The sequence below is a fragment of the Copadichromis virginalis genome, linkage group LG7 (genome assembly GCF_057382275.1).
Source record: "Copadichromis virginalis isolate Kocher_CV1m ecotype Utaka linkage group LG7, C_Virginalis_male_GT1.1, whole genome shotgun sequence".
NCBI classification, from domain to species: domain Eukaryota; kingdom Metazoa; phylum Chordata; class Actinopteri; order Cichliformes; family Cichlidae; genus Copadichromis; species Copadichromis virginalis.
The window spans coordinates 68,447,538-68,582,537 of record NC_140624.1 but is presented as its reverse complement, the minus strand read 5'-3'; the positions used below and the strand labels follow the sequence as shown (position 1 = coordinate 68,582,537).

Sequence of the window (135,000 nt, the reverse complement as noted above, 5' to 3'; positions counted from 1 at the left end):
GGCCTAAACATTCACATTCTTTCTCTCACACGGCGCCCAAGTTATTGTTTTTCCTGCTCCCAACAAGGTGGTGGGGTGAACCTCCTGTGGAATGTGCTCTGTCTCCTCTGCTATCAGAACAGCAAGGCCCTGACTCTCTGCACACAATATTCTCTTCTTAACTCAGCAGTATAGTGCATCATAAAACAATATCATCCATTCACAATAAATCAGCAGTCTAATGTTCTAATATATGGTATACATATACATATGTGTATGTATGTGTATATATATGTATGTTTGTCATTGTTAACGTCACACCTAAAAACATAGCTTTTACTTTACGGTACAACAGGTATCATTTACCGTAATACCTGTTATATGCACGCGTGATACACAATAATAACACATAATAACCAATCAGACAGATTCATCAGGTAACATGAGAACATTCACTGCCTGGAACAGCGTATGGATGCTAGGGCTCCGGTGCACCGTCAGCCTCAGAATCTCCAGCTACTGGCTACTGTGCTGCTGTAGATGGAGGGCAACCAGCTATGTGATGGTGATTAACTTATTCACCACAAGGTGTCACTGCTGTGCTTCCCAACAACACTCACGCTACAAGATAAGAGTCCCCTTTGTTGTGTCAGTTAGTGATGGAGACATATACAGGTATTTGCAGCAAACTATAATTGATTGTTCTTCTCTCCTAACTTCAGTGCAGCTTGTAGAATAAAAATATAAATGAAACTGTTAACATTAAAGCTAACAGCTGGCTGCTTTCACCTTTACTTTGTGCTACATTCCTGTTCATCAAAACATCATTGCAGACAAATAAGGTCTCCATGTACCTGACCTGAGTGCATCTCTTAGAAACAAAATATCACCTCTCATTCTATTGGCTGTACCTTCCAGTGTTGGGTAAGTTACTTTAAATTAGTAACTTAGTTACATTACTAGTTACTTCTATCAAAAGTAACTCAGTTACTTCAAGTTACTCGTTACTTTCAGAGTAACTAGTTACTAGGGAAAGTAACTTTGGTTTTACTCAGAATTCTCTTGTTAATGTGTTGCTTCCGTAACTGGATACCCAGCCAGACTGTCAGTCTTCTAGCTTGCTTACTTGCCACAGTGCACTGTGCCACCTACCAATAGAAAGGAAAAAAATAATGTGCACATTTCCACGAGAGAAATCCCACGCCTGATTCTATCCTATCCTGCTTTTTACATCCAACACAAAAACTGCAGTCGTGGTGCTTTCGATTGTACTCAGAACTCGGAAATTCTGCCTTCTGAATAGGAAGATGTAGGTAACACCAGACTGCAGATGAGCTGCTTACAGGGCTGGACTGGGACAAAAAATCGGCCCGGGGAATTTGACTAGAGACCGGCCCACCATTATAGGAAAAATCATAAAGCCTTTGAATGAAAATAAACCCTGTTGTGACAGTGATGTACACTGTTCTGATGGTATATATGCATCAATCTATCAATCGTTTGTTGTAAGATTCAGATAATTATTTTTTTAAAAGTGAGACATTTTAAATGATAATAAGAAAGAAAAGTATTTCTTTGTGCCCCCCTCTCCCTGTTAATGCCCTACATGGCCCCCTGGCAACACTTTGCTAGACCCGCCCCTGCACAGTTACCAGCTGTCAGCTACTTAGAAAAGGATCCTGGTGTTATTTGTCTCTCAGAAACAGTTCATAACTTCAACTCATTCATGTCACCTAAAAGGTAAACCTGTTTCTCCATCACCTGTTCAGCTCTGATGGTTCAGTAAGGACATCTCCTGGTTTCATCTTCATGTTTCCCTCTCACCACATATCCAAACCCACATCATGACCAGCAGCTTTACAGCTGTGGCTCCAGCAAACATCAGCTGATACTAGAAAGTAATATTAAATAAATTCTAACAACAGCTGATCAAGCTTGAACGTGCTGCTGTTGTTTATCCGCTGGTTTCCTCTTTCTGGCACAAAGTGGGCGATAAACAAACAACAGAGAAAAGCCGATCAGCTGATCATTGATCAGTTTCATGATTGAAGTAGAAACAGGAGAGGGAGGGGGGAGAATGAAAGAAGAAGAGGCAGCTGTGCAGCAAAGACACAGAATAACTGCAGCTTTGTCTTTTTCATTGTAGCTGAATTACGGGACAAACTGTTCCTTTTCACCTCAATAAGAAACGCGTAATATTTTCTCTGAATACCAGACGATTCTGTTTTTTACGGGACGGTTCAACATCAGTAACATAGCACCACCCAGCTGTATAGAAACTCCGTCATGCTAGCTAGCACGCAGTACGAAAAAGTCAGCACAGCTAAAATAAACTCCACCTAAACTTGGTTCATATCTGACCCAGATGGACTGCAGGTCATAACTTCTTACCTGAAGTTCAGTTCACACTCGGACCGGCGGCCGCCTCGGGTCTCTCCTCCTGTCTCCCCTTTCCCTCCTCCACCTGCTGCCTCCACCACTTGCTAATGTTATTGAATCTGTGGAAGCTCCGCGATGCCTCCACACGAAGTAACGAATAACCAGCATATTTAAATCCCAGTAACGAGTAACGCGTTCCTGGTTTTGGCATAATAACTAGTTACCGTGCTACTTACCACAATAATAACGTAGTTACTGTAACGCGTTACTTAATAACGCCTTAGTCCCAACACTGGTACCTTCATGATGTAAACAATGACGTGCATGCAGCGCAGGTATCGCCTCCAACTGTGCAGCCTTACTGGGTTTGCTGTGAAATATTTAAAGAGATCAAATATTTGCCGCTCACATCAAACTGGACTCTATGAACTAGAATTAGTTCAAAAACAATTGGTTAACATTTCTGTTTTTACATTTACGATTACCAACACACACCACAGAAACGTCTTTTCACAGAGGGCCACTTCCTGTGTGGATGAAGCAAACCGACAGCAGGCAGTTGTGATTCGCTGGCTGTGACTCACCTGAAGCGTTACAGGCCTCTCTGCTTGGACTGTTGGGCTGAGGCTCACCTGGGTCAGGATTGGACCGTCTGTGCTCAGAACATCGGCTCACTCTGATTCAATTCATGTCAGAACAAAACCAAGAACAGCTGGGTGGTAACTAAGTACAAAATACTTAAGCATTCCAGGTATCCGTGCTTTACTTTGAAGTATTCTGCTGATAATAAACGGGGCTAACGCAGATCGTTGTGTCTGTTGCTGTACGTCAGCACAGAGATGTTTCAGATAAATCACCTAAAAAACTCACAAGAATGAAATTGACATTCATTTTCCTCAACACCTGAGCAGCAACACTTGTGACCTCCACTGACTGGTAAATACCCAAACTCTTTACTCCTCTGCTCCTGTACGATGGGAGATTTTACCCTGGAGTCATCTTTGTTAAAACCAGCAGCAGTTTAATATTTTTAACTATGCTTTGAAAGTGTTTTCTTCAAATGGGAATTTAGAGTTGAAACGTGTTGTATTCAGCAGCCAGAGGCTAAATCCTGCCCTTCACTAACTTTAATACATTTTGACCTGCCAGGTTGTAGCTGTGGTCCGGTGCACAGAAGAGTGCACCTCTGCTGCATTTGCAATAAAAAGCTGACCAACGCAGAATGAAACTTAAAGGGAAGTTGGTGCCGGAGACAAAGAGAAACCTGTGCATGGATCTTCTCTCTTGATTTGTTGCAGGGAGGCTGCAGGGAGTCACTGAGCTCAAAGGAGTGTGTAGCTACGGCACAACAAGCAGTTTCTTTGAGCCGAATATAAAAGTGACGGAGCTTTATGTGCAGGTAAGTTGTAAGACTACGCCCGTTGTCCAGCGTGCTGTTGCCTAAATAACAAAGAAAACAATGACCCTGTCATGTCTGCGTCAGTCTTGAAAGGACAAACAGCATAATTATGCAGTTGCCACTTTAAAATAATCCTTCTTGTCAGTGGAAATTCTTTGTCATTTCCCAACGCGGACACTTGCAGCATGCTCTCATTTATGAGAAACTGGTGGAGTTTCTACACCCAAAGATAACGATCTTTCCTCAAATGCATTCTTTTGTAAAAACAAACTCACAGTGAAGAATGTGAAGGTGGACACGTATCAGTGCCACTCTGTTAACCTGCTTAACCTGCAGTAACCGAACATTCAAGAGATTCCCCACCCCACCCCCGAATGCACAGACCGAGTGGATAGCTCACAAAATGTGTCTTTTTTCACAACAAATTCTCTCTTAATGTCCATGAAAGAACTAGAAAAGCTGATCGCGTCCTTGATTGTTAACGTGAGCTTGTCCATTGCTCAAATGAGCTGAGCTTTAAATCAGCAGAAATAAAAAGCTAAGTGTTTCTTTAATACAGCAGTTAAATGTGGAATCAGCTGCTGCCACTGGGTCCAGTTTTACACGTTTGTATGAAAGTATATTTAAAGCTCCAGAAAAGTTTCATTTACCCCTAAAGATGCAAAATGCTCTTCATGCTTCGTTAGAAACTGCATTACTTATAAATGTGGAAATTATATATTTATTATTATTTATTTTTAAAAAAGGAGAACACTGAGGTCGATTAGCTCAGAACTTTGTTTTATATCTTCTCTTTGAACAAGATAGAAATTTAGGGGTAACATGGCCTTACAAACCTATTACACACAGCCTATTCAGTTCATAGGCTGTGTCTATGAACTAAAATTAGTTAAACAATTGGTTAACATTTCTGTTTTTACGTTTGACTACGCACGTTTAGCTTCATTTCTGCAGTTCCACAATAGTATGTGTGTTTTATCCCTGGTATGAAAAATGTTCAGCTGCTGACGGGACAGAGTTCTTTGGAGTCGTGATGCAAAAACAACCTTTATCTTCACGGCGATGTCACACAGACACACTGAACACTGATTCTGAGGAATGCTTGACTTAACAAACACTGGTTGTTGCACAATCACAAAGCAGAACATGAACATATTTCAGTCTTCTTCTTCCTCCTGCTCCCTTCAGGGGGCGCCACAGCAGATCATCAGCCGCCATCTCCTCCTATCCCAGCATCCTCCTCTGTCACACCAACCCTCTGCATGTCCTCCGTCACTGCGTCCTTTGAGGTCTTCCTCTTTTCCTCCTGCCTGGCAGCTCCATCTTCATCACTCTGTCCAGTATATCCACTGTCCTTCATTCCCTGCTCGGTCATCTCTTTTCACTTCCTGTGTCATTGTCTTTTATTTTCTTATCTCTAGTCTATGTCAGAGCGCCTGTTTCCAGGCCCCGTCTGCGGTCTCCAGTTCCTTGTGCCTTTGGATTTTCTCCCTTTTGGACTTTTCACTTTTGCCCATTGGGACTTTGTTTTGTTTTCTCATTGTTTGTTAAATCTCACCTGTTTTCCATGTCTGCATTTTCACATCTCAAAGTGATATTTGAGTCAATTTCAGGGCCTGTAAAGAAGTTTAATCAGTAATTCAGCTTCTACCAGGTTCTGACTGTGAGCCTCAATTACACATACAGTCGGGGAAGATGGCCCCGCCCCTCCCTGAGCCTGGTTCTGCTGGAGGTTTCTTCCTGTTAAAAGGGAGTTTTTCCTTCCCACTGTCGCCAAAGTGCTGCTCATAGGGGGTCACATGATTGTTGGATTTTTCTCTGTATGTAGTATTGGATTGTCTACCTTAGAAGAGGAAAGCAGGTATTTGTTAGACCTTTCTCAACTTCAACACATTCTGTATACATGTTCTTCTACATGAGGTGTATATGTACAGTGGCAAGTGTTCATATTTTCTGCTTGTGAAGTTGTGTCTCATTGTTGTTTTTTAAATTCTTCAAATGCAGTCATCACTTCAAACTATTCACAGTAAATGATTTTTTGTTTCTATGGGCGGAGTCTCCAACTTTGTGATTGCAGCCTTTTCTTAGAACATAAATCTGTGTGTAATCCACCAGTTTAACGTATCCTTCCAGTTACTTTGGAAGCTCTCACACTCAGACCTCTGAGCCGAATCTGAAACTTCCTTTTTGAGAGATTTCAGGTTCAGCTCATCAGAGCTTCCAGATGAAGTTCATCCCAGTTTAATTCTGATACCACTTACAGGGACGCTTCCCCTGCTCTTTGTGATAAATCCTTAAAGTATTTTTCTGGAAAGATCTCAGCTTTAAGGGCTTCTCATCCATCTCATTCATCATCAGTTTTAGACCCAGTTCCAGCCTCTGAATGCTTGACTGTCTTCCAACAGTTTGAGCCAGTGTCTTATTCTGCTTTAAAAGATATAATTGATCATCTCAAAATCTCTGGTTCCCCGCATGATATTCTTCCTTCTCGTTTCTTTAAGGAAGCTTTACATGTTATTGGTCCTTGTATCTTATCTCTGCTGAATGCATCATTGTCATCAGGTTGTGTACCGTCTCTCTAAGCATGCTGTTGTGCAACCTATTATGAAAAAGAAAAATCTTGACCCTAATGCTCTCACTAACTACAGGCCGATCTCCAAACTCCCTTTTATTTCCAAAATATTGGAAAAGGTAGTTCTAAAACAACTTCAGGCCTTTTTAGATGCAAATGGTATTAATGACAAGTTTCAGTCTGGTTTGAAACCTCGCCCCAGCACAGAGACAGCCTTACTTAGAGTTTTTAATGATCTTCTTTTAACTGCTGACTCTGGATATTCTGTGGTTTTAGTTTTACTTGACTTGACTGCTGCTTTGGTTAACCACAACATTCTTCTATCAAGAGTGGAACATGTTGTTGGTCTCAAAGGTTTTATCTTGGTTTAAATCCTACCTCTCAGAGAGGTCGTTCTCTGTTGCTATGGGGCAACACTCCTCGGCTTCTGCCCCTATTTACTGTGGTGTGCCTCAAGGGTCCGTGCTCGGTCCTGCTCTCTTCTCTTTGTACATGTTGCCCTTGGGATTAATTTTTAGTAAATACAACATCTCCTTTCACTGTTATGCTGATGATATCCAGATTTATTCACCTTTGAAATCCGATGTGACTGCTTCTTTGCAACCTCTGTTCAACTGCTTGCATGAAGTTAAAATTTGGTTATCACATAATTTTCTTACATTGAACGAGACCGAAATCATAGTCTTTGGTAGTCACACTCCGCTAAACCAGTTAGCTGATGCCCTAGGCCCTCTCGCTAGCCATCTCTCGCCCACTGTAAGAAACCTGTGAGTGTTCCTGGAGGGCTCTTTTAAACTCGAGAAACAGGTCTCCACTGTGGTAAAAAACAGCTTTTACCAGTTGCGTCAGATATCCAAAGCAAAGCCGTTCCTTCCTTTAAAAGACCTTGAAAAGCTTATCCACGCATTTATTACATCCAGATCGGACTACTGTAACTCCCTCTACTCGGGCCTCCAACACTCCTCTCTTTGCCGGCTCCAGTTAATTCAAAATGCAGCTGCGCGTCTTTTAACAGGTACAAGAATTCATGAACACATAACTCCAATGTTAGCCAAATTACATTGGCTCCCTGTTAAATATCGCAAAGATTTTAAAATTCTTTTGTTCACTTTTAATATTCTGAATAATTTAGCGCCCAGCTATCTGAACTACTCCATTCATACAATCCCAACAGAGCAGATCGTCCAATCACAGGCTCCTAGCACAACCTAGGTCTCGAATGAAGTCGAGAGGTGACCGGGCCTTTGCATCCGTGGCACCCAGACTCTGGAATAACCTCCCTGTTCATGTTCGTACTGCCGAGTCGATCCAGTCTTTTAAATCACGTCTTAAAACTTATCTTTTTACTTTGGCTTTTGATTCTAACTAGTTGGTCTAGCTTGTTGTGTTGTTACCTATTGTTTGTTGTCCTGTTTTATTGTTTGTTTTAATTGTCTCATGCTTATACTGACTGTGAAGCACTATGGTCAACACTGTTGTTTTAATATGTGCTATATAAATAAATTTCGATTTGATTTTGATTTGAATTCAGTCTAGTTAAGTTTACTTCTCCATGGCACCGTTACAGTTCTGTTACCTTTCTTTCCTTACAGTTCACCATGGATAAGCTGGTCTCCGAACTTTTCGGCCTCTGCCCAACCATCATCGAGATGTATGACAATATGAAGGACAATGACGAACGCTGCAGGCGGATTGCTGACAGGGTCAGAGCTTTGGAGGGACTGGTTTTAACCGTCAAAGAAAGGGGATCAGGCAGAAACTCTGGCGCTGTGGAGAAAGCGCTGAAGGAACTCCACACCATCTTGAAACATGCTGAGAAACTGGTGTCAAAATTCTCAAAAAATAATCGGCTTAAGCAGTTCATGATGTCAGGCAGCATTGGAGCAAAGTTCAGCGAGGTGAACCAAAGACTCACTGAGAACTTCCAGATGCTTTCTGGAGCTCTGCAGGTTGAGCAGAGCGACATACTGCACAAGGTGTATGAAACTGTTTTAGGGCGCCCCTACACACCGCTGCCTAACCCCCCATGTCCTACGTTTTCCCCAGCAGCACCGCCTATCCCCTCTCCTCCCGTGCCTGCCGCCTACATCATGGCACCCATGCGGGCTTCGACGCCTGTTCTGGCCCAGCCTTTCTGCAAAACTACAACAGTTCGCGTTCTTGTCTCCAATAACATGCCCCCGATGCCCGTCATTAGGACCATCAGCCCTGTTTCTGTCGTCAGAACTGTTTCACCGATGGGTTTTCGGCTCTACTAGTTTGGCCAGTCGCTTTGCATGATTTGTGATCAATAATAATCCCTATTTAATCCTCATGGGCCTTCATTCCTCCTGGAAGGTCTTCTTGACTGGGAAGCTGTGATGGTAACTTTCATTCTCGAGAAATTCTTTTGTAAAAGAAATACTACTTTTTTTCACGATTAAATAGATTTGAGAGGGATTCAAAAACAAACAATTTTAATAAAGTTTTGTGAAACAATGAAATTATTCCTTGCTGAAATGAGTGCACACATATTTATTCTCTTTCACATTGTTATGTAATTTGTGTCCTCTTGTCCTAGTGCTAAATGAATCTCTAATAAATCAAGGAGCCTATGTGTGTCTGTGTGGTTTTCATCTAATTTAACAATCGTTCATCTGATCTGCTTCAAACTGTGCAGTCTGAGGATGCAGCGTGGTGATCAACAGTCATGTCATGGTCCTGCGGCCATGACTCAGTGACTTTGTGTTTATGTTCTTTATTGTTATTATTCTCTTTATTATTCTTGGGCTGTTTTGGGATGGTTTGTGTTTTGGGATTTTAGATACTGGGTTTTGGGTTTGTGCTCCCTCTGTTGGTCCCTGGTGTTAGTGTTCCCCTGTCTCCTCAGGTTAATCAGGTCCAGCTGTTTCCCCCACCTGTGTGTGATTTCCCAGTGTCTCTTTGTGTACTTATAGTGTGTGTTTTCCTCTGCTCCTCGTCGCGTCGTCTGTGTTCATACCCTGTGAAATCCCCTGCGTGCTCTCCCTGCTGTTCTCCCTTCATGTTCAGGTTTGCCACTCCTTTGTGTAGTTTCACCCAGTTTAGTTCATCCTTAGTTCTGTTTTGCCATCTCCACTTTATGTTTGATATTGTCAATAAATCGCCTTCACATCTGAGTAAGTGCTGAATTTGAGTCCTCCTTTCCACTCTTCACACGGCCGCTGCCCCGGACCGTGACAAGTCATTGGCTAATAACGTAGCACTACACCCTCTCGTCCAATCGCATAAGCCCATGAAATGTCCCCTGGCTTCACGGACAGGGTTTACGTTGGAATAAGTTGGACAAATCTTTTAAAAGTTGCCAAGAAATATCTCCCACTAATGTTTCTGTCGCATCGGTGAGCTGAAACGCCAAACTAGTCGGATCGAGTGTTCAGCTGTTGCAGAGAAACACTGAGCCGGATGAAAAACCTTTCCTGCGTTTCTGTTTTCTTCTTCTTTTCTGGAATTAAAATTCACAGTGAAAACACCACAAAGATCAAGAATAATACATTCGTAGGACTTTTATACTTTTACACATCACATATAAATCAAGTTGAAGAATGAAGCACATCATGAGCTAGTTAATTATAATAATCTCAAATATTTTAAACTTTGTGATTTCAGAGGTTTAACAAAGTTTCCTATAATGTGTGGTCTGATCTTCATTGCAGGACACAGTAGAACGTGTTATTTTCTTGGGCTGAATTTGATGCCACTCCTTTCTGTGTCTCCTCCAGTGTCTCCTCCTGCTCTGCTAATTTTGCCTCCAGCTTGGACATTTTTTTCTCGTTTATCCAGCTTCATCTCCCGATCGATGTGTAGAGCCCCAGACAGCGATATGTAGTCATCAGTGAGGCTCTTGTTCAGATTTTCAAACTCTTCCACATCTGATTCATCTTGTGAGCCTCTGTGAATTTGATGTTCAGTAGTTCAGCTTTCTGCAAAGTCTCTAGGAAATTCTCCAGAGCTTTTTTCACATCAGACAGCTGAACTTCCTTCCTCTGGTCGAGGAAAAACACCAGTTTCCACAGAGCTTCAAGTCTTTTCACGACGAGGGGAGCCTGGATCTCCAACTTCCTAACTGGCAGACCACAGGCAGTAAGGATGGGCGGACATGTCTCAGCCTCCACCACTCTCAGCACTGGAGCCCCCCAGGGGTGTGTTCTGAGCCCCCTGCTGTACTCTTTGTACACATATGACTGTGTGGCCACTACCAGCTCCACCACCATCATCAAGTTTGCTGACGACACCGTCGTGGTGGGCCTGATCTCTGATAACAACGAGACGGCCTACCTGAAGGAGATTAGGAATCTGGAGAACTGGTGCCAGAGGAACAACCTCCTTCTAAACGTCAGTAAGACAAAAGGAGCTGATAGTGGACTTCAGCACTAAGCAGGAGAGGAACTACCAGACCCCCGTCATCAACGAGTGCCCAGTGGAGAGAGTGGACAGCTTCAAATACCTCGGAGTTCACATCACGCAGGACCTGTCATGGTCCTGTCACATCAACACCGTGGTGAAAAAGGCCCGACAGCATCTCTACCACCTCAGACGCTTGAGAGACTTCCAACTGCCCTCCAAGGTGCTCAGGAACTTTTACTCCTGCACCATAGAGAGCATCCTGGCGGGAAACATCTTAACCTGGTTCGGGAACAGCACCATGCAGGACAGACGAGCTCTACAGAGGGTTGTGCGGTCAGCTGAGCGCACCATCCGCTCCGAGCTCCCTGACCTGCACTCAATCTACAGCAGGCGGTGCTGGACCAAGGCCAGGAAGATGGTGAAGGACCTCAGCCATCCCAACAACAGACTGTTCTCTCTGCTGAGGTCAGGAAAGCGATTCCGCTCCCTGAAGACCAACACAGAGAGACTGAGGAGGAGCTTCTTCCCGCAGGCGATACGGTCTCTCAATCACACCACCACACAGTACTGACCCACACATACAGTTCTTACACACACACTGGACTTTCTGGACTTTGGTTTCACTTCATTACTTAAATCACGCTGCTGTTATTGTGTATATGCTGCTGTTATTGTGCATATATTTATTTATATTTCTTCATACATTCTTATATAGTTCTATATTGTGTATTTTGTTGTACAGTTATTTCATTTTTAACCTTAATTTATATTTCATTCCTTCCTAGTTAAATTTACCATTTTTAATTTTTCATATTTATTTCCTATCTTATTCATAGCCTTTTCCTTTTTTGTTTTCTTTAGGTCACGAGCAGTTGTCCAAGCATTTCACTACATATCGTACTGTGTATGACTGTGTACGTGACAAATAAAATTTGAATTTGAATTTGCTGGACATTATCCTTCATCTTCTCAATCGTTCTGTGAACATCCTTGAATGTCGTCATTATTTCCTTGTTCAGCTGAAGAGACATGTGCCAGGGAACAAAATGTTTTTATTCAGCCCTCAATGAGTCACATTCAAATTATAATGACTAGGATTGCTGAATCTCTGAACCTCACGTTGAGCGCACATGGACTCCTCAGCGACCACTTTCACAAAGAAAACAGTTTCCTGCTCTGCTTTTGAACGTCTGGTGTCCTGGTGCAGCCACAACAACCTGGTGCTGAATGCCCAGAAGACAGTGGAGATTATTGTGGACTTCAGGAAGCACACAGCCCCACTCCCCCCCATCATCCTGACTGACACCCCCATCACCTCTGTGGACTCATTCCGCTTCCTGGGTACCACCATCACTCAGGACCTGAAGTGGGAGCCCACCATCACCTCCGTCATCAAGAAAGCCCAGCAGAGGATGTACTTCCTGAGGCAGCTGAAGAAATTCAACCTGCCAACACGGACGATGATGCAGTTCTACACTGCAGTCATCGAGTCCATCCTCACCTCCTCCATCACCGTGTGGTACGCTGGAGCCACTATCAGGGACAAACAGAGACTGCAGCGTGTTGTGCGCTCTGCTGAGAAGGTGATTGGCTGTCACTCTAAAAAGTAATTAATGGGATCTTTAGTCATTACTTACATATATATGTTGTTGTGAAATGAAAAATCAAGTTCATAAATACTGTTAGACTTCCTAATTAAAATTTTTATTTTATTGAGTTCGGGTGACACATAAATTATGCCTCTTTACTCAATATATAATCGTGATTTGTCTGAATTTAAAATCTTCTTTTAATCAAAAAACAATATAATTTTAAGTTCTGTCGATGTAAAATACAACTTGATGACGTGTAAACAGCTCACAGTTCCCTTCTTCTACACAAGCGGACATATTCAACAGCACGTGTTCAAGGTTTATCAAGAGCTGTGTTCATCGCGAACGGTGAGTAATTTTATGCGAAATTACACATATCTGCAGTCGCTCTGGATTTTGTTAGTTTACTTTAAAACAACGACGTAACATACATAACATACATCTTAGCTTGCCCCCGCGTTTGTGTGTTTTAATATACACACAGCAGCTAATTCCGCGATAGCATAAATTGTTGGGCTCTTTTTGGAAAATTTAACACTGACGTTACTCTAATGCAGACCACTGTAATTGTCTTATAATTTTTAAAAGATAGCGGACGTTGTTCGCCCCGGCGCAAACTACTATGCTAACGTAGCTAGCCAAGCTAAGTTGTGTTCACTGTGATTTTATTTTTGAAATGTGAAATTTATTTTTTGAAGGGAAGCATTTTATGTTAGTAATTGTTAAGAAACGCTTCTAAATTTTCGTAACGTTATGGGGTGAAGTTCAACCCCATTGGCTTCTGCGCAGGAAGTGCGGTCGCCATTAGTCCGGTGTGTCTGTTGACTGCTAAGAGCGGTTCTTCACCGGCTGCTCGGCCTATTTTCACAGGTAAAAGACCAGACTTAAGTGCACTGTGCCGCATATGGTAGGCTAGTTAGCTGTCCCTAATTTTTGGGTACTTTCCGTGTTTTGTAGAGACGTAGAGGCGACGTGCATTGGCACTGGCTGTAACATTGATATGCCTCAATAAAGGTTGAAAGTAAGAAAAAAATCAATAGCGGGCCGCCATCTTGGTTGGGTCCCCATACTGTATGAAATAAAAAATACACAATGTTGACCGCATGTGATGGAGGAGTCGTTCTGCTGAATATAAAATAGTGGAACAGTTTAGAAAAAACACCTTTATTGCTGGTGGAAAACTGTCTAGCGAGTTTCCAAAACTATCAAAAAAATAACCGCGTCTGTCTCTCAAAATAAACAGCCAGCCAGTGTTCCCCGGGCACTGTAGAAGGGTGAGTGTTTACAATAGCCATAGCTGGGAGTCTTTGAAGCTGCGCATTGGGTACCTGATCGCAGGCTAACACGCCAAGAAAATGTGTTTTTATTGATAATCATGCCCATCACAGATGTTGGTTCTATAGTGTTCATGACCGTCTTTGTCGTCTCAATAGTAATCCAAGAGCACCTGTCTCATGTTAGATATTTCAATGACTGAATCAAACACAGAATAACACAACACAAGCTCTTGGCCAACGCCCTCAGCGACTTTAACTGCCGTTTTGATGAGCCATCAAGAAGCCTTCACACAATAGAGACACTTTGGACACTCACCCCCCCAGAGCCATCACCTTCACCCTGCACCCCCCTTCTTCACCCTAGACCACCTTCTCCCACTACAACCCTTCATATTCATGAAGCAGATGTGAGGAAGCAGTGTAGCAACTCTTTACCCTATTCAGGATACATCTCACTGTCAATCTGATGTCGGGGATTGTGACGACAGACAAAAGTACATGCTTGTGGAAGAGCGCGTGTCATAGATGCCTAAAAGGAGCAGATAGAAATTTGTCAGGTGAGATGCCAAAACCTTTTTAAAAATCTACAGCAGCATAACAAAGATGTGAAACTTAAAGGTTTGTTATGCATCAGTTTGCTTATATGCAACTTCATTTGTTCAAGATTTGTAAATTCCAGAGGATACATTTCAGGCCAGTCTTAACCTTGTAACAAATCAAAGCCAACCAACCACACGGATTTAATATTTACGTTGTTGCACCTCCTGAGTTGGTACTGATCAGCCTGGCCATGCCCACACTGTAAACTATTCCCCTGCTAAGATAATTTTTCAAACCAGACTGGCTGCATAGATTTCCTTGTTGTTCTTGCAGGTTTCAAAACTACATTCTCTGGGCTGCCAGCCTATTCTCTTTCTTGGCCAGAATAACCATAAGGGTCATATTGTATGAGACCTGATCACCCACATCGAGCCAGTGGAAGATGCTGCGCATGAGATCCTCATGAAGATGAGGAAACTTTATGAACACCTGCTGAGGAGATGTCCTCTGTCCATCATTTCCTTATCAGGTAGCCTATCCTAGCGGACTCAGGGTACACCCTAGATAAGTTGGCAGTTCATCATGGGTTACCAACCACCATTTTCAACACTGCAGTGACTGCTCACACCCTCACCAGAGTCCTGACACCCCTCCCCACCCATCACTTTCACTCAAGACCAGGTACAGTTGCAGATTAGGAGACTCCAATCAGGCGAGTCTGCTGGATCAGACGAGTGGGTCCCTGTGTCCTCAAGTCCTGTGCCCCCAGCTTTTTTTGAGTCTTCCATAAACTGTTCATGCCGAGTCTGCAGAGGGTCCCAGTGCTGTGGAAGACATCACATCCCAGTGGCCCCCAGGATTACAGGCCTGTGGCACTGACCTCCCACATCATGAAGACCCTGGAGAGACTCATCCTGGACCAGCTCCGACTCATAGTCAGACCACATCAGGATCCCCTTCAATTTGCTTACCAGCCATGTCTTGGAGCTGAGGACGCCATCATCCATCTGCTCAATCATGACTACGCCCATCTGGACCAACCGGCGAGCACTGTGAGGGTCATGCTCTTTGACTTTTCCAGTGCTTTCAACAACATCAGGCCGACTCTCCTGGGTGATAAGCTAACAGCGATGCAGGTGGATGCTTCTTTAGTGTCCTGGATTATTGATTACCTGACAGGAAGACCACAATGTACGTCTTCACCTTGTCAGACAATGTTGATCAGCAACACAGGAGCACCACAGGGGACTGTCCCCTCGCCCCCCTACACCAGACTTCAGCCACTGAACAGAGACCTCCATCTGCAGAAGTTTTCTGATGACTCTGCGGTGGTTGGATGCATCAGCAGGGGCGATGAGTCGACTCCTTTGCCACGTTGAGTTGCAAAGGAGACTTGACCCCTGTTTCAATCCACGGGGTCAACGTGGACCTTTGAGTACACAGACAAACTGGACTGGGTTAAAAAAACACCACTGCACTTTACAGGAAGGGCCAGAGTCGTCCCTGAGGTCCTTCAACATCTGTCAGACAATCTCAAAGTGAGACAGGTATGTGCCAACTCCACGTGAGCTGATTGTTCAGAGTGAGTATCACAATAGTCTTTGAGCAAAATGACAAAAAAAAAAAGTTTAAAAATCGAGGTAGCGCTACTCTTTACTGGACAAAAAGTGTCCTCAATGGTAGAGGCAAGAGCACAAATAATGAAATAGCTGACTTTAGATACATTTTTAAGTCTGTGTATATAGTCCTTCCCCGGCCTTGTTAGCCTTTGTCAGTTATGCAGATGGTAGTTTTTAAAACAGTTAATGAACAAGAACTGCTTTAGACAAGTTCCTTTGATCCTTTACCCCGAGTCCTAAAGTGTACATTTATTTTCTTACTCATTTTATATTTATTGTTTGTTTACTTGCACTGCTGTAGCTGGAGCCTCGTCGTCTCGTCTCTATATGCTGGACTGTCTGTAGCGGAGATGACAATAAAGTTTACTTTGACTTCAGCAGCGAGCACGCGCACCGAGGGCTCTCGCTCACTTTTCGTGTACAGAATTTCAAAAAAAACATCGATGCAAATGATAAGTCTGTATCATGATGTCTGGTGTTTTCGTGTTTGTTTTTATTTTGTTTTATTTTGCGAGTTGGTTATTAGATGCTGCTCCAGCCACCAGAGAATCCCCCGCCGCCCCGCCCTCTCCTCCCTGCCGCAAGCAGCAGGCGCAGGGCGCCCTTACTCCCAGCAAATGGGCGATAGAAAACCGATCGGTGCCTGTGACATTCCCACTATGCGCTGGCATGACGTCGGGGCAGCATGAGTAGGAGGATTTTTTTTTTGCAGATGCCCATGATGCCGCCCCGGGCAACTGCCCGTATGAAAATCCGCTACTGCATGTCGCACATGGGGCGATTAGGAACCAGTGACACCAACGAGATGAGGCCTTCTGGCACGCCTTAGATTTGCCACCTCAACATGCAGTTAAGGTCTAGAGTCTGGCTTATGAGCTACTAAAGTTTAAATTCAGGTGTGTTGCAGCAGGGACACGTAAGGGTTTCAGGAAACTGGCCCTCGAAGTAGAGGGAAGGGTCTACCATTGCACTGGCTTTGAAATGCTTGTATTTGAGGGGAAAGCACCAGAGTTTGTGGCCCTGCATGGAGCGCAGACGCAAAGTTAACAATGTTTGATGGGAAGATCTGGAGTAGATGCTATCAGCTTTAAATTTTATCAAAAATGGGAGTCCCTAATAAAACATGCAACTTGTTTTAATGTTGTGAAGTGGCTGAGTTAGTGTTGGATTATTTTTATCTTTACGGCTAATATCTCAGCACCTCACATTTGTGTTTTGTCTTTTACTGCATGGTGTATTGTAAAACAGTCTTGATTCACTCTGATGCTGGAAGACAAACTTTAGGACGCAGTATGAGTCTTTATGTCCCTGCTAATGATGGACGGGCAGATTTATTTTGTTTGGGAGAAACACAGCTGTCAGCTTGCAGATGGGCCGTGAGTAAGCCTTTAGAAATTAAAACCTCTATATAAACACTGCAGAACACAAACTTATATACTGCCTAAAAGGCCCAAAGCAACAGCAAGACCCAACAGACACAACAACCTGCTGAAGACTGACAGAGAGAGAAGCCACACTAAATACACCGGCTCCAGGAGGCGGGATAACAACGCGCAGGTGAACCCAACCAAGACAATAACGAGGGTCTTCCTGCAAAAGAGGGAAGGAAAAATCACAGAAAGCCACACGAGAAACTCACTTTGGAAAAAAACCAACAAAACTAAACAGAAAGGAAATCTGAAAGAAACGAACAAAGAAGAGGAAGCTGCTGCGAGGGGAAACACTGGTTACCTGGTGTAGATACATCACAGCAAGTTACAACACAGATGCAAAAACATCCACAAGTCTTTATCCTTGCTATCATAAGCTTATGTTTTTGACTCACACTGAGGATAACAAGGCTCAGGTGCTCCGACGAGACAGTAACGAGGAGGGAAAAGGAACAAAGGAGGGAAAGTCCAAAAAGCCACTTCAGGATAAAAAAAGAGGGAAAACATGCAAGGTTCAGAATCAATTCATAAAAATGTATTAATAAATGATTTCTGCTGCTTTTTCATTGTGTGTACATGAAAACTGGGTGTTGGAGTTTGTTTGTCTTCACATCTTTTTTTAGTGGGTTCAAATCTGAGAGCCTGAAGTGATCGGTGGGCAGATTTTCAGGGAGCTTCAATACTTTAGTTTCTGTTGAATATTCTTAATGCTCTGCTGGACAATAAAATGTCCTTTTAATATTTATGTATTTATTAATTTTTCCTTTTGTTTCTACTTATTTTTTTCTATTGTGGCTTTGTTTACATTTTCACATGGTCTTACTGAGGTGATGCAAAGTGAAACATGCTTTCTGTTTGCTTGTTTTTTCGGTCATGTACTCGAAAAGCTTGAACATGGACCTTGAAAGATCTTAAAAAGTGCTTGAATTGGAGCCAGATAAAGGAACCCTGTTTAAAGTTGATTGGGAGGTGATGGAGTCTGAAACCATGTGATCACTGTAAGCTCTGTGATTTATTACCCGATGGACCAGCAACGCCTTCACTGTGTTTGAGAATGAATCCAGCTTTACTTTAATATAGTCGGTACTGTGCAAAAGTCTTGAGCCCTCGTTTCACTCGTTTCTTTACATTTTGCAGGAGAATTGGAAACGGATGCAGCGATTCACTGAAATGTGCAAATATTCATTAAAAATACAGAATATGAGGCAAAAATCTAGTCTTTACAGTTCTAACGAGCTTGAACGTGAATGTTTGGTCTGGCCTTCATCCTTCAGCTCTCTCTGAACTCTCTGAGCAGCTCTCTGGCGTCTCTGTGAGGACCTGCAGGAACACTTCTCCAGACTTCTTGAAGGACATTCAAAGCTCTTCTGCCTTCTGTTGATGATGTTGATGACTCCACGCTGTTTATGTCCTGCTGAGCTTTGTGCTCTGGGACTGCCAGACCATGACTGATAGTGTTATTGTCTTATAGCTCACGTCACTGCTTATATCTGAAGTCCTGCTGGCAGAAATGCCCTTCAGTCAGAAAGGTTGATGGTCAGGATGAACCTGGACACTTCTTTGCACACATGTGTGTCGTATCTTTTGCATGATAAGTACTGATAGAGACAGACGTGAGTCTGTATTTATATTTCTTGCAGCCTGTTAGCACTGTACCTCCTGCCTTTCCAAACGGCTCTTCTGTGTTTCTGTCTCATCGTTCTGCTGATGAACATTTGTCGCCCACTGTGATCTCAGCACGTCGTCCTGGTTCTGGACAGCAGACGTGTGTTGATCTGAGTCCTGTGATTTCCAGTAGTGATTTATTCCCAAGACCAAATCAAACCGTCCTCTGCTGCCGTGTTGTTGCACAATAAAAATGATGCAGCTGTCAGAAACGGTCCGGCCCTGGTTATTGTCTCAGATATGACGCTCGTCTTATCCTGTCGGCTTCTGTCGCTTTCCTTCATTTACTTCTTGTTATTTTCCTGAAATGTGCTCCAGAGTGACAAAAATATGTGCTGGAGTTTATGCTGCACTAAAACCTCTGTGACATCGATGCACTCACTGCTAACAGGAAAGCCAGAGGAGCAGATGCATCCCAGCAAAACACTGATGCAGCTTTTTCACATTAAACTGAAGTGATATCAGATACAGTCCTGATTAAAGCTTTAAGACCACTTGAAAAATGGCAAAAATCATATTTTGCATGGTTGGATCTAAATAAATGTTGTTACTAAGAGAATGTTTTATTCACAAATGCAGACATTTCAAAGCTAAACGACATGATTTTGAAAATGAGAAGTGATATGAAGTGTATGTTAATCACAGAATCATAATTCATACATGATTTCATTGATAGTTAATTATGTTTAACTGCTCAGCACTGATCACTTCCTGCTGCAGAGGGTGGAACAACCAGTGATCAGGTTTAGGGGGCAGTTACTTTTGCACACAGGGCAGGTTTGGGGAGAGTTTTTCGCTTTATAAATGAAACCATCATTTAAACAATACTGTTTGTATTCTCTTTATGATCTTTGTCTAGAATGGAAACAAGTTTTATCATGTAAAACATCAAACAGACCATCTTCTCAGCACTACACCCACTCTCCTGTTGGCATATGTCTGCTGTTTCCTGTTCACCAGTGGATCAATGGATTCATGTAAATGTTGAAATGACGGCCATGAGAATAATCTAAATGTACATCCACCACATGGTCAAATATTACTGAACCGGTGGTCCAAACCTCCACAGGATGTCGGGATCTGTCTGTGGAAGTTTCAAGGTTCATTTGTTTGGATCACCTGGAGAGTTTCCCTCCTGCAGGGTTTTCCTCTCTATCAGCAGTGCTTCCATCTGTGCAGCCCGTCCAGTTTTCCCAGCAGAGGAGGAAACATTTCAGGGCTGGTTAATCATTTTTGATCTAACTGCAGCACAGACTCTACTCTCACCCTTCCATGTTTTAGACATGCTGTGCTGGATTCCCTGCTTCTTTCTGGGCTTTTTATTTTGGGGCTCAGCTCATGGGGTTCCCCAGACAAACGCCCGCCCCGACGTCACAGACCAGGAGCTGTTCTGGGGTTCTGACCAGTACGACTTTGCTATAGTGCTTCCTGCTGCTGGGTTGGAGTGTTTCTGGCACTTTGCTCACCGTGGAGAGAGATTTTACTTGAACTTCATGGTAAGAAGAAAACTCTGTGTCAAGCTAAGTGACGCCACCTGACATGTAGTCTGTTTTCCCACAAATGTCAGATTAGCATGGACACCAGCATCGGTACCATCTGTTGAAAAGAGCTCACAGTGGTAACATCAAACAGGATATTTTACACTGACAGAGCTGCTGCTGCTCGTTCCTGCAGTGTGTGGACGCTCTGTATGGTTTTTAACTCTGTATTGGTTTTGTAGGTCCAGTGGGTGATGGGAGTCGGCCATGACAGACACCTGTCTGTCACCGTCAACACTCCGAGTGATCTGTTGCTGTCTACTGTTGATGATGCGAAGGGCCAGATCAACTTTGAGGCTGCAGAATCAGGTATCTGTCTGTCTGATGGATAGCTCTTCCATGCTGTTATTTCACTTCAGCTGAATGCGATGAACAGATTGTAGGAAATTATGTCTAGATATTCACTTTAACATTAAATGTTGATACAACACAAACTCTCGTAGAGGATATAAAGTCAGAGAGATACATGTTTTAAAGGTGAGCAGCCAAATAATTATTAAAACACAAAAACACCTTGTTAGCGTTAGCTGGTAGATTAGCATTTGAGATTTCCATTGAGATTTCATCTTTTATTCTCATGATACAGGTCGTCCCACTGCATCTCACCCTGCAGGAGTTTTACAGAAATGTTCAATAAAATCTTCTAATTTTCATCATGTTTTTCTGTAATGGTGCCTGGGTGGTGCCAGTGTTTTAAGTTTGGACATTTTGTTAGTGTTTAGTTTTCCTGTGTCTGTTTCCTGTTTTATTATGATAGTCTTTTGTCCTGTGCTCGTTATGTGGAGTGTACTTCCTGTTTCTTTAGTTTCTTCCAGCCATGTTTTCACCTGTTTCTCATCCTGTCATTATTTATTTGTCACTGCTCATTGTCACGTCATCGTCAATGCCTCGTGCGTGCACCCTGTAGATCAGCGGTCCCCAACCTTTTTTGCGCCACGGACCGGTTTATGCCCGACAATATTTTCACGGACCGGCCTTTAAGGTGTCGCGGATAAATACAACAAAATAAAACTAGTACCGGTACCGAAAAAAAGAAAATTTATTCATAACACACGTGGAAAGACCCAGGAAAACCGAGTAAACGATAAAAACGATAACAAAATAACACTGAAAACCGATAAAAACCCTGAAAACCAGACATTTCACACCTGAGCCTCAACTCTCGCGGCCCGGTACCACACGACTCACGGACCGGTACCGGTCCGAGGCCCGGGGGTTGGGGACCGCTTCTGTAGATGTTATTAGTCTCATCATTGAGACTCAACTCTTCAGTCGGTTTCGGCACCGTTCTCTGAAGGTCCCACCACAGCTTCTCCGTCAGGCTGAGATCTGGACTGGCTGGAGCATTGCACCACTTTGATTCTTTTTCTTTTGGAGGTTTGGCACTCTTCTTGGTATCATCGTCCTGTGGCTGATGGCCTCACATCTGACTCTAGAATACATTTGTATACAGAGGAGTTCATGGTTTACTGAGTCACTGCACGGAGCCCAGATCATCATCCCTCCACCACAGTGCTGACAGCTGGTCTGACGTGTTTCGTTTTCTCCTTTATGGACAAACATGTCCACTTTGGTTTTGTCTGTCCAAAGGAACCTGAGCGTTGCTGCAATGTTCAGTTAAAGAGAAGAGGCTTCCTCCTGGTAACCCTTCCAAACAAGTCACACTTGTTCAGTCTGTTTCTATTTGTACTCTCATGAACTTTAACATTTAACATGAGGCCTGTAGAGTCTGAGAATGAGAATTCTTGGGGTTTTGCAGTTTTTCTGAGCGTTTGGATGGTCTTAGGTTGAATTTGCTGGAACATCCACTCCTGAGATGATTGTAGTATTGTGTTAACACACAACTGAATGCTGCAGACCAGCAAACTGCAAAAACGTCTGCATTTGCAAAGGTTCTCACATCTGCCGTTGGATACACCAATCAAATACAACTGATTTTAATTCCTATGGAAACATTAAGGATAAACTCAATTTTCACAGGATTCTGCGATACGTAATAGGTTTGCTTTAACTGGAAAACATTTTGTGTTTGCTGTGTTACTTTTAACTGTGCTATATGGAAAAAAAAAAGAAAAACATCTTGACTTGTGTCACGGCTCAACGGCACGAGGGAACAGGGATGGACACAGGCGCAGAAACCAACCCGGAAGCGAGGTGACAGAAAACAAATGATTTATTTCCGCCCACAGGAAAACAAAGGTGAAACACACAGCGACGCCACCACACTAGTGGCGCGTAGGATTAGTCTGTGAAAATGAGGGCGACCTAGACACCTCTAGGAGACGGCTGAACAGCGGGGACAGCGGGGAGGTAGAAACAGGACTAGGTAGGGGCCGGGGCACTGGAACAAGAGGAGATCACGATCAGAGGGATCCAGCAGACAACCAATAATCCTCCGCAGTTGAATTGAATTGCCTTACTTGGTTTCAGATGGAGGGGACAGGTGGAGCGGAAAACCCGGAAGCGGTCGAGGCGTGGGGAGGCAGGCAGGTGAGCAGTGGGTCGGCAGGCCACGTTGTGTGAGCAGCTGGCGGCCCAGGTCCAGGAGGACGGGAGCGAGGGGAACAAGATCTCCACTCCGGGTGCTATCGCTGAGGACAAGAAAAGACAGGTCAGTCATCACACGGCGTTAAGACAAGGTTTTAGGATGCTCCACTGAACTAACATGGGAATAGGAGATACTCAGGCGATGAGTGGTTGAGAGCGCAGGTCTGATATACCGCTGGCACGATTGCTCACAGGTGGTCAGCCAGGGAGGGGCAACCGGACTCCGCCTAAAGGAGGAGGAGCCGCTGTCTGAGACCTGCAGGTGCCCAACCAGACCATGACACCTTGTCTACTTCCAGGTTTCTATCAGATGTGCTTCAGCAACTTCCACAACCGTTTCGGCTCGATGCAGGTTTCCCTCAGCTTTGGTGTTTACTATGACACCTACCAAGATCCCTCAAAGAGCGAGGAGGAGGAGAAGAAGAAGGAGGAGATCAGCAAAGAGCTGAACAACACACTGAGCGTCATCGAGGTACACATAGCTACCTGCTGTTACAGTTGTTATAGTGTTGTGGTGTCTGTGGCAGTACTGACAGCAGTTGGTGAGCCAAAACAAGTCAAATGTATTTAAACTTCACACTTAAGTTCAAAGTGTTTCACAAAATGAATTAAAAACAGTAACTGGTAGCAGAGGCGGGATTGTTGGAGTTTGACACATCAAAAGTGAATAAACAGATTTTTATACCTGCGTCTGTTCTGCTGTGTCAGACTACGACCCACAAAGTGGAGACCTACGTCTTTCACATGTTCCGGCACTACGGCTTCAGTCGGATGAGAAAGAGCGTAGACTACTTCCTGCTGCAGTCCAACTCAAAGTACATCACCTGGTGGTCGATGGCCCTCAGCCTCCTCATCGTCACCTCTGGGTACCTGCAGCTACTCTTCCTCAAAAGCCTCTTTGTCAACAATACCGGCACAGAGGGCGAGAAGCCTCGATGCTGATAGACTAAAAATAAAAATGTCTGGATGTTTTGTGGAGGAAAGGCAGACACGAACAAATTGAAAAGCAGTGATGGTTCTTTCTCTTTGAATGAATAAATATTAGAAATAATCATGTTGAGACTTTGTGATGCTTTTCCAAACAGACTCGATCAGTTATCTTAACACGTTTTTTTTCACAATATACTGCATTGATACAGTTTGATAACAAATAAAAACAATAACATATATGTGATGGTGATTTTAAAAATATGTAAACATATTATACTGATAGCTACCAGTACTCTCCAGAAACCATTCATCAGCTGTTTGCAGAATCTACACGTTGGCATAGCAATGGGCGGTTGGCGAGGGGTTAAGGACCGGTCTCTAGGCCAGCATGACGGGGCAATAGCAGCTAATCACCAAGCACTTACAACGGGTTGGGAATGATTGGTGGTTCAATGGTTTCCTACAGGTCTCTGGGCCTTTGTGACACAATATGAGTAGACTGTGTTGCCAGTAGGTTATGGGGCTTCTGTGTTCACATCTGCTCTGTATGACATTAAACTCCAAGGACCAAATAAACTGCAAATTTGAGTGTTTCGAGTAGCCTGAGCTTTTAGCTTACATGCACTGGCATTATTATTAAAAATGTAAAATAAAAGATGTTAAACCATGTTTCACATGAACATCCACCACCAGAACACAAAATATATGATGGGAAAGACAGAGGAGCAGAACAAGTTCATCTAGAGGCAGATGTTGCTTAAGGAAGTAGACTAGAAGCCAAGTATAATAAAACTGACCGCATGTTTTAAAAATGCAGGGGTGGTTAGTCTTTAAATGTTAACAAAACAAAATTTCAAGGTTGAGGTTTGAAAAACTGTAAAGTCCAGAAATCAGTGGTTAATGTCACTTTGTTGATAAAGTGTGCTGGTAGAACCTGGAATTGTGGTTTCCTGTTAAAATGTTACCAGATCCAGCATTTATGTGTGACTTCAGACTTTATACATAATAATGACCCAGACTGAACACTGCAGTTATAATTGATCTGAATTTCAGGAGTGGGACCACACCTCCATACACGTCACTTCCTCTCCTATGTCTATATATGTCGCCTGCCCTATAACCTATAACAGGCACTATAACCTGTTCATTATTGTTTCCATGCCCCACCCATCTCGCCTTTTCAAGCCTTTCACTTCTCATTAGTATCTGCACAGCCTGGGACCTGCCTCCAGTCCCCTCTGAGGCCTTCCCCAAACCACAGCCTCAATTCAATCTCAAGCCATTATCTACTAGAAATGCTGTCAAACCTAAAATGAGGACGATAGTATTTTGCAGGCATCTGTATTCAATTCAATTTAATCTTATTTATATAGCACCAAATCACAACAACAGTCACCTCAAGGTGCTTTATATTGTAAATGGTAAATGGCCTGTATTTATATAGCACTTTACTAGTCCCTAAGGACCCCAAAGCACTTTACACATCCAGTCATCCACCCATTCACACACTGGTGATGGCAGCTACGTTGTAGCCTGGGGCGCACTGATAGAGGCGAGGCTGCCGAACACTGGCGCCAGCGGTAGGCAGAGGGCCCGGTGGGTGAAGTGTCCCAAGGACACAACGACCGAGACTGTCCGAGCCGGGGCTCAAACCGGTAACAAGGCGAATTCCCAACTCTTGAGCCACGATCGCCCCCAGGATATTGTAAGGTAAAATCATATGACCCTGTGAGCAAGCACTTTGGCGACAGTGGGAAGAAAAACTCCCTTTTAACAGGAAGAAACCTCCGGCAGAACCAGGCTCAGGGAGGGGCGGGGCCATCTGCTGCGACCTGTTGGGGTGAGAGAAGGAAGACAGGATAAAGACATGCTGTGGAAGAGAGACAGAGATTAATAACAAGTATGATTCCTACGGTGGCTGGGAAGTGCAAATCACATTTACAACATCAACAACAAAATAATATTTCCGAAAACACTTTTACATTAAAAAAAGGTTTTGACCTTGACTTCCAGGTGTTCTGAGTGTGGTGTTCAGAGCTGCCCACCAGCAGGTTGAGGATTGAAGCCAGAAACTTGGAGATGTTATAGGTGACTGAGTTGATCATGCAGACAATTGGTCTTAAAGGTGCACCCTGTTTATGTATTTTTGGTAAACCATAGTGGTTGGTGTAGATTCCCCTGGGTACAGCCTGTGGTATGAGGTCCAGTCAATAGCCTTGTCTTGTTCTAACTGCTTCAGACAGTCTATCACCCTCTTCCTGTAGCCACTAAAATTTATTTATACAGTAAAACTGTTAATTTTCATTTGTTGCCTCAAGACAACACTGTGCAGTTAGCCCAATTTTTTTCAGGCAATATACAGTAATGCATTTGCATTTGCGTGTAGAGATGTGTTTGTGTGCATTTATATGATCATAGTCAATGTTTATTACTTTACAATCTACTCATAATTACAGGACATGGATGTAAAAAACCTTTTATGGAGGGAAACCAAGGGAATGTGCACTTTCTGTCCTCAGAAAGTGAGGACAGTGAAGTAGAGGAGTGGATCCCTGAATCAGGTTTGAGGGACAATTAGGAGCTCAGGAGTAACTGTGTCTGTGTGTCAGATGAAGAAAATGGCGAGGGGGCCAATCTCGAATCTTTGCAAGAGGGCATTAAAAATATCAGCCAACAAATCTTTGACCTCCGGACGGAGATGAAAGCTGACTTCGACGCATTCAAAGAAGACCTCAGGCGTGAGTTGAAAGACGACCTAAAGAAATTCAAAGAAGACACAAACCAACAGCTATCGGCTAACAAGCTAGCGCTCCAAGAACACGGCGAGAAACTCGAGGAAGCCGAAACACGAGTGGCGGGGCTTGAAAGCTGGTCAGCGGTGGCCTATGACGCGCTGAGACAATTGCTAATGGAGCAAAGGAAACTAACCGAAAGGCTAGAAGACCTTCAGTCTAGATCGAGAAGGAGAAGGAGAAGAGGGCAGTTCGGTAATGAGCTTTGTTGAAAATGTGATCAGAAGAGAGAGACTAATACCTGATGGCACTGACCCACAAATACAACGGGCTCACCGATCCCTCGGTCCTAAGCCAGGTGCTGATGCCGCTCTCCGTTCCATTGTCGTCTGTTTTCTTCCGTTCAAAACAAAGGAAACCGTCCTCAGAAACGCATGGCAGAAGAAGATCCTCGTCAAAGACAAACCCATCGATTTTGACCATGATTATACTGCCACGGTAGTACAACAGCGCCGTGCACATAGAGAAGTGAAAAGCGCACTTAAACAAAAGGGCATACGATTCCAATTCTCTCCAGGGTTTAATTAGAGCCCCCGGGCTCGGTGTGAATAATGCAGCACCTGAACGCACCTGAGCGGCCTGCTCGAGCAGAACGAGGAGCCGCAGGGAGGCCGAGAGAGCACCACCTCCAGAGGGAGAGAGAGGGTGGTGAAAGGGTTTGAAAGAGTAACATCATAACATCTGAAGGTTTTCATGTCACTCTAATGATGTCCTGACAGAACCACGAGGGGCATCAGAAACATCTGTGTCACACCTGTCCATCACTACATCTGTGTTAGTGACACTGCTGGAAGAATCCAGATTGCTTTGATTATTGTTTCCTTCCATTTTGTTTGCACCAACACTGCAAGCATCAGACTAAATCATACTTATTATTTATGACCCCACAGCACCATATCACCCTATTAGAGCACTCCGCTCTCGCTCTGCAGGCCTACTTGTTGTTCCTAGAGTATTTAACAGTAGAATGGGAGGCAGAGCCTTCAGTTTTCAGGCCCCTCTTCTGTGGAACCAGCTTCCAGTTTGGATTCAGGAGACAGACACTATCTCTAATTTCAAGATTAGGCTTCAAACTTTCCTTTTTGCTAAAGCATATAGTTAGGGCTGGACTAGGTGACCCTGAATCCTCCCTTAGTTATGTTGCAATAGACGTAGGCTGCCGGGGATTCCCATGATGCTCTGGGTGTTTCTTCTTCACTCACCATGTGTTAACAGACCTCTATGCATTGAATCATATCTGTTATTAACCTCTGTCTCTCTTCCACAGCATGTCTTTATCCTGTCTTCCTTCTCTCACCCCAACCAATCACAGCAGATGGCCCCGCCCCTCCCTGAGCCTGGTTCTGCTGGAGGTTTCTTCCTGTTAAAAGGGAGTTTTTCCTTCCCACTGTCGCCAAAGTGCTGCTCACATGTCATTGTTGGAGTTTCTCTTTTGTCTCTTTATTATCATAAGGTTCTTACTCTACAATATAAAGTACCTGGAGGCAACTGTTGTTGTTTTTGCTGTATAAATAAAAGTGAACTGAGTTGAATGTAATTTGGTTGAACAGGAAATTCACATCATGGATCTGGAGCAGCTGTGTGATGATGTCATGTCAACATGGACCAAAACCTCTGAGGGATGTTTCCAGAAACTTTTTAAATTTGTGCCACAAATGACTAAAGCAGAAGAGAGCTCAGACTCAGCTTCACTGTCATTCAGCCATTTGACATGATATGAATGAAAAACAGATTCTCTGTCCAGGACCTGGGTCTGAGCGACCCAGGGTCCATGAGCATTTATGACTCTTGTTATATGATATGTGTTTGTTTCTGCATTGTGCTGCTGTTCCTGTGTCTATGATGTTGGAGACCTCACCTGCTCAACCGCCACCATCACTTTACCTACCTGTTGCTGCTGCATCACCGTCCAATCTACCCCCAGTGGCTGCTACACCACCATCATTTCCACTGCCTGCAGCTGCCACACCAGCACGGCCTGCGTGTCACAAACCACCTGCAGTGCTTCGCCATGGGCCATCGGAGCTCTTACGTGGCTGGACCTACTACAAGGCTGTCATCAGATCACTGGCCGGCCACCAGAACTGCTATGCCACAGCTGCCAGACCTGTGGCAGGCCGCTCGAGCTGTTTTCCTGCCGTCACCGTCCATCGGGCCAGCTGCCAAAACTGTGGCAGAACTGTGGTTGATTTTTTCAGTTTTTTGGGGACTGTTTTGACAGCGCTGCTGGACGTGCGGTCGGACTTTGAAACCGTTGGGATTAGGGGCTCTGTTTGCTAGAGGATTTTGTTTTTGCACGGAGAGTGCGGAGACTCGGGAGCAGAGTACAGACACTTGGGAGAAGGCGCGACACGGGAGTCGTGGGAGCGCACTGGAGATTTGTTGTGTGTTACATTTACTTCACTGTAAATCAACGCACTGTTTACTGCACAGAGTCCAGCATTTAGGTCCTTTCTCCCCCACAGTCTGCCACACAGACCGTGACATTCTCAGGTCTCAGTATTGCAGCATGCTACCAAACAACGAGTAAAACATTACAAATAACTACAATTAATAGAACAAGAAATTCTCAAAAATAAGTACTGAAATATGCAAAAACGTAAATAACAATCACAAATATATAATATTTATATTTGGTTCTTCTTTATTTTAATGACTATTTACAGATTTTCACTGGAGGCATCAAAACTATGGATGAACACATGGAATTAAACCCTCGGCCTTCTCTCAGCGAGCTTCATGCTGTAGTCACCTGACATGGTTTCACTTCACAGGTGTGTTAACTCCAAAGCTGGAATCCTGGAATTTCTTGCCTTCTGAATCTGGTTGGGACTAGAAGTCAGGTTGGCACGCAGTAGGGCTGCACGATATTAGGAAACCCTGCGATGTGCGATAACTGCGATCAATATTGCGATAACGATATGACTTGCGATAAAATAAATAGCAAAACAAACAAAAAACCCCGAATACATAATTTCCGTTTTACTGCAACAGTTTTATTTAAAGAAAGCTGCCGTATTAGCAGTGTAACAACAAAGTGCACTTTAACATTGAAACATTGCCCCCATAAAAATTTTTGGGTCTTCTTTAAGATCCCAGCTGGCCAGCACCTCACGTAATACACGGGCTATATTTTCACTAGTGTGAGAGTTTGGAAAACACACAGTCTCTAGACACCGTGTTTTCAGTTCAAAGTCTTCGGTGAGGAAGAGCACTGTGAAACTCATATATGGCTCCGTTGTACGACTTGATCATAGGTCTGTAGCGTAGTTTTCAGCTTGGCTCAGTTCAAATGTGACGGTCTTGTGTAGGGCTGGGTATCGTCCATGATTTCTAGAATCGATTCGAATCCGATTCACAAGGTCCTGAATCGATTCGATACACGATTCGATTCAATTTGATTCGATTCGATTTAAATCTGGGAAATTTTGCCTCAGTCAGATTATAATTCAGATCAGCACATTTACATATTTTTGTATCTATAAAAAGGAAGCTGACACACGCAAGACTTTATCACAGGTGTGAGCGTCACAGCAGAGGCCTTTGTGTCAAAGTAGCTGAAGATAAAACACAGAAACACATGAAGGTGGTTTTCCTGGCCTGGATTTTATAAAAATATTCTGCAGTACATCAAAAACGAAAGAAAACCATTAACCAGGTTATGAACATTGCCTCTGAAGTTACAGCGGTTTTATTAGAGACAGCGTTTTGCATCATTTTAAAAAGTTTACATTTGTTCAGAAGCCTATTGAACGGCAGAAATTAGGTTTTCTTTTTGGAAGTAAGTAAAAAAAAAACATCGGCCGACAGGCTGTAAACAACAGTAGACTTGTGCGTAACAACCAAGCAAATAATGCAGAAAACAGATTTCGGGGACAGACGGGAAACTGTTCTTGAAGTACAGAGAGAGAGAGAGAGCTGTGCATGAAGTGTGATTTTATCCTGGTGGAAGCAAAACAGCAACAGTCAGAGTGAATTCATGACGATGTTTATGTGAAGCGTTTGGATCTTCTTTTGCTGCTGGTTCGGTCAATATTGTTTGGAGAGAGATCAAACTAACAGCTTTAGAATCTGTGCAAAAACGGCGTGAACACAAAGCGCGGACCCGCCGAAACATCAGAATCAGCGAGCTGTCGGCTTTCAGCCCCGAGCGTGTCCGTGCCGTCGGGTGAGAAAGTCACATCTCACTGATCCTGATCCGTCGGCGCTTTGTGTTTACGTCTCTGTGCAGAATCTGTGTTCCTGCTCTCATTCACTGTTTTAAATGTTTGGTGGTTGTCAAAATTTTGTGAAGTTTCACCTGAGATTCTGGAATTTCGGGCAAAATACATTTATATTAAAAAAATCAATTCAGGATTTTAATGAATCGATATCACGTTATCCAAGCCAGAATCGATATTAATCGATGAATCGATTATTAAAACCCACCCTAGTCTTGCGGCATGTTTCGTACATTTGTGGAATGGCGACATGGGAAAAGTAGTTTCCTGAGGGGATGCGGTATCTCCGGTCCACTTTATGTATCAGACTGGTGAAGCCCTCCCTGCTAACTGTATTTATAGGCATCATGTCTTTGTCAAAAAATGTGTAATGGCCTCTGTTATTTCTTTGTAGCGCTTCCACGTTTTCTCATAAGGAGTTCCACTTTAAAAACTCGGATACAGAGACGGCCGTTGGACTGCGGGGCTCTTTGTCTTAACATTAGCAACATTAGCTAGCCCTGTCTTTCTGGAACTCTTCAAACAGTTCTCTGTGGTCGTGTTGAAGATGATGGTGGAGTCGTGTTTCCTCTGGTGGTTGCCACGAGTGTCCGGCAAGTTTTGCAGAGCACCTGTGTTTGGAGAACGTCGTCTTTACCAAATCCAAAGTACCTCCAAATAAGCGAGGTACTATTTTTTAGCCACGAGTTCATAGTCAGTAGCGTTCTCGTCATGCGTCTCGCTCTCAGCCATCACAACTCCGACTCGTCGCTGCAGCGTTGTTCGCTCCCCACCTACATAGGAGGTGGGCCTCTAATCCATTTGATTGGTTAATGCCGTGAAGGGCTCTGTTCGACTGGTCAAATGTGTAAAGGGGTTTCTTTGATTGGCAAATTCTTTAAAGCACGTGCGTAAACATTTTAAGGTACCCAATTATCGCGGTTTGCGCTGTCTTTTGCAATGGGCCCATCGCACAGGCTGATATTGCGATGACAATAAATTTTTTATTTATTGTGCAGGCCTAGTACACAGCTGACAGCTCTATTTGACAACTGTTAGAATTCATATTATGGCAAGAACCAATCAGCGAAGGAAACAACAGTCTGTCATTTCTTTAAGAACTGAAGGTCAGTCAATCCAGGAAATTGCAAAAACTTCACAAAAACCATAAAGCGCTACAAAGAAACTGGCTCACACGAGGACCGCCCCAGGAAAGCAAGAGCCAGAGTCCCCTCTGCTGCTGAGGATACATTCATCCACCAGCCTCAGAAATCACAAGTTAACAGCTACTCAGATCAGAGCGCAGATAAATGCCACATAGAGCTCCAGTAACAGACACACTCTACATCAGCTGTTCAGAGGAGACTGTGTGAATCAGGCCTTTATGGTCAAATAGCAAGCAGAGGAGATTAGTTTGGGCCAAGAAACACAGGGAATGGACATTAGACCATCTGTGCTTTGGTGTGATGAGTCCAAATTTGAGATCTTTGGTTCCACAAAGGTGAACGATGGTCTCTACATGCATGGTTCCCACCATGAAGCATGGAGAAGGAGTGTCTGGTAGTGTGTGCGCCAGTGAACATGAACTTTTAAAACTCAAAATATTTTTTTATATACTGGTTAAAAGTGTTTGTGAAATACTTTGTTCTTTATGCTGGACTAACAAACTGCAGTCACAAAGACTGACTGTGAGCACTTTTCGGTGATTACAGAGTCATAATAACGTGTCATATATGAGATTATCACCATGGCATGACATCACATCATGTATGTATTTGCAATATTTAAAAAAAACAGCTGACAGTGTGTTTTCATATTTTCATTCTGTGCTTAAAGGGAGAACGGTTTATTATTTCTGCAGTATTGCTGTCATTGCTTTTATCTATAGTTTTTTTTTGTTGTTGAGAATAACAGAGTGAGTCAGACTGCAGGATGAACACTGAGCTGTTTGTGCCCCCCAGTGGTCTTTGACCACAACGTGCTTCCAGTGAATTCCCGAATCCAAGCTGTGTGTCATCAGCAGCCACTCCACCTTAAAACTGACTTCACGTATAAAACTTGGGTCATTTATTTAAGAATTTGCACCATATCCAGCCTTCTTGTGCCCCCCTGTACAGAAACTCAAATGTTATTTTCAGACTTTTATTTTAGGGAGCCTTACACCTGTACACATGGTACACATTCACAAATAACGTTTCATTTAAAAATTTGTAATAGAGGGGAGGACACATATGCTAATGTAATGTTAATAAATGGGTATTTATGAACACTAAACTTTCATGTTCAGAGAACACGCTCAGGTATATCTTGAGGATCTGAGTGTTCATGTGATTTATATTCTTTGCTATATATATGCAACAACGTCCAACGTTACATGTTAGTCAACTTCATTCACATTAATTAACCTTCAGCTATCGAAACTTGAGTTTTTATATTTCCTTGAACCACTTGAATGCACCTTTTCTAATTCGTGTTTTACCGGGGGTCCGCGAAGGCGCTTCGTTGGCATTTTACGGCCTCCGATTGGTTCGATTTGTGTTATTTGCACCACGTGACACCAGACATGGCCGCCAGCGAGCCGAGTAAAGACGGTAAGTGTGACCTTTTAAACGTGTCCGCGGCTTTAATGCTGATATCTGGTGGTCTGCGTGCAAAGGTTTGGGTGTCGGTGACTCTCCGAGTCTGTGGGAATCCACAATCAGCAGAAAAAAGGCTAAAAAAAATCAGAAAAGCAGGCGGGAACCCGCCCGGCTAAGCTAGCAGGCTAGGAAATAGCTGGGCTGCTAACTGTGATTATACAGCAATCTCTATATTCAGTCAGTACTCAGTCTGACAGCTGTGAAGTTTATTCAGGATTTAACAGCGTGTAAAGTCTGAGTTCGATTAATGAGTTATTTAATTCATTAATTTATTTATTTTTTTACTTTTAGATCATAGTTTTGTCCCCACGGGTGATGAAAATAATTGTATACAGACAGATTTTTGTAGATCAGAGGGAAATGCTTCTTCATGCCAGGCTGTACATTCTCGCTTCCGCTTGGTTTTGACTCACCTGGTCTGGAGTAGAGTGTGTGTGGTATATAAGGTGTAGTCTCTCTTCTGCTTTCTCAGGTAAGGACAGCATTCTGGAGCAGGTGTGTTTCCCCGATCAGCCGGCTGACATCTCCAGCTCTCCCGGTGTTCAATGTCCCGGCTCCGAGCCGCTGGTCTGCCTGTTCTGCTCTGAGTCCGTCCGACCGCCGCGGAAAGACGTCCTCCTCAGACACCTGCTGATGGAGCACAAGCTTGTCATCGCCGACGTCAAACTCATCGCAGACGTCCCAAAGTACGAGCCACACATGCTCCGGCTCACTCGTTTAACTCTCGGGAACACGTTTGGATGTTTTTAGCATTTGGAACTCGATCATTTCACCAAAGACTTCCTGTAATTATTTGGGGTGATGGGGGGAAACCCTTACCTTACAAGTATAAATATATACAACAAGTCCAGCATGTCCACGCCTGTTAGTGTGCTGCTTTTATGAACCGTGACGAAGTGTTTCTGTGCGCCGGTAAACCTGGCTGTGAGTCGGTTTTTACTGACGAGTTTCCTCCATCAGGTACTTGCTGTACTGGAAGGGCAGATTCCTCGAGCAGCCGCTCACAGATTTCTGCAGCGTCATCAAAACCAACTCCACGGGCCCAGTCGGTGAGTTCACTCAAACCCACAGAGGACCTGACCTTTCAAAGTGAACCACGTACACTTCCTCCAGCTCTGATTAATGACTCATTAAAAACTCTTCTTCCTCGCTGACCTGACAGAGAAGCAGGAGGACTACTTCCTGCTGTGTGACGTCCTTCCAGAAGACAGAGTCCTCCGAGAGAAGCTGCAGCAGAAACGACTGGTGAGGAGACGTGACACTCGGAGCATCCTGAGTGAATCTTGTGCTGCTGGAAGTTTCGTTTCTTTTAAACTTTATTTTGAGGCAAAGTCTGAAAATCAGGAAAAATCAGAAAAATTGCAGATTTGAGTGATTTGACACGCTTTGTGTCGTTGTAACCTCTGCACTTTAAATATCTGAGCACTCTGAGGTAGTTTTCTGAAGAATTCCTCTGAGCTCTTCTTCTGTGCTCCCACAGGAGGAGGTCCTGGAGCAGCAGCAGAAGGAGCGAGACGACAGCAGCTTCCATCGTCTCTGCATGTTCTGCAGCGAAGAGTTCACGGGAAACAGGTAAAGCGCCGCGGGATTCCCATCAGTCCTGGAAACCTCACGTGTGTTAGATGAAAGCAGACAGAAGGTAGAGCTTCCTGAAATCATGTGACTAAAAGCTTCTTTGCTTCCTGTAGTCATCTCTTATGATCCAACCCCCAAAAAGCTGCTTTGATGCATAATTCCATAAACATCATTCAGTGACATGTCTGAGCCTGAACCAAGATACTGAACCTTGGATTGTCCGTCCTGATAATATTCTTATTTACTGTGTCAGCCTGGATGCAAAAGTTTCAATCAAGTCCACTTCCTAGTCCTCCTCTGATCCTGTGTAAATGTCTGCTCGTGTCATCTCTGTATCGTCCGCAGTGATTGGTCGGACTGGCAGGCTCATCCGGTCTCTGCAGTGTGTCTGTTCTGTGATCACCAATCGGAGACGTTGGAGCAGATCTACGCGCATATGAAGGTACGGGAACGTAGAAGTTTCAGAGAAGGAAAATATCGTTTTCTGCTTTTCATCCCTGAAACGATTCTGCAAAGGCTTCTGGGAGAACGGAGACAGTGCACACTAACAGGAAACGATCTGCTTCCTGAGGTCTCTGCAAACATATGAATCCATCGTTCGCACAAAACATGGATTTTACTCAGAAAGTGCCCTCACACACAGACGGACCGAAGCTGAAGAGCTTTTAAAATGAAGCGCCTTTTATTTTGAAAAGTTTCCAAATAAATACATGATTGTCAAAACTTTAACGAGCAAATAAAAATGTTTCCTCGTTGTTGGGTCTGTTTCCACAGGCCCCGCTAGTTTAGAGACTTATTCATCATGAAGGAAACAAGACATAACAGAACATCTTCAACCGGTTTTTCACTCGCTAACGAGGGAAGTCTTTGGTCAAGAACCAGCTCTTGGAGCCCACGCCCCTGTCCTGTCTCAGGCCCGAAGTCCTTCAAAGAGCAGCTTCCCCCGTAGCTATTTATTGACATGGCAGTTACAATACACAATACAACACAAGCACCTCCCACGTAAAACCCCCCAATGGTTCTAAGACAAGGGTGCGTGTGTGTGTGTGTGTGTGTGTGTGTGTGTGTGTGTGTGTGTGTGTGTGTGTGTGTGCGTGTGTGTGTGTGTGTGTGTGTGTGTGTGTGTGTGTGCGCGTGTGTGTGTGTGTGTGCGTGTGTGTGCGTGTGTGTGTGTGTGCGTGTGTGTGTGTATCATAAAAGCAGGAAGCTTACAACAGAAGAAACAGATCTGTCCGGATGCATCTGCAATAAAAGCTCCCCCAGCACAGAGTGGCTGGAGAGGTCAGAGACAAAGGAACGTCTTGATCCTATAGGTTGAACTCAGACCGTACAAATTTAAGAAACACGATGACAACATTCAACAATTAGACTTAACACTCGTGAACAATAAATAAATCTAGGATTGGACGTCGACTGCAGTCCGATTTTGTCGTTGATTAAACGTTCTGGTTTAAAGTCAGAACCAGTTTCCCAAACGTGACTCTAAGTTTGTGCTCACGAGTGACGAGTTTACCTGAGAGGCAGAAAAGTTTCTCTCTGCTTTCTGGTTTTGTTATTTATGAAGTCTGTAACGGGCGTCGCGTGCGTGACCCTGACATCTTTCTGTTTTGTGTTTGCAGGAGGCTCACGGCTTCGACCTCCACCTCCTTAAGACCGAGCTCAGTGGGTGAAATCGCCGTGGTAATTCGAGCGCAGTTTGCTTCTATTTCTTCCTTCTGAGTGTTTCTAATGTTCTGTCCTCCCTCAGACCTCAAGTTCTACCAGCAGGTCAAACTGGTGAACTTCATCCGGCGGCAGATCCATCAGAGCCGCTGCTACGGCTGCACGCGGATGTTCGACTGCCGGGCGGACGCCCTGCGTCACATCGCGGCTGAAGGTCACGTGATGAAGCTGCCAGAGATGTCCGCCTGGGACCAGCCGCAGTAGGTTTAACGAAGCGCCTGCAGAATTAACCAATGAGAGCGCGGGCTTTAAAGCTGGCGTACAGCTGCTGATGAACGTGGTCAACGCTACAGATGTTTACACTTCATTTGGAGTATTTTTATCAGCTGATGAAAATGGCGTCCTTTTTGGGACTAATTTGAGCCTGAGCACTAAACGTCGTCTCGCTCCGCAGGTATTACTTCCCCACGTACGAGAACGACGCTCTCCTGTGCACGCTCTCTGACAGCGAGGAAGGCGACGGTGACGAGGAGCATCGCGGCGAGGAGATCCCGGTCAGCGCGGAGGACATCTCTAACCTGAGAGCGCTGAAACAGTCCAGTGTCCTCAAGCAGCTGCTGAAGGAGCGAGGAGGCAGCAGCTAGGACCACAGACGGACACGTGTCATACGTTTGACTCAAAGGCGTCTCTGACGTCGGCTGAGCTCAGCTCATGGTGACCACATCCCACATGGCTGGAACGCAGCGGCACGGGTTTGAGTCCGGCCCTTTCCCTCTCAACTATTTCCTGTACGTCTCTACTTAGTAAAGATAAGAAAGGCAAAAGAAGAGTCCTCTCCACAGCTGGACACGCGGACGCCATGATGTCCGCTGAAACGTAATTGCTCTGCCTCGTGCAATGAAGCTGAAACATGCGTTTTCTTGAATATGAATTTTAGTACTCGAGTAAAAATGATTTTCTTTTGTAACTTGTAACTGAGCTGGATTCAGTGCTGTGGTGGACGAGCTCATCGTCAAGATGAGACGAGAGACTCTTTATTGTCATTGCACAGTCACACTTGGAACAACAGCACTACACAATTGCAAACTGTCCCGCGTCGGCACTACGCACAACACAAACAACACAACACAGGAACTTAATAAATGAAAAGAATGAGTGTATGTTTTACTGCACATTGTTATTATTATTGTTGTTGTTGTCCCCTCAGAAAGCCCAGGGACGTCTCGTGCCTGAAACATCTGTCCTATTTGGTGTTTCTGTTGTTTTTCTGCATCGCTTTGCTGAGCGACACCTGCCGTATGGTGGAGCCGAACTGCAGCGCTCAGAGTTTTCACCGCGTCCTTCGCGTCCAGGCTCACGTTCACGAACATGCAGCACTGAGGAGAGAAACGAGAGGTCGCTGCAGGAACTCACTGCTGTCAAACTTCCTGTTTTATCCTCATTTCGTACTCTGGCAGGCTGTAGGACATTTTGGACAATCTATAATCTTCTAACACAAAAACATACAAGTGTTCACTGAAGTAAACACACAGAGCAGTAGCAGATTTTTTTAAGTGTTTTATTTATTTTCATTTGCTGCTAACTGCCTTGTTTTCATTTGTAGTTTTTGTAGTAGGAAGAACTACAAAATCTACAAATAAACAAAGAGCAGTTAGCAAATGTAGTGCTCTCCACTATGTGAAGCCCTCACATGAATTTTTAGATTTTTCAGTTTAAGCCAATTAAATGAAATCCAAAAATTCAGCCCCAACAATCAAATGATCCCCTATGAGCAAGCACTCTGGCAACGGTGGAGAGGAAAAACTCCCTTTTAACAGGAAGAAACCTCTGGCAGAACCAGGCTCAGGGAGGGGCGGTCTTCTGCCATGACTGGTTGGGGGGTGAGGGGCAAAATTAAATCAAACATAAAGGAGAGCACAGCGTATTTATGACAGGTCGGTGGACTGTGGCTCGAGTTCAAAAGATGCTCGAATCCCGCCTGAGGTGGTATGGACACGTGATTCGAAGCAATGAGAACTCAGCAAAAACGACTATTAAGGATCGACCCAGACGGACGCCGGCCTCGAGGCAGACCCCACAGAGCGGGACATTCGCTTCAGCTGAAAATCTTAGAGGCGACCCAGAAAGCTGCAGGAAACGCAATGACACATCCGGCAACAGTTAAACCTACTTTAAGTAGGTTTACACCCCACGAACCAGGCGATTCTCTTTCTGTTGTCTCTTGTTCCCGTACCGCTGGGCGCTGAAGATTTTCCACAGTTTGTCTGAGTTCTGCCATCTCTTGCCTCTGTTGTGTGTATTCTTGACTGAGTTCTATGTAGTTTTGACTGAGTTGTGCGTTTTCTAGCTTGAGTTGTGCGTTTTCTTGACCGAGTTGTGTGACATCGTGACTGAATTCTGTGCACATTTCAGTCACTCGTGCGAGTTCTTCGGTGAGTCGTGTGTTTTGTTCAATGAGTCGTGCGTTTTGATGCCAGAGGTGCTCTCTCATACGCTCCAGTATGTTTGACCGATCTCCCTGTGACATTTTTGTAAAGGGTTAAAGCTCAAAAGTGTCCAAAAGTTAAATCTCTGAATGATTTAAATGCAAAGGGTAGCTGTGTCTCAAACAACTGTCTCTTTCTGCTGTAAACTGTTGAACGAGCTCCTATTTATAGACTCGGTGGGCGTGGCAGAGAATGTGACGTCGCTGTGACATAACAATGATCCTTTGATCTTCTCAAAGGATCATTGTGACGTCGCCGTGACGTCACGATGATCGTTCAAGAAGATCAAAGGAGCGCTGTGGGTCATTCTGCGCATGCTCAGATCAATGAACGGGAGAATTATTTGTAAATACTTTGCTAGCTAACAAAGGTGCTTTTAGCAACAGCTGGTGGTGGTTCGTCGCTATCAACCCTTAAACTCGTGAACTGGCTCTCTAGCTTTTCGATTGCTACTGTTGTCTATCACATATGTATTATTTGGAACCCAGCTTACCTGTAAAAACAGACACACAGCAGGTAACAGGAACTACTCGGTGCGCCAGCTCGGCACCACTAGGCTGTGTCCCAATTCAGGGTCTGCACGCTTGAAGTACGCGCACTACGCACGGTGCGTACTATAAGTATGAGAAGTGCGGAAGTGAGAGGCTTGTGAAATAGGACGGTCTTGCCTTCGTCGCGCTGCTCAGGTTGCCTAGCAACCATGATACTAACCGCGAGAAACGTGTCATACAGCTTTGTGTGACAGAAACGAAGGAGAACATGTTTTGTTCATTTGAGACCAAAGGACCGTAAAACATGATTGTTGGGCTTCATTCCTGTGCTGAACAGTCATTTAAGATTAGCTAGTAAATAACAATTAGCTGATGTTGGTCATGAGACTAAAGTCATCTCACTGTGGTAATGTAAATATAATATGGCCAATATTAAAGTTATAGTCAGATTATTATGATATATTACAGCAGTGAGCTTGAACAGTTGTTTATATGTCCTATCACCTTAAATCTTCACTCAAAGACGAGTATCTGTGACAGTGTGTATACAGATGTGTTATATATAAGAGACAAATATTGTTCGTTTAATACGTTGGCATTATTACATTTGGCTCAATGCTTACATACATGTGTATAAAGCAAATGTACGAGCTGTGATAACTGTGTCTGATAGAATGAAGAGTAGACTGATATATGAAATATTCCTTTATTGGGTGAGAAAATCAGACCATGTCATAACTGCTGTAAGTCACACAGAATAGACATCAGAGCCTTAAACAGGCTGACGTCTGCTAAATGGGTCAAACTGGGCAGAAAGTCTACAAACACATAACATCCTTATAGAATATGATGTAACACTATAGATCAAACGATTGCTGATGTTTTCAGGGCCAAGATGATGAAAAGCTGTGGGAATTCTCTGAGGAGGTAGTAGGGACACAGGGAAACAGCCCTCACGGTGATTGTAGGGCACCAGCTGCCGCCATGTTGCTTCCCAGTGCATTCACGGTCTCTGTCGATGAAGGCGTGGTGAAAAGTGTGTAGCGTGCTGTTGTCGTCGCTGTTGTTTAACCACGATTCCATAAAAGCCAGAAAGTTCTGTACTCACGGAAGTGGTTGATGCAGGCTTGCAGCTTGTCACATTAGCAAGAATAATGGACGGGAGCGCTCGTTGTTTGTGTGTCTCTCTCCCCTCCTGGTCAGGGCCATGCAGAGATGTTTAAAGGGGCGGGTGCTCAAGTTAAAAAGGGGCACATTGAACCAGGCTGAATAACAACAACACACATTCATCAAGTATCTAATATGGGATTGCATCATACTATATCACTGTTGTGAGGTGGCAATAAGGCAAAGCAAACATAGCCTATGTTTTACCTGATGGGGTAAAATGTTGCTGTTGAGGGGTTTCTGCTGCTCCCACTGCTGATAGTGCAGGAGGGCAGGGCTGCGTATCCACACTTAACAACTCTTGCACTTAATCTATAATAAAATGATGACAGAAAATATAATGAAATATATTTGAAATAAAAATTTAATACAATTGGTTTCTTAATGTATGTTCTTTAAAATACAGTGTGTGTTTATTAAATATCATAATTATAACTAGAAAAATTTGCATTTCCTGCAAAAATGCTGTGTGGATGCTTTAAAGCTGAAGCTGTCTGCTGAAAACAGCTGAAGAAGCTGAAGTCATTATTTGAAAAGTAGTTGAACTTTTAATAATTTTACAGAAGCATAACAACTTAGAAAAAAGGTAATAACTTAGCAGAAACTCTCTTCTCACTGCTGAGGTCTGGGAAGCGCTTCCGCTCCCTTAAGGCCAAAACAGAGAGAATGAGGAGGAGCTTCTTCCCCCAGGCTATTCGGACCCTGAACCAGGTGTAGGACCGGACTCTCCCACACATCACATCACCACATGCACCACCACACATTTCCTATAATTTATAATCCTTATAATCTCTTTCTGCTATTTGCACATTTTTTTACTGTAAATTTCTAAGTTAATTTGTAAATTTTGTAGTAACCTGTAAATTGTAAATACTGTAAAACGTTTTTGTGTTATTTAATGGTCGGGCATTGTACAGCTACAAGCATTTCACCCCCATGTCATACTGTGTTGTGTGTGTGTGTGACAAATAAAATTTGAATTTGAAACATAACAACATAGCAGAAGTATTGTAATTCAGCAGAAATGTTCATATTTAGCACAAACATGAAAACTTGGAAGAAATGGTGTAACAGTAGAACAGTAGTATAATTTAGAAATAAAAACTCTTAGTAGAACTTAGTAGAAATGTAATATAGTAGCAGAAATACTATGATTTAGCAGAAAAGTAATAACTTAAGCAGACATTTTAGAAAAGCAAAATGGCCAGCAGAAAAAAGTTTTCTCAAAACTACTAGTTTTTCAACTGTGAACAATTGGCAGAAACATTAGAAAAGCCAGAAGGAAAAGCCAGCAAATACACAAGGGTAAGGCAAAACTGACATGCCTAACAATGTTTACAAATATGGAAACACACTCAGTAACTCAGTGACACATAAGACATGTCCAGAAAACAACGTGTACAAACATGGATGCAAACAAACAATATAATAATAGCTTCATAATGATTACAGGACATCAGACTATTTGTTCTTATAGCTTAATGATGCAGAATTATCACATAGAAATAAAAAACCTGAAGTTGTGCACTATTTGAACACGTTGCCTGCAGCACTGAAGGACTCTGCGACAGACGTGTGTCTCACCCTGGCAGCACCTGTCCTCTCCTCCGCTTCAGTTCGCCTCAACATAAGCTCGTCATATTCTGTGATATGATTTACTCTGAGGTGTTTGACGAGGGTAGTGATGTTGCCACAGCACCTCACTGTCTTGCCACATGTAAACATGCAAATCGCGTCTTGGCTGTTTGTGGAGGTAAAATGCATCCTCACATGACTCCGTTTAGGCTCAGCCATCCCATATGGAAAAGATATTTATAAATCTTATAAAGTTTGTATCGGTCTACATACAAGAGTGAAAACAGATATAAGATCCCTTGAAAAATTATATAAATGAAACTTGTATGTTTTGGATACTTACTAAAACAATATATGAAAGTAATAAGAAAGTGGCCACTTTGATGAGTAAATCATATAAGTTTTTACTATTTCTTTTCCATATGGGATTGTTGTGAGCGCACACACCAGGGGCAGTGTTGCCTACTTATTTAGTGAGTTTTCAGAGCCCTTTAGTGACTTTTTTTCTAAAAAGCAACTAGCGACAAATCTGGTGACTTTTTCTGGTGTTATTGGAGACTTATTTATGACAACGTTTTGATGTGAAAGGGCGTATCGCTCTTCTCACCAAGCAGCAGTGCTGCCGTGGGCACCTCGCCCACACCAAAGCGCTCACTGCTATCAGGACAGGAAATGTTCCCACTAGTGATGTGTCGGTTGTGAACGAAATGGCTCTTGACGTGAACGACGCGAGCCGTGGGTTTTTTTTTTCTTTCTCTCACCCTCTCTCTCGCACTTTTTTTCCGCTTCACTCCGCACGCGAGTCTTGTGCTTAACAGTGTGTTCACACCGAACACGATGGACGCGAGCGTCAGGTTTACATGTAAAGTCAATGGAAAAGCGCGATGACACACGATTGCGGTCCCGCAAAAATTCGGAAGCAGAAGCGTCGCGAAAACGCCTGAAATGCGCGTCAGTGTAGCGCGTGTGGCGTGTTTGACTTGCGAAAAAAGCCAGGCGCGTGAGTTTTTGTGTTGCATTTTGTGCATATGCGCATTTCGTGTCTACCGCTCAGTTGAAAGAACTGAACTCCAGCGTCAAATCGCGCTGCGACAACCAATCAGGAGCCTGGTGACGTGACTCTGACCTTGGTCAAAGGGGCAGATCCAGCCAAAGCCCTCCATTCTTCATTCAGTATGGAGGAAAAGCTAATCAGTGCTGTGGCTAATCACCCCGAGCTGTATGATGCTAGCTGCTACTGCTACCGAGACAGGAATAAAAAGGACCTAGCTTGGAGACACATAAGTGAGGAGATCGGACAACCTGGTAAGTTCATAAATTCTTCTTTTTAATTTTCAGACTGACCCGATGAAGCCGCGCAAAAGCTAGCAAGCCCACCTACTGTCCCGCTATTTTCCCACTGATGTACAAATACCTTTCCGCTAACAAGATAATGCGTTTATTCAGAGGACATCTGCAGGAGAAAGTGGAAGAGCCTCAGGGACACCTATAATAAGGAGAAGAGGACAGAGAAGGAGAAGAGGAGTGGGTCTGCAGCAGGATCGGAGAGGAGATGGAAGTTCTTCGCGGTCATGGGGTTTCTGGACTCCTTCCTCACCCCGCGGGAGACTAGCGGAAATATGGTGCGGACCGTGGGGAACTTCTCCCCCGAGGACCAGGGACAGCCCGAAGAGGCAGCAGGGGAGTGTCAGTCAGAAGGTATGTTTACAATGAATTAATGTAGGCAGTTAATTTATGCGTGTTGTCATACAGGAATATATTTTGTTTATTAATAAACAGTATACAGTAGCCCCGCTGTTCATCCGTCACCGCTTCGCCTTTTCGCTGATTTTTTTTATTGCACCGTACAGCTTTCAACGATGCGCATTGCATTCTGCAGCCCAAATGACAAATCTCCTCCGTGTCGTGTCTCCTGCGCTTGTCAAACTTATCATGTTTGGTTTTGATAACCATCACGTCCAATAGAAAAAACAGCACAAAAACACCCATAACTATGACCCTCATTCGGAAATAGACACCTGCACCGGGAGCGAAAAAGGCGCACAAAAGTGGCGCCGCAGACGGAGAAAAAGCGCGGCATAATACTTTTACGTTTTAAAATCGACAAAGGTTTGCACTTTGAGAATCAACTTGTAAGAACTGTGACTACTGTTCATGTGCTGCAATAAATGGGAGACCACTGTATATAATAATAAGTATATAATAATATAATATTCTCTATGATTATTGTCTTCAACCTGTTAACATTTAATATTGTCTTGATAGAGTCAAGTAATCATGCAGAGTCCTCCCCTGTTGCTTCTCCTGGCTCCCCAGTCCCTGGTCCCTCCACTCCTGCTGCTGCACCCGCAGGTATGAACATCAAGCACTGACAGCTTTTTACTTGCTTGGATTTCCTTGTGATCACCTTTACTAAATATCTACAACCAATCTGTTTATATCCTGGTTTTTTTCAATTTTGAAAATGAAAATCTAGTAGCAGCCTCCTTCTCATTTCTTTGTGTTGTTTTGTGCTGTGTTTTACAGGCCCACAGAGGAGGACAGCTCGAAGGCGGGCGAGAGACGGGTCCCAGGACGGTCCATCGGCGGTGGAGCTGGCCATCCTGAGTCCCTAAAGAGGCCACGCCCATCTCCAATAGAGCATTTTCTCCTCAGCCTTGTTCCTGCTCTGGAGAGCATGCCGCCTCAGACACGAGAATTCGTGAAATTTCAAATTTATAAATTAGCTTTTGAAAACAGCATAGGTGTGTTAAATTTGGAAACATTGGACCCTAATGATCAGTAGTTTTCTGATGAGGCAGCAGCTCTCCAGGGCAGAAACAATGTTCTCATTTTTCTCCTCCTTCTCCCCTGAGGCTCTTCCACTCCAAGCTGGGTCCTTTTTATTCCTGTCTCTCTGTAAATAGTTAAATTTCATATATTTATGTTGAATGTTTTTGTTACTGAATTTATATATTTTTTCAAATAAACATTTATAATGACAAATGTCTCAGTTCTACTACACAGCAAATATTGGCACCTGACTTGACACAAGTAGAATTTATTTCATATTATACTAATGACAAAACATACTAATACAGTGTGATGCAAAAGTTTGGGCAACATTGTGAAAAGTAATTATTTTCCTGTACAAATCATTGGTTGTCACAATAAAAATTGTCAGTTAAATATATCATATAGGAGACACACACAGTGATATTTGAGAAGTGAAATGAAGTTCACTGGATTTACAGAAAGTGTGCAATAACTGTTTAAACTAAATCAAGCAGGTGCATAAATTGGCAACACAACAAAAGAGACATGAAATAAATATTTAGTGTATATCAATGCGTGTGTCTCCTATATGATATATGCAAGTGACATTTTTTTACTGTAACAGCGATTCATAAAGGAAAATAATGACTATTAATAAGGTTGCCCAAACTTTTGCACCACACTGTATATAGGAACATAGTGAAGACAAGTTACTTACTCACAAAGAGCACGCGTATTTTTAGTGGTCCGGAGCTGCAGGAGAAACACAAGTTAACTCAGAGACACAGACTGATGCGACACAACCAGTAAGTAGGTGTACAGCGTACACTGTAGTGTGTAGCACCCAGGAGTATCAGCTTATTACGTACACGTTGGTAAGCTGTCTTGTTGCAACTGACGAACTGAAACAAACGAGCGTGCTGTGTGTGCAACAGCGCGACAAACATTACCTGTCCTTTTATTAACTGCACAGGTAGTGCTGGTCATAGCTGCTGGCTACCTGTGTAAGGCTGTCATGGGTCTGTAGCTCTGTCACCGTTTTAGGGAACATATTTAGTTTTAAAGTAAGTTTCCGGGCTTTTCCTGCCTTTCTGGAGGGATTATATTTCACTAAAAAACGATCTAATATGCATGTCCACATAATTATGCATTATTACAATATATTAAAACACACGCTGTATTTTAAAGAACATGCATTAAGAAGCAGATTATATTAGATTTATATTTTAAATAAGACAAAATTTGGATTTTACAGCAGTAAAATGATTGTATCTCTACAGTTTAAACATGTAATAAGCTTTGCCCTGCACAGAGTGGATAGTGAAACAAATGGAATCATCATAAATACCATCCATCCATCCTTTCGCTTCCACTTATCCTTTTCAGGGTCGCGGGGGGCGCTGGAGCCTATCCCAGCTGTCATAGGGCGAGAGGCGGGGTACACCCTGGACAGGTCGCCAGTCTGTCGCAGGGCCGACACACAGGGACAAACAACCATTTGCACTCACATTCACACCTAGTGACAATTTGGATTATCCAATTAACCTATCCCCTCAAGCTGCATGTCTTTGGACGGTGGGAGGAAGCCAGAGTACCCGGAGAGAACCCACGCAAACACGGGGAGAACATGCAAACTCCACACAGAAAGACCCGGCCTGATGTTGGAATTGAACTCAGGACCTTCTTGCTGTGCGGCAACAGTGCTAACCACCGTGCCACCGTGCTGCCCTCATCATAAATACATTATTTCATATTTATTACTTCCCCCTCCTCATTGCTTTATTATTGTAGCTCTAGTAATAAATAATAATGTAAGGATTCTGGATCAGCACCATGATGCCCATAGTATATACAGTATTCTGAAGAAGGTCTAAAATGTCATTGTGTGTGCATGTGTGTGTTTTATTTAGATGGATTTTTAAAAAAAAATATTACTCATGATATAACATTGTCCAGACATGCCTGGTAAGGACATGAGGAGGAAACAGTAGGAGCTGTGTGAGGCTACTAAAGGCAGTGCTATAACATTTTTCTGTCATCATTTTATTATAGATTAAGTGCAGGAGTTGTTAGGTGTGGATAATTAGATTATAGTTTATTGCAATAGCAAGTTGTGCCTTGTTCTCAGATAGACAGCAAGTGGAGAGTGATATATGAAATGATAGAAGGAAGGAAGAAGAGAAGCAAAGAGTGATTCACAGGCAGAGCCTAAATTATTTCTCACAGTTTTTTGTTGCCTTATGGTTCCAAGCGCTGTCACCAATCTTTGCATTTTGTTATTATCTCATGACACAGCTACCATCTCTCCTATGGACTTTTTAATGTTTACAGTCTCAGATCAACACAGCCCTGCCCTCCAGCACTATCCATAGCACCCTCAACAGCAACATTGTACCCATCAGGTAAAGCATCGGCTACGTTTGCTTTGCCTTGTTGCCCATATTAGATTCTTGATGAATGTGTGTTGTTGTTATTCAGCCTGGTTCAATGTGCCCCTTTTTAACTTTGAGCACCGCCCCTTTAAACCTCTCTGCATAGCCCTGGTTAAATGTCACCGTTATTATTAGCCGGCCCGGAAACAGCGTATTTTATTTATTGTATCTCAAATTATAGCGTCATAATGATTACAGGACATCAGATTACTTGTTCTTATCACTTAATAATGCAGAGCTCATCATATAGAAATAAAAAAACTGAAGTTGTGCGCTATTTGAACACCTTGCCTGCCTGCAGCACTAAAGGACTCCATGAGAGACGTCTGTCTCGCCCTAGCAGCACCTGTCCTGTCCTCCTCTTCAGTTCGTCTCAACATACACTCGTCATATTCTGTGATATGATTTACTCTGAGGTGTTTGACAAGGTTAGTGATATTGCCACAACCATACATGCCAACCCTCTCGATTTTTCCGGGAGAATCCCGGAGCCACCATTCTCCCGAATTTCCACCTGGACAACAAAATTGAAAAACCATATCGCAGAATTCATAGCGCCGCCGAGCCAATTCCAGTTTCCAACAATGGCGGCAGCTACTTAGTTTTAATATCACTCTTATTTCTCTTTCTGGGTCGCAAAAAGAAAAAAACAACTTTTGACATATTTTCAGGTGAGAATGTAGCTGTGTAAACTTCAAATATCTGAGCCGACACATCGTCTTCAAACCCCCGCGGTCTTTCACTACTCGGGTTAAACATGATATATAAGTCACTTTGATAACTTAAAAATGTTATTGTTTGGCTTTTTCAGTGTTTTATTTGTTCGTGAGTAAATCTGTTTGGCTGAGATTAAAGTTATTAGATTAGATTAAATTAAACTTTATTAATCCCTCGGGTGGGTTCCTCCGGGGTTTTCACACAGCTGAATAAACATCAAACAGAAAACTAATTAAAGAAAGTGTGAGACGGTCGAGAGTTTACGTCAGCGCCCGGTTATATTTTAGATAGCAAGGAACAGACGGCAGAGTTTCACTCCACCGAGGGAACTCGTGACGTACTACCTGGCTTTCTTTAGACCGCGAAGGCCGGGTCCTCAGGTGGAAGCAGCCTCTGAATTTGGACACCCCCGCTGTTTCGGTGATGGTGACATTTAACGTATTTTATCCGATAAATAAACACTGTAAAATGTGCCCTTTTGATTGTCTCCCTAATTCTGAGGTCTCAAGGTTGGGAAAGTATAGCCACAACACCTCACTCGTGGAGCACTTTTTTGCCACATGTATCCAAACCACGTCTCAGCTGTTTGTGGAGGTAAAATACGTCCGCACAATTAGGCTCAGCCATTGTTGTGAGTGCGCGCGCCAAGGGGCTGCGAGACATTTATACAGCCGTATTTCGCACATGACTATGAAAGGCGGAAGAGCAAGTAGATCCTTTTCTCTGGTCCCCTCCCCAATCAGACCAGGAGTGACATGTTTAGCCGCATGTTCTCCTTAAATTGCTGGCTGTCTGAGTGGTGTCCCAGAAACGATGTGGGCTTCATAGATAATTGGCAAACCTTCTGGAGGAAACCTGGTCTTGTTAGGAGAGACGGCATCCATCCCACTTTGGATGGAGCAGCTCTCATTTCTAGAAATATGGACAAATTTATTAAACCCCCCAAAATATGACTATCCAGAGTTGGGACCAGGAAGCAGAGTTGCAGTCTTACACGCTTCTCTGCAGCTTCTCTCCTCCTGCTACCCCCCCAAAAACCCATCTCCATAGAGACTGTGTCAGCTTCCAAACAGACAAAAAACAAACTAAAAACCAGCAACAAACAACTTAAACATAAACAATCACAAAGAAAGAACAATACAGTATCCACATCTGAACCAAAGAGTAAAACAGTGAAATGTGGATTATTAAATATTAGGTCTCTCTCCTCCAAGTCTCTGTTAGTACATGACTTAATAATTGATCAACAAATTGATTTACTCTGCCTTACAGAAACCTGGTTGCAGCAGGATGATTATGTTAGTTTAAATGAATCAACACCCCCGAGCCATTCTAACTACCAGAAATCTCGAAGCACAGGCCGGGGGGGCGGTGTGGCAGCAATTTTTCACACCAGCCTATTAATTAATGAAAGACCAAGACAGACTTTTAATTCATTTGAAAGCCTGATGCTTAACATTGTCCACCCCAGCTGTGAAACTCAGAAACCAGTCTTACTTGTTATCATCTATCGTCCACCTGGGCCTTACACAGAGTTTCTGTCTGATTTCTCAGACTTTATATCTAATTTAGTTCTGAGCTCAGATAAAATAATTATTGTGGGTGATTTTAACATCCATGTAGATGCTAAAAATGACAGCCTCAACATGGCATTTAGTCTGTTATTAGACTCAATTGGCTTCTCTCAAAATGTAAAAGAACCCACCCACCACTTTAATCACACTCTAGATCTTGTTTTAACATATGGCATCGAACCTGAACATTTAACAGTGTTTCCTGAAAACCCTCTCCTGTCTGATCATTTCCTGATAACATTTACTTTTACAATAATTGATTACACAGCGGTGAAGAGTAGACTTTATCAAAGTAGATGTCTTTCTGAAAGCACTGTAACTAAGTTTAAGAATATAATCCACCCACTGTTATCATCTCCAATGCCCTGTACCAACACAGAGCAAAGCAGCTATCTGAACGCTACCCCAACAGAGGTCGATTATCTTGTTAATAATTTCACCTCCTCACTACGTACGACTCTGGATACTGTAGCTCCTGTGAAAACTAAGGCCTCAAATCAGAAGTACCTGACTCCGTGGTATAATTCTGAAACACGTACCCTAAAGCAGATGACTCGTAATCTGGAGAGGAAATGGCGTGTCACAAATCTAGAGGATCATCATTTAGCCTGGAGAAATAGTTTGCTGCTTTATAAGAAAGCCCTCCGCAAAGCCAGAACATCTTACTATTCATCACTGATTGAAGAAAATAAGAACAACCCTAGGTTTCTCTTCAGCACTGTAGCCAGGCTGACAAAAAGTCAGAGCTCTTTTGAGCCAACCATCCCTTTAACGTTAACTAGTAATGACTTCATGAACTTCTTCACAAATAAAATTTTTATCATTAGAGAAAAAATTACCAATAATCATCCCACAGATGTAATATTATCTACAGCTACTCTTAGTACCATTGATATTAAGTTAGACTCTTTTTCTCCAATTGATCTTTCTGAGTTAACTTCAATAATTACTTCCTCCAAACCATCAACGTGTCTTTTAGACCCCATTCCTACAAAACTGCTCAAAGAAGTCCTGCCATTAATTAATTCTTCGATCTTAAATATGATCAACCTATCTCTAATAATCGGCTATGTACCACAGGCCTTCAAGCTGGCTGTAGTTAAACCTTTACTCAAAAAGCCATCTCTAGACCCAGCAGTCTTAGCTAATTATAGGCCAATCTCCAACCTTCCTTTCATATCAAAAATCCTTGAAAGAGTAGTTGTCAAACAGCTAACAGATCATCTGCAGAGGAATGGTTTATTTGAAGAGTTTCAGTCAGGTTTCAGAGCTCAGCACAGCACAGAAACAGCTTTAGTGAAGGTTACAAATGATCTTCTTATGGCCTCTGACAGTGGACTCATCTCTGTGCTTGTCCTGCTAGACCTCAGTGCAGCGTTCGATACTGTTGATCATAATATCCTATTAGAGCGATTAGAACATGCTGTAGGTATTACAAGTACTGCGCTGCAGTGGTTTGTATCATATCTATCTAACAGACTCCAATTCGTGCATGTAAATGGAGAGTCCTCTTCACACACTGAGGTTAATTATGGAGTTCCACAGGGTTCAGTGCTAGGACCAATTCTGTTTACATTATACATGCTTCCCTTAGGCAGTATCATTAGAAGACATAGCATACATTTTCACTGCTATGCAGATGACACCCAGCTCTATCTGTCCATGAAGCCAGATAACACACACCAATTAGTTAAACTGCAGGAATGTCTTAAAGACATAAAGACCTGGATGGCCGCTAACTTTCTGCTTCTTAATTCAGATAAAACTGAGGTTATTGTACTCGGCCCTGAAAATCTTAGAAATATGGTATCTAATCAGATTCTTACTCTGGATGGCATTACCTTGGCCTCCAGTAACGCTGTGAGGAACCTTGGAGTCATTTTTGACCAGGACATGTCCTTCAACGCACATATTAAACAAATATGTAAGACTGCTTTCTTCCATTTGCGCAACATCTCTAAAATTAGAAATATCCTGTCTCAGAGTGACGCTGAAAAACTAGTTTATGCATTTATTACTTCCAGGCTGGACTACTGTAATTCATTATTATCAGGATGTCCAAAAAACTCACTGAAAAGCCTTCAGCTAATCCAAAATGCTGCAGCAAGAGTCCTGACAGGGACCAGAAAGAGAGAGCATATTTCTCCTGTTTTGGCTTCCCTTCATTGGCTTCCTGTTAAATCCAGAATTGAATTCAAAATCCTGCTCCTCACATACAAGGTCTTAAATAATCAGGCCCCATCTTATCTTAATGACCTTGTAGTACCATATCACCCTATTAGAGCGCTCCGCTCTCGCTCTGCAGGCCTACTTGTTGTTCCTAGAGTATTTAAAAGTAGAATGGGAGGGAGAGCCTTCAGTTTTCAGGCCCCTCTTCTGTGGAACCAGCTTCCAGTTTGGATTCGGGAGACAGACACTATCTCTACTTTTAAGATTAGGCTTAAAACTTTCCTTTTTTCTAAAGCATATAGTTAGGGCTGGACCAGGTGACCCTGAATCCTCCCTTTGTTATGCTGCAATAGATGTAGGCTGCCGGGGGATTCCCATGATGCATTGAGTTTTTCCTTTCCAGTCACCTTTCTCACTCACTATGTATTAATAGACCTCTCTGCATTGAATCATATCTGTTATTAACCTCTGTCTCTCTTCCACAGCATGTCTTTATCCTGTCTTCCTTCTCTCACCCCAACCGGTCGCAGCAGATGGCCGCCCCTCCCTGAGCCTGGTTCTGCCGGAGGTTTCTTCCTGTTAAAAGGGAGTTTTTCCTTCCCACTGTCGCCAAAGTGCTTGCTCATAGGGGGTCATATGATTGTTGGGTTTTTCTCTGTATCTATGAAGCGCCTTGAGGCGACTTTTGTTGTGATTTGGCGCTATATAAATAAAATTGAATTGAATTGAATTGAATCCTTTGAATGTAGACAATCCGAATGTTATAGTTTCTTTCCACTACGTTGCTGTTAATGATAAACTACAAATTAACCCTAAATTACTAAAAAATATCGATATTTTAATGTGAGAATCGATTCTACAACATAAATGACTGGTATCGGAGGAATCGATATTTCAGGATCAATCCGCACATCACTAATACTAATCATCCACAACTATTTTCAGTTGCAGATGATAAAGGATTCAGAAAGTTTATTCATGCGGGCCCATATGACAGAGAAGGTGAATGTTCTTTTTGTTTTCATATTTTAATTTATATTTAATTATATTGTGTTGTTTCACTTTAAATTTGTAAAAGGAAAAAGCTGAAAATTTAAATAGTTAAAAGTTGAAATGTTGGTTTTTGTATTATATGATTTATTTATTACATTTTATGTGGAGTGAATAAATAAAAGTATATTTACGGTGGCCCCTAGAGACAAAGCATGTACAAACTCCAAAACACGGAAAAACTCGAAAAAACGTAAAAACTCCATAGCACGTACAAACTCCAAAACACAGGAAAAACTCAGAAGCACGTAAAAACTAAAAACACGTACAAAAGACAACAGAAGTGCTCCAGGATGCTCGTGCGCAGTGTTGAACTTTTGTTACCTAGAGGCTACACAAGCCAGGAAGTACCAACGACCAGATTTGGTGTGTGGTAGTAACAGGTAAATGAACATTTGTTTTAAATTATCTGAATGAGTGCTTGTGTATAAATACACAAACAATACACACATGCTTTCAATTGTGTAATTTAACTGATCTAGGTAGCTCTGTTTTGGAAGTTCAGTTAACGCTAAAAATGTGTTTTGGAGTTTGTACGTGTTTTGTCTCTAGGGGCCACCACATATATTTATATATAAACATATATAAATAAAACCACTTTTTTGTTTACCATTAGTAACTCCTTTTGTGCATAATTTTATATTATTGTTAATAATAAATTATTTAAAGCAACAAAACAACCTGAAGAGCCGGTTGGGAGCCAAAAGAGCCGGCTCTTTTTAGTGAGCCGAGCCGAAAAAGCCGGTTCTCTAAAAAGAGCCGGAAATCCCATCACTAGTTCCCACCTGTGCGTCCAAACTGCAAATGAACCGCGCATGAGCGAAGCCGCTGCTCCCACACTGACTGTAACACAGTCAATTCTTCCTTTACTCTTATGTTGTTTTGTGGATCACAAGGTTTAAAAACACACACACACACAAAGTAACTCCACCAGAGTGCCTATTTCGGGTCACTTTTGCCAGTCCAACACAGATGAAGGAGTAGGGATGGAATTGTGACATAAAAAAAAACCCAAATAAAAACCAATAATCACTAAAAAAAAATTTAATTTGTAGTTCTAAGTCACTTCTAAATGCATTTAGGGCATTTTTTACTCACTTTATGTCTCTTCTTTTTTTTTCTCACCTACAACGTGGAAAAATTAGGCGATGGTGTCTTTTAGCAACTTCTAGAGACTTTTAGGAAAGCCAATAGCGATTTTCCTAACCGAGGAGTTGGCAACACTGGCCAGGGGCTGCAACACTAGGTCCCCTAACTTTCAGAAGCTGTTGAAAGGATAAAGTTGTGGTATATCAGTGGTTAGAAATACCATTACTACTTTAGGATTAGTGTAACACAAAGTCAGGGCTGACCTGGGACCATGTCTGTGAGTCACAGTGCGCAGCATGTGCTGCTAATGCTAACTGCTAACTAAAAGCCAAAAATCCAGAATTTGTTACGCTGGCTGCTGGGCTCAGTGGGTTTTTGCAGCAGCTCTACCTGTACTAGATGCACCTGCTCCTTGTCGTTTCTATCTCTGACTTCATGTCCTCTACAAGAGTTTTTTTTTTTTTAATCTTCAAATGTTCAATAAAAACATGTATCACTAATTCATAACGAAGAAAGCTTTGTAACTATCCCCACTGGTGAAGACTGTGTCATTTCCACAATACTGCCCTCACAAACGATTGGCTCCTGGGAAGTCGTGCAGGCCCTGAGATGTCGATTTGAATGTGCCAGTCCTCATAGAGTAGGAAAGAAGTAACTTAGCAGGAATATTGGAAAATCAATATTCCCAGCTGGAAAAGCTAACCAAAGGTAAAATTCACTCAAAATTACTTGTTGCGCTACTAAGGCAAAGTGGCACAAACTTTAGAAAAACAAGAAAGAACACCCGGCAGAAACACAAAATTATAAACACACACACACAAAGAGGTGCTTCTGTAAAGTTATTAGAAGTTCAAAAACTTTTTCAAATACTGACTTCAGCTTCTTCAGCTATTTTCAGCTTTATGTTTTCAGCTGTATCTATGGCAGTCAAACAGCCTGGATTTGCTCAATTTGAATCCACCAATCAGAGCTGCTGCTTCTGTCTGCTTCATCAGGCTGTGTAGTTGTTCCTGTCAATGCAGCTGCATCCCTTGCTCAGTCAGTGCTCACACAGAAAGAGACACAGGCTGTCTGCAAAGTCATGACATGGAGCGTTAACATAAAATGTTAGGAAAAATTTTGTGACTTAAGACAAACGTAATAACTTAGCAGAAATACTATTATTTGGCAGAAATACTATGATTTGGTTGAAATACTATGATTTAGCAGAAATACGGTATTTAGCACAAATCCTTTAAAGTAGCAGAAATACTATGATTTAGCAGAAACACTATAATTAAGCAGAAATACTATATTTAGCACAAATCCTACAAAGTAACAGAAATAGTATAATTTAGCAGAAATACGGTATTTAGCACAAAAATTAAAAAATAGCAGAAATTCTATGATTTAGCAGAAATGCTATATTTAGCAAAAATCCTATAAAGTAGCTGAAATGCTATGATTTGGCAGAAACTATAATTACGCAGAAGTAGTATGATTTAGCAGAAATACGGTATTAAGCACAAAAATATAAAAGTAGCAGAAATGCTATGATTTGGTCGAAATACTTTAATTTAGCAGAAATACTATATTTAGCACAAATCCTATAAAGTAACAGAAATAGTATAATTTAACAGAAACACTATAATTAAGCAGAAATAGTATGATTTAGCAGAAATAGGGTATTTAGCACAAAAATTTTAAAGTAGCAGAAATTCCATGATTTAGCAGAAATACTGTATTAAGTAGAAATACTATATTTAGCACAAATCCTATAAAGTGTAACAGAAATAGAATAATTTAATAAAAACACTATAATTAAGCAGAAATAGTATGTTTCAGCAGAAATACGGTATTTAGCACAAAAATTTTAAAGTAGCAGAAATGCTATGATTTAGCAGGAATACTATGATTTTGTAGAAATACTTTAATTTGCAGAAATACTATATTTAGCACAAATCCTATTAAGGAAACAGAATAAGAATAATTTAACAAAAACACTATAATTAAGCAGAAATAGTATGTTTCAGCAGAAATACGGTATTTAGCACAAAAATTTTAAAGTAGCAGAAATGCTATGATTTAGCAGGAATACTATTATTCAGCAGAAATACAGTATTTTACACAGGCATTAAAAAGTAGCAGAAATACTATGATTTGGTAGAAATACTTTAATTTAGTAGAAATCCTATATTTAGCACAAATCCTATAAAGTAACAGAAATAGAATAATTTAACAAAAACAACTATAATTAAGCAGAAATAGTATGTTTTAGCAGAAATACGGTACTTAGCACAAAAATTTAAAAGTAGCAAAAATACTATGATTTTGTAGAAATACTGTATTCATTACAAATCCTATAAAGTAACAGAAATAGAATAATTTAACAAAAAGACTATAATTAAGCAGAAATAGTATGATTTAGCAGAAATACGGTATTTAGCACAAAAATTTTAAAGTAGCAGAAATTCCATGATTTAGCAGAAATACTGTATTAAGTAGAAATACTATATTTAGCACAAATCCTATAAAGTGTAACAGAAATAGAATAATTTAATAAAAACACTATAATTAAGCAGAAATAGTATGTTTCAGCAGAAATACGGTATTTAGCACAAAAATTTTAAAGTAGCAGAAATGCTATGATTTAGCAGGAATACTATGATTTTGTAGAAATACTTTAATTTGCAGAAATACTATATTTAGCACAAATCCTATTAAGGAAACAGAATAAGAATAATTTAACAAAAACACTATAATTAAGCAGAAATAGTATGTTTCAGCAGAAATACGGTATTTAGCACAAAAATTTTAAAGTAGCAGAAATGCTATGATTTAGCAGGAATACTATTATTCAGCAGAAATACAGTATTTTACACAGGCATTAAAAAGTAGCAGAAATACTATGATTTGGTAGAAATACTTTAATTTAGTAGAAATCCTATATTTAGCACAAATCCTATAAAGTAACAGAAATAGAATAATTTAACAAAAACAACTATAATTAAGCAGAAATAGTATGTTTTAGCAGAAATAGGGTACTTAGCACAAAAATTTAAAAGTAGCAAAAATACTATGATTTTGTAGAAATACTGTATTCATCACAAATCCTATAAAGTAACAGAAATAGAATAATTTAACAAAAAGACTATAATTAAGCAGAAATAGTATGATTTAGCAGAAATACGGTATTTAGCACAGACCGTGGGGATGAAGGGGAATGAGGACCCAGGTGCGGAGCTTTGTGTGCAAACAGTGCGTTTATTTACAGTGACGAAACTGATACACAACAATACATTCCCGTGTGTTCCCAACTCGTTAGCAATGAAGAAAATATAATCTGATCAAACATTATTCAGCTTTAAATATTGTTCAGCTTTAAAGTTACTGTGCAACTGTGTAATAAAATGTGTGCTCACGACTTTGGCCTTGAGAGCGATAAGAAGCGATCGCCTCATCCTGCAGGTGGAAGATATCTGCAAGCGAAGAGACTAGAACACCCAAGGCCGATTTCCTTTTATGGAGTTGTTTTTCTGCTAATGCAGCACTTTCCTCACAACCCCCTCCTGTAAGTTTTAGAGAATATATACCCATCCTTACAGCAAATATTAGGAATCTCCTGATGTGAGCTGTGTTGAGAGATTGTCTCTGTCTCAATAAAAGTTCACTGATTCCCCATCTGCTGCAGGTGTCCGGTTGTCTTCATTCTCCGCCAGCCTGGTTAAGTCAATTCCTCCTTAACATCTAAAAGAACCTATTTAATGAAGGAAGACGGGTTCACTTTGTGTTTAATATTATTCTATTGCTGTTGTTGTTTTTTTTATATCCTTCAATTGGCGTCACGGAACAGGATCCGCTCCAGGCCAAACTGGAACGGGTGGGAGGACATCGGCAGTGGTCTGAGTGAACGGAGTTTGGACAAAAGCTGTGTGCACACAAAAACAAGGTAAGCAGACCTTTTATTTCTGCTATATTGAACATTATAAAAATACTTAGTGTCCAAACTCCTAGTAATTCATAACCAAAATTGTCTGGCTTACTTAAGGCTTGTTGAGAATCAGACAAGTGAATAAGAGATAAGTGAATAAGAAATAAGTGAATAAGTGAATAAAGATAAGAGTGAACTGAGGTCTGACCACGGTTGCAGCCGACGGGTTGCTCTCCGGTGTCGGATAAATACCTCAGTGCAGGTCTGGGACCTTGAAAGGGTTTATTAGTAACGCCTTTCTAAACAAATTAAAAGGTTAAAGGCCTTGAGAATATTTTTTAGTAATATTCTCTAAACTACAGAAGGGTTAGGAAGGCCCAGAGGACTTTATTAGAAAAGATCCTCTAAAACTTAAAAAGGAGAAGTACTGGTTGGAGTCCAAAGGAGGGGTCCCTTTGATCAATAGGAGAAAACGGATCTCTTCTTAAAACCCCGATGATTTTAGTGTTTTAAATGTTTTGATGTTCTGTTTGATATTGGACACACATAAATACACGCTGAATGCTTGCTGTGGAACACTGGGCAGGACAGTTTGGTTCTCCGTTGTTCACAGATTACACAATTAAAGGAACTAGGTTCCTCTTTTGGTTAAAATAATACACCACACATAGAATTTTTTTTTTTACACATTTATTACATACATAAGGAGGGTAATGAGTGACTGCAGGTAATGTATGAAGTGTGAATGAGACGTGTGAACAAGGTGACAACCAACTAGCACCCCTATCAGGAAGCTCTAGGCAAGGTTACCCGCCAGACTCCGGTTTGGTAGAAGCTTGGTAACACCTGAAGGGATATTTCAGTGCTGACTCACCTTTAAAGCAGCGCCCCAGCTGTTAGTGCCTAACAGAGGCAGAAACCCAGCTGGCCCAAATTCTCCTTTAAAATCAATAAAAGAACACTCCTCCATTGACAGTAAAATGGATGGAGAATTAGATCGAGAAACTAATGATGATGGTTGGGGTCCCGGTGTTATTCTTAGCACATTGGGAGAACAATTAACATGTGTTGAGACAGTCATCAACTCCACACACCAGCCTAAAGAAGCAAAAAAGCAGAAAGAGTCATTGAGGAAAACAGCTGAAAGGTTAATGAAAGAAAAGGGAAAGAACGAGGGGAGTAGTGGTAATTGGGGAATAATTTGGCAGAATAAGGCTATGCAGGCAAAAGAGAAAGAGGAAGAAGCCAACTCAGCAGCAGCAGGTGCAGGTGTGATGAGCGGGGTGAGACACAGAAAGGAAGCAGATAAGCACGCACAGCTAAAAAAACAAAAAGCGAGTATATGTCAGGCAATGTCCCCTTTCCACGGAAAAAGCCGCAGCTCTAGATGTCATGATAGGAGATTTATTGACTACAGGAGCAATAAAGCCCACACTCCTGTCAATCCTGTGCCAAAGCCTAACAAACCTGGCGTATGGCGTTTCATACAAGACTTAAGGCAAATTAATGCAGTCAACATTCCTCTGCCACCTCTCGTTTCAGATGTTCACAGCATATTGACATACATTGCATACACATTTTACCGTGGTGGATTTATGCTCTGCCTTTTTCTCAGTGCCTGTGCATGTAGATACACAGCCGTTATTTGCATTTACACATAGAAATAAGCAGTACACTTGCACTCGTCTGCCTCAAGGCATGATGGACAGCCCTGCTGCTTTCTCAATGGTGATCCGTGCTACCCTGGACAGCTTTACTCCTCCTGAGGGCTGTACTCTGATCCACATGTGGATGACCTCCTCCTCTGTGCTGAAAGTGAAAAACTATGTCAAACTGCTACACACATGCTTCTCCAGCACCTCCAAAAGACTGGCCACAAAGCATATGCAAAGAAAATGCAGTACTGTCAGACTTCTGTTCAATATTTGGGATTCACACTGTCTCACGGAAAACGTTCCATGACTGCAGACAGGGTCAAAGCTGTGACCTCTGTCCCTCGTCCCACTACACAGAAGGAAATGTCGTCCTTCTTAGGCATGGTGAACTATTGCAGACAGTGGATACCAGACTGTTCTTTTCATGACCACATTCTGCGTGACTGTTGTAAAAAAGACAAGCCTCCTCGAATACTGTGGTCCACAGAAATGACTGCCTCTTTCAATGCATTACAGGGAGTGCTGACCTCCGCCACTCAAAGGTGCTGCCTGAATTGTTCAGGGAATGCCGGCCTGCCTGAGGGCAGTAGCAGCTTGCTCTATCATGATAAGGGACTGCGAGAAGCTCACACTCTCACATGACACTATTCTACACACCAATCACCAGGTCACGACCATTATAGCAAACATAACTAAACAACATATGCAAATCTCACTATAAAAGCGAGCAGCACAGGTGATTCGCGAGCACATTTATTGATCCTATGCTGTGTTCTTCTGACCGACAGGATGGCTCAGACAGGCTTGACGATCATGACTGCATGACACGTATACAGGAATCCACAGCACAACGTCCAGATTTAGAGCAAACACCTATCCCAGACTATGTTGGCCTTACTTCCCCTTTGCGCGTTTTGGTAAATGAACAAGGCATGAGAAACCTCTCTGCTCCCCTCTCATGGACTACAGAAACAGAACAGGCGTTTATAGGGTTAAAGCAACAGCTTTCTGTCGCCTCTGACCTTGCTGTGCCGGATTATGCTTTGCCTTTTCATCTTGATGTTTCTGGAACTGGAACCCATATCAATGGTATCCTGTTCCAGAAAAAAGGGGGAGAGAGAAAAGTGTTGACATATGTAAGCGTAATGCTTGACAACACTGAAAAACGCCACCCACCGTGCACACAACACGTTTCTGGACTTGCAAAAATCATTCAGAAAACAGCACACATAGTGATGAACCACCCACTAAAAATTTTGACATCACACAGTGTGGTGGCCTACGTCTCCTCACAGGCCTTCACACTCACTTCACTCAGGCAGAGACGCCTCAGTACCATTTTGGAAGCACCACACATCACCTACTCACATGAAGGCATAAACATGGCTGATCACATGGGATCGGGGGAACCACATATGTGTGAAGAGGTTGTGCAGGTACAGGAGAAAATCAGGCCAGATTTGCAGGCAGAACCTCTAATGGATGCAGAAAAAGATTGGTTCACAGATGGATGTTGTTTCAGAACTGAAAGTGGAATGTTGAAGGCTGCATGGGCAATAGTGGAACAGACAGACATGAGATGGAAAACAGTGAAGGCAGAGCAGTTGACAGGACAACAGTCTGCACAGAGAGCTGAACTGAGAGCGGTGATTGAAGCCTTAAGGATGGGAAAGGGACAGAAAGTGAATATATACAGTGATTCAGCTTATGCTGTGGGAGCAGTGCATGTGGAGCTCAAGCAGTGGCTAAGAGCTGGTTTTTTGACAGCCAGCGGAAAGCCTATTAAACATGAGATAGAAATGAGGGAATTAGCGGAAGCACTGTTGTTACCTGTTAAGGTGGCAGTGGTAAAATGCAAAGGATGAATCAAACTCTAAAAACTAAATTGGCTAAAATCTGTGCACAGACCAAATTAGATTGGGTTAAGGCATTGCCTCTTGCATTAATGTCCATAAGATGCTCAGTAAATCAAACCTCTGGTTACACTCCATTTGAGTTGGAGCATGGCAGGCCTTTTCCTGGCCCCTCCTCTCGCCTGTTAATGTCGGATGAAGCTGATTCAGACCTCGATCCGAGGACATATTATAACATGCTCCGCAGTTTTGTTGCCCAGTATTCCTCACAGGTCGCTGAAAGAAACCAGCAAGAGCTGAAAGAGGCGGCTACACCTGGAATGGACTACGTCCTCCTGAAAGTCACAAAGAGAAAGTGGGCTGAGCCTCGCTGGACAGGCCCTTACCGCATAACAGAGCGGACCTCCCACGCTGTCAGGCTCGAAGGGAAAGGTGACACCTGGTTTCATTACACACAGTGCGCTGCTGCCACCGAACCAGGAAGAACCTTGAGAGAGGTGCAGAAGGACCTGTCAGAAGGAGCTGCAACAGCATCACCAACCACTTGAGGGAGCCAAAGCTCAACCTACAAGCCGGCTGGTTACAAAAGGGGGTGTTCTTCATACTGAACTAAACATTTTTATTTTTCTATTTTTAACATCTTTTATGACTTTGCTTTTATATTGGCTTGAGTTTTTAAGATTTACATTTTACATTGCAATAGTTTTAACCGCTAAAAGCTCATTTAAAGTTGTGTCACTGATACTTTTTGTTGCTCTTTAACTCCTAGAACACGCCCTTGGCGAGGTGGGGGGAACTGGACCACCTTTCTCTGCCCCATCATCCTCTATTAGAAGACATCCAAGCTAAGTAAACATGTCTTGGCCCTTTCCCCCTGAAATGACAGGCAGGCAAAGATGTTGCGTCTTTGTTTGCTTCCTGGCCCTGGGTCTCATTCCCATTGGCATAATCCTGATCTGTGAAGGGCCCCCGACACTTCTGACACCTTCAAGTTCAAAAGCTTCGCCCCCTTCTGACAGTCCCAATCTGACAAATGTAGCCCCTAGGGTCTTGCCCACCTCCTCGCCAACGGATGATGAAAACTCTGATCGTGAGGGTGACGAACATTATCGTCTTTCTCTTGTTTAAATGTTTCTAGAATGGTTGTTTCTCTGTGGTGTTTTGTATTAGACTTGTTATTAATTGTTTCCCTCACCCACTTCCTCTTGAAGGATATATCTGGTTGAACTGTGTCTGGTCGGGTTGTGAGGGTTAAGCGATGTTCTCAGGGTCTCCGGACTTAAGCCTGAGCGAATGTGTACTCCCACCACTGGATATAAATTGTTTTTTTTCCACACCCCTTCCTCACGTTTTACCATATTCACTTTTGAATGTCCTTAGCAGTTACCGTTCTGGGTTTATTTTACGGTTGATTTATTCTTTCACATTTTCACGTTTATATCTCTCATTATTATAGTATACTCTGTACTCTCCACATTTTTATCATTACTTATGCTTTTTGGTTGTTGGGTTACAGGAACTGTACTGTTAATTTTGTGTCACTACCCTGGTTGCACTGACTCGTTGTATCCTTTTGTGCAGGACAGCTGTTACTGCTTTCATCGGGAACCGAGACTGCTTGCAGCCGACCCCTGGGCAGGGTGGTGCCTGGACTCTTTTCTCCTCATCTGCAATGACAGATAAAGACAAATGATAAGACCCGAGGAGTTTTTCGAGCCAGGCTTCGACACGTCTCTGTGTTCCTTTGAATGTTACTTATTTTTGTGTGTTGACCCATTTAAGATGGGTCAAAAGGGGGATTTGAAGAAAATATAATCTGATCAAACATTATTCAGCTTTAAATATTGTTCAGCTTTAAAGTTACTGTGCAACTGTGTAATAAAATGTGTGCTCACGACTTTGGCCTTGAGAGCGATAAGAAGCGATCGCCTCATCCTGCAGGTGGAAGATATCTGCAAGCGAAGAGACTAGAACACCCAAGGCCGATTTCCTTTTATGGAGTTGTTTTTCTGCTAATGCAGCACTTTCCTCACAACCCCCTCCTGTAAGTTTTAGAGAATATATACCCATCCTTACAGCAAATATTAGGAATCTCCTGATGTGAGCTGTGTTGAGAGATTGTCTCTGTCTCAATAAAAGTTCACTGATTCCCCATCTGCTGCAGGTGTCCGGTTGTCTTCATTCTCCGCCAGCCTGGTTAAGTCAATTCCTCCTTAACATCTAAAAGAACCTATTTAATGAAGGAAGACGGGTTCACTTTGTGTTTAATATTATTCTATTGCTGTTGTTGTTTTTTTTATATCCTTCAGCAACCTCAATTACACTGGTAAGCTCACACTCACAAACAGACCAGCTCGAGAACTGACAGGAAGTCCCACACAATGATCCTGCGTTGGTGGGAGCTCAATCGGATTCTTAAATAGCTCCCCGACGAGCCTGATCAGCAGCAGGTGTGTGTGGGGCTTCAGGCGTGGCCAATCCTCTAGTGGGACCACACCCATCAGGCCTGCAGGTGCTTGACATCCACACACATATACGCACACATACAGACACCCTGTCTACACACACAATAAGTGGAACACCAAACAGAAGCATAGAATAACAAATACATAACACAATATAGTTCATAACTGCTCGGGGACCCTGGGTCACTCCAACTCAGGACCCTGACAGACTGGTGTTTTCTTGACCGAGTTGTGTGACATCGTGACTGAATTCTGTGCACATTTCAGTCACTCGTGCGTGTTCTTCGATGAGTCGTGTGTTTTGTTCAATGAGTCGTGCGTTTTGATGCCGGAGTTGCTCTCTCGTACGCTGCAGTGGGTTTGACCGATCTCCCTGTGACATTTTTGTAAAGGGTTAAAGCTCAAAGGGTAGCTGTGTCTCAAACAACTGTCTCTTTCTGCTGTAAACTGTTGAACGAGCTCCTATTTATAGACTCGGTGGGCGTGGCAGAGAATGCGATGTCGCTGTGACAAAACAATGATCCTTTGATCTTCTCAAAGGATCATTGTGATGTCGCCGTGACCTCACGATGATCGTTCGAGAAGATCAAAGGAGCGCTGTGGATCATTCTGCGCATGCTCAGATCAATGAACGGGAGAATTATTTGTAAATACTTTGCTAGCTAACAAAGGTGCTTTTAGCAACAGCTGGTGGTGGTTCGTCGCTATCAACCCTTAAACTCGTGAACTGGCTCTCTAGCTTTTCGATTGCTACTGTTGTCTATCACATATGTATTATTTGGAACCCAGCTTACCTGTAAAAACAGACACACAGCAGGTAACAGGAACTACTCGGTGCGCCAGCTCGGCACCACTAGGCTGTGTCCCAATTCAGGGTCTGCACGCTTGAAGTACGCGCACTACGCACGGTGCGTACTATAAGTATGAGAAGTGCGGAAGTGAGAGGCTTGTGAAATAGGACGGTCTTGCCTTCGTCGCGCTGTTCAGGTTGCCTAGCAACCATGATACTAACCGCGAGAAACGTGTCATACAGCTTTGTGTGACAGAAACGAAGGAGAACATGTTTTGTTCATTTGAGACCAAAGGACCGTAAAACATGATTGTTGGGCTTCATTCCTGTGCTGAACAGTCATTTAAGATTAGCTAGTAAATAACAATTAGCTGATGTTGGTCATGAGACTAAAGTCATCTCACTGTGGTAATGTAAATATAATATGGCCAATATTAAAGTTATAGTCAGATTATTATGATATATTACAGCAGTGAGCTTGAACAGTTGTTTATATGTCCTATCACCTTAAATCTTCACTCAAAGACGAGTATCTGTGACAGTGTGTATACAGATGTGTTATATATAAGAGACAAATATTGTTCGTTTAATACGTTGGCATTATTACATTTGGCTCAATGCTTACATATGTGTATAAAGCAAATGTACGAGCTGTGATAACTGTGTCTGATAGAATGAAGAGTAGACTGATATATGAAATATTCCTTTATTGGGTGAGAAAATCAGACCATGTCATAACTGCTGTAAGTCACACAGAATAGACATCAGAGCCTTAAACAGGCTGACGTCTGCTAAATGGGTCAAACTGGGCAGAAAGTCTACAAACACATAACATCCTTATAGAATATGATGTAACACTATAGATCAACTTAGCTCAGAATAAATAAAGCATATAAACAGTTACAGCAATATGATGCAACAAACACAGCAGCTACTGATCCAAAATACTCAAAGCTTCATAGAACTGAAACCAACATTTATTTTAGCTCCATTCTGCTGCTGATACAGACTTTAGGTTTCTGAACATTAAACTTGTTGCCGCCTTTCATGGTGTGTAACTTGAAGGCCCTGAGTACTTTCTCCCACACTGGAAACACTGGGATGATCACATTATGTGAACATTACCTAATAAGACTGATTCAGTACAGACAGTTCTGTTAAACTTTCCTAGCAGTCCTTCACAAACAGGGAACAGTCTGTCTATTCTCTCCATCTGTCAGCTGCTGCTGGCTCTTCCTCCTCCTCTTCCTCACACACTGCCGAGTTTGTCCTGGTGGATCATCAGGGGTGCAAAGCCTCACAGATGATGTGCAGCAGTGTGTCCCTCAGTCTGTCCTCACTCTGGACACTTGCAGTCGTCACACATGGACATCAAATGTGTGATAAGCTGCAGGATTCAAACACAAGTGTAACTTATAAACACATGTTCATACTTTTATTCCACAATCAGAGAGAAAGAAACAGAGAGAGAGTGCAGGACAGACAGACAGGTGACAGTCTCAGGTGTACACACTGCTACACAACAGCACAGAGAAGCAGGATTTAGTGTTTGTGTTATTACGAGTGTAAACAAGAAGAGTTCCAGATGGTGCAGTGGACACATGTGTGACTGCTGTGATTAAAGCATCTTTCTTTCAGCTTAACGAGTGAACCGTCAGCTCGTTCAAACACACGTTAAAGTCCGTTTGGCTCGACACCACCGAACAGAGGCAGCAATATAACACAGCTCACATTAACAGTGCAGTGGATCCTGCTTGTGCCGTGATATTCAGGACTGCAAACCGAGCAGCATCACTGACTTTCAGCTTGTTGTGTTTGTGGATATATGACTGACTTTAATTATCCACAAAATCATCAGATTCTCTGCAAGATTAAGGTCGACTATATATATATTTATATATGGGGCGATCGTGGCTCGACCCTATATTATCACGCCCAAACCTCGCAATAATAGCGGTGTAACAACTTGTTCTTTGTGACAAGATAAACATGTCTCCTATACAAGATAAACACACCTTTACAATATTGACCACAGAAATGTACAATCAAGAACATTTTAACTGCTGGAACCATCTATTAAACTTCTTTATACATAAGCCATTTCTGTGACACTTACAGTATGTCTCTACCAGCTTTGCACATCTACAGACTGAAATCCTTGCGCATTCTTCTTTGCAAAACAGCTCCACAACTGCTCTGTGATGGCCTCAGAGGAGAATATTGGGAGCAACAACACCATGAAGTCCAAAGAACACCCCAGACAGGTCAAGGATAAAATTATTGAGAAATTTAAAGCAGGCTTAGGCTACAAAAAGATTTCCCAAGCCTTGAACATCCCACGGAGCACTGTTCAAGCCATCATTCAGAAATGGAAGGAGTATGGCACAACTGTAAACCTACCAAGACAAGGCCGTCCACCTAAACTCACAGGCCGAACAAGGAGAGCGCTGATCAGAAATGCAGCCAAGAGGCCCATGGTGACTCTGGACGAGCTGCAGAGATCTACAGCTCAGGTGGGGGAATCTGTCCACAGGACAACTATTAGTCGTGCACTGCACAAAGTTGGCCTTTATGGAAGAGTGGCAAGAAGAAAGCCATTGTTAACAGAAAACCAGAAGAAGTCCCGTTTGCAGTTTGCCCCAAGCCATGTGGGGACACAGCAAACATGTGGAAGAAGCTGCTCTGGTCAGATGAGACCAAAATGCAAAACGCTGTGTGTGGAAAACTAACACTGCACATCACTCTGAACACACCATCCCCACTGTCAGATATGGTGGTGGCAGCATCATGCTCTGGGGGGGCTTCTCTTCAGCAGGGACAGGGAAGCTGGTCAGAGTTGATGGGAAGATGGATGGAGCCAAATACAGGGCAATCTTGGAAGAAAACCTCTTGGAGTCTGCAAAAGACTTGAGACTGGGGCGGAGGTTCAGCTTCCAGCAGGACAACGACCCTGAACATAAAGCCAGGAAACAATGGGATGGTTTAAAACAAAACACATCCATGTGTTAGACTGGCCCAGTCAAAGTCCAGATCTAAATCCAATCCAGAATCTGTGGCAAGATCTGAAAACTGCTGTTCACAAACGCTGCCCATCTAATCTGACTGAGCTGGAGCTGTTTTACAAAGAAGAATGGGCAAAGATTTCAGTCTGTAGATGTGCAAAGCTGGTAGAGACAGACCCTAAAAGACTGGCAGCTGTAACTGCAGCAAAAGGTGGTTCTACAAAGTATCGACTCAGGGGCTGAATAATTACGCACACCCCACTTTGCAGTTATTTATTTGTAAAAAATGTTTGGAATCATGTATGATTTTCGTTCCACTTCTCACGTGTGCACCACTTTGTGTTGGTCTTTCACGTGGAATTCCAATAATATTGATTCATGTTTGTGGCTGTAATGTGACAAAATGTGGGAAAGTTCAAGGGGGCCAAATACTTTTGCAAGCCACTGTACATGCCAGCCGAGCAGCCTCAGGTAGTTCTCTAAAACATTTTAAATTATAAAGCTGGGTTTCACTACACCCTGAGAGGTCAGTGAAGGCAGCAGCGAGCTCATTTACCATCTTACAGTCTTCCAGTTTGATCTTCAGACACTCTGTCACCTGTCCCGACTGCTCCTGAGCTGCTGCCTCTTCTGGACACAGCACGCTGATCTTCACACACACACACACACACACACACACACACACACACACACACACACACACACACACACAGGTGAAATCTCTGGTATCTGAGGCACACAGTTGATGTAAAGGTAGGTTGGCTGTAAAAGGGGAGGAGCTAAAACATATTTGAACTGTGATTCATGCAAAGCTACTCTAGTGGAGCAGAAGTAGAAACCCTTGATGTAATTCCTGTCTTCATGCGAACGTGCTATAATTCAGTCCGCACACAAATGTCCCCATGTCTGCTGACCTTGCAGACTTTTGTAAAAACTTGTGCTGTCAGCGTTAATCTCGTTAAAATGATGCTAACGCCATAACCGCATTAACACGGCAAATCTGCCTTAGCGAGTTATCGCGGATCGCCCCGTGCGTGGGGCTACATGGCACTAACGCGTTAATGAGCTAACCGTGCTAACGCATTGCAGCCCACGCTAACATACATATATACATATATATACGTGTATGTATATATATATACACAAGGAGTGCAGAATTATTAGGCAAATGAGTATTTTGTCCACATCATCCTCTTCATGCATGTTGTCTTACTCCAAGCTGTATAGGCTCGAAAGCCTACTACCAATTAAGCATATTAGGTGATGTGCATCTCAAAAAATGAGAAGGGGTGTGGTCTAATGACATCAACACCCTATATCAGGTGTGCATAATTATTAGGCAACGTCCTTTCCTTTGGCAAAATGGGTCAAAAGAAGGACTTGACAGGCTCAGAAAAGTCAAAAATAGTGAGATATCTTGCAGAGGGATGCAGCAGTCTCAAAATTGCAAAGCTTCTGAAGCGTGATCATCGAACAATCAAGCGTTTCATTCAAAATAGTCAACAGGGTCGCAAGAAGCGTGTGGAAAAACCAAGGCGCAAAATAACTGCCCATGAACTGAGAAAAGTCAAGCGTGCAGCTGCCAAGATGCCACTTGCCACCAGTTTGGCCATATTTCAGAGCTGCAACATCACTGGAGTGCCCAAAAGCACAAGGTGTGCAATACTCAGAGACATGGCCAAGGTAAGAAAGGCTGAAAGACGACCACCACTGAACAAGACACACAAGCTGAAACGTCAAGACTGGGCCAAGAAATATCTCAAGACTGGTTTTTCTAAGGTTTTATGGACTGATGAAATGAGAGTGAGTCTTGATGGGCCAGATGGATGGGCCCCTGGCTGGATTGGTAAAGGGCAGAGAGCTCCAGTCCGACTCAGACGCCAGCAAGGTGGAGGTGGAGTACTGGTTTGGGCTGGTATTCAATTCAATTCAATTCAATTTTATTTATATAGCGCCAAATCACAACAAAAGTCGCCTCAAGGCGCTTCATAGATACAGAGAAAAACCCAACAATCATATGACCCCCTATGAGCAGCACTTTGGCGACAGTGGGAAGGAAAAACTCCCTTTTAACAGGAAGAAACCTCCGGCAGAACCAGGCTCAGGGAGGGGCGGCCATCTGCTGCGACCGGTTGGGGTGAGAGAAGGAAGACAGGATAAAGACATGCTGTGGAAGAGAGACAGAGATTAATAACAGATATGATTCAATGCAGAGAGGTCTGTTAACACATAGTGAGTGAGAAAGGTGACTGGAAAGGAAAAACTCAATGCATCATGGGAATCCCCCGGCAGTCTACGTCTATTGCAGCATAACTAAGGGAGGATTCAGGGTCACCTGGTCCAGCCCTAACTATATGCTTTAGCAAAAAGGAAAGTTTGAAGCCTAATCTTGAAAGTAGAGATAGTGTCTGTCTCCTGAATCCAAACTGGAAGCTGGTTCCACAGAAGAGGGGCCTGAAAACTGAAGGCTCTGCCTCCCATTCTACTTTTAAATACTCTAGGAACAACAAGTAGGCCTGCAGAGCGAGAGCGAAGTGCTCTAATAGGGTGATATGGTACTACAAGGTCATTAAGATAAGATGGGGCCTGATTATTTAAGACCTTGTATGTGAGGAGCAGGATTTTGAATTCAATTCTGGATTTAACAGGAAGCCAATGAAGGGGAAATCTGCTCTCTCTTTCTAGTCCCTGTCAGGACTCTTGCTGCAGCATTTTGGATTAGTTGAAGGCTTTTCAGCGAGTTTTTTGGACTTCCTGATAATAATGAATTACAGTCGTCCAGCCTGGAAGTAATAAATGCATGAACTAGTTTTTCAGCGTCACTCTGAGACAGGATATTTCTAATTTTAGAGATGTTGCACAAATGGAAGAAAGCAGTCTTACATATTTGTTTAATATGTGCGTTGAAGGACATGTCCTGGTAAAAAATAATGGATTGGATTTATATAGCGCTTTTCAAGGCACCCAAAGCGCTTTACAATACCACTATTCATTCACTCTCACATTCATACACTGGTGGAAGCAAGCTACAGTTGTAGCCACAGCTGCCCTGGGGCAGACTGACAGAAGCGAGGCTGCCATATCGCGCCATCGGCCCCTCTGGCCAACACCAGTAGGCATGTAGGGTAAAGTGTCTTGCCCAGGGACACAACGACCAGGACAGAGAGCCCAGGGATCGAACCGGCGACCTTCCGGTTACAGATGCGATTCCCAACCCCCTGAGCCACGGTCGCCCAATAAAAAAATGACTCCAAGGTTCCTCACAGTGTTACTGGAGGCCAAGGTAATGCCATCCAGGGTAAGAATCTGGTTAGATACCATATTTCTAAGATTTTCAGGGCCGAGTATCATCAAAGATGAGCTTGTGGGGCCTTTTCGGGTTGAGGATGGAGTCAAGCTCAACTCCCAGTCCTACTGCCAGTTTCTGGAAGACACCTTCTTCAAGCAGTGGTACAGGAAGAAGTCTGCATCCTTCAAGAAAAACATGATTGTCATGCAGGACAATGCTCCATCACATGCGTCCAAGTACTCCACAGCATGGCTGGCAAGAAAGGGTATAAAAGAAGACAAACTAATGACATGGCCTCCTTGTTCACCTGATCTGAACCCCATTGAGAACCTGTGGTCCATCATCAAATGTGAGATTTAAAGGAGGGAAAACAGTACACCTCTCTGAACAGTGTCTGGGAGGCTGTGGTTGCTGCTGCACACAATGTTGATGGTGAACAGATCAAAACACTGACAGAATCCATGGATGGCAGGCTTTTGAGTGTCCTTGCAAAGAAAGGTGGCTATATTGGTCGCTGATTTGTTTTGTTTTTGAATGTCAGAAATGTATATTTGTGAATGTGGAGATGTTATATTGGTTTCACTGGTAAAAATAAATTGGGGTACTGGAACAAGAAGGCATCGGTGGGCAAGGGACGAAAACAGGGCGTTGTTGGAATGCTACTACGCAAGTAACCCCGGCGGAAGGGGCTACATGAATAGGATGAGGGACCTATGGATTCTTCGATACCCAACATCCACAATGACGGCGAAACAACTAGTAGCTCAGTGTTCCAACATTCGAAAGAAGGGACTGCTCTCACAGCTAGAGATTGACGAGGTACAACACAAATGCTACGGCAAGGAGGAGTCAGGACGCCAGGTCAGGGGGGAGATATCATCACCCCCACCCGAGATTGGGTACATAGCCCCAAGTGCGATAGGAGAAGGATCGTTGAGTGCGAGAGGAACTGACCTGAAAAATAGGATCATGGCCAAGCTTGAAACCTGGATCCCCCGTAGCCGGTTACCAAGATTACGTGAAGTACCCTCAGAAGGTCTGCTAGATGATGTTAATGCAGCACTACGGGCAATACCTACAACCACGATTACCGACACTAACAAGCTGATCTACAATACGGGATCAGTGAGATGCTTGGCTACAAGTTGAACAGCCACAAGGGGCAGTACCCTCCATGGAGAAGGAGGCTAGAGGGCAAGATCAAAGTAGCACGGAGGGAGGTTAGCCAACTAACGGAGTTGCAGAAAGGTGCGACAAATAAGGTGCCTAAGAAATACAGCAAGCTGTCCATACCTGAGGCCTTGGAAACTGCCAAGCAAAGACTCACAGCCTTGGCCAGCCGCTTGAGGAGGTACACCAGAGAGATAGAAGGCAGGAGAATAAACCAGCTGTTCTCCACAGAACCAGCAAAGGTGTACTCTCAGTGGCAAGGGAACAATAAGAGAACAGCACCACCAAGGCTGGAGACGGAGCAATACTAGAAGAGCATATGGGAGAAGGATACAACCCATAACGGCAATGCTCAGTGGCTAGAGGATCTGAGGGCAGACCACAGCGACCTCCCTGAACAGGGTCCAGTAACCATCACAGTGGCAGATATCCAAGAAAGGGTCTCCAGTATGAAGAGTTGGACAGCACCAGGGCCCGACATGGTTCACGCCTACTGGCTGAAGAAGCTAACTGCACTCCACGAGCGTCTGGCAGCACAAATGAACCAGCTGCTAGTTAACGAAAGACACCCGGAATGGCTAACTGAAGGCCGGACGGTCCTGATCCCCAAGGACCCCAAGAAGGGACCGGTCCCCTCCAACTACCGACCAATAACCTGCCTCAGTACTACATGGAAGCTCCTGTCAGGCATCATATCGGCTAAGATGAACAGGCACATGGGTCAATACATGAGCGGGACACAGAAAGGAATTGGCAAGAATACCAGAGGTGCAAAACACCAGCTACTGGTAGACAGAACAATCAGCCGAGACTGCAAGACCAGACTGACCAACCTGTGCACTGCCTGGATTGATTACAAGAAGGCCTATGACTCAATGCCCCACAGCTGGATACTGGAATGCCTAGAATTGTACAAGATCAATGGGACCCTAAGAGCCTTCATCAGGAACTCAATGGGGATGTGGCGTACAACACTAGAGGCCAACTCCAAGCCCATAGCACAAGTTACCATCAAGTGCGGGATCTACCAAGGAGATGCTCTGTCCCCACTGCTGTTCTGCATAGGCCTGAACCCCCTCAGTGAGATCATTAACAAGACTGGCTACGGATACCGACTACGGAACGGAGCAGTTGTCAGCCACCTCCTGTACATGGATGACATCAAGCTGTATGCCAAGAGTGAACGAGACATCGATTCACTCATCCACACTACCAGGCTATACAGCAATGACATTGGAATGTCGTTCGGACTGGAGAAGTGTAGTCGGATGGTAACAAAGAGAGGGAAGGTAGTCAGAACTGAGGGGATTGAACTACCAGAAGGCGACATAGAGGACAGTTACAAGTACCTGGGGATCCCGCAGGCAAATGGGAACCATGAAGAGGCCGCTAGAAAGGCTGCAACCACCAAGTACCTGCAGAGGGTCAGGCAAGTCCTGAGGAGTCAGCTGAATGGTAAGAACAAGATCCGGGCCATCAACACATACGCCCTGCCCGTGATCAGGTACCCTGCTGGGGTAATAAGCTGGCCAAAGGAGGAGATAGAAGCCACTGACATAAAGACAAGAAAGCTCCTTACCATGCATGGAGGGTTTCACCCCAAGTCCAGCACCCTGAGGCTGTACGCTAAGCGGAAGGAAGGGGGCCGGGGACTGGTGAGTGTCAGCACCACAGTCCAGGATGAGACAAGGAACATCCAAGAATACATTGGGAAGATGGCCCCAACTGACCGAGTGCTCAGTGAATACCTCAGGCAGCAGAAACCCAAGAAAGAGGAGGGAGACGAGGAACCATCATGGAAGGACAGGCCCCTGCACGGTATGTACCACCGGCAGATAGAGGAGGTGGCTGATATCCAGAAATCCTACCAGTGGCTGGACAAAGCTGGACTGAAAGACAGCACAGAGGCACTAATCATGGCAGCACAAGAACAAGCTCTGAGCACAAGATCCATTGAGGCTGGGGTCTATCACACCAGGCAAGACCCCAGGTGCAGGCTGTGTAAAGATGCCCCAGAGACAATCCAGCACATAACAGCAGGGTGCAAGATGCTAGCAGGCAAGGCATACATGGAACGCCATAACCAAGTGGCCGGCATACTGTACAGAAACATCTGTGCCGAGTATAACCTGGAAGTCCCGAGGTCAAAATGGGAGATGCCCCCAAGGGTGGTGGAGAATGACCGAGCTAAGATCCTGTGGGACTTCCAGATACAGACAAAATGGTGGTGGCTAACCAACCGGACATAGTGGTGGTAGACAAACAGAAGCAGACGGCCGTAGTGATCGATGTAGCGGTTCCGAATGACAGCAATATCAGGAAGAAGGAACACGAGAAGCTGGAGAAATACCAAGGGCTCAGAGAAGAGCTCGAGAGGATGTGGAGGGTGAAGGTAACGGTGGTCCCCATGGTAATCGGAGCACTAGGTGCGGTGACTCCCAAGCTAGGCGAGTGGCTCCAGCAGATCCCGGGAATAACATCGGAGATCTCTGTCCAGAAGAGCGCAGTCCTGGGAACAGCTAAGATACTGCGCAGGACCCTCAAGCTCCCAGGCCTCTGGTAGAGGACCCGAGCTTCAAGGACAAACCGCCCGCAGGGGCGTGCTGGGTGTTTTATTTATATATAAATAAAAGAATTGGGAGAATTTAACAATACATACATACATACATACACACACAGACATATATATATATATATATATATATATATATATATATATATATATGTCTGTGTGTGTATATAATCGATGTATAAATGCTCAATCAACAATCCTTTATTCCATACAATTCAACACTTTAAGAGCACAAACCCTCCGGATGGGGAGACATGCATGCAGAGTGACACAGCAAATCTCAAACTGGTGGAGTGTTACTCAAGCTCTTATAGCCTCTAATGGGCAACACCTAGTCGTAAAGGCCTAAACATTCACATTCTTTCTCTCACACGGCGCCCAAGTTATGACCTCGGCTCATTGTTTTTCCTGCTCCCAACAAGGTGGTGGGGTGAACCTCCTGTGGAATGTGCTCTGTCTCCTCTGCTATCAGAACAGCAAGGCCCTGACTCTCTGCACACAATATTCTCTTCTTAACTCAGCAGTATAGTGCATCATAAAACAATATCATCCATTCACAATAAATCAGCAGTCTAATGTTCTAATATATGGTATACATATACATATGTGTATGTATGTGTATATATATGTATGTTTGTCATTGTTAACGTCACACCTAAAAACATAGCTTTTACTTTACGGTACAACAGGTATCATTTACCGTAATACCTGTTATATGCACGCGTGATACACAATAATAACACATAATAACCAATCAGACAGATTCATCAGGTAACATGAGAACATTCACTGCCTGGAACAGCGTATGGATGCTAGGGCTCCGGTGCACCGTCAGCCTCAGAATCTCCAGCTACTGGCTGCTGTGCTGCTGTAGATGGAGGGCAACCAGCTATGTGATGGTGATTAACTTATTCACCACAAGGTGTCACTGCTGTGCTTCCCAACAACACTCACGCTACAAGGTAAGAGTCCCCTTTGTTGTGTCAGTTAGTGATGGAGACATATAGTTTGCTGCAAATACCTGTATAATTGATTGTTCTTCTCTCCTAACTTCAGTGCAGCTTGTAGAATAAAAATATAAATGAAACTGTTAACATTAAAGCTAACAGCTGGCTGCTTTCACCTTTACTTTGTGCTACATTCCTGTTCATCAAAACATCATTGCAGACAAATAAGGTCTCCATGTACCTGACCTGAGTGCATCTCTTAGAAACAAAATATCACCTCTCATTCTATTGGCTGTACCTTCCAGTGTTGGGTAAGTTACTTTAAATTAGTAACTTAGTTACATTACTAGTTACTTCTATCAAAAGTAACTCAGTTACTTCAAGTTACTCGTTACTTTCAGAGTAACTAGTTACTAGGGAAAGTAACTTTGGTTTTACTCAGAATTCTCTTGTTAATGTGTTGCTTCCGTAACTGGATACCCAGCCAGACTGTCAGTCTTCTAGCTTGCTTACTTGCCACAGTGCACTGTGCCACCTACCAATAGAAAGGAAAAAAATAATGTGCACATTTCCACGAGAGAAATCCCACGCCTGATTCTATCCTATCCTGCTTTTTACATCCAACACAAAAACTGCAGTCGTGGTGCTTTCGATTGTACTCAGAACTCGGAAATTCTGCCTTCTGAATAGGAAGATGTAGGTAACACCAGACTGCAGATGAGCTGCTTACAGGGCTGGACTGGGACAAAAAATCGGCCCGGGGAATTTGACTAGAGACCGGCCCACCATTATAGGAAAAATCATAAAGCCTTTGAATGAAAATAAACCCTGTTGTGACAGTGATGTACACTGTTCTGATGGTATATATGCATCAATCTATCAATCGTTTGTTGTAAGACTCAGATAATTATTTTTTTAAAAGCGAGACATTTTAAATGATAATAAGAAAGAAAAGTATTTCTTTGTGCCCCCCTCTCCCTGTTAATGCCCTACATGGCCCCCTGGCAACACTTTGCTAGACCCGCCCCTGCACAGTTACCAGCTGTCAGCTACTTAGAAAAGGATCCTGGTGTTATTTGTCTCTCAGAAACAGTTCATAACTTCAACTCATTCATGTCACCTAAAAGGTAAACCTGTTTCTCCATCACCTGTTCAGCTCTGATGGTTCAGTAAGGACATCTCCTGGTTTCATCTTCATGTTTCCCTCTCACCACATAACCAAACCATATCATGACCAGCAGCTTTACAGCTGTGGCTCCAGCAAACATCAGCTGATACTAGAAAGTAATATTAAATAAATTCTAACAACAGCTGATCAAGCTTGAACGTGCTGCTGTTGTTTATCCGCTGGTTTCCTCTTTCTGGCACAAAGTGGGCGATAAACAAACAACAGAGAAAAGCCGATCAGCTGATCATTGATCAGTTTCATGATTGAAGTAGAAACAGGAGAGGGAGGGGGGAGAATGAAAGAAGAAGAGGCAGCTGTGCAGCAAAGACACAGAATAACTGCAGCTTTGTCTTTTTCATTGTAGCTGAATTACGGGACAAACTGTTCCTTTTCACCTCAATAAGAAACGCGTAATATTTTCTCTGAATACCAGACGATTCTGTTTTTTACGGGACGGTTGGCAACTCTAATAATTAATCTTATGAACAAAATAAAGTTCAACATCAGTAACATAGCACCACCCAGCTGTATAGAAACCCTGTCATGCTAGCTAGCACGCAGTACGAAAAAGTCAGCACAGCTAAAATAAACTCCACCTAAACTTGGTTCATATCTGACCCAGAGAGACTGCAGGTCATAACTTCTTACCTGAAGTTCAGTTCACCTGACACTCTCGGACCAGCGGCTGCTTCGGGTCTCTCCTCCTGTCTCCCCTTTCCCTCCTCCACCTGCTGCCTCCACCACTTGCTAATGTTATTGAATCTGTGGAAGCTCCGCGATGCCTCCACACGAAGTAATGAATAACCAGCATATTTAAATCCCAGTAACGAGTAACGCGTTCCTGGTTTTGGCATAATAACTAGTTACCGTGCTACTTACCACAATAATAACGTAGTTACTGTAACGCGTTACTTAATAACGCGTTAGTCCCAACACTGGTACCTTCATGATGTAAACAATGACGTGCATGCAGCGCAGGTATCGCCTCCAACTGTGCAGCCTTACTGGGTTTGCTGTGAAATATTTAAAGAGACCAAATATTTGCCGCTCACATCAAACTGGACTCTATGAACTAGAATTAGTTCAAAAACAATTGGTTAACATTTCTGTTTTTACATTTACGATTACCAACACACACCACAGAAACGTCTTTTCACAGAGGGCCACTTCCTGTGTGGATGAAGCAAACCGACAGCAGGCAGTTGTGATTCGCTGGCTGTGACTCACCTGAAGCGTTACAGGCCTCTCTGCTTGGACTGTTGGGCTGAGGCTCACCTGGGTCAGGATTGGACCGTCTGTGCTCAGAACATCGGCTCACTCTGATTCAATTCATGTCAGAACAAAACCAAGAACAGCTGGGTGGTAACTAAGTACAAAATACTTAAGCATTCCAGGTATCCGTGCTTTACTTTGAAGTATTCTGCTGATAATAAACGGGGCTAACGCAGATCGTTGTGTCTGTTGCTGTACGTCAGCACAGAGATGTTTCAGATAAATCACCTAAAAAACTCACAAGAATGAAATTGACATTCATTTTCCTCAACACCTGAGCAGCAACACTTGTGACCTCCACTGACTGGTAAATACCCAAACTCTTTACTCCTCTGCTCCTGTACGATGGGAGATTTTACCCTGGAGTCATCTTTGTTAAAACCAGCAGCAGTTTAATATTTTTAACTATGCTTTGAAAGTGTTTTCTTCAAATGGGAATTTAGAGTTGAAACGTGTTGTATTCAGCAGCCAGAGGCTAAATCCTGCCCTTCACTAACTTTAATACATTTTGACCTGCCAGGTTGTAGCTGTGGTCCGGTGCACAGAAGAGTGCACCTCTGCTGCATTTGCAATAAAAAGCTGACCAACGCAGAATGAAACTTAAAGGGAAGTTGGTGCCGGAGACAAAGAGAAACCTGTGCATGGATCTTCTCTCTTGATTTGTTGCAGGGAGGCTGCAGGGAGTCACTGAGCTCAAAGGAGTGTGTAGCTACGGCACAACAAGCAGTTTCTTTGAGCCGAATATAAAAGTGACGGAGCTTTATGTGCAGGTAAGTTGTAAGACTACGCCCGTTGTCCAGCGTGCTGTTGCCTAAATAACAAAGAAAACAATGACCCTGTCATGTCTGCGTCAGTCTTGAAAGGACAAACAGCATAATTATGCAGTTGCCACTTTAAAATAATCCTTCTTGTCAGTGGAAATTCTTTGTCATTTCCCAACGCGGACACTTGCAGCATGCTCTCATTTATGAGAAACTGGTGGAGTTTCTACGCCCAAAGATAACGATCTTTCCTCAAATGCATTCTTTTGTAAAAACAAACTCACAGTGAAGAATGTGAAGGTGGACACGTATCAGTGCCACTCTGTTAACCTGCTTAACCTGCAGTAACCGAACATTCAAGAGATTCCCCACCCCACCCCCGAATGCACAGACCGAGTGGATAGCTCACAAAATGTGTCTTTTTTCACAACAAATTCTCTCTTAATGTCCATGAAAGAACTAGAAAAGCTGATCGCGTCCTTGATTGTTAACGTGAGCTTGTCCATTGCTCAAATGAGCTGAGCTTTAAATCAGCAGAAATAAAAAGCTAAGTGTTTCTTTAATACAGCAGTTAAATGTGGAATCAGCTGCTGCCACTGGGTCCAGTTTTACACGTTTGTATGAAAGTATATTTAAAGCTCCAGAAAAGTTTCATTTACCCCTAAAGATGCAAAATGCTCTTCATGCTTCGTTAGAAACTGCATTACTTATAAATGTGGAAATTATATATTTATTATTATTTATTTTTAAAAAAGGAGAACACTGAGGTCGATTAGCTCAGAACTTTGTTTTATATCTTCTCTTTGAACAAGATAGAAATTTAGGGGTAACATGGCCTTACAAACCTATTACACACAGCCTATTCAGTTCATAGGCTGTGTCTATGAACTAAAATTAGTTAAACAATTGGTTAACATTTCTGTTTTTACGTTTGACTACGCACGTTTAGCTTCATTTCTGCAGTTCCACAATAGTATGTGTGTTTTATCCCTGGTATGAAAAATGTTCAGCTGCTGACGGGACAGAGTTCTTTGGAGTCGTGATGCAAAAACAACCTTTATCTTCACGGCGATGTCACACAGACACACTGAACACTGATTCTGAGGAATGCTTGACTTAACAAACACTGGTTGTTGCACAATCACAAAGCAGAACATGAACATATTTCAGTCTTCTTCTTCCTCCTGCTCCCTTCAGGGGGCGCCACAGCAGATCATCAGCCGCCATCTCCTCCTATCCCAGCATCCTCCTCTGTCACACCAACCCTCTGCATGTCCTCCGTCACTGCGTCCTTTGAGGTCTTCCTCTTTTCCTCCTGCCTGGCAGCTCCATCTTCATCACTCTGTCCAGTATATCCACTGTCCTTCATTCCCTGCTCGGTCATCTCTTTTCACTTCCTGTGTCATTGTCTTTTATTTTCTTATCTCTAGTCTATGTCAGAGCGCCTGTTTCCAGGCCCCGTCTGCGGTCTCCAGTTCCTTGTGCCTTTGGATTTTCTCCCTTTTGGACTTTTCACTTTTGCCCATTGGGACTTTGTTTTGTTTTCTCATTGTTTGTTAAATCTCACCTGTTTTCCACGTCTGCATTTTCACATCTCAAAGTGATATTTGAGTCAATTTCAGGGCCTGTAAAGAAGTTTAATCAGTAATTCAGCTTCTACCAGGTTCTGACTGTGAGCCTCAATTACACATACAGTCGGGGAAGATGGCCCCGCCCCTCCCTGAGCCTGGTTCTGCTGGAGGTTTCTTCCTGTTAAAAGGGAGTTTTTCCTTCCCACTGTCGCCAAAGTGCTGCTCATAGGGGGTCACATGATTGTTGGATTTTTCTCTGTATGTAGTATTGGATTGTCTACCTTAGAAGAGGAAAGCAGGTATTTGTTAGACCTTTCTCAACTTCAACACATTCTGTATACATGTTCTTCTACATGAGGTGTATATGTACAGTGGCAAGTGTTCATATTTTCTGCTTGTGAAGTTGTGTCTCATTGTTGTTTTTTAAATTCTTCAAATGCAGTCATCACTTCAAACTATTCACAGTAAATGATTTTTTGTTTCTATGGGCGGAGTCTCCAACTTTGTGATTGCAGCCTTTTCTTAGAACATAAATCTGTGTGTAATCCACCAGTTTAACGTATCCTTCCAGTTACTTTGGAAGCTCTCACACTCAGACCTCTGAGCCGAATCTGAAACTTCCTTTTTGAGAGATTTCAGGTTCAGCTCATCAGAGCTTCCAGATGAAGTTCATCCCAGTTTAATTCTGATACCACTTACAGGGACGCTTCCCCTGCTCTTTGTGATAAATCCTTAAAGTATTTTTCTGGAAAGATCTCAGCTTTAAGGGCTTCTCATCCATCTCATTCATCATCAGTTTTAGACCCAGTTCCAGCTTCTGAATGCTTGACTGTCTTTCAACAGTTTGAGCCAGTGTCTTATTCTGCTTTAAAAGATATAATTGATCATCTCAAAATCTCTGGTTCCCCGCATGATATTCTTCCTTCTCGTTTCTTTAAGGAAGCTTTACATGTTATTGGTCCTTGTATCTTATCTCTGCTGAATGCATCATTGTCATCAGGTTGTGTACCGTCTGTCTTTAAGCATGCTGTTGTGCAACCTATTATGAAAAAGAAAAATCTTGACCCTAATGCTCTCACTAACTACAGGCCGATCTCCAAACTCCCTTTTATTTCCAAAATATTGGAAAAGGTAGTTCTAAAACAACTTCAGGCCTTTTTAGATGTAAATGGTATTAATGACAAGTTTCAGTCTGGTTTGAAACCTCGCCCCAGCACAGAGACAGCCTTACTTAGAGTTTTTAATGATCTTCTTTTAACTGCTGACTCTGGATATTCTGTGGTCGTAGTTTTACTTGACTTGACTGCTGCTTTGGTTAACCACAACATTCTTCTATCAAGAGTGGAACATGTTGTTGGTCTCAAAGGTTTTATCTTGGTTTAAATCCTACCTCTCAGAGAGGTCGTTCTCTGTTGCTATGGGGCAACACTCCTCGGCTTCTGCCCCTATTTACTGTGGTGTGCCTCAAGGGTCCGTGCTCGGTCCTGCTCTCTTCTCTTTGTACATGTTGCCCTTGGGATTAATTTTTAGTAAATACAACATCTCCTTTCACTGTTATGCTGATGATATCCAGATTTATTCACCTTTGAAATCCGATGTGACTGCTTCTTTGCAACCTCTGTTCAACTGCTTGCATGAAGTTAAAATTTGGTTATCACATAATTTTCTTACATTGAACGAGACCGAAATCATAGTCTTTGGTAGTCACACTCCGCTAAACCAGTTAGCTGATGCCCTAGGCCCTCTCGCTAGCCATCTCTCGCCCACTGTAAGAAACCTGTGAGTGTTCCTGGAGGGCTCTTTTAAACTTGAGAAACAGGTGTCCACTGTGGTAAAAAACAGCTTTTACCAGTTGCGTCAGATATCCAAAGCAAAGCCGTTCCTTCCTTTAAAAGACCTTGAAAAGCTTATCCACGCATTTATTACATCCAGATCGGACTACTGTAACTCCCTCTACTCGGGCCTCCAACACTCCTCTCTTTGCCGGCTTCAGTTAATTCAAAATGCAGCTGCGCGTCTTTTAACAGGTACGAGAATTCATGAACACATAACTCCAATGTTAGCCAAATTACATTGGCTCCCTGTTAAATATCGCAAAGATTTTAAAATTCTTTTGTTCACTTTTAATATTCTGAATAATTTAGCGCCCAGCTATCTGAACTACTCCACTCATACAATCCCAACAGAGCAGATCGTCCAATCACAGGCTCCTAGCACAACCTAGGTCTCGAATGAAGTCGAGAGGTGACCGGGCCTTTGCATCCGTGGCACCCAGACTCTGGAATAACCTCCCTGTTCATGTTCGTACTGCCGAGTCGATCCAGTCTTTTAAATCACGTCTTAAAACTTATCTTTTTACTTTGGCTTTTGATTCTAACTAGTTGGTCTAGCTTGTTGTGTTGTTACCTATTGTTTGTTGTCCTGTTTTATTGTTTGTTTTAATTGTCTCATGCTTATACTGACTGTGAAGCACTATGGTCAACACTGTTGTTTTAATATGTGCTATATAAATAAATTTCGATTTGATTTTGATTTGAATTCAGTCTAGTTAAGTTTACTTCTCCATGGCACCGTTACAGTTCTGTTACCTTTCTTTCCTTACAGTTCACCATGGATAAGCTGGTCTCCGAACTTTTTGGCCTCTGCCCAACCATCATCGAGATGTATGACAATATGAAGGACAATGACGAACGCTGCAGGCGGATTGCTGACAGGGTCAGAGCTTTGGAGGGACTGGTTTTAACCGTCAAAGAAAGGGGATCAGGCAGAAACTCTGGCGCTGTGGAGAAAGCGCTGAAGGAACTCCACACCATCTTGAAACATGCTGAGAAACTGGTGTCAAAATTCTCAAAAAATAATCGGCTTAAGGAGTTCATGATGTCAGGCAGCATTGGAGCAAAGTTCAGCGAGGTGAACCAAAGACTCACTGAGAACTTCCAGATGCTTTCTGGAGCTCTGCAGGTTGAGCAGAGCGACATACTGCACAAGGTGTATGAAACTGTTTTAGGGTGCCCCTACACACCGCTGCCTAACCCCCCATGTCCTACGTTTTCCCCAGCAGCACCGCCTATCCCCTCTCCTCCCGTGTCTGCCGCCTACATCATGGCACCCATGCGGGCTTCGACGCCTGTTCTGGCCCAGCCTTTCTGCAAAACTACAACAGTTCGCGTTCTTGTCTCCAATAACATGCCCCCGATGCCCGTCATTAGGACCATCAGCCCTGTTTCTGTCGTCAGAACTGTTTCACCGATGGGTTTTCGGCTCTACTAGTTTGGCCAGTCGCTTTGCATGATTTGTGATCAATAATAATCCCTATTTAATCCTCATGGGCCTTCATTCCTCCTGGAAGGTCTTCTTGACTGGGAAGCTGTGAAGGTAACTTTCATTCTCGAGAAATTCTTTTGTAAAAGAAATACTACTTTTTTTCACGATTAAATAGATTTGAGAGGGATTCAAAAACAAACAATTTTAATAAAGTTTTGTGAAACAATGAAATTATTCCTTGCTGAAATGAGTGCACACATATTTATTCTCTTTCACATTGTTATGTAATTTGTGTCCTCTTGTCCTAGTGCTAAATGAATCTCTAATAAATCAAGGAGCCTATGTGTGTCTGTGTGGTTTTCATCTAATTTAACAATCGTTCATCTGATCTGCTTCAAACTGTGCAGTCTGAGGATGCAGCGTGGTGATCAACAGTCATGTCATGGTCCTGCGGCCATGACTCAGTGACTTTGTGTTTATGTTCTTTATTGTTATTATTCTCTTTATTATTCTTGGGCTGTTTTGGGATGGTTTGTGTTTTGGGATTTTAGATACTGGGTTTTGGGTTTGTGCTCCCTCTGTTGGTCCCTGGTGTTAGTGTTCCCCTGTCTCGTCAGGTTAATCAGGTCCAGCTGTGTCTCCCACCTGTGTGTGATTTCCCAGTGTCTCTTTGTGTACTTATAGTGTGTGTTTTCCTCTGCTCCTCGTCGCGTCGTCTGTGTTCATACCCTGTGAAATCCCCTGCGTGCTCTCCCTGCTGTTCTCCCTTCATGTTCAGGTTTGCCACTCCTTTGTGTAGTTTCACCCAGTTTAGTTCATCCTTAGTTCTGTTTTGCCATCTCCACTTTATGTTTGATATTGTCAATAAATCGCCTTCACATCTGAGTAAGTGCTGAATTTGAGTCCTCCTTTCCACTCTTCACACGGCCGCTGCCCCGGACCGTGACAAGTCATTGGCTAATAACGTAGCACTACACCCTCTCGTCCAATCGCATAAGCCCATGAAATGTCCCCTGGCTTCACGGACAGGGTTTACGTTGGAATAAGTTGGACAAATCTTTTAAAAGTTGCCAAGAAATATCTCCCACTAATGTTTCTGTCGCATCGGTGAGCTGAAACGCCAAACTAGTCGGATCGAGTGTTCAGCTGTTGCAGAGAAACACTGAGCCGGATGAAAAACCTTTCCTGCGTTTCTGTTTTCTTCTTCTTTTCTGGAATTAAAATTCACAGTGAAAACACCACAAAGATCAAGAATAATACATTCGTAGGACTTTTATACTTTTACACATCACATATAAATCAAGTTGAAGAATGAAGCACATCATGAGCTAGTTAATTATAATAATCTCAAATATTTTAAACTTTGTGATTTCAGAGGTTTAACAAAGTTTCCTATAATGTGTGGTCTGATCTTCATTGCAGGACACAGTAGAACGTGTTATTTTCTTGGGCTGAATTTGATGCCACTCCTTTCTGTGTCTCCTCCAGTGTCTCCTCCTGCTCTGCTAATTTTGCCTCCAGCTTGGACATTTTTTTCTCGTTTATCCAGCTTCATCTCCCGATCGATGTGTAGAGCCCCAGACAGCGATATGTAGTCATCAGTGAGGCTCTTGTTCAGATTTTCAAACTCTTCCACATCTGATTCATCTTGTGAGCCTCTGTGAATTTGATGTTCAGTAGTTCAGCTTTCTGCAAAGTCTCTAGGAAATTCTCCAGAGCTTTTTTCACATCAGACAGCTGAACTTCCTTCCTCTGGTCGAGGAAAAACACCAGTTTCCACAGAGCTTCAAGTCTTTTCACGACGAGGGGAGCCTGGATCTCCAACTTCCTAACTGGCAGACCACAGGCAGTAAGGATGGGCGGACATGTCTCAGCCTCCACCACTCTCAGCACTGGAGCCCCCCAGGGGTGTGTTCTGAGCCCCCTGCTGTACTCTTTGTACACATATGACTGTGTGGCCACTACCAGCTCCACCACCATCATCAAGTTTGCTGACGACACCGTCGTGGTGGGCCTGATCTCTGATAACAACGAGACGGCCTACCTGAAGGAGATTAGGAATCTGGAGAACTGGTGCCAGAGGAACAACCTCCTTCTAAACGTCAGTAAGACAAAGGAGCTGATAGTGGACTTCAGCACTAAGCAGGAGAGGAACTACCAGACCCCCGTCATCAACGAGTGCCCAGTGGAGAGAGTGGACAGCTTCAAATACCTCGGAGTTCACATCACGCAGGACCTGTCATGGTCCTGTCACATCAACACCGTGGTGAAAAAGGCCCGACAGCGTCTCTACCACCTCAGACGCTTGAGAGACTTCCAACTGCCCTCCAAGGTGCTCAGGAACTTTTACTCGTGCACCATAGAGAGCATCCTGGCGGGAAACATCTTAACCTGGTTCGGGAACAGCACCATGCAGGACAGACGAGCTCTACAGAGGGTTGTGCGGTCAGCTGAGCGCACCATCCGCTCCGAGCTCCCTGACCTGCACTCAATCTACAGCAGGCGGTGCTGGACCAAGGCCAGGAAGATGGTGAAGGACCTCAGCCATCCCAACAACAGACTGTTCTCTCTGTTGAGGTCAGGAAAGCGATTCCGCTCCCTGAAGACCAACACAGAGAGACTGAGGAGGAGCTTCTTCCCGCAGGCGATACGGTCTCTCAATCACACCACCACACAGTACTGACCCACACATACAGTTCTTACACACACACTGGACTTTCTGGACTTTGTTTTCACTTCATTACTTAAATCACGCTGCTGTTATTGTGCATATATTTATTTATATTTCTTCATACATTCTTATATAGTTCTATATTGTGTATTTTGTTGTACAGTTATTTTATTTTCAACTTTAATTTATATATTTATCTTTATCTTATTCTTCCCAGTTAAATTTACCCTTCATTCTAATTTGTGTTGTACAGTTATTTCATTTTTAACCTTAATTTATATTTTATTCCTTCCTAGTTAAATTTACCCTTTTTAATTTTTCATATTTATTTCCTATCTTATTCATAGCCTTTTCCTTTTTTGTTTTCTTTAGGTCACGAGCAGTTGTCCAAGCATTTCACTACATATCGTACTGTGTATGACTGTGTACGTGACAAATAAAATTTGAATTTGCTGGACATTATCCTTCATCTTCTCAATCGTTCTGTGAACATCCTTGAATGTCGTCATTATTTCCTTGTTCAGCTGAAGAGACATGTGCCAGGGAACAAAATGTTTTTATTCAGCCCTCAATGAGTCACATTCAAATTATAATGACTAGGATTGCTGAATCTCTGAACCTCACGTTGAGCGCACATGGACTCCTCAGCGACCACTTTCACAAAGAAAACAGTTTCCTGCTCTGCTTTTGAACGTCTGGTGTCCTGGTGCAGCCACAACAACCTGGTGCTGAATGCCCAGAAGACAGTGGAGATTATTGTGGACTTCAGGAAGCACACAGCTCCACTCCCCCCCATCATCCTGACTGACACCCCCATCACCTCTGTGGACTCATTCCGCTTCCTGGGTACCACCATCACTCAGGACCTGAAGTGGGAGCCCACCATCACCTCCGTCATCAAGAAAGCCCAGCAGAGGATGTACTTCCTGAGGCAGCTGAAGAAATTCAACCTGCCAACACGGACGATGATGCAGTTCTACACCGCAATCATCGAGTCCATCCTCACCTCCTCCATCACCGTGTGGTACGCTGGAGCCACTATCAGGGACAAACAGAGACTGCAGCGTGTTGTGCGCTCTGCTGAGAAGGTGATTGGCTGTCACTCTAAAAAGTAATTAATGGGATCTTTAGTCATTACTTACATATATATGTTGTTGTGAAATGAAAAATCAAGTTCATAAATACTGTTAGACTTCCTAATTAAAATTTTTATTTTATTGAGTTCGGGTGACACATAAATTATGCCTCTTTACTCAATATATAATCGTGATTTGTCTGAATTTAAAATCTTCTTTTAATCAAAAAACAATATAATTTTAAGTTCTGTCGATGTAAAATACAACTTGATGACGTGTAAACAGCTCACAGTTCCCTTCTTCTACACAAGCGGACATATTCAACAGCACGTGTTCAAGGTTTATCAAGAGCTGTGTTCATCGCGAACGGTGAGTAATTTTATGCGAAATTACACATATCTGCAGTCGCTCTGGATTTTGTTAGTTTACTTTAAAACAACGACGTAACATACATAACATACATCTTAGCTTGCCCCCGCGTTTGTGTGAAAGGCTAGAAGACCTTCAGTCTAGATCGAGAAGGAGAAGGAGAAGAGGGCAGTTCGGTAATGAGCTTTGTTGAAAATGTGATCAGAAGAGAGAGGCTAATACCTGATGGCACTGACCCACAAATACAACGGGCTCACCGATCCCTCGGTCCTAAGCCAGGTGCTGATGCCGCTCTCCGTTCCATTGTCGTCTGTTTTCTTCTGTTCAAAACAAAGGAAACCGTCCTCAGAAACGCATGGCAGAAGAAGATCCTCGTCAAAGACAAACCCATCGATTTTGACCATGATTATACTGCCACGGTAGTACAACAGCGCCGTGCACATAGAGAAGTGAAAAGCGCACTTAAACAAAAGGGCATACGATTCCAATTCTCTCCAGGGTTTAATTAGAGCCCCCGGGCTCGGTGTGAATAATGCAGCACCTGAACGCACCTGAGCGGCCTGCTCGAGCAGAACGAGGAGCCGCAGGGAGGCCGAGAGAGCACCACCTCCAGAGGGAGAGAGAGGGTGGTGAAAGGGTTTGAAAGAGTAACATCATAACATCTGAAGGTTTTCATGTCACTCTAATGATGTCCTGACAGAACCACGAGGGGCATCAGAAACATCTGTGTCACACCTGTCCATCACTACATCTGTGTTAGTGACACTGCTGGAAGAATCCAGATTGCTTTGATTATTGTTTCCTTCCATTTTGTTTGCACTAACACTGCAAGCATCAGACTAAATCATACTTAGTATGTATGACCCCACAGCACCATATCACCCTATTAGAGCACTTCGCTCTCGCTCTGCAGGCCTACTTGTTGTTCCTAGAGTATTTAACAGTAGAATGGGAGGCAGAGCCTTCAGTTTTCAGGCCCCTCTTCTGTGGAACCAGCTTCCAGTTTGGATTCAGGAGACAGACGCTATCTCTAATTTCAAGATTAGGCTTCAAACTTTCCTTTTTGCTAAAGCATATAGTTAGGGCTGGACCAGGTGACCCTGAATCCTCCCTTAGTTATGCTGCAATAGACGTAGGCTGCCGGGGATTCCCATGATGCATTGAGTTTTTCTTCTTCACTCACTATGTATTAACAGACCTCTCTACACTGAATCATATCTGTTATTAACCTCTGTCTCTCTTCCACAGCATGTCTTTATCCTGTCTTCCTTCTCTCACCCCAACCAATCACAGCAGATGGCCCCGCCCCTCCCTGAGCCTGGTTCTGCTGGAGGTTTCTTCCTGTTAAAAGGAAGTTTTTCCTTCCCACTGTCGCCAAAGTGCTGCTCACATGTCATTGTTGGAGTTTCTCTTTTGTCTCTTTATTATCATAAGGTTCTTACTCTACAATATAAAGTACCTGGAGGCAACTGTTGTTGTTTTTGCTGTATAAATAAAAGTGAACTGAGTTGAATGTAATTTGGTTGAACAGGAAATTCACATCATGGATCTGGAGCAGCTGTGTGATGATGTCATGTCAACATGGACCAAAACCTCTGAGGGATGTTTCCAGAAACTTTTTAAATTTGTGCCACAAATGACTAAAGCAGAAGAGAGCTCAGACTCAGCTTCACTGTCATTCAGCCATTTGACATGATATGAATGAAAAACAGATTCTCTGTCCAGGACCTGGGTCTGAGCGACCCAGGGTCCATGAGCATTTATGACTCTTGTTATATATGATATGTGTTTGTTTCTGCATTGTGCTGCTGTTCCTGTGTCTATGATGTTGGAGACCTCACCTGCTCAACCGCCTGCCATAACCACGCCACCATCACTTTACCTACCTGTTGCTGCTGCATCACCGTCCAATCTACCCCCAGTGGCTGCTACACCACCATCATTTCCACTGCCTGCAGCTGCCACACCAGCACGGCCTGCGTGTCACAAACCACCTGCAGTGCTTCGCCATGGGCCATCGGAGCTCTTACGTGGCTGGACCTACTACAAGGCTGTCATCAGATCACTGGCCGGCCACCAGAACTGCTATGCCACAGCTGCCAGACCTGTGGCAGGCCGCTCGAGCTGTTTTCCTGCCGTCACCGTCCATCGGGCCGGCTGCCAAAACTGTGGCAGAACTGCGGTTGATTTTTTCAGTTTTTTGGGGACTGTTTTGACAGCGCTGCTGGACGTGCGGTCGGACTTTGAAACCGTTGGGATTAGGGGCTCTGTTTGCTAGAGGATTTTGTTTTTGCACGGAGAGTGCGGAGACTCGGGAGCAGAATACAGACACTTGGGAGAAGGCGCGACACGGGAGTCGTGGGAGCGCACTGGAGATTTGTTGTGTGTTACATTTACTTCACTGTAAATCAACGCACTGTTTACTGCACAGAGTCCAGCATTTAGGTCCTTTCTCCCCCACAGTCTGCCACACAGACCGTGACATTCTCAGGTCTCAGTATTGCAGCATGCTACCAAACAACGAGTAAAACATTACAAATAACTACAATTAATAGAACAAGAAATTCTCAAAAATAAGTACTGAAATATGCAAAAACGTAAATAACAATCACAAATATATAATATTTATATTTGGTTCTTCTTTATTTTAATGACTATTTACAGATTTTCACTGGAGGCATCAAAACTATGGATGAACACATGGAATTAAACCCTCGGCCTTCTCTCAGCGAGCTTCATGCTGTAGTCACCTGACATGGTTTCACTTCACAGGTGTGTTAACTCCAAAGCTGGAATCCTGGAATTTCTTGCCTTCTGAATCTGGTTGGGACTAGAAGTCAGGTTGGCACGCAGTAGGGCTGCACGATATTAGGAAACCCTGCGATGTGCGATAACTGCGATCAATATTGCGATAACGATATGACTTACGATAAAATAAATAGCAAAACAAACAAAAAACCCCGAATACATAATTTACGTTTTACTGCAACAGTTTTATTTAAAGAAAGCTGCCGTATTAGCAGTGTAACAACAAAGTGCACTTTAACATTGAAACATTGCCCCCATAAAAATTTTTGGGTCTTCTTTAAGATCCCAGCTGGCCAGCACCTCACGTAATACACGGGCTATATTTTCACTAGTGTGAGAGTTTGGAAAACACACAGTCTCTAGACACCGTGTTTTCAGTTCAAAGTCTTCGGTGAGGAAGAGCACTGTGAAACTCATATATGGCTCCGTTGTACGACTTGATCATAGGTCTGTAGCGTAGTTTTCAGCTTGGCTCAGTTCAAATGTGACGGTCTTGTGTAGGGCTGGGTATCGTCCATGATTTCTAGAATCGATTCGAATCCGATTCACAAGGTCCTGAATCGATTCGATACACGATTCGATTCAATTTGATTCGATTCGATTTAAATCTGGGAAATTTTGCCTCAGTCAGATTATAATTCAGATCAGTACATTTACATATTTTTGTATCTATAAAAAGGAAGCTGACACACGCAAGACTTTATCACAGGTGTGAGCGTCACAGCAGAGGCCTTTGTGTCAAAGTAGCTGAAGATAAAACACAGAAACACATGAAGGTGGTTTTCCTGGCCTGGATTTTATAAAAATATTCTGCAGTACATCAAAAACGAAAGAAAACCATTAACCAGCTTATGAACATTGCCTCTGAAGTTACAGCGGTTTTATTAGAGACAGCGTTTTGCATCATTTTAAAAAGTTTACATTTGTTCAGAAGCCTGTTGAACGGCAGAAATTAGGTTTTCTCTTTGGAAGTAAGTAAAAAAAAACATCGGCCGACAGGCTGTAAACAACGGTAGACTTGTGCGTAACAACCAAGCAAATAATGCAGAAAACAGATTTCGGGGACAGACGGGAAACTGTTCTTGAAGTACAGAGAGAGAGAGAGAGCTGTGCATGAAGTGTGATTTTATCCTGGTGGAAGCAAAACAGCAACAGTCAGAGTGAATCCATGACGATGTTTATGTGAAGCGTTTGGATCTTCTTTTGCTGCTGGTTCGGTCAATATTGTTTGGAGAGAGATCAAACTAACAGCTTTAGAATCTGTGCAAAAACGGCGTGAACACAAAGCGCGGACCCGCCGAAACATCAGAATCAGCGAGCTGTCGGCTTTCAGCCCCGAGCGTGTCCGTGCCGTCGGGTGAGAAAGTCACATCTCACTGATCCTGATCCGTCGGCGCTTTGTGTTTACGTCTCTGTGCAGAATCTGTGTTCCTGCTCTCATTCACTGTTTTAAATGTTTGGTGGTTGTCAAAATTTTGTGAAGTTTCACCTGAGATTCTGGAATTTCGGGCAAAATACATTTATATTAAAAAAATCAATTCAGGATTTTAATGAATCGATATCACGTTATCCAAGCCAGAATCGATATTAATCGATGAATCGATTATTAAAACCCACCCTAGTCTTGCGGCATGTTTCGTACATTTGTGGAATGGCGACATGGGAAAAGTAGTTTCCTGAGGGGATGCGGTATCTCCGGTCCACTTTATGTATCAGACTGGTGAAGCCCTCCCTGCTAACTGTATTTATAAGCATCATGTCTTTGTCAAAAAATGTGTAATGGCCTCTGTTATTTCTTTGTAGCGCTTCCACGTTTTCTCATAAGGAGTTCCACTTTAAAAACTCGGATACAGAGACGGCCGTTGGACTGCGGGGCTCTTTGTCTTAACATTAGCAACATTAGCTAGCCCTGTCTTTCTGGAACTCTTCAAACAGTTCTCTGTGGTCGTGTTGAAGATGATGGTGGAGTCGTGTTTCCTCTGGTGGTTGCCACGAGTGTTCGGCAAGTTTTGCAGAGCACCTGTGTTTGGAGAACGTCGTCTTTACCAAATCCAAAGTACCTCCAAATAAGCGAGGTACTATTTTTTAGCCACGAGTTCATAGTCAGTAGCGTTCTCGTCATGCGTCTCGCTCTCAGCCATTACAACTCCGACTCGTCGCTGCAGCGTTGTTCGCTCCCCACCTACATAGGAGGCGGGCCTCTAATCCATTTGATTGGTTAATGCCGTGAAGGGCTCTGTTCGACTGGTCAAATGTGTAAAGGGGTTTCTTTGATTGGCAAATTCTTTAAAGCACGTGCGTAAACATTTTAAGGTACCCAATTATCGCGGTTTGCGCCGTCTTTTGCAATGGGCCCATCGCACAGGCTGATATTGCGATGACAATAAATTTTTTATTTATTGTGCAGGCCTAGTACACAGCTGACAGCTCTATTTGACAACTGTTAGAATTCATATTATGGCAAGAACCAATCAGCGAAGGAAACAACAGTCTGTCATTTCTTTAAGAACTGAAGGTCAGTCAATCCAGGAAATTGCAAAAACTTCACAAAAACCATAAAGCGCTACAAAGAAACTGGCTCACACGAGGACCGCCCCAGGAAAGCAAGAGCCAGAGTCCCCTCTGCTGCTGAGGATACATTCATCCACCAGCCTCAGAAATCACAAGTTAACAGCTACTCAGATCAGAGCGCAGATAAATGCCACATAGAGCTCCAGTAACAGACACACTCTACATCAGCTGTTCAGAGGAGACTGTGTGAATCAGGCCTTTATGGTCAAATAGCAAGCAGAGGAGATTAGTTTGGGCCAAGAAACACAGGGAATGGACATTAGACCATCTGTGCTTTGGTGTGATGAGTCCAAATTTGAGATCTTTGGTTCCACAAAGGTGAACAATGGTCTCTACATGCATGGTTCCCACCATGAAGCATGGAGAAGGAGTGTCTGGTAGTGTGTGCGCCAGTGAACATGAACTTTTAAAACTCAAAATATTTTTTTATATACTGGTTAAAAGTGTTTGTGAAATACTTTGTTCTTTATGCTGGACTAACAAACTGCAGTCACAAAGACTGACTGTGAGCACTTTTCGGTGATTACAGAGTCATAATAACGTGTCATATATGAGATTATCACCATGGCATGACATCACATCATGTATGTATTTGCAATATTTAAAAAAAACAGCTGACAGTGTGTTTTCATATTTTCATTCTGTGCTTAAAGGGAGAACGGTTTATTATTTCTGCAGTATTGCTGTCATTGCTTTTATCTATAGTTTTTTTTTTTTTTTTTTTTGAGAATAACAGAGTGAGTCAGACTGCAGGATGAACACTGAGCTGTTTGTGCCCCCCAGTGGTCTTTGACCACAACGTGCTTCCAGTGAATTCCCGAATCCAAGCTGTGTGTCATCAGCAGCCACTCCACCTTAAAACTGACTTCACGTATAAAACTTGGGTCATTTATTTAAGAATTTGCACCATATCCAGCCTTCTTGTGCCCCCCTGTACAGAAACTCAAATGTTATTTTCAGACTTTTATTTTAGGGAGCCTTACACCTGTACACATGGTACACATTCACAAATAACGTTTCATTTAAAAATTTGTAATAGAGGGGAGGACACATATGCTAATGTAATGTTAATAAATGGGGATTTATGAACACTAAACTTTCATGTTCAGAGAACACGCTCAGCTATATCTTGAGGATCTGAGTGTTCATGTGATTTATATTCTTTGCTATATATATGCAACAACGTCCAACGTTACATGTTAGTCAACTTCATTCACATTAATTAACCTTCAGCTATCGAAACTTGAGTTTTTATATTTCCTTGAACCACTTGAATGCACCTTTTCTAATTCGTGTTTTACCGGGGGTCCGCGAAGGCGCTTCGTTGGCATTTTACGGCCTCCGATTGGTTCGATTTGTGTTATTTGCACCACGTGACACCAGACATGGCCGCCAGCGAGCCGAGTAAAGACGGTAAGTGTGACCTTTTAAACGTGTCCGCGGCTTTAATGCTGATATCTGGTGGTCTGCGTGCAAAGGTTTGGGTGTCGGTGACTCTCCGAGTCTGTGGGAATCCACAATCAGCAGAAAAAAGGCTAAAAAAAATCAGAAAAGCAGGCGGGAACCCGCCCGGCTAAGCTAGCAGGCTAGGAAATAGCTGGGCTGCTAACTGTGATTATACAGCAATCTGTATATTCAGTCAGTACTGAGTCTGACAGCTGTGAAGTTTATTCAGGATTTAACAGCGTGTAAAGTCTGAGTTCGATTAATGAGTTATTTAATTCATTAATTTATTTATTTTTTTACTTTTAGATCATAGTTTTGTCCCCACGGGTGATGAAAATAATTGTATACAGACAGATTTTTGTAGATCAGAGGGAAATGCTTCTTCATGCCAGGCTGTACATTCTCGCTTCCGCTTGGTTTTGACTCACCTGGTCTGGAGTAGAGTGTGTGTGGTATATAAGGTGTAGTCTCTCTTCTGCTTTCTCAGGTAAGGACAGCATTCTGGAGCAGGTGTGTTTCCCCGATCAGCCGGCTGACATCTCCAGCCCTCCCGGTGTTCAATGTCCCGGCTCCGAGCCGCTGGTCTGCCTGTTCTGCTCTGAGTCCGTCCGACCGCCGCAGAAAGACGTCCTCCTCAGACACCTGCTGATGGAGCACAAGCTTGTCATCGCCGACGTCAAACTCATCGCAGACGTCCCAAAGTACGAGCCACACATGCTCCGGCTCACTCGTTTAACTCTCGGGAACACGTTTGGATGTTTTTAGCATTTGGAACTCGATCATTTCACCAAAGACTTCCTGTAATTATTTGGGGTGATGGGGGGAAACCCTTACCTTACAAGTATAAATATATACAACAAGTCCAGCATGTCCACGCCTGCTAGTGTGCTGCTTTTATGAACCGTGACGAAGTGTTTCTGTGCGCCGGTAAACCTGGCTGTGAGTCGGTTTTTACTGACGAGTTTCCTCCATCAGGTACTTGCTGTACTGGAAGGGCAGATTCCTCGAGCAGCCGCTCACAGATTTCTGCAGCGTCATCAAAACCAACTCCACGGGCCCAGTCGGTGAGTTCACTCAAACCCACAGAGGACCTGACCTTTCAAAGTGAACCACGTACACTTCCTCCAGCTCTGATTAATGACTCATTAAAAACTCTTCTTCCTCGCTGACCTGACAGAGAAGCAGGAGGACTACTTCCTGCTGTGTGACGTCCTTCCAGAAGACAGAGTCCTCCGAGAGAAGCTGCAGCAGAAACGACTGGTGAGGAGACGTGACACTCGGAGCATCCTGAGTGAATCTTGTGCTGCTGGAAGTTTCGTTTCTTTTAAACTTTGTTTTGAGGCAAAGTCTGAAAATCAGGAAAAATCAGAAAAATTGCAGATTTGAGTGATTTGACACGCTTTGTGTCGTTGTAACCTCTGCACTTTAAATATCTGAGCACTCTGAGGTAGTTTTCTGAAGAATTCCTCTGAGCTCTTCTTCTGTGCTCCCACAGGAGGAGGTCCTGGAGCAGCAGCAGAAGGAGCGAGACGACAGCAGCTTCCATCGTCTCTGCATGTTCTGCAGCGAAGAGTTCACGGGAAACAGGTAACGCGCCGCGGGATTCCCATCAGTCCTGGAAACCTCACGTGTGTTAGATTAAAGCAGACAGAAGGTAGAGCTTCCTGAAATCATGTGACTAAAAGCTTCTTTGCTTCCTGTAGTCATCTCTTATGATCCAACCCCCAAAAAGCTGCTTTTTACGCATAATTCCATAAACATCATTCAGTGACATGTCTGAGCCTGAACCAAGATACTGAACCTTGGATTGTCCGTCCTGATAATATTCTTATTTACTGTGTCAGCCTGGATGCAAAAGTTTCAATCAAGTCCACTTCCTAGTCCTCCTCTGATCCTGTGTGAATGCTTTCAGTCTGCTCGTTTCATCTCTGTATCGTCCGCAGTGATTGGTCGGACTGGCAGGCTCATCCGGTCTCTGCAGTGTGTCTGTTCTGTGATCACCAATCGGAGACGTTGGAGCAGATCTACGCGCATATGAAGGTACGGGAACGTAGAAGTTTCAGAGAAGGAAAATATCGTTTTCTGCTTTTCATCCCTGAAACGATTCTGCAAAGGCTTCTGGGAGAACGGAGACAGTGCACACTAACAGGAAACGATCTGCTTCCTGAGGTCTCTGCAAACATATGAATTCATCGTTCGCACAAAACATGGATTTTACTCAGAAAGTGCCCTCACACACAGACGGACCGAAGCTGAAGAGCTTTTAAAATGAAGCGCCTTTTATTTTGAAAAGTTTCCAAATAAATACATGATTGTCAAAACTTTAACGAGCAAATAAAAATGTTTCCTCGTTGTTGGGTCTGTTTCCACAGGCCCCGCTAGTTTAGAGACTTATTCATCATGAAGGAAACAAGACATAACAGAACATCTTCAACCGGTTTTTCACTCGCTAACGAGGGAAGTCTTTGGTCAAGAACCAGCTCTTGGAGCCCACGCCCCTGTCCTGTCTCAGGCCCGAAGTCCTTCAAAGAGCAGCTTCCCCCGTAGCTATTTATTGACATGGCAGTTACAATACACAATACAACACAAGCACCTCCCACTGTAAAACCCCCCAATGGTTCTAAGACGTGTGTGTGTGTGTGTGTGTGTGTGTGTGTGTGTGTGTGTGTGTGTGTGTGTGTGTGTGTGTGTGTGTGTGTGTGTGTGTGTGTGTCATAAAAGCAGGAAGCTCACAACAGAAGAAACAGATCTGTCAGGATGCATCTGCAATAAAAGCTCCCCCAGCACAGAGTGGCTGGAGAGGTCAGAGACAAAGGAACGTCTTGATCCTATAGGTTGAACTCAGACCGTACAAATTTAAGAAACACGATGACAACATTCAACAATTAGACTTAACACTCGTGAACAATAAATAAATCTAGGATTGGACGTCGACTGCAGTCCGATTTTGTCGTTGATTAAACGTTCTGGTTTAAAGTCAGAACCAGTTTCCCAAACGTGACTCTAAGTTTGTGCTCACGAGTGACGAGTTTACCTGAGAGGCAGAAAAGTTTCTCTCTGCTTTCTGGTTTTGTTATTTATGAAGTCTGTAACGGGCGTCGCGTGCGTGACCCTGACATCTTTCTGTTTTGTGTTTGCAGGAGGCTCACGGCTTCGACCTCCACCTCCTTAAGACCGAGCTCAGTGGGTGAAATCGCCGTGGTAATTCGAGCGCAGTTTGCTTCTATTTCTTCCTTCTGAGTGTTTCTAATGTTCTGTCCTCCCTCAGACCTCAAGTTCTACCAGCAGGTCAAACTGGTGAACTTCATCCGGCGGCAGATCCATCAGAGCCGCTGCTACGGCTGCACGCGGATGTTCGACTGCCGGGCGGACGCCCTGCGTCACATCGCGGCTGAAGGTCACGTGATGAAACTGCCAGAGATGTCCGCCTGGGACCAGCCGCAGTAGGTTTAAGGAAGCGCCTGCAGAATTAACCAATGAGAGCGCGGGCTTTAAAGCTGGCGTACAGCTGCTGATGAACGTGGTCAACGCCACAGATGTTTACACTTCATTTGGAGTATTTTTATCAGCTGATGAAAATGGCGTCCTTTTTGGGACTAATTTGAGCCTGAGCACTAAACGTCGTCTCGCTCCGCAGGTATTACTTCCCCACGTACGAGAACGACGCTCTCCTGTGCACGCTCTCTGACAGCGAGGAAGGCGACGGTGACGAGGAGCATCGCGGCGAGGAGATCCCGGTCAGCGCGGAGGACATCTCTAACCTGAGAGCGCTGAAACAGTCCAGTGTCCTCAAGTAGCTGCTGAAGGAGCGAGGAGGCAGCAGCTAGGACCACAGACGGACACGTGTCATACGTTTGACTCAAAGGCGTCTCTGACGTCGGCTGAGCTCAGCTCATGGTGACCACATGCCACATGGCTGGAACGCAGCGGCACGGGTTTGAGTCCGGCCCTTTCCCTCTCAACTATTTCCTGTACGTCTCTACTTAGTAAAGATAAGAAAGGCAAAAGAAGAGTCCTCTCCACAGCTGGACACGCGGACGCCATGATGTCCGCTGAAACGTAATTGCTCTGCCTTGTGCAATGAAGCTGAAACATGCGTTTTCTTGAATATGAATTTTAGTACTCGAGTAAAAATGATTTTCTTTTGTAACTTGTAACTGAGCTGGATTCAGTGCTGTGGTGGACGAGCTCATCGTCAAGATGAGACGAGAGACTCTTTATTGTCATTGCACAGTCACACTTGGAACAACAGCACTACACAATTGCAAACTGTCCCGCGTCGGCACTACGCACAACACAAACAACACAACACAGGAACTTAATAAATGAAAAGAATGAGTGTATGTTTTACTGCACATTGTTATTATTATTGTTGTTGTTGTCCCCTCAGAAAGCCCAGGGACGTCTCGTGCCTGAAACATCTGTCCTATTTGGTGTTTCTGTTGTTTTTCTGCATCGCTTTGCTGAGCGACACCTGCCGTATGGTGGAGCCGAACTGCAGCGCTCAGAGTTTTCACCGCGTCCTTCGCGTCCAGGCTCACGTTCACGAACATGCAGCACTGAGGAGAGAAACGAGAGGTCGCTGCAGGAACTCACTGCTGTCAAACTTCCTGTTTTATCCTCATTTCGTACTCTGGCAGGCTGTAGGACATTTTGGACAATCTATAATCTTCTAACACAAAAACATACAAGTGTTCACTGAAGTAAACACACAGAGCAGTAGCAGATTTTTTTTAAGTGTTTTATTTATTTTCATTTGCTGCTAACTGCCTTGTTTTCATTTGTAGTTTTTGTAGTAGGAAGAACTACAAAATCTACAAATAAACAAAGAGCAGTTAGCAAATGTAGTGCTCTCCACTATGTGAAGCCCTCACATGAATTTTTAGATTTTTCAGTTTAAGCCAATTAAATGAAATCCAAAAATTCAGCCCCAACAATCAAATGATCCCCTATGAGCAAGCACTCTGGCAACGGTGGAGAGGAAAAACTCCCTTTTAACAGGAAGAAACCTCTGGCAGAACCAGGCTCAGGGAGGGGCGGTCTTCTGCCATGACTGGTTGGGGGGTGAGGGGCAAAATTGAATCAAACATAAAGGAGAGCACAGCGTATTTATGACAGGTCGGTGGACTGTGGCTCGAGTTCAAAAGATGCTCGAATCCCGCCTGAGGTGGTATGGACACCTCACTCTTGTTCCCGTACCGCTGGGCGCTGAAGATTTTCCACAGTTTGTCTGAGTTCTGCCATCTCTTGCCTGAGTTGTGTGTTTTCTCGACAGAGTCGTGTGTTTTTTTGAATGTGTCGTGTGACATTGTTACTGAGTTCTATGTGTTCTTTACTGAGTTCTATGTGGTTTTCACTGAGTTGTGCGTTTTCTAGCTCGAGTTGTGCGTTTTCTAGCTCGAGTTGTGCGTTTTCTTCACCGAGTTGTGTGTTTTCTCGACCGAGTCGTGTGTTTTCTTGAGTGTGTCGTGTGACATCGTGACTGAAGTCTATGCACATTTCAGTCACTCGTGCGAGTTCTTTGGTGAGTCGTGCGTTTTCTTTCCTGAGCTGTTTGTTTTGATGACGGAGTTCGTCTCTCGTACGGTTCAGTTGGTCTAACGGATCTGCTCTTGCCTGTGACATTTTTGTAAAGGTTTAAGGCTCAAGGGTGTCAAAGGGTAGCTGTGTCTCAAACAACTGTCTCTTTCTGCTGTAAACTGTTGAACGAGCTCCTATTTATAGACTCGGTGGGCGTGGCAGAGAATGCGATGTCGCTGTGACAAAACAATGATCCTTTGATCTTCTCAAAGGATCATTGTGATGTCGCCGTGACGTCACGATGATCGTTCGAGAAGATCAAAGGAGCGCTGTGGATCATTCTGCGCATGCTCAGATCAATGAACGGGAGAACTATTTGTAAATACTTTGCTAGCTAACAAAGGTGCTTTTAGCAACAGCTGGTGGTGGTTCGTCGCTATCAACCCTTAAACTCGTGAACTGGCTCTCTAGCTTTTCGATTGCTACTGTTGTCTATCACATATGTATTATTTGGAACCCAGCTTACCTGTAAAAACAGACAAACAGCAGGTAACAGGAACTACTCGGTGCGCCAGCTCGGCACCACTAGGCTGTGTCCCAATTCAGGGTCTGCACGCTTGAAGTACGCGCACTACGCACGGTGCGTACTATAAGTATGAGAAGTGCGGAAGTGAGAGGCTTGTGAAATAGGACGGTCTTGCCTTCGTCGCGCTGCTCAGGTTGCCTAGCAACCATGATACTAACCGCGAGAAACGTGTCATACAGCTTTGTGTGACAGAAACGAAGGAGAACATGTTTTGTTCATTTGAGACCAAAGGACCGTAAAACATGATTGTTGGGCTTCATTCCTGTGCTGAACAGTCATTTAAGATTAGCTAGTAAATAACAATTAGCTGATGTTGGTCATGAGACTAAAGTCATCTCACTGTGGTAATGTAAATATAATATGGCCAATATTAAAGTTATAGTCAGATTATTATGATATATTACAGCAGTGAGCTTGAACAGTTGTTTATATGTCCTATCACCTTAAATCTTCACTCAAAGACGAGTATCTGTGACAGTGTGTATACAGATGTGTTATATATAAGAGACAAATATTGTTCGTTTAATACGTTGGCATTATTACATTTGGCTCAATGCTTACATATGTGTATAAAGCAAATGTACGAGCTGTGATAACTGTGTCTGATAGAATGAAGAGTAGACTGATATATGAAATATTCCTTTATTGGGTGAGAAAATCAGACCATGTCATAACTGCTGTAAGTCACACAGAATAGATATCAGAGCCTTAAACAGGCTGACGTCTGCTAAATGGGTCAAACTGGGCAGAAAGTCTACAAACACATAACATCCTTATAGAATATGATGTAACACTATAGATCAACTTAGCTCAGAATATATAAAGCATATAAACAGTTACAGCAATATGATGCAACAAACACAGCAGCTACTGATCCAAAATCCTCAAAGCTTCATAGAACTGAAACCAACATTTATTTTAGCTCCATTCTGCTGCTGATACAGACTTTAGGTTTCTGAACATTAAACTTGTTGCTGCCTTTCATAGTGTGTAACTTGAAGGCCCTGAGTACTTTCTCCCACACTGGAAACACTGGGATGATCACATTATGTGAACATTACCTAATAAGACTGATTCAGCACAGACAGTTCTGTTAAACTTTCCTAGCAGTCCTTCACAAACAGGGAACAGTCTGTCTATTCTCTCCATCTGTCAGCTGCTGCTGGCTCTTCCTCCTCCTCTTCCTCACACACTGCCGAGTTTGTCCTGGTGGATCATCAGGGGTGCAAAGCCTCACAGATGATGTGCAGCAGTGGGTCCCTCATTCTGTCCTCACTCTGGACACTTGCAGTCGTCACACATGGACATCAAATGTGTGATAAGCTGCAGGATTCAAACACAAGTGTAACTTATAAACACACGTTCATACTTTTATTCCACAATCAGAGAGAAAGAAACAGAGAGAGAGTGCAGGACAGACAGACAGGTGGCAGTCTCAGGTGTACACACTGCTACACAACAGCACAGAGAAGCAGGATTTAGTGTTTGTGTTATTACGAGTGTAAACAAGAAGAGTTCCAGATGGTGCAGTGGACACATGTGTGACTGCTGTGATTAAAGCATCTTTCTTTCAGCTTAACGAGTGAACCGTCAGCTCGTTCAAACACACGTTAAAGTCCGTTTGGCTCGACACCACCGAACAGAGGCAGCAATATAACACAGCTCACATTAACAGTGCAGTGGATCCTGCTTGTGCCGTGATATTCAGGACTGCAAACCGAGCAGCATCACTGACTTTCAGCTTTTTGTGTTTGTGGATATATGACTGACTTTAATTATCCACAAAATCATCAGATTCTCTGCAAGATTAAGGTCGACTATATATATATTTATATATGGGGCGATCGTGGCTCGACCCTATATTATCACGCCCAAACCTCGCAATAATAGCGGTGTAACAACTTGTTCTTTGTGACAAGATAAACATGTCTCCTATACAAGATAAACACACCTTTACAATATTGACCACAGAAGTGTACAATCAAGAACATTTTAACTGCTGGAACCATCTATTAAACTTCTTTATACATAAGCCATTTCTGTGACACTTACAGTATGTCTCTACCAGCTTTGCACATCTACAGACTGAAATCCTTGCGCATTCTTCTTTGCAAAACAGCTCCACAACTGCTCTGTGATGGCCTCAGAGGAGAATATTGGGAGCAACAACACCATGAAGTCCAAAGAACACCCCAGACAGGTCAAGGATAAAATTATTGAGAAATTTAAAGCAGGCTTAGGCTACAAAAAGATTTCCCAAGCCTTGAACATCCCACGGAGCACTGTTCAAGCCATCATTCAGAAATGGAAGGAGTATGGCACAACTGTAAACCTACCAAGACAAGGCCGTCCACCTAAACTCACAGGCCGAACAAGGAGAGCGCTGATCAGAAATGCAGCCAAGAGGCCCATGGTGACTCTGGACGAGCTGCAGAGATCTACAGCTCAGGTGGGGGAATCTGTCCACAGGACAACTATTAGTCGTGCACTGCACAAAGTTGGCCTTTATGGAAGAGTGGCAAGAAGAAAGCCATTGTTAACAGAAAACCAGAAGAAGTCCCGTTTGCAGTTTGCCCCAAGCCATGTGGGGACACAGCAAACATGTGGAAGAAGCTGCTCTGGTCAGATGAGACCAAAATGCAAAACGCTGTGTGTGGAAAACTAACACTGCACATCACTCTGAACACACCATCCCCACTGTCAGATATGGTGGTGGCAGCATCATGCTCTGGGGGGGCTTCTCTTCAGCAGGGACAGGGAAGCTGGTCAGAGTTGATGGGAAGATGGATGGAGCCAAATACAGGGCAATCTTGGAAGAAAACCTCTTGGAGTCTGCAAAAGACTTGAGACTGGGGCGGAGGTTCAGCTTCCAGCAGGACAACGACCCTGAACATAAAGCCAGGAAACAATGGGATGGTTTAAAACAAAACACATCCATGTGTTAGACTGGCCCAGTCAAAGTCCAGATCTAAATCCAATCCAGAATCTGTGGCAAGATCTGAAAACTGCTGTTCACAAACGCTGCCCATCTAATCTGACTGAGCTGGAGCTGTTTTACAAAGAAGAATGGGCAAAGATTTCAGTCTGTAGATGTGCAAAGCTGGTAGAGACAGACCCTAAAAGACTGGCAGCTGTAACTGCAGCAAAAGCTGGTTCTACAAAGTATCGACTCAGGGGCTGAATAATTACGCACACCCCACTTTGCAGTTATTTATTTGTAAAAAATGTTTGGAATCATGTATGATTTTCGTTCCACTTCTCACGTGTGCACCACTTTGTGTTGGTCTTTCACGTGGAATTCCAATAATATTGATTCATGTTTGTGGCTGTAATGTGACAAAATGTGGGAAAGTTCAAGGGGGCCAAATACTTTTGCAAGCCACTGTACATGCCAGCCGAGCAGCCTCAGGTAGTTCTCTAAAACATTTTAAATTATAAAGCTGGGTTTCACTACACCCTGAGAGGTCAGTGAAGGCAGCAGCGAGCTCATTTACCATCTTACAGTCTTCCAGTTTGATCTTCAGACACTCTGTCACCTGTCCCGACTGCTCCTGAGCTGCTGCCTCTTCTGGACACAGCACGCTGATCTTCACACACACACACACACACACACACACACACACACACACACACACAGGTGAAATCTCTGGTATCTGAGGCACACAGTTGATGTAAAGGTAGGTTGGCTGTAAAAGGGGAGGAGCTAAAACATATTTGAACTGTGATTCATGCAAAGCTACTCTAGTGGAGCAGAAGTAGAAACCCTTGATGTAATTCCTGTCTTCATGCGAACGTGCTATAATTCAGTCCGCACACAAATGTCCCCATGTCTGCTGACCTTGCAGACTTTTGTAAAAACTTGTGCTGTCAGCGTTAATCTCGTTAAAATGATGCTAACGCCATAACCGCATTAACACGGCAAATCTGCCTTAGCGAGTTATCGCGGATCGCCCCGTGCGTGGGGCTACATGGCACTAACGCGTTAATGAGCTAACCGTGCTAACGCATTGCAGCCCACGCTAACATACATATATACATATATATACGTGTATGTATATATATATACAGGGAGTGCAGAATTATTAGGCAAATGAGTATTTTGCCCACATCATCCTCTTCATGCATGTTGTCTTACTCCAAGCTGTATAGGCTCGAAAGCCTACTACCAATTAAGCATATTAGGTGATGTGCATCTCAAAAAATGAGAAGGGGTGTGGTCTAATGACATCAACACCCTATATCAGGTGTGCATAATTATTAGGCAACGTCCTTTCCTTTGGCAAAATGGGTCAAAAGAAGGACTTGACAGGCTCAGAAAAGTCAAAAATAGTGAGATATCTTGCAGAGGGATGCAGCAGTCTCAAAATTGCAAAGCTTCTGAAGCGTGATCATCGAACAATCAAGCGTTTCATTCAAAATAGTCAACAGGGTCGCAAGAAGCGTGTGGAAAAACCAAGGCGCAAAATAACTGCCCATGAACTGAGAAAAGTCAAGCGTGCAGCTGCCAAGATGCCACTTGCCACCAGTTTGGCCATATTTCAGAGCTGCAACATCACTGGAGTGCCCAAAAGCACAAGGTGTGCAATACTCAGAGACATGGCCAAGGTAAGAAAGGCTGAAAGACGACCACCACTGAACAAGACACACAAGCTGAAACGTCAAGACTGGGCCAAGAAATATCTCAAGACTGGTTTTTCTAAGGTTTTATGGACTGATGAAATGAGAGTGAGTCTTGATGGGCCAGATGGATGGGCCCCTGGCTGGATTGGTAAAGGGCAGAGAGCTCCAGTCCGACTCAGACGCCAGCAAGGTGGAGGTGGAGTACTGGTTTGGGCTGGTATTCAATTCAATTCAATTCAATTTTATTTATATAGCGCCAAATCACAACAAAAGTCGCCTCAAGGCGCTTCATAGATACAGAGAAAAACCCAACAATCATATGACCCCCTATGAGCAGCACTTTGGCGACAGTGGGAAGGAAAAACTCCCTTTTAACAGGAAGAAACCTCCGGCAGAACCAGGCTCAGGGAGGGGCGGCCATCTGCTGCGACCGGTTGGGGTGAGAGAAGGAAGACAGGATAAAAGACATGCTGTGGAAGAGAGACAGAGATTAATAACAGATATGATTCAATGCAGAGAGGTCTGTTAATACATAGTGAGTGAGAAAGGTGACTGGAAAGGAAAAACTCAATGCATCATGGGAATCCCCCGGCAGTCTACGTCTATTGCAGCATAACTAAGGGAGGATTCAGGGTCACCTGGTCCAGCCCTAACTATATGCTTTAGCAAAAAGGAAAGTTTGAAGCCTAATCTTGAAAGTAGAGATAGTGTCTGTCTCCTGAATCCAAACTGGAAGCTGGTTCCACAGAAGAGGGGCCTGAAAACTGAAGGCTCTGCCTCCCATTCTACTTTTAAATACTCTAGGAACAACAAGTAGGCCTGCAGAGCGAGAGCGAAGTGCTCTAATAGGGTGATATGGTACTACAAGGTCATTAAGATAAGATGGGGCCTGATTATTTAAGACCTTGTATGTGAGGAGCAGGATTTTGAATTCAATTCTGGATTTAACAGGAAGCCAATGAAGGGGAAATCTGCTCTCTCTTTCTAGTCCCTGTCAGGACTCTTGCTGCAGCATTTTGGATTAGTTGAAGGCTTTTCAGCGAGTTTTTTGGACTTCCTGATAATAATGAATTACAGTCGTCCAGCCTGGAAGTAATAAATGCATGAACTAGTTTTTCAGCGTCACTCTGAGACAGGATATTTCTAATTTTAGAGATGTTGCACAAATGGAAGAAAGCAGTCTTACATATTTGTTTAATATGTGCGTTGAAGGACATGTCCTGGTAAAAAATAATGGATTGGATTTATATAGCGCTTTTCAAGGCACCCAAAGCGCTTTACAATACCACTATTCATTCACTCTCACATTCATACACTGGTGGAAGCAAGCTACAGTTGTAGCCACAGCTGCCCTGGGGCAGACTGACAGAAGCGAGGCTGCCATATCGCGCCATCGGCCCCTCTGGCCAACACCAGTAGGCATGTAGGGTAAAGTGTCTTGCCCAGGGACACAACGACCAGGACAGAGAGCCCAGGGATCGAACCGGCGACCTTCCGGTTACAGATGCGATTCCCAACCCCCTGAGCCACGGTCGCCCAATAAAAAAATGACTCCAAGGTTCCTCACAGTGTTACTGGAGGCCAAGGTAATGCCATCCAGGGTAAGAATCTGGTTAGATACCATATTTCTAAGATTTTCAGGGCCGAGTATCATCAAAGATGAGCTTGTGGGGCCTTTTCGGGTTGAGGATGGAGTCAAGCTCAACTCCCAGTCCTACTGCCAGTTTCTGGAAGACACCTTCTTCAAGCAGTGGTACAGGAAGAAGTCTGCATCCTTCAAGAAAAACATGATTGTCATGCAGGACAATGCTCCATCACATGCGTCCAAGTACTCCACAGCATGGCTGGCAAGAAAGGGTATAAAAGAAGACAAACTAATGACATGGCCTCCTTGTTCACCTGATCTGAACCCCATTGAGAACCTGTGGTCCATCATCAAATGTGAGATTTAAAGGAGGGAAAACAGTACACCTCTCTGAACAGTGTCTGGGAGGCTGTGGTTGCTGCTGCACACAATGTTGATGGTGAACAGATCAAAACACTGACAGAATCCATGGATGGCAGGCTTTTGAGTGTCCTTGCAAAGAAAGGTGGCTATATTGGTCGCTGATTTGTTTTGTTTTTGAATGTCAGAAATGTATATTTGTGAATGTGGAGATGTTATATTGGTTTCACTGGTAAAAATAAATTGGGGTACTGGAACAAGAAGGCATCGGTGGGCAAGGGACGAAAACAGGGCGTTGTTGGAATGCTACTACGCAAGTAACCCCGGCGGAAGGGGCTACATGAATAGGATGAGGGACCTATGGATTCTTCGATACCCAACATCCACAATGACGGCGAAACAACTAGTAGCTCAGTGTTCCAACATTCGAAAGAAGGGACTGCTCTCACAGCTAGAGATTGACGAGGTACAACACAAATGCTACGGCAAGGAGGAGTCAGGACGCCAGGTCAGGGGGGAGATATCATCACCCCCACCCGAGATTGGGTACATAGCCCCAAGTGCGATAGGAGAAGGATCGTTGAGTGCGAGAGGAACTGACCTGAAAAATAGGATCATGGCCAAGCTTGAAACCTGGATCCCCCGTAGCCGGTTACCAAGATTACGTGAAGTACCCTCAGAAGGTCTGCTAGATGATGTTAATGCAGCACTACGGGCAATACCTACAACCACGATTACCGACACTAACAAGCTGATCTACAATACGGGATCAGTGAGATGCTTGGCTACAAGTTGAACAGCCACAAGGGGCAGTACCCTCCATGGAGAAGGAGGCTAGAGGGCAAGATCAAAGTAGCACGGAGGGAGGTTAGCCAACTAACGGAGTTGCAGAAAGGTGCGACAAATAAGGTGCCTAAGAAATACAGCAAGCTGTCCATACCTGAGGCCTTGGAAACTGCCAAGCAAAGACTCACAGCCTTGGCCAGCCGCTTGAGGAGGTACACCAGAGAGATAGAAGGCAGGAGAATAAACCAGCTGTTCTCCACAGAACCAGCAAAGGTGTACTCTCAGTGGCAAGGGAACAATAAGAGAACAGCACCACCAAGGCTGGAGACGGAGCAATACTAGAAGAGCATATGGGAGAAGGATACAACCCATAACGGCAATGCTCAGTGGCTAGAGGATCTGAGGGCAGACCACAGCGACCTCCCTGAACAGGGTCCAGTAACCATCACAGTGGCAGATATCCAAGAAAGGGTCTCCAGTATGAAGAGTTGGACAGCACCAGGGCCCGACATGGTTCACGCCTACTGGCTGAAGAAGCTAACTGCACTCCACGAGCGTCTGGCAGCACAAATGAACCAGCTGCTAGTTAACGAAAGACACCCGGAATGGCTAACTGAAGGCCGGACGGTCCTGATCCCCAAGGACCCCAAGAAGGGACCGGTCCCCTCCAACTACCGACCAATAACCTGCCTCAGTACTACATGGAAGCTCCTGTCAGGCATCATATCGGCTAAGATGAACAGGCACATGGGTCAATACATGAGCGGGACACAGAAAGGAATTGGCAAGAATACCAGAGGTGCAAAACACCAGCTACTGGTAGACAGAACAATCAGCCGAGACTGCAAGACCAGACTGACCAACCTGTGCACTGCCTGGATTGATTACAAGAAGGCCTATGACTCAATGCCCCACAGCTGGATACTGGAATGCCTAGAATTGTACAAGATCAATGGGACCCTAAGAGCCTTCATCAGGAACTCAATGGGGATGTGGCGTACAACACTAGAGGCCAACTCCAAGCCCATAGCACAAGTTACCATCAAGTGCGGGATCTACCAAGGAGATGCTCTGTCCCCACTGCTGTTCTGCATAGGCCTGAACCCCCTCAGTGAGATCATTAACAAGACTGGCTACGGATACCGACTACGGAACGGAGCAGTTGTCAGCCACCTCCTGTACATGGATGACATCAAGCTGTATGCCAAGAGTGAACGAGACATCGATTCACTCATCCACACTACCAGGCTATACAGCAATGACATTGGAATGTCGTTCGGACTGGAGAAGTGTAGTCGGATGGTAACAAAGAGAGGGAAGGTAGTCAGAACTGAGGGGATTGAACTACCAGAAGGCGACATAGAGGACAGTTACAAGTACCTGGGGATCCCGCAGGCAAATGGGAACCATGAAGAGGCCGCTAGAAAGGCTGCAACCACCAAGTACCTGCAGAGGGTCAGGCAAGTCCTGAGGAGTCAGCTGAATGGTAAGAACAAGATCCGGGCCATCAACACATACGCCCTGCCCGTGATCAGGTACCCTGCTGGGGTAATAAGCTGGCCAAAGGAGGAGATAGAAGCCACTGACATAAAGACAAGAAAGCTCCTTACCATGCATGGAGGGTTTCACCCCAAGTCCAGCACCCTGAGGCTGTACGCTAAGCGGAAGGAAGGGGGCCGGGGACTGGTGAGTGTCAGCACCACAGTCCAGGATGAGACAACGAACATCCAAGAATACATTGGGAAGATGGCCCCAACTGACCGAGTGCTCAGTGAATACCTCAGGCAGCAGAAACCCAAGAAAGAGGAGGGAGACGAGGAACCATCATGGAAGGACAGGCCCCTGCACGGTATGTACCACCGGCAGATAGAGGAGGTGGCTGATATCCAGAAATCCTACCAGTGGCTGGACAAAGCTGGACTGAAAGACAGCACAGAGGCACTAATCAAGGCAGCACAAGAACAAGCTCTGAGCACAAGATCCATTGAGGCTGGGGTCTATCACACCAGGCAAGACCCCAGGTGCAGGCTGTGTAAAGATGCCCCAGAGACAATCCAGCACATAACAGCAGGGTGCAAGATGCTAGCAGGCAAGGCATACATGGAACGCCATAACCAAGTGGCCGGCATACTGTACAGAAACATCTGTGCCGAGTATAACCTGGAAGTCCCGAGGTCAAAATGGGAGATGCCCCCAAGGGTGGTGGAGAATGACCGAGCTAAGATCCTGTGGGACTTCCAGATACAGACAAAATGGTGGTGGCTAACCAACCGGACATAGTGGTGGTAGACAAACAGAAGCAGACGGCCGTAGTGATCGATGTAGCGGTTCCGAATGACAGCAATATCAGGAAGAAGGAACACGAGAAGCTGGAGAAATACCAAGGGCTCAGAGAAGAGCTCGAGAGGATGTGGAGGGTGAAGGTAACGGTGGTCCCCATGGTAATCGGAGCACTAGGTGCGGTGACTCCCAAGCTAGGCGAGTGGCTCCAGCAGATCCCGGGAATAACATCGGAGATCTCTGTCCAGAAGAGCGCAGTCCTGGGAACAGCTAAGATACTGCGCAGGACCCTCAAGCTCCCAGGCCTCTGGTAGAGGACCCGAGCTTCAAGGACAAACCGCCCGCAGGGGCGTGCTGGGTGTTTTATTTATATATAAATAAAAGAATTGGGAGAATTTAACAATACATACATACATACATACACACACAGACATATATATATATATATATATATATATATATATATGTCTGTGTGTGTATATAATCGATGTATAAATGCTCAATCAACAATCCTTTATTCCATACAATTCAACACTTTAAGAGCACAAACCCTCCGGATGGGGAGACATGCATGCAGAGTGACACAGCAAATCTCAAACTGGTGGAGTGTTACTCAAGCTCTTATAGCCTCTAATGGGCAACACCTAGTCGTAAAGGCCTAAACATTCACATTCTTTCTCTCACACGGCGCCCAAGTTATGACCTCGGCTCATTGTTTTTCCTGCTCCCAACAAGGTGGTGGGGTGAACCTCCTGTGGAATGTGCTCTGTCTCCTCTGCTATCAGAACAGCAAGGCCCTGACTCTCTGCACACAATATTCTCTTCTTAACTCAGCAGTATAGTGCATCATAAAACAATATCATCATCATAATGTTCTAATATATGGTATACATATACATATGTGTATGTATGTGTATATATATGTATGTTTGTCATTGTTAACGTCACACCTAAAAACATAGCTTTTACTTTACGGTACAACAGGTATCATTTACCGTAATACCTGTTATATGCACGCGTGATACACAATAATAACACATAATAACCAATCAGACAGATTCATCAGGTAACATGAGAACATTCACTGCCTGGAACAGCGTATGGATGCTAGGGCTCCGGTGCACCGTCAGCCTCAGAATCTCCAGCTACTGGCTGCTGTGCTGCTGTAGATGGAGGGCAACCAGCTATGTGATGGTGATTAACTTATTCACCACAAGGTGTCACTGCTGTGCTTCCCAACAACACTCACGCTACAAGGTAAGAGTCCCCTTTGTTGTGTCAGTTAGTGATGGAGACATATACAGGTATTTGCAGCAAACTATAATTGATTGTTCTTCTCTCCTAACTTCAGTGCAGCTTGTAGAATAAAAATATAAATGAAACTGTTAACATTAAAGCTAACAGCTGGCTGCTTTCACCTTTACTTTGTGCTACATTCCTGTTCATCAAAACATCATTGCAGACAAATAAGGTCTCCATGTACCTGACCTGAGTGCATCTCTTAGAAACAAAATATCACCTCTCATTCTATTGGCTGTACCTTCCAGTGTTGGGTAAGTTACTTTAAATTAGTAACTTAGTTACATTACTAGTTACTTCTATCAAAAGTAACTCAGTTACTTCAAGTTACTCGTTACTTTCAGAGTAACTAGTTACTAGGGAAAGTAACTTTGGTTTTACTCAGAATTCTCTTGTTAATGTGTTGCTTCCGTAACTGGATACCCAGCCAGACTGTCAGTCTTCTAGCTTGCTTACTTGCCACAGTGCACTGTGCCACCTACCAATAGAAAGGAAAAAAATAATGTGCACATTTCCACGAGAGAAATCCCACGCCTGATTCTATCCTATCCTGCTTTTTACATCCAACACAAAAACTGCAGTCGTGGTGCTTTCGATTGTACTCAGAACTCGGAAATTCTGCCTTCTGAATAGGAAGATGTAGGTAACACCAGACTGCAGATGAGCTGCTTACAGGGCTGGACTGGGACAAAAAATCGGCCCGGGGAATTTGACTAGAGACCGGCCCGCCATTATAGGAAAAATCATAAAGCCTTTGAATGAAAATAAACCCTGTTGTGACAGTGATGTACACTGTTCTGATGGTATATATGCATCAATCTATCAATCGTTTGTTGTAAGACTCAGATAATTATTTTTTTAAAAGCGAGACATTTTAAATGATAATAAGAAAGAAAAGTATTTCTTTGTGCCCCCCTCTCCCTGTTAATGCCCTACATGGCCCCCTGGCAACACTTTGCTAGACCCGCCCCTGCACAGTTACCAGCTGTCAGCTACTTAGAAAAGGATCCTGGTGTTATTTGTCTCTCAGAAACAGTTCATAACTTCAACTCATTCATGTCACCTGAAAGGTAAACCTGTTTCTCCATCACCTGTTCAGCTCTGATGGTTCAGTAAGGACATCTCCTGGTTTCATCTTCATGTTTCCCTCTCACCACATAACCAAACCATATCATGGCCAGCAGCTTTACAGCTGTGGCTCCAGCAAACATCAGCTGATACTAGAAAGTAATATTAAATAAATTCTAACAACAGCTGATCAAGCTTGAACGTGCTGCTGTTGTTTATCCGCTGGTTTCCTCTTTCTGGCACAAAGTGGGCGATAAACAAACAACAGAGAAAAGCCGATCAGCTGATCATTGATCAGTTTCATGATTGAAGTAGAAACAGGAGAGGGAGGGGGGAGAATGAAAGAAGAAGAGGCAGCTGTGCAGCAAAGACACAGAATAACTGCAGCTTTGTCTTTTTCATTGTAGCTGAATTACGGGACAAACTGTTCCTTTTCACCTCAATAAGAAACGCGTAATATTTTCTCTGAATACCAGACGATTCTGTTTTTTACGGGACGGTTGGCAACTCTAATAATTAATCTTATGAACAAAATAAAGTTCAACATCAGTAACATAGCACCACCCAGCTGTATAGAAACCCTGTCATGCTAGCTAGCACGCAGTACGAAAAAGTCAGCACAGCTAAAATAAACTCCACCTAAACTTGGTTCATATCTGACCCAGAGAGACTGCAGGTCATAACCTCTTACCTGAAGTTCAGTTCACACTCGGACCGGCGGCCGCCTCGGGTCTCTCCTCCTGTCTCCCCTTTCCCTCCTCCACCTGCTGCCTCCACCACTTGCTAATGTTATTGAATCTGTGGAAGCTCCGCGACAGCCACCACACGAACGAATAACGTGCCTATCTAAATCCCAGTAACGAGTAACGCGTTCCTGGTTTTGGCATAATAACTAGTTACCGTGCTACTTACCACAATAATAACGTAGTTACTGTAACGCGTTACTTAATAACGCCTTAGTCCCAACACTGGTACCTTCATGATGTAAACAATGACGTGCATGCAGCGCAGGTATCGCCTCCAACTGTGCAGCCTTACTGGGTTTGCTGTGAAATATTTAAAGAGATCAAATATTTGCCGCTCACATCAAACTGGACTCTATGAACTAGAATTAGTTCAAAAACAATTGGTTAACATTTCTGTTTTTACATTTACGATTACCAACACACACCACAGAAACGTCTTTTCACAGAGGGCCACTTCCTGTGTGGATGAAGCAAACCGACAGCAGGCAGTTGTGATTCGCTGGCTGTGACTCACCTGAAGCGTTACAGGCCTCTCTGCTTGGACTGTTGGGCTGAGGCTCACCTGGGTCAGGATTGGACCGTCTGTGCTCAGAACATCGGCTCACTCTGATTCAATTCATGTCAGAACAAAACCAAGAACAGCTGGGTGGTAACTAAGTACAAAATACTTAAGCATTCCAGGTATCCGTGCTTTACTTTGAAGTATTCTGCTGATAATAAACGGGGCTAACGCAGATCGTTGTGTCTGTTGCTGTACGTCAGCACAGAGATGTTTCAGATAAATCACCTAAAAAACTCACAAGAATGAAATTGACATTCATTTTCCTCAACACCTGAGCAGCAACACTTGTGACCTCCACTGACTGGTAAATACCCAAACTCTTTACTCCTCTGCTCCTGTACGATGGGAGATTTTACCCTGGAGTCATCTTTGTTAAAACCAGCAGCAGTTTAATATTTTTAACTATGCTTTGAAAGTGTTTTCTTCAAATGGGAATTTAGAGTTGAAACGTGTTGTATTCAGCAGCCAGAGGCTAAATCCTGCCCTTCACTAACTTTAATACATTTTGACCTGCCAGGTTGTAGCTGTGGTCCGGTGCACAGAAGAGTGCACCTCTGCTGCATTTGCAATAAAAAGCTGACCAACGCAGAATGAAACTTAAAGGGAAGTTGGTGCCGGAGACAAAGAGAAACCTGTGCATGGATCTTCTCTCTTGATTTGTTGCAGGGAGGCTGCAGGGAGTCACTGAGCTCAAAGGAGTGTGTAGCTACGGCACAACAAGCAGTTTCTTTGAGCCGAATATAAAAGTGACGGAGCTTTATGTGCAGGTAAGTTGTAAGACTACGCCCGTTGTCCAGCGTGCTGTTGCCTAAATAACAAAGAAAACAATGACCCTGTCATGTCTGCGTCAGTCTTGAAAGGACAAACAGCATAATTATGCAGTTGCCACTTTAAAATAATCCTTCTTGTCAGTGGAAATTCTTTGTCATTTCCCAACGCGGACACTTGCAGCATGCTCTCATTTATGAGAAACTGGTGGAGTTTCTACGCCCAAAGATAACGATCTTTCCTCAAATGCATTCTTTTGTAAAAACAAACTCACAGTGAAGAATGTGAAGGTGGACACGTATCAGTGCCACTCTGTTAACCTGCTTAACCTGCAGTAACCGAACATTCAAGAGATTCCCCACCCCACCCCGAATGCACAGACCGAGTGGATAGCTCACAAAATGTGTCTTTTTTCACAACAAATTCTCTCTTAATGTCCATGAAAGAACTAGAAAAGCTGATCGCGTCCTTGATTGTTAACGTGAGCTTGTCCATTGCTCAAATGAGCTGAGCTTTAAATCAGCAGAAATAAAAAGCTAAGTGTTTCTTTAATACAGCAGTTAAATGTGGAATCAGCTGCTGCCACTGGGTCCAGTTTTACACGTTTGTATGAAAGTATATTTAAAGCTCCAGAAAAGTTTCATTTACCCCTAAAGATGCAAAATGCTCTTCATGCTTCGTTAGAAACTGCATTACTTATAAATGTGGAAATTATATATTTATTATTATTTATTTTTAAAAAAGGAGAACACTGAGGTCGATTAGCTCAGAACTTTGTTTTATATCTTCTCTTTGAACAAGATAGAAATTTAGGGGTAACATGGCCTTACAAACCTATTACACACAGCCTATTCAGTTCATAGGCTGTGTCTATGAACTAAAATTAGTTAAACAATTGGTTAACATTTCTGTTTTTACGTTTGACTACGCACGTTTAGCTTCATTTCTGCAGTTCCACAATAGTATGTGTGTTTTATCCCTGGTATGAAAAATGTTCAGCTGCTGACGGGACAGAGTTCTTTGGAGTCGTGATGCAAAAACAACCTTTATCTTCACGGCGATGTCACACAGACACACTGAACACTGATTCTGAGGAATGCTTGACTTAACAAACACTGGTTGTTGCACAATCACAAAGCAGAACATGAACATATTTCAGTCTTCTTCTTCCTCCTGCTCCCTTCAGGGGGCGCCACAGCAGATCATCAGCCGCCATCTCCTCCTATCCCAGCATCCTCCTCTGTCACACCAACCCTCTGCATGTCCTCCGTCACTGCGTCCTTTGAGGTCTTCCTCTTTTCCTCCTGCCTGGCAGCTCCATCTTCATCACTCTGTCCAGTATATCCACTGTCCTTCATTCCCTGCTTGGTCATCTCTTTTCACTTCCTGTGTCATTGTCTTTTATTTTCTTATCTCTAGTCTATGTCAGAGCGCCTGTTTCCAGGCCCCGTCTGCGGTCTCCAGTTCCTTGTGCCTTTGGATTTTCTCCCTTTTGGACTTTTCACTTTTGCCCATTGGGACTTTGTTTTGTTTTCTCATTGTTTGTTAAATCTCACCTGTTTTCCACGTCTGCATTTTCACATCTCAAAGTGATATTTGAGTCAATTTCAGGGCCTGTAAAGAAGTTTAATCAGTAATTCAGCTTCTACCAGGTTCTGACTGTGAGCCTCAATTACACATACAGTCGGGGAAGATGGCCCCGCCCCTCCCTGAGCCTGGTTCTGCTGGAGGTTTCTTCCTGTTAAAAGGGAGTTTTTCCTTCCCACTGTCGCCAAAGTGCTGCTCATAGGGGGTCACATGATTGTTGGATTTTTCTCTGTATGTAGTATTGGATTGTCTACCTTAGAAGAGGAAAGCAGGTATTTGTTAGACCTTTCTCAACTTCAACACATTCTGTATACATGTTCTTCTACATGAGGTGTATATGTACAGTGGCAAGTGTTCATATTTTCTGCTTGTGAAGTTGTGTCTCATTGTTGTTTTTTAAATTCTTCAAATGCAGTCATCACTTCAAACTATTCACAGTAAATGATTTTTTGTTTCTATGGGCGGAGTCTCCAACTTTGTGATTGCAGCCTTTTCTTAGAACATAAATCTGTGTGTAATCCACCAGTTTAACGTATCCTTCCAGTTACTTTGGAAGCTCTCACACTCAGACCTCTGAGCCGAATCTGAAACTTCCTTTTTGAGAGATTTCAGGTTCAGCTCATCAGAGCTTCCAGATGAAGTTCATCCCAGTTTAATTCTGATACCACTTACAGGGACGCTTCCCCTGCTCTTTGTGATAAATCCTTAAAGTATTTTTCTGGAAAGATCTCAGCTTTAAGGGCTTCTCATCCATCTCATTCATCATCAGTTTTAGACCCAGTTCCAGCCTCTGAATGCTTGACTGTCTTCCAACAGTTTGAGCCAGTGTCTTATTCTGCTTTAAAAGATATAATTGATCATCTCAAAATCTCTGGTTCCCCGCATGATATTCTTCCTTCTCGTTTCTTTAAGGAAGCTTTACATGTTATTGGTCCTTGTATCTTATCTCTGCTGAATGCATCATTGTCATCAGGTTGTGTACCGTCTGTCTTTAAGCATGCTGTTGTGCAACCTATTATGAAAAAGAAAAATCTTGACCCTAATGCTCTCACTAACTACAGGCCGATCTCCAAACTCCCTTTTATTTCCAAAATATTGGAAAAGGTAGTTCTAAAACAACTTCAGGCCTTTTTAGATGTAAATGGTATTAATGACAAGTTTCAGTCTGGTTTGAAACCTCGCCACAGCACAGAGACAGCCTTACTTAGAGTTTTTAATGATCTTCTTTTAACTGCTGACTCTGGATATTCTGTGGTCGTAGTTTTACTTGACTTGACTGCTGCTTTGGTTAACCACAACATTCTTCTATCAAGAGTGGAACATGTTGTTGGTCTCAAAGGTTTTATCTTGGTTTAAATCCTACCTCTCAGAGAGGTCGTTCTCTGTTGCTATGGGGCAACACTCCTCGGCTTCTGCCCCTATTTACTGTGGTGTGCCTCAAGGGTCCGTGCTCGGTCCTGCTCTCTTCTCTTTGTACATGTTGCCCTTGGGATTAATTTTTAGTAAATACAACATCTCCTTTCACTGTTATGCTGATGATATCCAGATTTATTCACCTTTGAAATCCGATGTGACTGCTTCTTTGCAACCTCTGTTCAACTGCTTGCATGAAGTTAAAATTTGGTTATCACATAATTTTCTTACATTGAACGAGACCGAAATCATAGTCTTTGGTAGTCACACTCCGCTAAACCAGTTAGCTGATGCCCTAGGCCCTCTCGCTAGCCATCTCTCGCCCACTGTAAGAAACCTGTGAGTGTTCCTGGAGGGCTCTTTTAAACTTGAGAAACAGGTGTCCACTGTGGTAAAAAACAGCTTTTACCAGTTGCGTCAGATATCCAAAGCAAAGCCGTTCCTTCCTTTAAAAGACCTTGAAAAGCTTATCCACGCATTTATTACATCCAGATCGGACTACTGTAACTCCCTCTACTCGGGCCTCCAACACTCCTCTCTTTGCCGGCTTCAGTTAATTCAAAATGCAGCTGCGCGTCTTTTAACAGGTACGAGAATTCATGAACACATAACTCCAATGTTAGCCAAATTACATTGGCTCCCTGTTAAATATCGCAAAGATTTTAAAATTCTTTTGTTCACTTTTAATATTCTGAATAATTTAGCGCCCAGCTATCTGAACTACTCCACTCATACAATCCCAACAGAGCAGATCGTCCAATCACAGGCTCCTAGCACAACCTAGGTCTCGAATGAAGTCGAGAGGTGACCGGGCCTTTGCATCCGTGGCACCCAGACTCTGGAATAACCTCCCTGTTCATGTTCGTACTGCCGAGTCGATCCAGTCTTTTAAATCACGTCTTAAAACTTATCTTTTTACTTTGGCTTTTGATTCTAACTAGTTGGTCTAGCTTGTTGTGTTGTTACCTATTGTTTGTTGTCCTGTTTTATTGTTTGTTTTAATTGTCTCATGCTTATACTGACTGTGAAGCACTATGGTCAACACTGTTGTTTTAATATGTGCTATATAAATAAATTTCGATTTGATTTTGATTTGAATTCAGTCTAGTTAAGTTTACTTCTCCATGGCACCGTTACAGTTCTGTTACCTTTCTTTCCTTACAGTTCACCATGGATAAGCTGGTCTCCGAACTTTTCGGCCTCTGCCCAACCATCATCGAGATGTATGACAATATGAAGGACAATGACGAACGCTGCAGGCGGATTGCTGACAGGGTCAGAGCTTTGGAGGGACTGGTTTTAACCGTCAAAGAAAGGGGATCAGGCAGAAACTCTGGCGCTGTGGAGAAAGCGCTGAAGGAACTCCACACCATCTTGAAACATGCTGAGAAACTGGTGTCAAAATTCTCAAAAAATAATCGGCTTAAGCAGTTCATGATGTCAGGCAGCATTGGAGCAAAGTTCAGCGAGGTGAACCAAAGACTCACTGAGAACTTCCAGATGCTTTCTGGAGCTCTGCAGGTTGAGCAGAGCGACATACTGCACAAGGTGTATGAAACTGTTTTAGGGCGCCCCTACACACCGCTGCCTAACCCCCCATGTCCTACGTTTTCCCCAGCAGCACCGCCTATCCCCTCTCCTCCCGTGCCTGCCGCCTACATCATGGCACCCATGCGGGCTTCGACGCCTGTTCTGGCCCAGCCTTTCTGCAAAACTACAACAGTTCGCGTTCTTGTCTCCAATAACATGCCCCCGATGCCCGTCATTAGGACCATCAGCCCTGTTTCTGTCGTCAGAACTGTTTCACCGATGGGTTTTCGGCTCTACTAGTTTGGCCAGTCGCTTTGCATGATTTGTGATCAATAATAATCCCTATTTAATCCTCATGGGCCTTCATTCCTCCTGGAAGGTCTTCTTGACTGGGAAGCTGTGAAGGTAACTTTCATTCTCGAGAAATTCTTTTGTAAAAGAAATACTACTTTTTTTTCACGATTAAATAGATTTGAGAGGGATTCAAAAACAAACAATTTTAATAAAGTTTTGTGAAACAATGAAATTATTCCTTGCTGAAATGAGTGCACACATATTTATTCTCTTTCACATTGTTATGTAATTTGTGTCCTCTTGTCCTAGTGCTAAATGAATCTCTAATAAATCAAGGAGCCTATGTGTGTCTGTGTGGTTTTCATCTAATTTAACAATCGTTCATCTGATCTGCTTCAAACTGTGCAGTCTGAGGATGCAGCGTGGTGATCAACAGTCATGTCATGGTCCTGCGGCCATGACTCAGTGACTTTGTGTTTATGTTCTTTATTGTTATTATTCTCTTTATTATTCTTGGGCTGTTTTGGGATGGTTTGTGTTTTGGGATTTTAGATACTGGGTTTTGGGTTTGTGCTCCCTCTGTTGGTCCCTGGTGTTAGTGTTCCCCTGTCTCGTCAGGTTAATCAGGTCCAGCTGTGTCTCCCACCTGTGTGTGATTTCCCAGTGTCTCTTTGTGTACTTATAGTGTGTGTTTTCCTCTGCTCCTCGTCGCGTCGTCTGTGTTCATACCCTGTGAAATCCCCTGCGTGCTCTCCCTGCTGTTCTCCCTTCATGTTCAGGTTTGCCACTCCTTTGTGTAGTTTCACCCAGTTTAGTTCATCCTTAGTTCTGTTTTGCCATCTCCACTTTATGTTTGATATTGTCAATAAATCGCCTTCACATCTGAGTAAGTGCTGAATTTGAGTCCTCCTTTCCACTCTTCACACGGCCGCTGCCCCGGACCGTGACAAGTCATTGGCTAATAACGTAGCACTACACCCTCTCGTCCAATCGCATAAGCCCATGAAATGTCCCCTGGCTTCACGGACAGGGTTTACGTTGGAATAAGTTGGACAAATCTTTTAAAAGTTGCCAAGAAATATCTCCCACTAATGTTTCTGTCGCATCGGTGAGCTGAAACGCCAAACTAGTCGGATCGAGTGTTCAGCTGTTGCAGAGAAACACTGAGCCGGATGAAAAACCTTTCCTGCGTTTCTGTTTTCTTCTTCTTTTCTGGAATTAAAATTCACAGTGAAAACACCACAAAGATCAAGAATAATACATTCGTAGGACTTTTATACTTTTACACATCACATATAAATCAAGTTGAAGAATGAAGCACATCATGAGCTAGTTAATTATAATAATCTCAAATATTTTAAACTTTGTGATTTCAGAGGTTTAACAAAGTTTCCTATAATGTGTGGTCTGATCTTCATTGCAGGACACAGTAGAACGTGTTATTTTCTTGGGCTGAATTTGATGCCACTCCTTTCTGTGTCTCCTCCAGTGTCTCCTCCTGCTCTGCTAATTTTGCCTCCAGCTTGGACATTTTTTTCTCGTTTATCCAGCTTCATCTCCCGATCGATGTGTAGAGCCCCAGACAGCGATATGTAGTCATCAGTGAGGCTCTTGTTCAGATTTTCAAACTCTTCCACATCTGATTCATCTTGTGAGCCTCTGTGAATTTGATGTTCAGTAGTTCAGCTTTCTGCAAAGTCTCTAGGAAATTCTCCAGAGCTTTTTTCACATCAGACAGCTGAACTTCCTTCCTCTGGTCGAGGAAAAACACCAGTTTCCACAGAGCTTCAAGTCTTTTCACGACGAGGGGAGCCTGGATCTCCAACTTCCTAACTGGCAGACCACAGGCAGTAAGGATGGGCGGACATGTCTCAGCCTCCACCACTCTCAGCACTGGAGCCCCCCAGGGGTGTGTTCTGAGCCCCCTGCTGTACTCTTTGTACACATATGACTGTGTGGCCACTACCAGCTCCACCACCATCATCAAGTTTGCTGACGACACCGTCGTGGTGGGCCTGATCTCTGATAACAACGAGACGGCCTACCTGAAGGAGATTAGGAATCTGGAGAACTGGTGCCAGAGGAACAACCTCCTTCTAAACGTCAGTAAGACAAAGGAGCTGATAGTGGACTTCAGCACTAAGCAGGAGAGGAACTACCAGACCCCCGTCATCAACGAGTGCCCAGTGGAGAGAGTGGACAGCTTCAAATACCTCGGAGTTCACATCACGCAGGACCTGTCATGGTCCTGTCACATCAACACCGTGGTGAAAAAGGCCCGACAGCGTCTCTACCACCTCAGACGCTTGAGAGACTTCCAACTGCCCTCCAAGGTGCTCAGGAACTTTTACTCGTGCACCATAGAGAGCATCCTGGCGGGAAACATCTTAACCTGGTTCGGGAACAGCACCATGCAGGACAGACGAGCTCTACAGAGGGTTGTGCGGTCAGCTGAGCGCACCATCCGCTCCGAGCTCCCTGACCTGCACTCAATCTACAGCAGGCGGTGCTGGACCAAGGCCAGGAAGATGGTGAAGGACCTCAGCCATCCCAACAACAGACTGTTCTCTCTGTTGAGGTCAGGAAAGCGATTCCGCTCCCTGAAGACCAACACAGAGAGACTGAGGAGGAGCTTCTTCCCGCAGGCGATACGGTCTCTCAATCACACCACCACACAGTACTGACCCACACATACAGTTCTTACACACACACTGGACTTTCTGGACTTTGTTTTCACTTCATTACTTAAATCACGCTGCTGTTATTGTGTATATGCTGCTGTTATTGTGCATATATTTATTTATATTTCTTCATACATTCTTATATAGTTCTATATTGTGTATTTTGTTGTACAGTTATTTTATTTTCAACTTTAATTTATATATTTATCTTTATCTTATTCTTCCCAGTTAAATTTACCCTTCATTCTAATTTGTGTTGTACAGTTATTTCATTTTTAACCTTAATTTATATTTTATTCCTTCCTAGTTAAATTTACCCTTTTTAATTTTTCATATTTATTTCCTATCTTATTCATAGCCTTTTCCTTTTTTGTTTTCTTTAGGTCACGAGCAGTTGTCCAAGCATTTCACTACATATCGTACTGTGTATGACTGTGTACGTGACAAATAAAATTTGAATTTGCTGGACATTATCCTTCATCTTCTCAATCGTTCTGTGAACATCCTTGAATGTCGTCATTATTTCCTTGTTCAGCTGAAGAGACATGTGCCAGGGAACAAAATGTTTTTATTCAGCCCTCAATGAGTCACATTCAAATTATAATGACTAGGATTGCTGAATCTCTGAACCTCACGTTGAGCGCACATGGACTCCTCAGCGACCACTTTCACAAAGAAAACAGTTTCCTGCTCTGCTTTTGAACGTCTGGTGTCCTGGTGCAGCCACAACAACCTGGTGCTGAATGCCCAGAAGACAGTGGAGATTATTGTGGACTTCAGGAAGCACACAGCCCCACTCCCCCCCATCATCCTGACTGACACCCCCATCACCTCTGTGGACTCATTCCGCTTCCTGGGTACCACCATCACTCAGGACCTGAAGTGGGAGCCCACCATCACCTCCGTCATCAAGAAAGCCCAGCAGAGGATGTACTTCCTGAGGCAGCTGAAGAAATTCAACCTGCCAACACGGACGATGATGCAATTCTACACCGCAATCATCGAGTCCATCCTCACCTCCTCCATCACCGTGCGGTACGCTGGAGCCACTATCAGGGACAAACAGACTGCAGCGTGTTGTGCGCTCTGCTGAGAAGGTGATTGGCTGTCACTCTAAAAAGTAATTAATGGGATCTTTAGTCATTACTTACATATATATGTTGTTGTGAAATGAAAAATCAAGTTCATAAATACTGTTAGACTTCCTAATTAAAATTTTTATTTTATTGAGTTCGGGTGACACATAAATTATGCCTCTTTACTCAATATATAATCGTGATTTGTCTGAATTTAAAATCTTCTTTTAATCAAAAAACAATATAATTTTAAGTTCTGTCGATGTAAAATACAACTTGATGACGTGTAAACAGCTCACAGTTCCCTTCTTCTACACAAGCGGACATATTCAACAGCACATGTTCAAGGTTTATCAAGAGCTGTGTTCATCGCGAACGGTGAGTAATTTTATGCGAAATTACACATATCTGCAGTCGCTCTGGATTTTGTTAGTTTACTTTAAAACAACGACGTAACATACATAACATACATCTTAGCTTGCCCCCGCGTTTGTGTGAAAGGCTAGAAGACCTTCAGTCTAGATCGAGAAGGAGAAGGAGAAGAGGGCAGTTCGGTAATGAGCTTTGTTGAAAATGTGATCAGAAGAGAGAGGCTAATACCTGATGGCACTGACCCACAAATACAACGGGCTCACCGATCCCTCGGTCCTAAGCCAGGTGCTGATGCCGCTCTCCGTTCCATTGTCGTCTGTTTTCTTCCGTTCAAAACAAAGGAAACCGTCCTCAGAAACGCATGGCAGAAGAAGATCCTCGTCAAAGACAAACCCATCGATTTTGACCATGATTATACTGCCACGGTAGTACAACAGCGCCGTGCACATAGAGAAGTGAAAAGCGCACTTAAACAAAAGGGCATACGATTCCAATTCTCTCCAGGGTTTAATTAGAGCCCCCGGGCTCGGTGTGAATAATGCAGCACCTGAACGCACCTGAGCGGCCTGCTCGAGCAGAACGAGGAGCCGCAGGGAGGCCGAGAGAGCACCACCTCCAGAGGGAGAGAGAGGGTGGTGAAAGGGTTTGAAAGAGTAACATCATAACATCTGAAGGTTTTCATGTCACTCTAATGATGTCCTGACAGAACCACGAGGGGCATCAGAAACATCTGTGTCACACCTGTCCATCACTACATCTGTGTTAGTGACACTGCTGGAAGAATCCAGATTGCTTTGATTATTGTTTCCTTCCATTTTGTTTGCACTAACACTGCAAGCATCAGACTAAATCATACTTAGTATGTATGACCCCACAGTACCATATCACCCTATTAGAGCACTTCGCTCTCGCTCTGCAGGCCTACTTGTTGTTCCTAGAGTATTTAACAGTAGAATGGGAGGCAGAGCCTTCAGTTTTCAGGCCCCTCTTCTGTGGAACCAGCTTCCAGTTTGGATTCAGGAGACAGACACTATCTCTACTTTCAAGATTAGGCTTCAAACTTTCCTTTTTGCTAAAGCATATAGTTAGGGCTGGACCAGGTGACCCTGAATCCTCCCTTAGTTATGCTGCAATAGACGTAGGCTGCCGGGGATTCCCATGATGCATTGAGTTTTTCTTCTTCACTCACTATGTGTTAACAGACCTCTCTGCATTGAATCATATCTGTTATTAACCTCTGTCTCTCTTCCACAGCATGTCTTTATCCTGTCTTCCTTCTCTCACCCCAACCAATCACAGCAGATGGCCCCGCCCCTCCCTGAGCCTGGTTCTGCCGGAGGTTTCTTCCTGTTAAAAGGGAGTTTTTCCTTCCCACTGTCGCCAAAGTGCTGCTCACATGTCATTGTTGGAGTTTCTCTTTTGTCTCTTTATTATCATAAGGTTCTTACTCTACAATATAAAGTACCTGGAGGCAACTGTTGTTGTTTTTTCTGTATAAATAAAAGTGAACTGAGTTGAATGTAATTTGGTTGAACAGGAAATTCACATCATGGATCTGGAGCAGCTGTGTGATGATGTCATGTCAACATGGACCAAAAACTCTGAGGGATGTTTCCAGAAACTTTTTAAATTTGTGCCACAAATGACTAAAGCAGAAGAGAGCTCAGACTCAGCTTCACTGTCATTCAGCCATTTGACATGATATGAATGAAAAACAGATTCTCTGTCCAGGACCTGGGTCTGAGCGACCCAGGGTCCATGAGCATTTATGACTCTTGTTATATGATATGTGTTTGTTTCTGCATTGTGCTGCTGTTCCTGTGTCTATGATGTTGGAGACCTCACCTGCTCAACCGCCTGCCATAACCACGCCACCATCACTTTACCTACCTGTTGCTGCTGCATCACCGTCCAATCTACCCCCAGTGGCTGCTACACCACCATCATTTCCACTGCCTGCAGCTGCCACACCAGCACGGCCTGCGTGTCACAAACCACCTGCAGTGCTTCGCCATGGGCCATCGGAGCTCTTACGTGGCTGGACCTACTACAAGGCTGTCATCAGATCACTGGCCGGCCACCAGAACTGCTATGCCACAGCTGCCAGACCTGTGGCAGGCCGCTCGAGCTGTTTTCCTGCCGTCACCGTCCATCGGGCCAGCTGCCAAAACTGTGGCAGAACTGTGGTTGATTTTTTCAGTTTTTTGGGGACTGTTTTGACAGCGCTGCTGGACGTGCGGTCGGACTTTGAAACCGTTGGGATTAGGGGCTCTGTTTGCTAGAGGATTTTGTTTTTGCACGGAGAGTGCGGAGACTCGGGAGCAGAGTACAGACACTTGGGAGAAGGCGCGACACGGGAGTCGTGGGAGCGCACTGGAGATTTGTTGTGTGTTACATTTACTTCACTGTAAATCAACGCACTGTTTACTGCACAGAGTCCAGCATTTAGGTCCTTTCTCCCCCACAGTCTGCCACACAGACCGTGACATTCTCAGGTCTCAGTATTGCAGCATGCTACCAAACAACGAGTAAAACATTACAAATAACTACAATTAATAGAACAAGAAATTCTCAAAAATAAGTACTGAAATATGCAAAAACATAAATAACAATCACAAATATATAATATTTATATTTGGTTCTTCTTTATTTTAATGACTATTTACAGATTTTCACTGGAGGCATCAAAACTATGGATGAACACATGGAATTAAACCCTCGGCCTTCTCTCAGCGAGCTTCATGCTGTAGTCACCTGACATGGTTTCACTTCACAGGTGTGTTAACTCCAAAGCTGGAATCCTGGAATTTCTTGCCTTCTGAATCTGGTTGGGACTAGAAGTCAGGGTGGCACGCAGTAGGGCTGCACGATATTAGGAAACCCTGCGATGTGCGATAACTGCGATCAATATTGCGATAACGATATGACTTACGATAAAATAAATAGCAAAACAAACAAAAAACCCCGACCACATAATTTACGTTTTACTGCAACAGTTTTATTTAAAGAAAGCTGCTGTATTAGCAGTGTAACAACAAAGTGCACTTTAACATTGAAACATTGCCCCCATAAAAATTTTTGGGTCTTCTTTAAGATCCCAGCTGGCCAGCACCTCACGTAATACACGGGCTATATTTTCACTAGTGTGAGAGTTTGGAAAACACACAGTCTCTAGACACCGTGTTTTCAGTTCAAAGTCTTCGGTGAGGAAGAGCACTGTGAAACTCATATATGGCTCCGTTGTACGACTTGATCATAGGTCTGTAGCATAGTTTTCAGCTTGGCTCAGTTCAAATGTGACGGTCTTGTGTAGGGCTGGGTATCGTCCATGATTTCTAGAATCGATTCGAATCCGATTCACAAGGTCCTGAATCGATTCGATACACGATTCGATTCAATTTGATTCGATTCGATTTAAATCTGGGAAATTTTGCCTCAGTCAGATTATAATTCAGATCAGTACATTTACATATTTTTGTATCTATAAAAAGGAAGCTGACACACGCAAGACTTTATCACAGGTGTGAGCGTCACAGCAGAGGCCTTTGTGTCAAAGTAGCTGAAGATAAAACACAGAAACACATGAAGGTGGTTTTCCTGGCCTGGATTTTATAAAAATATTCTGCAGTACATCAAAAACGAAAGAAAACCATTAACCAGCTTATGAACATTGCCTCTGAAGTTACAGCGGTTTTATTAGAGACAGCGTTTTGCATCATTTTAAAAAGTTTACATTTGTTCAGAAGCCTGTTGAACGGCAGAAATTAGGTTTTCTCTTTGGAAGTAAGTAAAAAAAAACATCGGCCGACAGGCTGTAAACAACAGTAGACTTGTGCGTAACAACCAAGCAAATAATGCAGAAAACAGATTTCGGGGACAGACGGGAAACTGTTCTTGAAGTACAGAGAGAGAGAGAGAGCTGTGCATGAAGTGTGATTTTATCCTGGTGGAAGCAAAACAGCAAAAGTCAGAGTGAATCCATGACGATGTTTATGTGAAGCGTAGTTTGGATCTTCTTTTGCTGCTGGTTCGGTCAATATTGTTTGGAGAGAGATCAAACTAACAGCTTTAGAATCTGTGCAAAAACGGCATGAACACAAAGCGCGGACCCGCCGAAACATCAGAATCAGCGAGCTGTCGGCTTTCAGCCCCGAGCGTGTCCGTGCCGTCGGGTGAGAAAGTCACATCTCACTGATCCTGATCCGTCGGCGCTTTGTGTTTACGTCTCTGTGCAGAATCTGTGTTCTTGCTCTCATTCACTGTTTTAAATGTTTGGTGGTTGTCAAAATTTTGTGAAGTTTCACCTGAGATTCTGGAATTTCAGGCAAAATACATTTATATTAAAAAAATCAATTCAGGATTTTAATGAATCGATATCACGTTATCCAAGCCAGAATCGATATTAATCGATGAATCGATTATTAAAACCCACCCTAGTCTTGCGGCATGTTTCGTACATTTGTGGAATGGCGACATGGGAAAAGTAGTTTCCTGAGGGGATGCGGTATCTCCGGTCCACTTTATGTATCAGACTGGTGAAGCCCTCCCTGCTAACTGTATTTATAGGCAGAGATGGGCAGTAATGCGTTACTTGTAACGCGTTATTGTAATCCGATTACTTTTTTCAAGTAACTAGTAAAGTAAGGGATTACTATTGCAAAAACAGTAATTAGATTACCGTTACTTTCCCGTAGGAACGCTGCGTTACTGCGTTACTAAAACCGTGATTTTTTTGCGAGAATGTCTCATGACAGTGACGTAAGCGAGTGCTACGGTTGTGACAACAGCTGTGTGCAGATCAACAATGGATAATATATCGAGTGCAGAGAGAGTATGAGCGTGCAGCGTTTAAAGCGTGGAAGTACTGACCTTACTTTGAGTTTGATTCCATAAAAAGTGACAAAAACATTAGTGTCCGTTGTGCGTGGGAAGAAAACTTCTTTTTACAGCGAAAAAAACCCCTAAACTTCCAAGCAAGCTCCGAGTGCGCTATGACGTAATGGAAAATTCACAGAGAAACTGCCGTATCCTTCCACTGACCGCTGCGGCACACCTGCACCAGGGTAAACCTCCGCCTACCCAACTCCTGCTGTACAGGTGAAAATAGAGCAACAGGACCGCTAGTCTTTGATTTTATTTATTTTCTGCTGTGTTTTACTTGCATCTATTTGAAAGACTGAGTGTAAACACAAAAAAAATATATATTTTATGTGCTGGAATGTGCAGAAAATAGGTTTAAATATTAAACAAATTTCTTCCAGTCAGAGAATGCTGCATATAATTAAATTTTTGCTTGATGCATAAAGTTAAAAAGATTAAAATTAATAAAACTATAAAAGTTTTAAAAAGAGACTTTTCCATTTGATTACATTTTGTATGATGGATTATGCAGAAAAAGTAGAATTGGGCTGAAAGATCTATCGCTTTATCACCTATTCAGGTTGTAAATCGTGTTTTTAAAAAGTAACTAAGTAATTAATTACTTTTGAAAATAAGTAATCAGTAAAGTAACGGGATTACTTTTTGGGGGAAGTAATCAGTAATTAGTTACTGATTACTTTTTTCAAGTAACTTTACCAACACTGTTTATAGGCATCATGTCTTTGTCAAAAAATGTGTAATGGCCTCTGTTATTTCTTTGTAGCGCTTCCACGTTTTCTCATAAGGAGTTCCACTTGAAAAACTCGGATGCAGAGACGGCCGTTGGACTGCGGGGCTCTTTGTCTTAACATTAGCAACATTAGCTAGCCCTGTCTTTCTGGAACTCTTCAAACAGTTCTCTGTGGTCGTGTTGAAGATGATGGTGGAGTCGTGTTTCCTCTGGTGGTTGCCACGAGTGTCCGGCAAGTTTTGCAGAGCACCTGTGTTTGGAGAACGTCGTCTTTACCAAATCCAAAGTACCTCCAAATAAGCGAGGTACTATTTTTTAGCCACGAGTTCATAGTCAGTAGCGTTCTCGTCATGCGTCTCGCTCTCAGCCATTACAACTCCGACTCGTCGCTGCAGCGTTGTTCGCTCCCCACCTACATAGGAGGCGGGCCTCTAATCCATTTGATTGGTTAATGCCGTGAAGGGCTCTGTTCGACTGGTCAAATGTGTAAAGGGGTTTCTTTGATTGGCAAATTCTTTAAAGCACGTGCGTAAACATTTTAAGGTACCCAATTATCGCGGTTTGCGCCGTCTTTTGCAATGGGCCCATCGCACAGGCTGATATTGCGATGACAATAAATTTTTTATTTATTGTGCAGGCCTAGTACACAGCTGACAGCTCTATTTGACAACTGTTAGAATTCATATTATGGCAAGAACCAATCAGCGAAGGAAACAACAGTCTGTCATTTCTTTAAGAACTGAAGGTCAGTCAATCCAGGAAATTGCAAAAACTTCACAAAAACCATAAAGCGCTACAAAGAAACTGGCTCACACGAGGACCGCCCCAGGAAAGCAAGAGCCAGAGTCCCCTCTGCAGCTGAGGATACATTCATCCACCAGCCTCAGAAATCACAAGTTAACAGCTACTCAGATCAGAGCGCAGATAAATGCCACATAGAGCTCCAGTAACAGACACACTCTACATCAGCTGTTCAGAGGAGACTGTGTGAATCAGGCCTTTATGGTCAAATAGCAAGCAGAGGAGATTAGTTTGGGCCAAGAAACACAGGGAATGGACATTAGACCATCTGTGCTTTGGTGTGATGAGTCCAAATCTGAGATCTTTGGTTCCACAAAGGTGAACGATGGTCTCTACATGCATGGTTCCCACCATGAAGCATGGAGAAGGAGTGTCTGGTAGTGTGTGCGCCAGTGAACATGAACTTTTAAAACTCAAAATATTTTTTTATATACTGGTTAAAAGTGTTTGTGAAATACTTTGTTCTTTATGCTGGACTAACAAACTGCAGTCACAAAGACTGACTGTGAGCACTTTTCAGTGATTACAGAGTCATAATAACGTGTCATATATGAGATTATCACCATGGCATGACATCACATCATGTATGTATTTGCAATATTTAAAAAAAACAGCTGACAGTGTGTTTTCATATTTTCATTCTGTGCTTAAAGGGAGAAAGGTTTATTATTTCTGCAGTATTGCTGTCATTGCTTTTATCTATAGTTTTTTTTTGTTGTTGAGAATAACAGAGTGAGTCAGACTGCAGGATGAACACTGAGCTGTTTGTGCCCCCCAGTGGTCTTTGACCACAACGTGCTTCCAGTGAATTCCCGAATCCAAGCTGTGTGTCATCAGCAGCCACTCCACCTTAAAACTGACTTCACGTATAAAACTTGGGTCATTTATTTAAGAATTTGCACCATATCCAGCCTTCTTGTGCCCCCCTGTACAGAAACTCAAATGTTATTTTCAGACTTTTATTTTAGGGAGCCTTACACCTGTACACATGGTACACATTCACAAATAACGTTTCATTTAAAAATTTGTAATAGAGGGGAGGACACATATGCTAATGTAATGTTAATAAATGGGTATTTATGAACACTAAACTTTCATGTTCAGAGAACACGCTCAGCTATATCTTGAGGATCTGAGTGTTCATGTGATTTATATTCTTTGCTATATATATGCAACAACGTCCAACGTTACATGTTAGTCAACTTCATTCACATTAATTAACCTTCAGCTATCGAAACTTGAGTTTTTATATTTCCTTGAACCACTTGAATGCACCTTTTCTAATTCGTGTTTTACCGGGGGTCCGCGAAGGCGCTTCGTTGGCATTTTACGGCCTCCGATTGGTTCGATTTGTGTTATTTGCACCACGTGACACCAGACATGGCCGCCAGCGAGCCGAGTAAAGACGGTAAGTGTGACCTTTTAAACGTGTCCGCGGCTTTAATGCTGATATCTGGTGGTCTGCGTGCAAAGGTTTGGGTGTCGGTGACTCTCCGAGTCTGTGGGAATCCACAATCAGCAGAAAAAAGGCTAAAAAAAATCAGAAAAGCAGGCGGGAACCCGCCCGGCTAAGCTAGCAGGCTAGGAAATAGCTGGGCTGCTAACTGTGATTATACAGCAATCTCTATATTCAGTCAGTACTGAGTCTGACAGCTGTGAAGTTTATTCAGGATTTAACAGCGTGTAAAGTCTGAGTTCGATTAATGAGTTATTTAATTCATTAATTAATTTATTTTTTTACTTTTAGATCATAGTTTTGTCCCCACGGGTGATGAAAATAATTGTATACAGACAGATTTTTGTAGATCAGAGGGAAATGCTTCTTCATGCCAGGCTGTACATTCTCGCTTCCGCTTGGTTTTGACTCACCTGGTCTGGAGTAGAGTGTGTGTGGTATATAAGGTGTAGTCTCTCTTCTGCTTTCTCAGGTAAGGACAGCATTCTGGAGCCGCTGTGTTTCCCCGATCAGCCGGCTGACATCTCCAGCTCTCCCGGTGTTCAATGTCCCGGCTCCGAGCCGCTGGTCTGCCTGTTCTGCTCTGAGTCCGTCCCACCGCCGCGGAAAGACGTCCTCCTCAGACACCTGCTGATGGAGCACAAGCTTGTCATCGCCGACGTCAAACTCATCGCAGACGTCCCAAAGTACGAGCCACACATGCTCCGGCTCACTCGTTTAACTCTCGGGAACACGTTTGGATGTTTTTAGCATTTGGAACTCGATCATTTCACCAAAGACTTCCTGTAATTATTTGGGGTGATGGGGGGGAAACCCTTACCTTACAAGTATAAATATATACAACAAGTCCAGCATGTCCACGCCTGCTAGTGTGCTGCTTTTATGAACCGTGACGAAGTGTTTCTGTGCGCCGGTAAACCTGGCTGTGAGTCGGTTTTTACTGACGAGTTTCCTCCATCAGGTACTTGCTGTACTGGAAGGGCAGATTCCTCGAGCAGCCGCTCACAGATTTCTGCAGCGTCATCAAAACCAACTCCACGGGCCCAGTCGGTGAGTTCACTCAAACCCACAGAGGACCTGACCTTTCAAAGTGAACCACGTACACTTCCTCCAGCTCTGATTAATGACTCATTAAAAACTCTTCTTCCTCGCTGACCTGACAGAGAAGCAGGAGGACTACTTCCTGCTGTGTGACGTCCTTCCAGAAGACAGAGTCCTCCGAGAGAAGCTGCAGCAGAAACGACTGGTGAGGAGACGTGACACTCGGAGCATCCTGAGTGAATCTTGTGCTGCTGGAAGTTTCGTTTCTTTTAAACTTTGTTTTGAGGCAAAGTCTGAAAATCAGGAAAAATCAGAAAAATTGCAGATTTGAGTGATTTGACACGCTTTGTGTCGTTGTAACCTCTGCACTTTAAATATCTGAGCACTCTGAGGTAGTTTTCTGAAGAATTCCTCTGAGCTCTTCTTCTGTGCTCCCACAGGAGGAGGTCCTGGAGCAGCAGCAGAAGGAGCGAGACGACAGCAGCTTCCATCGTCTCTGCATGTTCTGCAGCGAAGAGTTCACGGGAAACAGGTAACGCGCCGCAGGATTCCCATCAGTCCTGGAAACCTCACGTGTGTTAGATGAAAGCAGACAGAAGGTAGAGCTTCCTGAAATCATGTGACTAAAAGCTTCTTTGCTTCCTGTAGTCATCCTCTTATGATCCAACCCCCAAAAAGCTGCTTTTTACGCATAATTCCATAAACATCATTCAGTGACATGTCTGAGCCTGAACCAAGATACTGAACCTTGGATTGTCCGTCCTGATAATATTCTTATTTACTGTGTCAGCCTGGATGCAAAAGTTTCAATCAAGTCCACTTCCTAGTCCTCCTCTGATCCTGTGTGAATGCTTTCAGTCTGCTCGTTTCATCTCTGTATCGTCCGCAGTGATTGGTCGGACTGGCAGGCTCATCCGGTCTCTGCAGTGTGTCTGTTCTGTGATCACCAATCGGAGACGTTGGAGCAGATCTACGCGCATATGAAGGTACGGGAACGTAGAAGTTTCAGAGAAGGAAAATATCGTTTTCTGCTTTTCATCCCTGAAACGATTCTGCAAAGGCTTCTGGGAGAACGGAGACAGTGCACACTAACAGGAAACGATCTGCTTCCTGAGGTCTCTGCAAACATATGAATCCATCGTTCGCACAAAACATGGATTTTACTCAGAAAGTGCCCTCACACACAGACGGACCGAAGCTGAAGAGCTTTTAAAATGAAGCGCCTTTTATTTTGAAAAGTTTCCAAATAAATACATGATTGTCAAAACTTTAACGAGCAAATAAAAATGTTTCCTCGTTGTTGGGTCTGTTTCCACAGGCCCCGCTAGTTTAGAGACTTATTCATCATGAAGGAAACAAGACATAACAGAACATCTTCAACCGGTTTTTCACTCGCTAACGAGGGAAGTCTTTGGTCAAGAACCAGCTCTTGGAGCCCACGCCCCTGTCCTGTCTCAGGCCCGAAGTCCTTCAAAGAGCAGCTTCCCCCGTAGCTATTTATTGACATGGCAGTTACAATACACAATACAACACAAGCACCTCCCACGTAAAACCCCCCAATGGTTCTAAGACAAGGGTGTGTGTGTGTGTGTGTGTGTGCGCGTGTGTGCGTGTGTGCGTGTGCGTGTGTGCGTGTGTGTGTGTGTGTGTGCGTGCGTGTGTGTGTGTGTGTGTGTGTGTGTGTGTGTGTGTGTGTGTGTGTGTGTCATAAAAGCAGGAAGCTCACAACAGATCTGTCAGGATGCATCTGCAATAAAAGCTCCCCCAGCACAGAGTGGCTGGAGAGGTCAGAGACAAAGGAACGTCTTGATCCTATAGGTTGAACTCAGACCGTACAAATTTAAGAAACACGATGACAACATTCAACAATTAGACTTAACACTCGTGAACAATAAATAAATCTAGGATTGGACGTCGACTGCAGTCCGATTTTGTCGTTGATTAAACGTTCTGGTTTAAAGTCAGAACCAGTTTCCCAAACGTGACTCTAAGTTTGTGCTCACGAGTGACGAGTTTACCTGAGAGGCAGAAAAGTTTCTCTCTGCTTTCTGGTTTTGTTATTTATGAAGTCTGTAACGGGCGTCGCGTGCGTGACCCTGACATCTTTCTGTTTTGTGTTTGCAGG

General features: G+C 43.5%; 8 protein-coding genes and 7 long non-coding RNA genes across 24 annotated transcripts; 10 read left to right on the top strand and 5 right to left on the bottom strand.

Annotated features, from left to right (window-relative positions):
* Positions 1-2,723: 2,723 nt before the first annotated feature.
* LOC146706722 (mixed lineage kinase domain-like protein) lies at positions 2,724-8,923 on the top strand. 2 transcript variants are annotated; one of them, XM_085464935.1, is made up of 3 exons: positions 2,724-3,294; positions 3,508-3,757; positions 7,922-8,923. In XM_085464935.1, exon 3 carries the CDS (start codon positions 7,928-7,930, stop codon positions 8,585-8,587), a length of 660 nt encoding a protein of 219 aa, XP_085321061.1. In that variant the 5' UTR covers positions 2,724-3,294; positions 3,508-3,757; positions 7,922-7,927; the 3' UTR covers positions 8,588-8,923. The 2 variants fall into 2 exon arrangements, with proteins under 2 accessions (XP_085321061.1, XP_085321062.1); XM_085464936.1 differs by lacking the exons at positions 2,724-3,294; positions 3,508-3,757 and adding an exon at positions 7,328-7,617.
* Positions 8,924-19,726: 10,803 nt separating this feature from the next.
* LOC146706721 (transmembrane emp24 domain-containing protein 6-like) lies at positions 19,727-23,956 on the top strand. Its single transcript, XM_085464939.1, has 4 exons — positions 19,727-20,313; positions 20,538-20,664; positions 23,202-23,374; positions 23,611-23,956. The coding sequence occupies exons 1-4, from the start codon at positions 19,888-19,890 to the stop codon at positions 23,842-23,844; spliced, it is 960 nt and encodes a 319-aa protein (XP_085321065.1). The 5' UTR covers positions 19,727-19,887; the 3' UTR covers positions 23,845-23,956.
* On the bottom strand, positions 20,530-33,982 carry LOC146706720 (uncharacterized). Its single transcript, XR_014921617.1, has 3 exons — positions 33,876-33,982; positions 23,187-25,664; positions 20,530-22,439 (listed from the first exon to the last, which is right to left on the bottom strand). It is a non-coding gene; the product is annotated as an uncharacterized LOC146706720 (long non-coding RNA).
* On the top strand, positions 32,701-38,765 carry LOC146706719 (zinc finger protein 277-like). Its single transcript, XM_085464937.1, has 9 exons — positions 32,701-33,414; positions 33,935-34,148; positions 34,423-34,511; positions 34,625-34,707; positions 34,943-35,034; positions 35,383-35,479; positions 36,657-36,699; positions 36,785-36,959; positions 37,154-38,765. Exons 1-9 carry the CDS (start codon positions 33,387-33,389, stop codon positions 37,341-37,343), a joined length of 1,011 nt encoding a protein of 336 aa, XP_085321063.1. The 5' UTR covers positions 32,701-33,386; the 3' UTR covers positions 37,344-38,765.
* On the bottom strand, positions 37,692-40,256 carry LOC146706718 (uncharacterized). Its single transcript, XR_014921616.1, has 2 exons — positions 39,679-40,256; positions 37,692-38,075 (listed from the first exon to the last, which is right to left on the bottom strand). It is a non-coding gene; the product is annotated as an uncharacterized LOC146706718 (long non-coding RNA).
* A 3,287-nt stretch (positions 40,257-43,543) lies between these two features.
* LOC146706717 (uncharacterized) lies at positions 43,544-45,399 on the top strand. The gene is made up of 4 exons (XM_085464940.1): positions 43,544-43,723; positions 43,865-44,116; positions 44,684-44,770; positions 44,945-45,399. The coding sequence occupies exons 1-4, from the start codon at positions 43,594-43,596 to the stop codon at positions 45,031-45,033; spliced, it is 558 nt and encodes a 185-aa protein (XP_085321066.1). The 5' UTR covers positions 43,544-43,593; the 3' UTR covers positions 45,034-45,399.
* A 12,117-nt stretch (positions 45,400-57,516) lies between these two features.
* Positions 57,517-62,675, top strand: LOC146706716 (uncharacterized). The gene is made up of 3 exons (XR_014921615.1): positions 57,517-57,905; positions 58,036-58,131; positions 61,882-62,675. It is a non-coding gene; the product is annotated as an uncharacterized LOC146706716 (long non-coding RNA).
* Positions 62,676-64,314: 1,639 nt separating this feature from the next.
* Positions 64,315-100,873, top strand: LOC146706712 (uncharacterized). The gene is made up of 2 exons (XR_014921613.1): positions 64,315-64,485; positions 100,476-100,873. It is a non-coding gene; the product is annotated as an uncharacterized LOC146706712 (long non-coding RNA).
* Positions 64,479-78,304, bottom strand: LOC146706715 (uncharacterized). Of its 2 annotated transcripts, none has more exons than XR_014921611.1 (3): positions 78,252-78,304; positions 68,435-68,527; positions 64,479-66,263 (listed from the first exon to the last, which is right to left on the bottom strand). It is a non-coding gene; the product is annotated as an uncharacterized LOC146706715 (long non-coding RNA). The 2 variants fall into 2 exon arrangements; XR_014921612.1 differs by lacking the exon at positions 78,252-78,304 and adding an exon at positions 77,904-78,035.
* On the top strand, positions 78,547-84,234 carry LOC146706714 (mixed lineage kinase domain-like protein). 3 transcript variants are annotated; one of them, XR_014921607.1, is made up of 4 exons: positions 78,547-78,603; positions 78,817-79,066; positions 83,233-84,003; positions 84,201-84,234. XR_014921607.1 is itself a non-coding variant. In XM_085464932.1 (3 exons), the coding sequence occupies exon 3, from the start codon at positions 83,239-83,241 to the stop codon at positions 83,896-83,898; it is 660 nt and encodes a 219-aa protein (XP_085321058.1). In that variant the 5' UTR covers positions 78,547-78,603; positions 78,817-79,066; positions 83,233-83,238; the 3' UTR covers positions 83,899-84,234. The 3 variants fall into 3 exon arrangements, 2 of the variants coding, with proteins under 2 accessions (XP_085321058.1, XP_085321059.1); XM_085464932.1 differs by having other exon boundaries at positions 83,233-84,234; XM_085464933.1 differs by lacking the exons at positions 78,547-78,603; positions 78,817-79,066 and adding an exon at positions 81,815-82,928 and having other exon boundaries at positions 83,233-84,234.
* LOC146706713 (zinc finger protein 277-like) lies at positions 94,132-99,804 on the top strand. The gene is made up of 9 exons (XM_085464928.1): positions 94,132-94,800; positions 95,321-95,534; positions 95,809-95,897; positions 96,011-96,093; positions 96,329-96,420; positions 96,777-96,873; positions 97,974-98,016; positions 98,102-98,276; positions 98,471-99,804. Exons 1-9 carry the CDS (start codon positions 94,773-94,775, stop codon positions 98,628-98,630), a joined length of 981 nt encoding a protein of 326 aa, XP_085321054.1. The 5' UTR covers positions 94,132-94,772; the 3' UTR covers positions 98,631-99,804.
* Positions 99,009-114,262, bottom strand: LOC146706711 (uncharacterized). Of its 3 annotated transcripts, XR_014921609.1 has the most exons (3): positions 114,198-114,262; positions 104,434-104,526; positions 99,009-102,262 (listed from the first exon to the last, which is right to left on the bottom strand). It is a non-coding gene; the product is annotated as an uncharacterized LOC146706711 (long non-coding RNA). The 3 variants fall into 3 exon arrangements; XR_014921610.1 differs by lacking the exon at positions 104,434-104,526; XR_014921608.1 differs by lacking the exon at positions 114,198-114,262 and having other exon boundaries at positions 104,434-104,646.
* A 230-nt stretch (positions 114,263-114,492) lies between these two features.
* Positions 114,493-120,180, top strand: LOC146706710 (mixed lineage kinase domain-like protein). 3 transcript variants are annotated; one of them, XR_014921606.1, is made up of 4 exons: positions 114,493-114,549; positions 114,763-115,012; positions 119,178-119,948; positions 120,147-120,180. XR_014921606.1 is itself a non-coding variant. In XM_085464930.1 (3 exons), the coding sequence occupies exon 3, from the start codon at positions 119,184-119,186 to the stop codon at positions 119,841-119,843; it is 660 nt and encodes a 219-aa protein (XP_085321056.1). In that variant the 5' UTR covers positions 114,493-114,549; positions 114,763-115,012; positions 119,178-119,183; the 3' UTR covers positions 119,844-120,180. The 3 variants fall into 3 exon arrangements, 2 of the variants coding, with proteins under 2 accessions (XP_085321056.1, XP_085321057.1); XM_085464930.1 differs by having other exon boundaries at positions 119,178-120,180; XM_085464931.1 differs by lacking the exons at positions 114,493-114,549; positions 114,763-115,012 and adding an exon at positions 117,770-118,873 and having other exon boundaries at positions 119,178-120,180.
* A 6,094-nt stretch (positions 120,181-126,274) lies between these two features.
* LOC146706709 (uncharacterized) lies at positions 126,275-132,307 on the bottom strand. Its single transcript, XR_014921614.1, has 2 exons — positions 132,248-132,307; positions 126,275-126,848 (listed from the first exon to the last, which is right to left on the bottom strand). It is a non-coding gene; the product is annotated as an uncharacterized LOC146706709 (long non-coding RNA).
* Positions 130,928-134,468, top strand: LOC146706708 (zinc finger protein 277-like). 2 transcript variants are annotated; one of them, XM_085464929.1, is made up of 6 exons: positions 130,928-131,786; positions 132,307-132,520; positions 132,796-132,884; positions 132,998-133,080; positions 133,316-133,407; positions 133,765-134,468. In XM_085464929.1, exons 1-6 carry the CDS (start codon positions 131,759-131,761, stop codon positions 134,006-134,008), a joined length of 750 nt encoding a protein of 249 aa, XP_085321055.1. In that variant the 5' UTR covers positions 130,928-131,758; the 3' UTR covers positions 134,009-134,468. The 2 variants fall into 2 exon arrangements, 1 of the variants encoding a protein (XP_085321055.1); XR_014921605.1 differs by having other exon boundaries at positions 130,938-131,786; positions 133,316-133,474; positions 133,765-133,809.
* The last annotated feature ends 532 nt before the right edge of the window (positions 134,469-135,000 follow it).

Coding starts and splice junctions, on each gene's coding strand:
- LOC146706721 (XM_085464939.1), top strand. CDS start 19,888: ATGTCGGGATCTGTCTGTGGAAGTTTCAAGGTTCATTTGTTTGGATCA. Junction 20,314..20,537: donor GATTTTACTTGAACTTCATG/GTAAGAAGAAAA, acceptor TTGGTTTTGTAG/GTCCAGTGGGTGATGGGAGT. Junction 20,665..23,201: donor CTTTGAGGCTGCAGAATCAG/GTATCTGTCTGT, acceptor GTCTACTTCCAG/GTTTCTATCAGATGTGCTTC.
- LOC146706719 (XM_085464937.1), top strand. CDS start 33,387: ATGGCCGCCAGCGAGCCGAGTAAAGACG. Junction 34,708..34,942: donor AGCTGCAGCAGAAACGACTG/GTGAGGAGACGT, acceptor GTGCTCCCACAG/GAGGAGGTCCTGGAGCAGCA. Junction 36,700..36,784: donor CCTCCTTAAGACCGAGCTCA/GTGGGTGAAATC, acceptor GTCCTCCCTCAG/ACCTCAAGTTCTACCAGCAG.
- LOC146706717 (XM_085464940.1), top strand. CDS start 43,594: ATGGAGGAAAAGCTAATCAGTGCTGTGGCTAATCACCCCGAGCTGTAT. Junction 43,724..43,864: donor TGAGGAGATCGGACAACCTG/GTAAGTTCATAA, acceptor GCGTTTATTCAG/AGGACATCTGCAGGAGAAAG. Junction 44,771..44,944: donor TCCTGCTGCTGCACCCGCAG/GTATGAACATCA, acceptor TGTGTTTTACAG/GCCCACAGAGGAGGACAGCT.
- LOC146706722 (XM_085464936.1), top strand. CDS start 7,549: ATGAAGTCGAGAGGTGACCGGGCCTTTGCATCCGTGGCACCCAGACTC. Junction 7,618..7,921: donor GGAATAACCTCCCTGTTCAT/GTTCGTACTGCC, acceptor CTTTCCTTACAG/TTCACCATGGATAAGCTGGT.
- LOC146706713 (XM_085464928.1), top strand. CDS start 94,773: ATGGCCGCCAGCGAGCCGAGTAAAGACG. Junction 95,535..95,808: donor CTCATCGCAGACGTCCCAAA/GTACGAGCCACA, acceptor TTCCTCCATCAG/GTACTTGCTGTACTGGAAGG. Junction 98,017..98,101: donor CCTCCTTAAGACCGAGCTCA/GTGGGTGAAATC, acceptor GTCCTCCCTCAG/ACCTCAAGTTCTACCAGCAG.
- LOC146706708 (XM_085464929.1), top strand. CDS start 131,759: ATGGCCGCCAGCGAGCCGAGTAAAGACG. Junction 132,885..132,997: donor CAACTCCACGGGCCCAGTCG/GTGAGTTCACTC, acceptor CTGACCTGACAG/AGAAGCAGGAGGACTACTTC. Junction 133,408..133,764: donor GAAGAGTTCACGGGAAACAG/GTAACGCGCCGC, acceptor TATCGTCCGCAG/TGATTGGTCGGACTGGCAGG.
- LOC146706714 (XM_085464933.1), top strand. CDS start 82,860: ATGAAGTCGAGAGGTGACCGGGCCTTTGCATCCGTGGCACCCAGACTC. Junction 82,929..83,232: donor GGAATAACCTCCCTGTTCAT/GTTCGTACTGCC, acceptor CTTTCCTTACAG/TTCACCATGGATAAGCTGGT.
- LOC146706710 (XM_085464931.1), top strand. CDS start 118,805: ATGAAGTCGAGAGGTGACCGGGCCTTTGCATCCGTGGCACCCAGACTC. Junction 118,874..119,177: donor GGAATAACCTCCCTGTTCAT/GTTCGTACTGCC, acceptor CTTTCCTTACAG/TTCACCATGGATAAGCTGGT.